Source organism: Stylophora pistillata, chromosome 4, assembly GCF_964205215.1.
Source record: "Stylophora pistillata chromosome 4, jaStyPist1.2, whole genome shotgun sequence".
In the NCBI taxonomy this organism is placed as follows: domain Eukaryota; kingdom Metazoa; phylum Cnidaria; class Anthozoa; order Scleractinia; family Pocilloporidae; genus Stylophora; species Stylophora pistillata.
The window spans coordinates 22238785-22379891 of NC_142522.1; the positions used below are offsets into that span (position 1 = coordinate 22238785).

A 141107-nucleotide genomic window follows, 5' to 3' on the forward strand; every position below is an offset into this window, starting at 1 on the left:
CCCCCATCAGACCTGACGCTTACAACTTTGAGACAGAAATTCTTACATCAACAGGATCGTATATCACTTTTTAACTGGCTGATATTTTTAATGAATCCAAGTAAACGGTAAGCGGCCAAAGAATTATAACGTGCAACCGCGACTGGTAGGAGGGGGTGTGGGGGGTGTAGGGGAGAAGTAATTTGCCTCAAAAGAGTTAAAGAATTATCCAGTTCATTTTAATAAGATTATTAAATTAAAGAATTATCCAAAACATTTTAATAAGATTAATCACTAACACAACACTGCCGGGGTGCAACAACTATTCAAAAGACTTCAACAGGTGACAGTTACGGTTTAATGGTAATCAGAGTTGTCATCTTAAATCGATTGGTAATGGCTACTCGCGACAGGTATGAGTTAATGAACCGAAACAACACTGATAGTTCATCAATACAGTCGAACCTCGATTATTCGGACTCGTCGGGACCTCGGTAAATAGTCCGGATAATCGAGAGTCCGGATAATCGAAAATATGAATATTATTGAGATAGAAATGTAAACAAAAGGTATACAGCAAAGAAAACATCATTTTCATTGTGATATCTACACAGCCTGTATGTATTTACAGATAACGCATCAGAATATTTGTCTCGTCGCACTTGCGAATTTTGAAAAGCGCACAGGATAATACACTGTTTCAACAGTCTTTTGAAAGGATTATTGGGCTTTTTAATTTGCGACTCTGAGTTTTCAAGATCACAACTAATTAATATTCATGAAAAAAATTGGGACCAGAGAAGAAAGTCCGGATAATCGAATAGTCCGGATAATCGAATAGTCCGGATAATCGAATAGTCCGGATAATCGAATAGTCCGGATAATCGAATAGTCCGGATAATCGAGGTTCGACTGTATTGGATTTTCACACTTTTAAACAGCGATAGCGGATGATAAAAATAAACCTCCATTATTCAATTTTCTCTCCTCGCACAGGTTAAAAAGAATACTTCAGCGCAACGAACTAGCTACGTTCTACTGATCTAAGTCAGGAAAAACGATAAAAAAAGACAATTGTTTATTTGGGGAAGTCGAGAATTCGAAATGTCCTGAGATTTGAATCAGCTTTTTCCTGTGTCGCACCGGGAGTCAGGAAGATAAAGTACATCGGTCTGCCAGACGGGTTCTTTGCGTATTGAGAGGAAGCATTCGTGCGTTTATCTGCAAAAAGTGTAATAAACACGGGATGGTCAATTGTAGGTCCGAATCATTCAGGGACATTTTTGATAACTTTTTAACAGACTCAGTAGTTAATGAAAGGTTAAAAAATGTTTTGCATATTTTCATAACATTTCTGTGAAAATGAGACTCCAACTGTGCCCGGGTTACAGTCATTATGATTAAGCCTGACTCAGCTTGATTCAGCTACAGCATTGGTTATTAAATTATTACTTACAGGTATCCCTTCCGTCAATCAAACTTGATATCATCACCAAGGAGTGCAAACGCAGCCCAATGTTTAAAGTGCTTATAGAGTGCTGACCCTCTCAATTTCTTTGCAGACAAGTTAAGTGCCTCGCTTGCACTTTTTTTGTCCCACATCAAACTTCTGTAGAACACATTCATGAAAGCCTTCGTAGCCGCGTCATTCACAGGCCACAGGGACATCAGAACGGATCTGGCACCAGATCCAAGGAAGGCTCGAGATATCCCGACAACTCCCTCTGCTGTCAGTACCTTGCCACGTCCACTATTGCAGCAACTCAGCACTACAAGTTTGGCCCTTATGCCTACTTTTGCTATATCCTCCATTGTTAGCATATAATCTTCCTTTCTGGCAATTCCATCTGTGTGCTTATTCGGCGTCAGGGCAATTTCTCCTCTTTCCGCATCTCCATGAGCGGCGATGTGCACCACACTTACATCCTGGATCCTAGTTAAAACTTCCTCCTTAGTAGCTTGCTCTCCAATAAGTTTGAATACCGGTGCCGTCACATAACGAGATACCATATCAGCTTCTGTTCTGGCGTGCGGCAGAGGTCGCAGATTTCCAACCTTTCCTTCAAACTCTACCCCGGTAACTACTGGATCACCCACAATCAATGCCCCAGTCTGGGAATGGTATTCTTCAGGTGAGTCTTGAATGACCAGAAGGGATGTCAGAGAAGGAATAAGCCGAATGCGCCACGTTTCTGACATGCACTTTCCATCGGGATCTTTCAAGGCCGCAAAGGGGATCAAAAACATGTCGCCCTCAGGGATGATGACAATATCTGGACCACTGATAAATTCAAGGATAGGCCTAATTAAGAGGTCGTAAAGTTTCTTTAAGTTGATTTCTCTTTCTTCGTCGTCGTTACCACGGAGACAATACGGGTCGCCTTCATCGCTTTGTGCCTCTTCTGTCGATAATTCCTCTTCATAAAACGCGGCAAAAGACCGATCTTCGTATTCTTCTTCGTTGTCTGCAGGTAAGAATGTTAATGTTTTTAACGCTAAGTCTTTTAAAGCAGTGGTATCAATCTCTGTTCCTTCCAAAGTCACTGGCGCCAAATCATTCAAAGAGGGGGTATCAATCTCTGGTCCTCTCAGACTGGCATTGGTGCTTATCTTCCCGACCTTGTCTATAACCCAGAGATATATGTGTTTGGTTATGACGCTCATGAAGAGGAAATCAACTTGCTGTCTCTCCACTAGCCTTGTAATCGAACTCAAAGTAAATTCACTTGTGTTTTCAACTTCTTGTATGCCGAAATTGACTGACATCAGATCTACAAGTGCACGAGCTCGTCCTTTCTCTGCTGCACATAGGGCATCTCCCTTTTTTCCAAGGTTGAGTAATAACAAGGGAAGTCCCTTATAAAAAGAAACTCGTTGCTCGTCTAATGAGAGCTTGTATTCATCTTTGAGAGATTCTCTGATGCTTTCGTGGCCTTTTATACTTTCAAAGAAGTAGTCCGATGCTTTCGTGAAGCTATCCTGGTGAAAATGACTGACACCTAGACTGTACAAGATCAAGTGTTCTTTTTCCTTCAGCCCAGTTTCTTTGATGATTTCAAGTCCCTTCTCTAGGTAACTGATAGATTTTTCATATTGTCTTAGTGCGAAGTAAACGTTTCCTAGGTTAACATAGGTGATTCCCTCTCCCTGTTTATCCTTAATCTCCTGCCTGATTTTAAGAGCTTTCTGGTGATAGTCTAAGGAGACATCATGTTGGCCACGAGCATTGGCTATGCTAGCGAGGTTATTATATGATGTGGCTTCCCCCTCTCTGTCGTGATTTTGGATACAGATGCTGAGGGACTTTTTTTGATATTCAGTGGCCTTGTCGTAGTGACCTAGCTCACGGTATATACCTGCTAGGTTCGTGTAGGATGCTTCTTCACTCTCGTCTTGAATTTCGAGCTGAATTTTTAACGCTTCCTCGTGATAGGTTTTTGCCTTCTCGTGCTGACCAAGGGTTTGGTACACAATTCCAAGGCCATTGTATGACTTTGCCTCGGCTCTTCTTCTCCCAGTTGTTTTGGCTAGCTTCAAGGCGTTATCAAAATACTCAACGGACTTAGCATACTCTCCGAGATTCAGGTAAGTGTTTGCGAGTGAGTGATAAGCAGTCTCCTCTCCTGATTTGTGGCCGGTTACTCTACTTATCTCCATCTCTCTCTCGTGGTGCCTGATTGACGCCTTGCCAGGATTATGTTCCTCGTATCTTTGGGCATTACGCATTTTGTGCCTCTCTTGATTTTCAATGGACTTCTCATAAAGGTCGAAAACGTAATATACACACTGGGAGGTAATTTGTTCAGATTCTCTTTCTTCTGGTCTTTCCCCAAGCTCTTCCTTGATTTGCTCTACTTTCTCTTGGCACTTATCAGCTTCCTCCTTCCTACCAAGTGTATTAAATAAAGTGTAAAGCTTCTGGTAGAGTGCCCATTGTTCCTTTTTGTCACCCATTTTACTGCTTAACTCCAGACCTTTCTTGTAATATTCAATAGCCCTTTCACTTTGGCCCTGAAAATTGCATGCTGTACCAAGGCGTTTGAAGCTCTGCAATTGTCCTCTTCTGGCGCTGATTTCTTTACAGAGCCCCAAAGCTCTTTCGTGATACAGTATGGACTTCTGATGTTGGCCAAGATCACAGTAAATGCTACCAAGATTGTTACACGATAAGGTTTCTCCGTGTTTATCGCCAATTTCCTCGAAGATGGCAAGCGAAATTTGTTGATACTCAGCTGCTTTTTCAAGTTCCTTCTGAGCATGATAGATGGTTCCTAAATTGCTGTAAGCTGTTCCCTCTTTCTTTCTATCTCCAGCTACTTTGCTCAACTCCAGTACTTTCTCCTGGCATGGAATTGATTGGGAGAACTGACCAAACAAGTAATAGGTAGTGCCGAGGGCTTCATTGGATAGTATTTCGCCTTCCCTATTGCCAGTTGCCACGCAGATCTCAAGAGCTTCTTGCTGATGTTCAATCGCCTTTTCATACTCGCCCAGGTTACTGAACAAAAGGCTAAGGCTGCTGTGACAACACCGTTGACCTTCTCTTTCGTTTAATTCTCTCTTGACGTCGAGCCCTTTTTTGAAACACTCTACTGACTCCTTGTTTTTTCCAAAAATGTAATATATTCTGCCAAGGTTGTTGTAGGAAATGCTTGCTCGTAGTTTATCACCAATCTCATTATTGATCGCCAATGCTTTCAGTTCGTACTCGACTGACTTCTCAAGTTCACCAATTGCGTGGTACGCAATGGCAAGGTTGCTATAGGACGTTCCCTCGCCTTGTTTATCCTCTATAGATTTGCTGATTGTAAGTGCTTTTTCCTGATATTCAATCATTCTTTCATGACGGTAGAGAAGATTGTACACATTACCAAGGTTGTTGCAAGCTGTTATTTCTCCAACTTTATCCCCGATTTCTTCACTTATTTGAAGACTTGATTGGAAAGATTCAATGGCTTCTTGAAGCTGATCGAGTGCGTAGTATGCAGTTCCTAAGTTGTTGTGTGAGGTTAGTTCCCCATGTCTGTCGCCTATAGCTTTTCGGATTTCGAGACTCTCTTTATGACTTTCAATAGCTTTCTCGAAGAATCCACGGTCGTAATAAACGTGTCCAAGTTGGCTGTGAGATCTTGCCTCAGCTTTTCTGGCACCGATAGTTTTACTAATCTCAATCGCCATTTTCCTGTACCCGATGGACTTTTCGTATTGACGGAGAGAATGATAGGCAGTTCCAAGTAGCTCGTACGCTTTCCCAATGCCTAGTTTGTCGCCGAGAGCTTTACTGATTTCCAGGGCTTTCTCCCCGTAGCTGATTGACATCTCATACTGACCAAGGGCCTTATAAAGACTGCTGAGTTTGCTACATGACGCCTCTTCCTCCCTCTTGCCAAAATCATGCTTTGTGATAATGTTGAGTTCCTTTTCGTGACACTGAATGGCGTCTGTAATCTGACCAAGAGCCTCGTGCACAGTGGCCAAGTTGTGATATGTTGTTTTCTCCCCTTCTTTGTCCTCGCGAAGTTCCATTATCCTAAGACTTTGTTCAAAATAGCTGAGGGCTTCGTTGTACTCGCGCAGGGCATAGCACTTGGTTCCCAGGATGTTGCAGGACATGCCTTCTGTTTCTTTGTCTCCAACCTCTTTACTGGTTTCAATTGCTTTCACGAGACATTCTTTGGAGCGTTCTTTCTGCCCAAGTGCTCCATATACACGACCAAGATTGCTGTACAATATTCCTTGCTGTTGTTTCTGATTTGTAGCTTCGCTGGCCTCTATGGCTTCCAAGTAATACTTGATACTTTTCTTATATTGACTAAGAGCGGCATAAAGATTTCCAAGATTGATGCACGAAACAGCCACTCCACGTTTATCATCAATGACCTTCCTTATTTCATATGCTTTTTCTTGATACTCTGCCGCCTCACCGTATTTTCGAAGAGCATAGTACGCAGAGCTCAGATTACTTAAGGATGCTGCTTCTCCTGGTTTATCTCCAATAGCGATGCTAATGTCAAGCGCTTTCTTTAGACACTCTAGTGACTCAGCATATTGGCCTTTTGCTGAATACAAGTTGCCTATGTTGATGTAAGAAACTCTCTCTGTTGGCCTATCTCCAATCTCCGAACTTATTTTTTGACTCCTTCTGAAATGAACGATTGCATTCTCATATTGGCCTAAATCGTTGTATACACTGCCCAGGTTGTTGCAAGATACACCTTCTCCTCGTTTGTCTCCAATCTCTTTTCTAATTAGCAATGCTTTCTCGTGGTTCTCAATTGCTTTATCCATCTGTCGAAGTTCGTAGTAGATACTGCCAAAATTGTTGTAGGATGCAGCTTCTCCTTGCCTGTCACCGATAGCTTTTCTTATCTCAAGACCTTTCTCGTAGTATTCCAGTGCCTTTTGGAACTGACCAAGATCACTATAGACGCTGCCAACTTTGTTATACGACTCTCCCAGTCCCTGCTTTTCTCCAATCGCCTCATAGATTTTAATGGCTTTCTCTTGACATTCTATCGATTTGGTGAGCTGACCAAGAGAACTGTATACACCACCCATGCTGCTGTAAGACGCCCCTTCGACTTGTTGGTCCCCGATATCTTGACTGATTTCAAGAGATCTGTGCAATGATTTAAGAGATTCATCAAAATTAGCAATAACTTCTTCAACTCTGCCGAGGTTAAGGTAAGCCCTTGCTTCTCCTTGTCTGTCTCCTATCTCTTTGCAGATCTTTATTCCTCTTTCGTAGCACGTGATGGATTTCTCATACTGGCTTAAAGCGCAATACAGAGTGCCAAGGTTTGTGTTAATCGTTCCTTGCCCGTGATAATCTCCGAGCGACTGATAGATCTCCAGGGCTTTCTCATAATACTCGAGACATTTATCGTATTGGCCTTGGACATGGTGCACACCAGCCATATTACTGAGGGATGTACATTCTACATATCTGTCTCCCACTTCTAAACTTATTTCAAGGCTTTTTGTCGAGCATTCTATCACTTTGTCGTATTCACCAAGAGCGTGATACACTTGGCCGAGACTGCTATAGGCCCTCCCTTCTCCTTCTTTGCTCTGAGCCTCCTTGCTCAATTGAAGACCTTTTCTTAAATACTCGACTGACTTTTGATACTGGCCTAGAGCATGATAGACATCTCCGAGGTTTATGTGAGTGTTCCCATTCCTTTTATTATCCCCGACCTCCTCACTGATCTCGAGAGTTTTCTCATAGTATTCGATGGATTTCTCAAACTGACTAAGGGCACGATGAACGTAACCCAGTAAATTGTAGAGGCGACCTTCTCCACCTCTGTCTTTTATTGCTTTTCGAATTTCCAGGCTTTTCTGGAAATGGGAAATGGACTCTTCATATTGTCTAATATCGAAATGCGCGTTACCCAGCTTTTTGTATAATTTGGCTTCCAATTTAGTGCTGCCAGTTTCTTTACTTATCCCAAGAGCAGCGTTAAGATGTTCAATTGATTTAGCATGCAAACCGAGGGCATGGTACACGTCACCAAGATTACTGTGAACCTCGCCTTCTTCTTTACTATGTCCAGCTTCTTTGCAGATTACAAGAGCTTTCTCTAAGTAATCACGAGATTTCTCATATTTTTCAAGAGCAGCGAAGGAAATTCCGATCTTACTGCAAACAAGTCTTTCCTCATCTTTGTGTCCCGTTTCGTTGCAGATCGAAAGAGCTTTTTCATAAAACTCCACAGCTTTCTCGTATCGTTTCAAATCAAGATGAATGTTACCGAGATCGATATAGGATTTCTCTTCCTCTTCTTTATTCCCTTTTTCTTGGGAAATTCTCAAGGATTCTAGTATCCGATCCACAGTTTCCATGGCAGAACCAAACCGTATTCCTCTGCGAACAAGAATGAAAATAATTAACTAATAAACACGCCTCGAGAGTGCTCTGTTGTGTTGTACTGAGCAAGCAGGAAGAGCTGAAGTAGGAAATAAGTGTGGGGGAAACTCGAGAAATAGTGGAGTGTTTTCCCTGCCTCTTCTTGGCCATGGAACTTGCGCGTCGGACGACACCGTGATCGCAGCCGCTCACACTGATTCGTTTAACTGTTTGACAGAGACGCCAGTTTTGATACATCTTTCATCATTCTTTTCCAATACTATACGAGTGTTAGCAGCGTTTGACTTTTATTACAGTACTTAGGCTAAAGCTTAATCTTACAGCGTGAAAGTTGGATTAAAAAAGTTGGACAGCCCATTATGTCTCCTCTTTGGTATTTTTTCTCTTTCTCGTTATAATTACATCAATTTCGGTGTTTGATCATCCTCGGAGACTCAGGGGCTGAGTCGATTTCAAGTTAGGGCATGAAGAGCCCCTGGGGACATTGTCTTACAAGACTAGTTCCAAACGGTCGCAGTCGTTCTGCCATCTGATTAACTAGAAAATCTTTGTATTTTTCTGCCCAATCAGAGTGAAGTGTGCTTTAGAGTCCTTTCGTGTGTTTTAACACGGACATATACTAGTAGCTCAGTTGCTCACTATGCTTTTTTGGACCGGGCGACGGAGACTTGCTTGAGGTGAAAAGTTTCAGTCTCAGCACACAATGTAGGAGAAATCGATCAGATTGTCCGCGACCGTAGCCTGCAGTGCCGGCGTATTTTGGGCGCACGAGTGCACATTTTCGTATTAGGCCGCCATCTTAGATTTGGTAACTGTGGAGGATTGGGGCGAGGAAATATTTGCCGAGGGAGTAGGTGTTAAGTGGAAAAATGGGCAACGGGGGAGAGGGAACTAGTCTTGTAAGACAATGTCCCCAGGGGCTCTTCATGCCCTAACTTGAAATCGACCCACAGCCCCTGGGTCTCCGAGGATGGTGCTTGATATGTTTCCAAACTTTTTTTTGGTTCTGTTGATACTTGCATCGGTAACTGCTTGTTCCAAAATTTCACCCTCTGTATCTCCGTGTAAATTGTGTTGTCACTTACAGGTTGTTCTGCATCATTTGAAGCTAAGATCTCGAATTAGTAGGCCATCGAACAAATTGGTCGATGGCGTAACGCCATTACTCCGTGCATCTGAACTAGCTTGAAATCTGATAAACCACGATGTTTAAGAATTAAAACGGAACACGCATTACATAGAACTTTACCATAATGTCTTGTTTGTAACTACGTGAAGCATCTCCGAGTTCCATCCTTCTGTGCAGTGAGTTAGAACAATTGCGTCACATCCAAACGACTTTTGTGTAAGAAATAAATGTGCTTCACAGTCTTAAATGCTAGGCAACAGGAACTTGTATCACCCGTTCAGCGAACAAAAAAAAGAACGAACTGACAACTGATAAACTTAGTGATAGATGTCCCCGCGAATGGCTTTATTAAACAATACAGCTACATTCAATCCATAAAGCTTCCCGCCATCGTTTAAGAAAAGAACGGACAAACTTTAACAAAAACATGAACTATGCCAATTTTTTGCATAATTGATCAGTTGACCATAGTCCAGCTCAGGGTCAAGCTAAAGTTTCGCCTCTCAAACACATATGATAGAAAATATATCTGGCAGCTTTGAGTATTTGAAATTTGAAGAGAAGCAAAAAAGAGCAAATGGAGAGTTCCTGAGCTAGACAGGATAAAAAAAAGCTCCGGCCTTTAATGTTAACAATCTGTATCCAGGTTGTCTCAAGTAGAAGGAAGAGATCATCTGTCGCGTACAATAATTAAATAATTGTCTATTTTGATTCTTCGTTTTGAGACACTAGAATACTAAATCACTCTTTTCGTTTAGATACATTCGTAGGATAAAGTACTTCCGTAAATGGATCTAGGGCTGAATAGAGCTGGCTTCATGAAAAATGATAATTCGACGATTTACTTGGAATGACCCCGTGGAGCTCTTCGTGCCACTCGTGATCAACGGACATTTGAATACTCAACGATCAATTTGCTGAAAATTATTGTAATCTAAAACAAAATTGCACTTTGAGGTGTTGATCGCTAACTGAAGTTGTTGTTTTTAGTGTAAAGATGTTCATTACATTGTAGGCTTTCGGTTTTTCAGTTGGAGGCCGGTGGGTTCTAAATTCCGTATGCTAATCGAAATGCTGTAGAGTCAATTTTAAGAATTCCTAGAAATCGGTAGTGTTTACAAAGACGGTTTTAATTCAAAACTTTCGTACTAGAGTATACCGATTGAAAGCCATTGAAACGGATACAAATCTACAGGAAATTTCTAGTTGCCAATCTGCCACAAACACAATCACGCAGTAGCTAAATCAATTCAAATTTCTGTCAATTTAAAAACAAGTTTCGCTCGATGCATTTTTGAGTACTAGTAACTCATCAAATTGAAGTTACTATTTAGGTCTATTTACATGGATTAATAGTCATATTTAACTCGTAAGGAAAGAGTTGTGCAACAATAATTCTTGAAAACAAAATGCAGATCCCTTACCTGAGAATCTAATCAGGCTCTTCAGAGTTTTAACAAGGCTCAGTAGATCGATTGTAACTGTAGAGAGAAACAACCTAACAATTAGTCCTCGACTGCAATTAATTCTAGACGAGTGACATTATATGCCTCGTTTGTGTTTCGATGCATTGGTTCGACAAAATCGGTTGGCTATGGACTTAACATCGGCTATATGAAAATTTCTCTCTATATATAGTCGTCAGATAAGAAACGATTTGGTCACAATTGTCCGTTCTGATGTTTATGTTTAAATGCAGATCAGGTAATGCTATCGGCGCCGTTTGAGTGCAATGATTCTCGACTTATCTTTAAAAGGAAGAGGGTATCATTGGCCATGAAAATGTGGACCACTTTCAGTAAGAGTTAGCGTAAAATGAATTAAAAGGGAAATGTTACGAAAGCTGATTTCGCTTCCACAAACTTCAAACTGCAATTTTATTCCATCGGACGAAAAAGGGAGCAAGCGATCTGCGGCCTTTACATTGCCTAATAGACCGAGAAACTATTATATAATGACAAATTTTTTCAAGCATAGAACCTTCTCACAAACCTGTTCGTCGTTCTGAGAAGTTTTATGCCAAGTTAAACTGTTCAACTCCACGGAGACCGCCGTTGGAATCAATTTAAAAGCGAAAGTATCGGTCACTATCGCTTGGGGCCGTGAAACAGGAAGTATTTCTATCCTCAGTCTCGGCCACAGGAATCCCCTATTTATTCGTTCTGGCAGGGCCTTGGGAACGAAAAAGTATAGCTTTTTCGCGCCCAGATTTCTCGCGCAATTCCAAAGGCGATATGATATAATGAACATATGCAGAAAAAGGAAAAAAAACAAAAACAAAACAAAATAAAACAAAACAAAACCGATCAAAACTTTCTCTTCATCACTTATTGTATGACTTGAAGTTTGCCCGGAAATTACTCAGTTATTTCTAACTTATTGATCAGTTTAGCCCGATTAAAAATTCTTGGTATAACTTAAGGAGGACGATCACAGTATTCAAGTTCGTATTTTGGATTCCAGATTACGGTAATGTAAAAACACTGAACAAACTGCTTCATTCATGACCTTTCAGTTTTGACATAAAAGAGCGAACAAAGGTAACGAAAACTCTTGTTCGCTGTAGAAGTCCCCCTTGATGTCAGATAGCCCTTATTTATACAGCCTAGTCCCTAACTTCAGAGGTACAAAAGCTTTCAACGTACCTCGTCCGTTAAAATGTTCATTCGTCGGTGCAAGTAGGGACTAATAAGTGAAAGAAAAAATTTAAGAGTGATTAGGAAGAAATTTAAAAAAAAAGGGAGAAACAACTGGGTGCTGGCTGGGATGAGCTGATTCCTGTAAAGTTCATTTTTAAACGGAAACTAAATTTCAATTTTCTCAGAACTCCAAATTGTTAATTCTCGATCACGAAAAACCATTCCTTTTCACCTTTGAGGTCGTTTCTTAGATAAAAACCAAACTCCACCATGATGGTACTTTCACTGTGAGAAATTCAGGTTTTGCGTAGGCTTTCACGCGGACGTCTCGGAAAACAAATCGTTCCAAAAGACTTTCTACATATTACTGATACGAGATAAAACACACCTTTCAGTAAGACATCCAGCTCGAAACGACCTAGTCCTGTTTGGCTATCTTGAAAACAAAGGAAACTTAAATGTTTTGCTTCGAGGCTAGCCTGAGGTTGTAATTGCATGATAACCATAACCTCTCGAGGTTGTAATTAACTCAGTCCAGGTTTCACCAGAGTGACAAATATTTGTTTGAAAGTCGTCGTTGCCCTTAAAAAATTTAGAATTACAAGCTGAAAGTAAGCAAGTTTCCAGACAAATAATTGATAAAGAGACAGTTTTTATTTTTCTGTTATATATCACGCCAGTAATGTTTGCATTGATAACATTATTGCAAAACATTTAGCTAAAAAAAAGCGCACCTGATTTACCCAAGGATGGTACGTTAAAGACTTTAAGACTGTTTTTATAAGATACCTTTGCATAAAGTTAACGAGATTTACAAGCTTCTATGTTATCCTTTTTCTTAAAATGCGTCAGCTCGTATATTTAAATATAGTTCTGCACATTCCTGCTTTTCTGAACACTGTTAACTATGCTTCTGTGCATGCGGGGTGAATGAGTTCCTTTATTCCTTTAAACCTTGTCAATCCAAGTTTCTTTTTCAATTGATCGAGTTTGGCATGCCACTGTGAAGGAACCGACAAGGAAATCAGGGAAATGCTGCTTGTTCTCCTTCCTCCATTTGATTCGGCGATTTTGGAACCAGATTTTAATCTGTTTTATTATGGAGACAAACATACACTTAGTTGTTTGCTAGGCAACAAAGCGATTCATTAAAACAAGCGTAGGGTTATCGTTAGACATTCTCAGGAAGAATACGCTAGACCAAAGGTATACCTTAAACGCGTTCGAAATCTTACGCTACAATACAGTTGAATACAGGCAAGTTGGAGAGGATCAGTGCGGGATAGTGTCTTCTGATAGTCTGAGCGTAGTCCCGGAAGGACCGTTGTCATTGACGATGTGAAACGCTTTGACAACCTAAACAGATTTCATTATTTTGGTAAGACTGTCGAAACCTCAATTACTTTCACCATCAACAGTACATACGGTAAGACTACATATGCATATCAAACAGCCTCTAGAACTAACAATAAAATAATACGCAGACAATTAACTAATTCACACATTCTAATGAGATTTGGTGTCTGAACTTTTTTTATGCGCGTGTTAATTGACCACGCCCAAACGTACATACGCTCTTAAGAGGCCCGTTTGACCGAACGCTTTTGCCTTCTTACATGCGTTCTGTGGATCACCTGACAACATGGAGGGTTCAATTCTTCCACTCTATGAGACAAGATCGCTCATATCCATAGATCGAATGAGGAGGGAGAAAGATCTGCCAGGATTATACAGTTTATTTTCATCAGGCCGTCCTTTCTCCTCCTCAGGGACCAGCTTTCTGAACAATGATCGAGAAAAATTTAAGACAAAATTTCTCATAGCTTTGATCAAGGATGACGGGATGTTACAATTTTTCTGAGCAAAAACATCGACGATAGAGCAGTCTCTGGGGAAAACCTAGAAATTTACGCTTGTACATTAGTTAATAACGTTCTGCTGTTGTTCAGATAGAGCTTTTGTTTATTGTTTGAGTATGGCGCCGTGGATACTGAGTACATGAGAAATAAAGAGCCATAGAGGTAAAAAGTTGTTTGGTGTGACCTGAACTGCGCACATTGTCTTGATTTTTCCTTGTAAAAACTAGAGAAACCCATGCGTACCTGTGTCTCTGAAAGATTCAGCGCCTCCGCTAACTGCTGTCGTTCTGCGCCCACAACGTATTGCTGGTCAGCAAACTCCGATTCCAGTCGACTCAATTGTTCACAAGTGAAAATGGTTCGCTTGCGGCGCTTTTTCTTGAAACGCTGCTGTCGGTTAAAACCCTCTCTACCTACACACAGACACATTGTCAATCAATAAAGTGGGTAGTTTCTAAAGATAACTGCGGTGCTGCGTCAGTGGGGGGTATTACAAGATAATTTGGTTTTACCCTGAGCTGAAAACGTAAATTGGCCACCTTAAAATGAGTTAGCCCTTCGTCTTTTGGCTCTGATGAACGGTTGCAAATGTACATTATCAACTCAGCTGATAAAGCCAAATTACAGTGCCGATCAGGACAGTTTTTTAGTCATTTTCAAATTTACGATAGATCACCGAGCGCTTAGTCTGCCTTACCATTCAATCTGTACGAGAGATCCGTTTCAGCTGGCTTACTCAATTTTCCCGCGCTTGCTTTTTGTCATCTACACTCGCAACTTCGAAATTAAAAGTTAGAAGAGCTTTAAAAGCTACTTCGTGCATTGTTCAGGGACAATGCAAATTTTCTGTCTTTTTGATTATATTGTACTTTACAAATACACGTGTAATGTTTTTAAATTTCGCAGCTTAATGCGTTGATTCGTAAAGTAATGTCTTCGAGAACGTTTTTCTCTCCCCTTCAGTTTTTGTTTTAATCTTTTATTTTCTTTTTTTTTTTATCTTATTTAAATCCATGATCTCCCAAGTTTCCTTGGTTTCTCGGTTTTGGTTTTTTGTTTTGTTTTTGTTCTTGTTGTTCTTCAATGTATACAAAACATGAAATCACCGCTTTCTTTTGAAGCTTTTAATTGTTAATCCGCTGGAAAACCTTATAACGGAGATTTTTTTTAGTATCTCTTTCAAAGTGACTTTTTTTCAAAAAAGGTCATACCCTTAATATTAAATTCATTCTTGACTGAGGATAAAAGTCGCCTCTAGAGCAAAGACGTAAGCTGAAAACTTGCTAATGAATAACACGAGTCGTAAAAATTAGACTTAAAGCCAGGAACTAATTTAAAAGTAACAGTTTTGAGCCTACCACTGTTGGAATTATTTGCCTCCCTTTCGGTATCCCTTGCAGTTTGTACTTGATCTTTATCGCGAATAGTATACGACTGGTAGTGACGAGACGACATACGCATCATATTGAGGGAGTCCGCCGCGAGGCTATACGAGGGTGAACGCACAGCCAGTACAGGATTTATCGGAAACTCCACATGGGAATCGGGGTACAGTTCCCCCGGATAAACACAACAGGGCTGAAGGGGTATGCGGCGATTCCCGGGCAGGGAGCACAGAGAGCAAACAACGCGAGTTGGATGAACCGACAAACCATATCTGCTGTTGTGAAACATCTTACTCGCCGTGTGTTACCCTTTTACACAAGCGATGAATTTTAAGACACACTGGTCGTTCCCTTAGAAACTGTGAATCGATCGTAAGAACTCGCGGTGTAATTATCTTGGTATCGCTTACATAATGAAGCAAAACCACATTTAAACAATGCCTTTTATGGGAAATGATGAGATTTCGCCTCTTGTAAGTGTTTTCATATATTTGTTAGCCATCACGCAGACAATTTATCACCGATCTTGATCTAGCAGAGCACAGTGTTTTGGTACTCTGTTTCGTCGTCATCCGTTTTTGAGATTCTGCCCTTGGAAGTTTGACTGCTCCTAAATCTATTAGTTCCTGGGTTATGATTAATTATCGATGAACCAGTTTTCAATGTGCACATGTCAAAAGACTATTTCATTGTTAACTGTAACTATGATAAATTATAATTACAGAATGTCCCTACTGACTGGCGCCATTTACCTTGACACAATAAAAATTAAATTTTCGCTCTGTTCCGTGGTTTTAAGACTTAGCCCTACATTCTGTTCCTGTACAAAGCTTGTAATCTGTGAATCTCTATATAAGTTATGCTTTAGTAATGACGGTATTGTATAAGATCTACGCGTGTTTACACAAGTTCTTTCAAGTTTAAAGTTATCTTCATGTCTTCTTCCACTTTGCATTGTTCTCGCATATCTTTATTTTTCAAGATTATGTTTCGTTCAATATATCGCGTTTAATCGCGTTTTCTGAATAAAAACTGGAATTGGTAATCTCAATTAAAATCATGCAGGCGAAATTGATCCGTAAAATTAAGATACTTCTTTGAAAGAGTCTACCCTAAAGATCTGATTTATTTCACTTGTTTGTGACTATAGATAACAAATAGTTCTTGATAAAATTTTTTTGAGCGCGTTCTATAGCAGATTGGCTTTAAAATTGTGGTAAATTCGAGGCAAAACATGGAAAAAAATTAAAGCTTCGATATGCTAAATATTCTAAAAGAAGACAGGTTTACTTAGATAAATGGAAGGCCGCACAAATCATGACCAAATCACCAGAAAATATGAGAGCTTGAGCTCCAGTTAATCTGGATTTTGAATAGCTCCACCAGATATACGCGTATTCGCTTTATCAAACGGCACAGCGTATATTAAGTATACGGCGTTTCCGATGCTGCGTCTATTCAACAGCGGCAGTAATTCGCGTGCGGAGTTTATTTTTAAGTCGTATTTCTCAAACAACTACCAACGATCCCGACAAATCATTTTCAAATATTGTGTGAAACAGAAACTTGTTTAACGTTGTAATGTCTCGCTTTTTGAATATAAATTTTAAGGGATGATGTTGATTAGCGAGTTGACGCACAGGTACATTCTCTTGAAATGGTGCGAGGATTAATCGAGGGCAGCCTTTACTGGTAATTTTGCTTCCATCCGTGGCGTATAATCTTGCATGTTCCTGATTCGATTGAATGAATGGTTGAGGAACATACCTAACAGCCACTGGAAACCCTTCAACCGTACTAAACACAAACGAAACAAAAAACAAAAAACAACAATAAAGGAAACACAATCTATTGAAAATTGCTCTAAAAACCAGTTAATGTTTTTGTGATTTAAACTTGCCTCAAACAACAGCCTGATTGGTTTGATCTTAGTCCTTCCTAATCAGAGCAGTCTTGAAAATCATGTTTTTTTTGTTTTTTTTGTTTGTTTTTTTTTTTCAACTACACCCCACAAATGTATTAAACTTGCAATGTTTTACCTACCGTTTATTTTCATTTGAAAATGCAAACAGGCCTACAAATACAAATATTACTTGAATCCTACAGGTGTGCATTCTCATTGCCATCATTTGTATTCTGCAGATAAAACCTTTTAAATTTGAAACCAACCACAAAAAAGAAATATTTCACATTTTGCAAAGAAGAGAGCTGATGGTTCATCATGAACCTTGGCAAGCATTTCCCTTCTTGGTAAAATGTCTGTTTCTTGAAGTATCTCTAGGAAGTATCTCCTACATTTTTCTGTGTTGTCTTACAAATGTTTTCCCTTTGTATCCCATGTCATTTAGAAAATGTTAAAAGCCTCCTCAGCCACTTTGTTCATTCACTGCCAGTGAATGTGTCCAATGCTCATGTTTAAGGTGCAGATCAATGGCTAAAAGATACCCCAGCCTGTGATAATAATTTATGTTGCCAAAAGAAATAAAAGCTTGTGGATCAAGGTCATGGTTTGAATGTTTCTTAGTGCGAAAATATCCTGTTCACACAACTGTTTCAACTGTCTCTCGTAAAATGTCTTCATAGAGAGAGCTGACCTCTCCACTTTGCTCTTCCAGATCTGCTTCCTTATACAACTTAGACAAATGTCGTGACTTCCATACTCGGATTGTGTGGTCATCACTTGCACTGACCACCATTTCTTGATTAACTGGGTTAAATGCAACACAGTTCACTACATTGTTATGTCCCTCCAGAGTGGCCAGCTTGGCTCCAAAGTGTCTGTCCCACACATGAGCACAATGATCCTCTGCTCCACTATAAAATTAAGAGTAATAAAACCTAGGTGATTCTTATATTAGAAGGGCTGGAGGTGTGGGGTTACTCCCTGGTAATAGGCTAATGTGAATGTGCCACTGGATGGGGTTGCATTTTCACAACTGTACTAAAAATCACAGGGTCACATTTTTTTTCAATAGAGTTACTGGAATGGGGTCACACATTTTCAGGATTTTGGGGATAAGAAACTACTGGTAAGTAGGGATTTAAAATTGGTGTTTGTAAATATTCATGGTTAGCAAATGTATGTATACCAAAACGTTTCAACTGTAGGTGAAAACTAGTGTTCTACATTCAGTTTAACAAATGTGTGAATTCTTTTTATGATGACCTACATAGAATGCTTTATCAGGTAGAAATATAGGCAAAAGATGGGGTCCATAATTGGTGATGGAGTAGACTTAAATGGGGTGGGAATTGGCACATACTTATTCATTTTTTCAGTCAGTGTTGTCAGTACAGCCTACTCTACCACATCTTTAGTTTACCACATAAGTAGCTAGCAACCCATGCAAATTATACATGTAGCTCTTCAATGGCTGGCTCTTATCCGAGCACATGTATACCCTGCACAACGTTGGGGATGCTTTGGGCATTACTTAATCTTAGAGGTATGTGCATATTTTATTGTGTTGCCAGTGAAACAATTTTATCATCAACATCTGTGTTTTACCTTAAATTGTTGCAACAAGAATGAAGTCTCTGTTTGCTTGGTGGTATAGCAACATAATCATGATTTCATATCTAATGGGCACTTAGGTTTGTTCTATTCTTGCAATCCTTAACTAATTAATCTATATTTTAAATTCTGTAGCTTACCTTGCAACCAGCTGGTCCGCAACATTCAGAAAAATGAAGAAACAGCCATTATTTGCAGTGTATGCTTTATGGCCACTGTGGACATCAACAAGTTTATATGTGGATAAGCTGTAAACCTGCAAGGTGATATCGTTAGAAATCTCTGGAGGAAATTGGGCTGATTCATCAACAGCAATGCCAGCTGGCTGCTCCCACATGCGACAATTCACATACAAATACTGCTGGTCTGGTGATAAGCTCATCCCGATTATATGTGCATTTGTTTCAATGCAGTGGTCTTTCCTGGTAAAAAGTTCATATCCCTCAGAAGAAACACCTGTATTTTGCTCAAAGTTACTTCTAATGCCCTCTGGTAATTTTAGCCACTTGAAAACTATCTGATGAGGAACATAGGTCACAGTACCATGCGTGAATATTAGGCAGATATCCTCTTCTTTCTTCATTGTTGCAGAAGTATACGAGTGTGGTAAAGCATTAGCATTTGGCCGAGCCACTAGAACAGTCCTAACAGAGCTTGAATTGTGATTGAGAATTTGAGCAAGGTTTGTTTGATTTTCAGTTGATGCATCCACATAATTTGCCCAAAGCTCAGAAACTGACGACCCATCATTTTCAGGTTCCATAAATTCAAATGTCCCTGAGATGTAACACCTTTCAGACAGCCATGTTCCAAACACATCATATGGTTCATTGTTTATACCATGCACTAAGGCGATCACTGAAAAGTTGTGTACTTCACAAATAAAAATCTCCCCTACAAGAATAAAATAGAAATGTAATTATTACCTAATATATCAGGAAGATCAGTTTGCACAGTGATTGCAGTGAACAATTTTACCGGTATTTGTCCTTGGTAACTATTTTTGAATGCTATTACATCGTGACCTAATCTTTAAAAAAATAATCCATCAACAACAGAAAAACAGAAGGCTTAATTCATGTATACTAATAAGGCAGATTTGTTAAGCTTGCACCTATGTGCACATAATTTATGCAAAATTTTAAATTTGCTCCCCAAATTTTTTTGATTCACACTTGCAAGCTATTTTTGGTGCATTTCTGAATGAAACTTTACCATTAAGCAGCCTCATGTGGGTTCACATTTAAATCAAGAATGTAATAGCACATCTGACAGAAAGAGAGAAGAAAATTGATTATTGGCTGGCATTTCATTAAGCATCAAATTCTCAAAGCCATAATGATGAGAAACGTGTGATATACAGTATGTACAGAGAATGGATTATTAGATCATGGGAGTGAATTCCAAAATGCTCAGGGCATCAAAATCCACTCTTGAATTCTGTGTACAGTATACAAGAATCTGATAGAAAATCTCCAATCTTTGATGCAAAATGACTATCTTGGTTGAAGTGCACCAAAACCCCAAAATTTTTTTTCGCTCAACGAAATAAGCTTATTTTTTGGAGTATTTCTGTGCAAAAATTTTTTAATTTGCTCAAATCTTTAATTTTCTGTGCCCAGTCAAAATACGGAAAATCAGCCGCCATCTTGCCCCATGGCCGAGTTTAAAGAGGAATGGCACTAGCAGGTAATGTGACGTCAAATCGAGAACACGAAAGTCTGCATTTCACACATTTTCACTTGTTTGGGAAGGTTGTCATCGATATTGTCCAAAATATGCCAACTAGGTGTGTTGTATGAGGAATGTATGAAGCGCAATACCCTCTTGCAAATTGCGCACGTTGCTACATCCGCCTACAACACACTTAGTCGGCATATTTTGGGACAATATCGACGATAACCTTCCCAAACAAGTGAAAATGTGTGAAATGCAGACTTTCCTGTTCTCGATTTGACGTCACATTACCTGCTAGTGCCATTCCTCTTTAAACTCAGTCGTGGGGCAAGATGGCGGCTGATTTTCCATATTTTGACTGGGCACAGAAAATTGAAGATTTGAGCAAATAAAAAAATTTGTGCTCAGAAATACTCCAAAAAATACGTTTATTTCGTTAAGCGAAAAAAAATTTTGGGGTATAAGTGCACTTTAACCCTTTCACCCTCAGTATCTGACTGTTAATTCTTCCAACTAGCTGCTACACATTTTCTTGAAAATCAGTTGAGAGAATTTGGCAGCAGATCAAGATAACAACTTCAACCTGAAAAGTTTAAGCAATATAGGGAGAAATTACATGTTAATCGCTTCTGGGAGTGAAAGGGTTAAAGTTACCAACCATTTCACTCCAAGTAAGGACAAGATTAAAAGGGAATCTTTCCTTACAACTCACTGTTAAGTACGATGTTAAACAGAAAAGTGATGGGAAGAAATAAAAATACCAACTTAGGAACATTTGTTTGATTAAAGAAATAATTCTAAGAGCTTAAGTACAAAGAAAGTCAGTCAGGCAGCGTGGAGAATTAAGAATGAGATCTTGGAAGTAAAAGAGTTTAATGACCATCAATTCTAATCCATTACTTTTCAAAAGATTTCGCAAGATCAAGTCATTGACTATGTGGGATGTAGGTTATAGACACTAAGCCTTCGAGTTACTTGATGATCAAGCTGCGATATTCTCCCAGAGAGCTAATTTGTGGGACATCCAAAGAACCAGTGAGAAGGTCATGATTTTGGTATCTGATGGTACAGGCAAAATAAATATCTTTTTTTCTTACATTGTAACTGAGTAAAGGTATGACTGAGACTGTCACCTCACTGACTAAAAAAAAACATCTTTCGATGTTTTTTTCAATTTTTGTGGTTGAATCTTAAAGGGTGGAGTTTATATGCATTTATCACATGATCTTACTTGTATGGCAGGGGAGAGGGGGCGTAGGAAAAATTATTCCCCATGCAACCAGCCATCATGATCGCGATCATTAGCTAGGAATAAAATTTACAAAGGAAAGCATAAATTTTTTGTTTGGGTATTAAATAAAAACAGCCCTTACCTGTATAGCTTAAACGCCGTAACTTGTTGACTCCTGATACAAGAAGTAATGTATCGCTTGCATTGAACTCGCAGAACTGAACATACTCCCAATTACGCTCCTGGAAGTTAATCTTCTGCGCCATACTGACACATGAACAACTAGAAACGCGCCACAGAATTACACTACAGTCTTTCGAACTTGAAGCTAACAACTGACCATTGTGAGAAAAAGTTACATGAAGGACTTCATCAGTGTGTTCTTCGAGTATCTGGCTTTCCACTAAAGGTGTTTTGTAGTGGATCCTTTGAAATTCCTTGAACCAAGAGGACGCCGATTTAGGAAGTTTCAGTTTGATCTTCTTGGTACGGTCCGGATATAAAGTTTCTTGGAGCAGTGATTTCCAAAGCATCTCGTCCTTGGACAGCCGATACCAGTTGCGGCACACTTGACCTGCATTTAAAGCTTCTTTAGGAGAAAGGAAAGAAAAGATGTCTAAAAGGAGATTGTCAGGAAGTTCCGTCCAATAAGGTTTGGCTGAGGATTCTTCCAGCAGTTGCGGGACAGCTCCAGCAGCGGAGGCTTTTTTGTGATCTTCGTCTACGATAAAAGACATTGCTATAAAACATTTCCCTCTAAAATGCAAGATCTTAACGGCTTCTACTAAAATATATATTCACAAAATAAACTAAAAGCGCACTGGCCACCATGTTACCGATTGTTTAGGCTTAGGTAACCACGCAATTGATGTCTTACGCCTCACCCACCCCACCCCTCGTAACGGAACTAAGTTATCGGCCATTTGAATTGTGACCGAGCAGGAACCATATTTGAAAGTGAAAGCTTCGCAATACAGTGGTTTAACGAAACTTTCCTTGGCTCATCTCCCTTTGAAAAGCACCGCTACTCTTCTAGAGTAGCCGGGATTTCTTATAATGATGCAGGTGTCCGTGAAGACGCTAGATTCGCAAACAAAAGTTTTCACGGTCTCTGAGGAGGTGAGAATTCGTATGTAGTTGTCACCGAATCGCAGCTTTCTGGTTGTTTTTTCGTCTCTTTCCCGAAGTTTTATGGCTCTTTCTACTTCTATTATCTGTAGAATTTCTTCCTTATTACACAACGATTCCTTTTATACTTTGCTCTCGTAGTTCTTTGTTTATAACCCACGTTAATCGTGTTGTGATGAAATTTAGTTCGAAGGTATTGTGGTCAAGGTCTGTCGAATTGCGCTAAAAATTTTCATCCCTTTTTTCTTCCCCATGATAGTCCACTGTGAAGGAATTTAAGGATCAAATTGCTTCCGATGTGGTGAGTATTAAATTGTAACTTGTGAGCGCACTGCTGGTAGAAAAAATGGTAAATGAATACTGAAAATGCATTGAAACTAAAGCCAATATGGCTGCCTAGCTCGTGCATAGGCGTAGCGTTGTAGGTCACGATGACGGAAAACTTGGATGTGAAGGAGTGCTACTTAAAAACCATCCTCTAATTTTTCATTTCCCTCCTGAAACAATTTCTCTGATGAGAGAAAAGTTCCTAAAATTATTTCTTGACCGTTGGTGTAGAAGGGCTAAACAAGGAAGTCACATTTCGAATTTCAGCGATATCAATTAAGTATCGCATACAGTAGTTTCCGGTCTCCTCATTCGATTGCGAAGCTCCAGATCAGATATTTTCATATTTCTCTGGCTGAAAAGTGCGTGTTGGTTAATATTTGTGCATACAAGGTTTGGTTACGCAGTTTTCTTTGAATGTGCAGTTTTGCAGTGTATCACATTTTATCGTTCGTTCCTCAGAATATACCCTCTGACAAGCAAAGGCTTATTTTCAAAGGCAAGGTATTGCAGGATGATAAGAAGCTTTCAGAATATGGTAATTATATTTTCTATTTATATGACTGTACAATTACACACAAGGTAAAGCAAATTGACATGATTATCTGAACACTTCTGTAAATGTGATATGTCATCTGATTTTCAGTCATTCCTGAAGCACAAGATTACCACAATGTATATTGAATTCAGGTGTTTTATTTACTGAATAAAAAAGCAGACATGTTACACATGTACACTAATGTTATTTCAATGGTTTTAAAAATGAACTGAGGTTAGTTTGGTATAAGCTGAAGAAGTTAGAGTTTTTGCAATGGCACCATCTCCTTTTATACCCCTGCTGTTATCTTAACATGTTTGTGGATTTAATTGAGGAATATGCTTAATGTGTAAATGGACTCCTACATGCAACTTATGTTTGTTTAATGTAAGATGTACCTTTAGGAACTGTTCACTATTATGTAATGATATTTGTGATAATCTGGCATCATGCAGGTGTTGATGGTTGTGTAATTCACCTTGTGGAAAGGAAACCTCCACCTCTTGGAGCAAGTTCTCAAGGTTTGGGCATTTACATGTTTTTGTGTATGTTGTAAATTGAAATTAAATTCAGGTTAAAATGATTATTTCAAACTTACATGTGTAACCACCTCCCAGTTATCTCAATGGATAGAGAGCTGGACTGTTGTGGAGGAGGTTGAGGGTTCGAGCCCTGGCTGGACCCACACTCAAGGTCTTAAAATAATTGAGAAGAATATGCTACCTTTCTATAACATCAAGAAATGGTTAGATATTCTAGTCTTCTGGGATAGGGACGAATAAATGGAGGTCCCATCTCCTGCAGGGTTAGGGGTAGGAGACGTTAATTTCCCATACACGAGATTACTGTGTGATGGATGTCCTTCCCTGGGGTGGGATGGGTGGGTTTCCACATTTGCATTTAAACAAGCTATAGCTCATATGTGATATGTGGTTAAATAAAATTACTTACTTACTTACTAATTATAGCTTGACTGGTGTTTTCCTTTGTGTAAGAATCACGGCAATCTTTTCAACAAAGTAAGGAAAATAAAACTTTCATAGAGTTGCTTTTAACTAACTTTATCTGGAAAACAGCATGTATATCAAAAGAGTTTTGATACTGCCATTAAAGAAAGGTTGCCAGTCAGACTATTTGAATTTTATTCTGTTATTTTGTATTTGTCAGATGGTCCCAATGGCTCCAGCAGCAGCTCTACCAGCTCATCAGGAAGCCTGCCTCTTGGAGTTGGCCCTAACATTGTCATGGGAGCATTTTCTATGCCAGTTGATGTAGTAGGAGCTACTCAGGTAACCAAGCAAGGGTTCTATAGATTATACAAATCAACCATTAGGATTTGTATCATAGCTACAGCTTGTTTTAAGCTGCTTGCCCCAAGGATAAGCGGATGCTGCAGATCTTCAGCAGATGCCGAGCTTGTCGAAGGCTCCTGGCCAAACCAAGAGCCTTTGTCGCTTTCAGCAAGGATTGGTTTTTTTTTTTTGACAAAATGCTGCCATTTCTCTCTTCTTTGGACCTGTTTTTTCTTTTTCTTTACCCAAGGACTCCTCTCTAATTTTGAGTTATGTTTTTTATCCATGAGAAAAGACTTTCCACGAGCAGATAACTTCCACGTGTGAATTTTTGTCATGTGCGCGATGTAAACAAAATATGCAAATGACATGAAATTGCCGCAAATATTCCCCTGGGGGGGGGTTGTCCATTTATGAGATTATGACACCTTCCTGATTTATTGACTTTTATTTAAAAATACTTTTTTCTAAATAAGTCGGACGCTTTTTAAGATTTAATTTTTTCTTTTTTGTAAATGTTAGTTAAAATGTCTAACTTCAATCTAGTCCAAAAAAAAAAAAAAAAAAGATTTTTTCGGCCTCTGAAAGTAGGAAGTAACCTTAAACTCCAGACCTTGGACAGGAAGGAATTAAGAATGTTACAGTTTGCTGTGTGACTGCTGTAGACAGTTTGCCAAGACAAATATTAAGCAATTATTTATTATCCAAGGGGTCAACTTTAACTAGACTAGAAACAGAAGTTTGTTGTTTGTTTATTCAGCAAATTGTTCAGAGCCTTGTCAATCAGCTCGGAGTGGATTCTGCGCAAGCAAATATCAGCACCACATCATCTGTAAGTGTCTCTGAACTACGGGGCAGTAGTTGTGAGAATGCTTGATTACAACTAAAGCTACTGTTGTTAGTCAGCTGTGGCTCTATTTGAGATAAGAAATGCATTCCTTAACTCTTGAACTCCTAGCGGGGATTAAGATGTAACTTCTTCCCATGCTATCCATACATTCGGGGTTTGTAGATGTCTCAGAAAATCTGGAAAGTCTTGGAATTTTATTTCAACGATTTCCAGGACTGGAAAGTCCTGGAAAAAGATTGCAGGTACTAGACTAGAAAGTCCTGGAAATTTGCTTAACTCGAGCAGTAGAGTTTTCAGAATTTATATCGTTATACAGTAAGAAGACTAGTGTATAGACAGTAAGGAGAATTGTTTTTGAAATCTGAGGAATCAAAGGGTTTAAGGTGAAATTTAGAGTCCATCCGAGTCTTGAGAAATTCCTTGAAATCTGCTTCTGAAAAAGGGAAAAAACCCTGTACATTATCCAGTACACAGGTAATGAGATTGCCTCAAACTTATCCTGGTAAAAGTTGTTAACTTAATGTAACACCAAATTCTCACTGCTAATTTACAAGGAAATGTGTAGAAGCTAAATGGGGAGAATTAACAAATAGATCTTGGGAGGGTTAGTCATTAATAATCATTACTATTGATTGAAATGAATGGGTGTGTGTGAGTATTTGACTTTTCCTTGCAGGATGATGGATCTTCAGTGAATGTTCACATCAACCTTCAGGCCACAACTCAGGTAAAAATTAATACAAGTACACAGTGCAACATGCAATCAATTCATTTCATGCCAAACTCCTTTTGGAAAATATACATGGACACTGTACATTGTACTTCCACATAAAAATCACTTCAGTTGGAGCCTTTGTTCAGGAACTGCCCACAGCCCTTAGAGACTGCATCAGACATTCATGAACATGTGTAGCATGAATGTAAGTGGCCATGATTGTGATACCCTTTAGTCTAAAGTTATCCCATCTGGCTGCAATATTCACATACCTGTACAAGTCATGTGCTTTAAATTTTTATGTTTCAAAGAGCAAAATATATTAGATATTTCTTACAATAACTGTTAGATGGGAAGAGATACAAGCACTAGTTCATGCACGCACATACAGTTTAGGCTCTTTTTATTTAACATGGTGATCAAGTTTTAAAACTCTGCTTTTCCTGTGCCCTTTTTTTCAAACTGATTGTTATGTTTTACAGCATACAGATAAAAAGACAAAAAGAGAATGTTGTTTTCAAGAACAAATTTGAAAAGCCACTGACAGTAACTGTGTGTAGAATCAGTTTCATTTACACATGCAGTGTATGGCCATGTATGCGTATTAGTGTTACATCTCTTCATAAATAACACTATTATATAACAGTGTTATTATCCAAGATTCTGGTTATACATAAGTCTGTATGGTCTCTGTAATATGGTGTTGAACATTATGAATGAACTATACAGGTGTATTACTGTGTAATTAAAGTGCAGTTATGTAGAAAAAGTATCTTCAAGGTCATAACATGCATGAATATATTTTACTTTCAGCCTGGAAATGATGTATCACAGAGGATTAATAGGGCAAGACATTTCATGAGAGCTGCATCTAATTCTCTTAACAGATCTGAGGTGCAGTAGTACTCATCATGTTTACACCTTTGATTATACTGTAGACTGGGATTCTCCAATCTAGAGAAATGATTAGTGGATTGAAATGTGTCATGAATTATTTTAGGGTGATGGAGTTCTTCCTATGGATACATCAGAAACACCAAGTACTGCAAATGCCAATCAAGCTGAGGGATCCTCAACAGAAACTGGCAGCCAAACTTCAAACCTTTCCAGGTATGGGCAGCATTTGCTACACTCCAAAGTTTTGATTAGTCATTGGGATTCCTTGTTAATTACACTGTACATCCCCTGAACCCGGGGCCTGACAAAGACCTCTTTTGTTATCAAGAGCATGATTTTTCTCACAATTTACAGGTACCTGTAGTTGATTTCCTTGCTGGAGATAATTTTGTGACAACATTTCTCCCTCTTTAAATTCCAAAAGAGCCATTTTTGAATTTCAGCACACTACTTAATTGTACATAGCTTCACAATCAACATCTACAGTGTATGTGGTGAATGTTGAATTCAATAATTTGCTTTGAATGACTGTCTAACTATTTATTTTTTTCAACAGTCCAGCAGCCTTGGCAGAAGTATTGAGGGATGCAAGGGACTCCATGACTACAATGCAAACAGTATTGGACAGATATGCTTCTCTTCTTGACTCTAACTCTCCAGAGGTACAGTTATTACTAACAATTTTTAAGTTCCATACCTATGTTAAAAGCTCTTTGCAAGTTAATTGTGTCTATTACTCGCTGATAAACAGTGAATTTCTGCCAGTGAAACAAGGCTGTGGTCTAGTGGTGCCCAGTGGCCCCTGGTACCTTACTTTGCTCTCACATGACTCAGGCATTTTAGTTTTTTCTTAAAAAGCATCTGCTGGGCACCCTGGATTTCACAGTTTAAGAGCACTGGGCTCCATTCAGTTTTCGTTAGAGCACAGCCCTTGAGTGAAAGCTTAAAATAAGCAAGTCTGAAAATGTTATTGCTTCTGGGGGTTAGGCAGTCATGAATTAAAACTTTGACCTTGGAAAACAGTATGTATCATGAATAAAGGGGGTTAGTTTCTCAGGAAACTGTAGTGCTATGTTGGTAGGGGTATTACAAGATAATTTGATATTATCAACTGAATTGATCATGTAAATTGCCCTTTTTTGGATATATCAACTAAGTTGAAATGGTAAATTGGCCACCGTAACGATTACAAAATTGCCCTTTGTAAAGACTTTATCAAGCTGATGTTGAAAATGTTAACCCCTTGTCAGAGCAAAAGACAAAGGGCTAATGCTTGAAATAATTTCAATATATCAACAAAGTTGAAATGGCAAATTAGCCACTGTTACGATTATAAAAGCTGACGTTTCGAGCGTTAGCCCTTTGTCGGAGTGAATAGAGGAATTGTGGGTTGTGTGTGCTTTTAAAGGCAGAAAATGGAGCTATGTGATTGGTGGGAACATGGCAACGAGAAAAACACGAATAAATTAGTGGAATGAAAAGCGTTTGTTGATACCTGTGGGATTTAGACAGCCGGTTTTAAAGATGAGCTTTTGTTCAAGTTTTATGGCTTTCCATGCTACCTAATGCTTGAAATGTCAACTTTAGAAACTCTTTATAGTGGCTGATTTACATTATTAACTCAGTTGGTAAAACCAAATTATCTTGCATGTATCATGGCATAGTACTTTATGTAAAGCTGTAGGACTTGAAATAAAAATCCAGTTAAATGTTTCTAAATGAGAATTCATTTTGCTTTTAAAGAACTTAGATGCTTCTGAAGACACCTTACCTGATAGAGTGGCGGAAGCATTCCACAACCTCAGTCATGCTTACCATGCTCTGTCAGACCTTACCTTCAATTTCCGTGGTCCTGAACCAAGACGGCCAAGTGTGCTCACATCACTATCTCCACACATTCCACAAGTGCCTATGTTGTCAAGCTTTGTTGGTGCACCTCAGATGATACCAAATCCAATGGCTCAGCCTCCTCAGGTATTGTAGAATTTTCATTTAATTTCACTGCATGGTGATTGTGTAGTTAACTTTAAATTGTAAGCTACACTTTCAGGGCTAAAGACTTCATAGTCAACTCAGGATAAAACTGCTGAAAGTGTAAGGAGCACTTTTCCATTTTCATTTAATGCAGTTGATGCAGAAATAATGCTTAATAAATTTAATGCAATTTGGTCTTTAATTTTTCTTTAGCTTCCCCCCCCCCCCCCCCCCAGGGCTCAACACTAACTTTTCAACTCACTAGCCTAGTGGCTGGTGACATCTTAGATGCTACGACCATGTCAGTTCGTTTATTAGTCAAACTGGCTAGTGAAAAGCGAAAACCACTAGCCAAAACTGACTTTCTACTGGACTGCGGCTAGTGGGCTACCGTTAGTGTCGAGCCTTGCCCCCTTCACTTTCAACTCCAGCTTTATTAGAATGATGGGAAATCTTTTACAGTGTAATACAGCCACTCTTCTGGAAATACTGTAAATCTAAACTGTATTATCAGATTTCCTTGAAGGAGCAATCACTTTAATCACTTGTTCAGTTGTTGGTTCTGTCTTGGAAACTATACAAAGTAGCCATGCCATATGTCATTGTGTAATGAGATGTTATCATAATTGTATTTTGTACTCTTTACTTAACGTACCCTGTAGGCTGCCATATTTATTTGCCAATAAGCCAGGTGTTTTTTTAAACAAAAAAAAAACTGAGAAATAGTCAAACTTAAACAAGACAGGGGGGTGCAGCCTATGGCTGAGTAATGTATTTCTGCCGAAAAAAAAAATTTTATGAGAGAATAATGTGAATCTAATGTTTACATGTATTTAGCTATTAGCTACACAATCATCAACAAACATAAGCACCAACTACTAGTCTTATGCAGAATCATTGACTTTTATTTAACTAGTGGCTCCTTAAGGAGCCATTAAGTTTAGTGATAACTTCAATTATGAAGTATTCATTTATCTTCTTCTTTGCTGTTGGTCCCAAACTTATTGTCTAAGGCCATCTCATCATCGGCTAGTTCAGGCATTTCATTGGTGTTGATGTCATCACGTTCTGTGCCATCAAGTGTGTTTGAAATCCTGTATGTTTTACCATCTTCCTGGAATTTCTACCCAAGCCTGCTTCACCCAACAAAGGACCAGGTTTCATGATGGGGCCTTCCTTTTTTTTGCTGGGGTAAACTTACAGGGACCTGTCATCATCCAGGAAAGATACTGTCTCTGGATGGTGTCCTTGAACAGTTTGTTGAGACACTTATCCAAAAGCTGCAGGAGTGGATTAAGGCCACCTGGGATAACTGCCATGTCAACCTTTTGCTGCTGCAGGTCTGCTTTCATGGACTCTGTCAGATGCACTGGATAAGAATCCTATACTAGCAGCAGGGGTTCATTGTCAGGGTTCTTCAGAAAATTGTTACGTATCCATTCCTTTTACACCTTTTTTGTCCATCCAATCCTTCTTGTGGAATGACACTCAAACAGAATCTGGAACAGTGAGATCTCATAGTGACTGACTGCAGATGGTAATTTTGTGCCATCAGCAGTGACTGCAAGAGTCGCAGTAAAAATTTCTTTTCTCAACACCACAGGACTACACTGTACAGCCTGGTGAGTAAATAGTCATGGTGCCACCGAGTGGCAATCATGAACTGAGGGAATTGCATGGTCTCCTCTTCCAGATCTTGTGGAAGTTGCTGCGCAAGTATTGCCTTGGTGTGAAGGCTGATGGAATGGGACTTTTTTCAATTCTGATACCAATTCAGCAAGGCTTTGAACTGTGGATTGCTGCACAACTCCTTCAAAATTAATTGGATAGTAGCAATTCCTGTGAAGATTAAAGAGAAGCAAGATTTTGATCAGTTGGTTTGGCTTGTTTTGACAGCATCCAAAACTGGCCAATCAGAAGCTGCTGTGCCCATGGCTAAGTCAACATTGCAACACAATCTGAAAGAAATCAGCTGAAGCAGACAGTTTGTAAATTTCGGTTCAAAATGCTGAACTTACCCTGACCGCTCTACTCCAAAAACCACTCCAGAATTGTTTGATCTAATTCAGGATACTTCAGTGAATAACAGCCCATTGTCTTTCATTTTGTTGACATTTTAAGCTTACCATTGAAGAGGTTTGCTTGATCTTTCTGCTGGTGGCAAAGCCTGGGTTCACTGATGCCATATTCTCTATTTCCTCTGCCTCAGTAAAAAATTTAAATACATACATTTCAATTAAATAAACAGCATATAAATGAGTTAATGATTGTTTATTGATAAACTCCTTTACAGTTGCATGTTATTGTTTCCCCACATGGAAGTTTCTAACTTTTGTTTGATTACCATTTACTATCATGTTTATTCATCTCACTTAACAACTAGCGAAGAGTGCTACACAACATTTCAATAATGGTTTGGTCGTGCTCATAGCTGAAAGTTTAGTCTCGGCTAATAGGAAAATAAATAGGGTAGTTCAGTTTTTTGTCCCAGCCCCAACCTACACTGAATGCCCCCATAATATAATTGACCCTGGGGCTGTTGTTGGTTGGATAAGGTTCATTTTTCCTTGTAATGAATATCACAGCTGCACAGCAGTTGATTAGCTCACAAACAAGCATGTTTTATTCTTTATTTTAACCCCATAGCAACCTGCTGCCAGCTCCACAACAGCACAGACCAGCCAACCAGCACCAGCTACCCCACAGATACCATTGGGCACCAATCAGAATTTGAGGATCCATGTGAATCCTCAGGGTGGAATCTCATTGACCACCATCATATCAAATGTGTCACATCCAGGCACCACTGCACCAGTCAACAGCTTGTCTACACCATCAATGACATCCACAAGTGGTACACGGATGAGTGCCAGTGCAGATAATGGTGCTGCAAGAGAGACTTTTTCAAGCTCCTTTGGGGAGCAGAGGTCATCAGTTGGTACTGATGCAAATAATGGTGCAACTGCAAGCACAACCAACAGTAGTACTAGTACGTCAACTCAGACTCAACCTAGTGTCCGGACTCGCATTATTGTAGATGACTTCATTGCATTAGTGTCAAATGTGCCAGCTTCCATGGCTGCTGCTATGGCTGCAGCTCAGGGTGGTCAGGTCCCTTCAGGGATGTCAGTGGCTCAGAATCAATCTCAGACACCGGGCCAAGGAGTAGCAACAGTAACAAGCACTCCGGTGCCAACACCTGGAACACAGAGTACAACAGCTGGGCAGGGTCAAGTCAGACCTCAGGGATTACCAGGTGCTATGTCCTTGAATCTTATGTCTGGTATGGGAGGAGGAGGAGGAGCAGCAGCAGCAGCAGCAGCTTCAAACTCAAATCATCCTGACCCATCTTTACCTTGCCAGTCATTTCATTTTGGCCCTCAGGGACAGCGCACTCAGCCACAGCAAACCAGTCAACCACAATCAACTCAATCTACTGCTACTACAGTGACTAGGTCTCCAGCTCAGACACCAATAGCCAGCACTGCCTCTGAGACAGCAGCAACAAGTACTCCAGCTTCAACTTCTGCAACTACCAGTGCTTCTCAGGCTCAACCCCAAACTCAGGGAGCAGCTGGTGATAAGAAGTCCACTAATAAACCTCCTGCACAAGAACAACCAGCAAGAACACCCCCAGAGCGGAGGAGAGGTACATGTACATGTACATGTGATTTAATTTAATGCTTCCTATTTCTGACTTTTAATCTACATGTACTTTGATGAATTGATTTTTCTAGTTAATATTACAAAATCTTTTGTTCAGGTATAAAGGTTTTTTTTTATTGGCACATACATGTACAGTGTACATGTAATGTACACTGACAACAGTGATTTTTTTGGTCCACATTAACACCTGTAGCTGTATTTGTATTTGTAGCATACTAGTCAGAAATTCCATTTTACTGCAGTAGTTTATCAGGCCTTTAGTTGATTACCAGTTATGTGGAGTCTTTTCCAAAGTCAATCATAGCAGGGTGATGAAGCTACAAAAGAGGGCTGTCTTCTAGATCTAATCGGTCTAACGTTTTGATTGGCTTCAGTTTCTTTTTTTACTGCATATGAAAGGTTCCATGAGTCTCCTCAGATTAGATAGTATTCAACTTGGAAGAAAATTTTAAGTATATGCAGGGGTTTTATCAATGTTTTCTGCAGGAGGGCAACTGGTTTTCACAGGCGGGCAAAACTCTTTGAACTGAACTTCTTTATAAGATAAACTTTCCTCCAGATGGTCAAATCAGGTGGGCAAAGCTGTCCTCCCAACCGGTCAATTTGCCTGGTGCCTGGTCCTTAATGAAACCCCTGTATATGTAAGGTGGAGGAAGTAAAACCTCTGCAGCATGTGGAATTTCTCGACAGCTTGCAATATAGTTTTTGCTGGCAACATTAATTTTAATGAACAGCTAATTTATGAATTATTATGTACTATTTGGTGGTTACCTTGTACTTTTCAATATATATGTATTTTAGAGAATCTTTTACATATTAGGCTTTTCTTCTAGATAGGTTTATTTTTTCAATTGTTAACTTAAAATAGATAGGTTTTTACAGTATCATATATGAAATGTTAAAGAAACAACTTTACTACTTCATAAGGTCTACCCTCACGAAATAAAGACTTTACTTCCTTGCTAACTATATTATGTTGTGCTAAGTCTTCTACTCAAGAACTTTACAACATAATTGGAAAACCTGCTGTTTTTCTCCTTGGGGTCAACAATGATTATTGTTATATTTTTAATTATTAATTTCCTTGCATCTTCAGCCCGTGACCGTACAATATCTCCAGCTGACTTGCAAGGGATTCTAGGGATGATTGCACATGATCAGAGGACTGGCTTTAGAGGATTCCCATCACTTTTCCCCAGTGGCTCACCTAGACAGGTACTGATCATGAACTGCCAGTGTTCATGCCCTCACTTTAGGGAGCTTAAGCAGTCATGACGGTAACCTCAGGGGAAACAATGTAAAAGTGAACTAACGTTTGTCTCCAGGGATTTTGGGAGCTCCCTGACCTGAATATTATGTCTTCCCCACCAGACCTTCTCACGAGGAAGAAGAAATATGATTAAGTTGCTTTTCCTGCTTTTGTTCTCGTAAAGGCAAAATTTATTGTCTCAACACTGTTGTGTTACTAAGAATTGTTGTACAGGTTTGACAAACACACATGCATCCAAATTAGATCTGTTTGCCTTGTTGTCCCCATCATAGGTTGCTTAAGCTCCCCAATATTGTTGTGTGAAGTTATTTTGTGTAAATTGAGAAAAGTTAAATACCCATGCAGAGGTGTTATAAAAATGGGGAAAGAGGCTTTGCTTGCAACTACCCAGTGTTGAACATTTGCCATTAAGCCTTCTTCACAGCATTTTGACACAATTGTTCCCTCAACCAGTGGAACTTTGCTTTGCATGGTGATAACATAGCTGAAAGCAACTCTGTAGCCCTATGGGTAGTTATATCCCTGTCAAGACAGCAACTTTACCTGCACACTTGCCCATGCCACAAAACATTCAACAAGCTGCATTTAAAACTAATACAAACAAGTCAAGCTACATGGTAGTTTTTCTTTCTAGCTCTGAACTATGTGCCCTGCCTTACTCAGTTGTGTTTTGGTATTTTATATCATACTATGGCATCTTAGAAATTAAACATGACCCTTTAACTGCAATCATCTAAAGGAGAATAGATCAGTTAATTTACTTTACTGTATTTATTACTTTATTTACAAAATAAGGTGGCAAAACTTGTTTTAGATAAACCATTGTACTCTTCTGCAGCCAATGCTCTCAATCAGCTCGGTTGGTTAAATTTAAAACAATGCAGGCACTTCTATCACCGCCTGTATGTTTATAAAGGCGTGAATGGAATTACATCTCACAAATTGGAATTATCTAGAAACAGCAATGTACATAGATACAACACTCGTTGCAGAGATCATCTTAGACTTCCATCAGTAAAACAGAACTGGGGGTAAACAAAGAACCTGCTATCATGCCTTTAAAGACTGGAATGCCTTGGACAGTGACTTGAAGAAATCTGGGACTATAATTATGTCAGCGTAGAAATAATTTTGAAAATTTTTTTAATCTATAGCTTACTTTTGTACTTCTGTAATTTGTGTACTTACTTTTAACAATTTAATGTTATTTTGGATCAGGACCTCTCTGTAGATCACCTACGGGTGAGAGAGCTTCCTGTTTAAATATCATTATTATTGTTTGAGAGATACCCACATTAAGATGATAAAATTAACATACACTCCATGTGACTTGTTTGCATAGAGTCTTGCATTTAGATGTGGCATGCAAAATACATGTTTACATCATTACCACTCCATACTTTGCTGTTGATAACTGATTAAATTTTCATCTTACCAAAAATCTTGATATGTGGGCTGTCTCATCTGTTATGTGAAGAAAATAATACTTTTTTGAACTGTATTAACCTTAAATAAATTTTCATCAGTCACCTGGTCAAAGGAGTGCTTCAGATTCAAGGCGATCAATGATGGATTTCATAGATTCAATGATGAATTTCAATGAAGGTTTGTTATTGTTATATATGGCAGAAATTACTCTTGGGGCCCCCCATAGTCAAATGTTAAATGTCAAGTTGGGTGATTACCCAGGGGGGATAGGGGCTACCCCCTCCCCCTACCATTGACTCACACTGATACACTGCCTGAAAAAGGTGGCTGGAGGTTTTATTATGTACGAGACGGAAGGAGTTATTGATAATGGTAATACAGTAAATTATATAGGACCAAGTAGAGTCCAAATCAGTCAGTAATCACACAAGTGATTAACAAAATCAGACAACCGCAAAGAGTGAGTCTGATTTGTCAATCCTTAGTATGATTACCGACCAAACTGGACGACACAAAATTTCTGTTAACAATTATAACCATTCCAATTTCTAGGGGAAAAAAAAAGACATACATTTTGGGAAAATATCTCTGGTGGGGACAATGTCTAAAGTAAAAATCTCCACCATTTTGGAAATTCCCCAGTTTTTTAGGATAAGTGGTTGTTGGTATGGTTATTGTGATCAATTCTGTGTTTGGTGAATTTAGCTGAGTAGACTTAGTATGACTGGGTGCTTCAACTGTCCAATGACAGGTGTACGATTACAGCCAACTGTCTGATTACACTGTCCACTTACAATTCTACAGAATTAGTGAAAAATAATGTAGCTATTGCACCAATCACATTTGAGGAAATTGTTATGTTATGATTAAACTCTCGCATGTTGATTTAAAGGTCTAACAGATGGTCACTTGAAGCATTTTTATAGAGATTACGTGGGAGTAGTTTACTTAAGTTACTCAGTTACTCGCTAAAGTGCTTCTTTTTTGAGTCTTTCCGATCTCATTACAATTTGTTATGTCATGGAAGAGAGATGGTGACTTCAAAGATGAGTGCATTATTACTTGCTGTTCTGTAGTAGGCATGTAATACTGCTTGTATATTTTATACTGGCACTAGAAATGTTGCAAACATGACCATTCCATCTCTTTGCATGGTTAAGTCTTCGTATTCCTTGTGCTCAAACTCTGGGAGAGATGGAAGTTTCTTCCCTTTTCAGAAATCAACTACACAATGGGCCAGCAATTTAAGTACAGCAATTCCAAGTGCAACAACTCAAGTGCAACAACTCAAGTGCAGCAGTTCAAAGGACTGCTGTCCTGCAAATTAGATAGTTTAAACAATTTTCGATCGATTGCCGAGAATTCTCGGGGATTAATTTGGTTTTGCTTTACTTTACACTGTGATTGGTCAAAAAAAAAAAAAAAAAAAAACTGGCGCCATCCTCTCACCCAATCAGATTCAAAACTTAGACCAGTCGTGACAAGGGGCCTTAATTTATGCCAATCTCTGGCCATTAATTCTCAATTAGCAGTCGCGTGTTGTTTTGTTAAATACATTTTTTTTTAACTCTTAAATTTCAGGTCAGACACAGACAATTAATTCCTTGATTGAAACAATGAGACAGAGTGGACTGGATATTCAAGACGAAGAAGGTAAGCAGGGGCCATATTTTCTTCTTCGCGATAGGACAGTGTGTTAAGCATCTAAAGACAAAGCAACCAAACCATTAGAGCAATCCGTTTCCCTGTCGAATTTTCAAGAATTCCAAGCAATTTGAGGCGGAACTCTGTCATGAGAGGTACCACAGGCGATGAATTTTACCGTTTACAGCCTCAACACTTTACACCCCAACATTGATATGCATATTCTCCTTACTGTTCTGCAAACATTTCCTGAGGTGCTGACCAGGAGAATTAGTTGAACAATCCAACGCGTCTTTAGTTGGTGATCATTTTTTTAATTCTCATGACCTTAATGTTTGATCAAAGGGGTGATATGGCGGAGAGAAGTTAGATTTTAGTCACTCTTAGAGGTGAAAGAGTCAAAAGGAGAACATTACATAATGTATACTTCTTTAGTTCAGTTCCGTTGTGATTTTTGAGTACATTTTCTAGTTTTATTACTGTTAGTTTAATGCTCTCTCTGTTTTTGTTTTTGTCAAGGACTGGTTCCTGCTTTATATCAGCGTTTGAGTGCCGTGATGACAATTGAGGATGTCATGGGCGTGGTCATGGGTAAGTGATGTAACATCTCAGTACTTGTTACTCTGCGGCTGGTTTGGCGTGAAATTAAGAAATGATGTAGGACTTTAAAATTATACATCAGCTGGCCGAGTTGTTCAAAGGTGGGTTAAGATAACCCAGGGTTGGTGTGAAATATGATTTCAGATCTGAAAGCTTTAGAAGAAAATTCAGTTTAATTCCATTTGTCTATAATTTGATGAATAAATGCTCTTAAAAGAATATTGGGAGAATTATCCCAAAACGGTTTTTGAACAGAGAAATATAGAAACCTGGATTAAATTTAACCCTGGGGTAGCGCTAATCGGCTTTCGAACAACTGGACCTAGATTTATTAGATGTTTTACCTCGCAGAAGTGAGTTAACTAGAGATGCTTGATAGTTACAACTCTTTTAGAATCTTGGTACACAAATATGACACATAGTTAGGAATTATGAGGTTGAAGACTTATCTTTGAACTTGCGAACCCTTGGCTCGATGCGCTCATCCATGGTGAAGTCTTCCCTTGGGTACAACAGTGGAGATTGATCTCACTGCTACAGCGCCGTTTACTATTTCACTCTGTTTTACTAACTGAGCACTTGGAACACGCCATGAAACGATGAGGTTGAATTTCATTACAGTAGGACTCCGCTAACTCAAACTCCCGAGGGAAACAAAAAATGGTACGAGTTGGCGGGGTTCGAGTTAGCTGGTAGTAAATGACTGAAAAATGGGGTCAAGGGACATTGGATCTTGTTCGAGTTACCGCGGGTTTGAGTCAGTGGGGTCCTACTGTCAGGGTTCGTACGCGTCTTGAAAACCCTTGAATTTAAGGAGGCCGATTTCAAGGCCTTAAAAGTACTTGAATTTCGTTTTGGGTCCTTGAAAGTCCTTGATTTTTATTGAACAACATCGAAAAATATCTGCTTTTGTTTTGCACCATCGGTAAACCCAAAACATAGATATTAACAGAAACATTTTTCTTGGTTTTGAGGTAAAATTGTCATTACAAAAAGTCCTTGAAATTTCTAAGTAGGGTCCTGGAAAGTCCTTGAAAAGCCCTTGAAAAGTCCTTCAATCTTTGGCCTGAAAAAGTGTGCGAACCCTGTACTGTATATATCAAGCACAATTGTTAGGAGCTCCGTCATTGGGGCATTTCGATCACATTTAAATTCCTCCTTCTTTTTAAAGGAGCAAATTTTACCTGTAATGCTATTGCTTACCTAACTGTTCATGTCTCTTTAGGTTCTGAGAGACCATTTGAACGAATCCAGCCAGCTTTGATGGTGTACGTGAAGGAGGACCTTTTGCATGGACAAGAAGCAACAAATGAAAACCTACGGGTAAGATTGTTAATTTAGCTCTCAGTGAATATGTCCTTAACATTGCTCTTTCTATAGCTTGCAAGAGTACTTGATTGTTGTTGTTTTTTTTCTATTCGCTTTTGGATTATTTGTTTATTTTAAGCATTTTTATCGAATTAAGTCATGCTTCTACTATGATTTCGAAAAAGGGCCTGGTCTCCTTGCTTTCAATGATTCATCCAAACGTAGACTATGAGATAACATGAATAGCAGTATTATGTATTACGTGGTATTCTACCTTGACACCCGAATTTTGGAACGTTCAACCGGGGAGGACGTCTCCCCTCTTAGCCAGTGTCGATTCCCATCCGTCTCCTTTCTAGAGGAACCTCTTCCCCCCCCCCCCCCCCCCCCGTGTCACCTCTCTTTTTGCTCTAGTTGGGAAAGGGTGGGAATTCTTCCCCTCCCCTTAAACCGAGCCATATTTGCTGTTGACTAGGTGTGGTTCCTTTGATCTTAATTGCTTACTTTGTTGCAAATCCTTCTCAGAAAGCCGTGGAGGAGTTGACTAAAGAGATCGTTGATGGCGTTGGAGACTCCCTTGTAAGTGAAGTTCAACATCTTAAGTACGCTGTTGAAATGTTGGTGTATAACTTTCAAGCTATTTTGGTCTCGTATGTTTGTTCGTTCAATTATAAAGTTAAAACGTGTTTATATTGCGTGTATTTCTTTGGGAATGCTACTGTTGGTGTTGCTATTTCAGGTTCTCCGAATTTACTTTCGTTTAAAGTTATTTCTGTGACTGCACAGACTACAAGCAGTCTCTCCTTTTCGGCGAAGTCCGTCGCACGAGTCCAAAACAAAAAAAAACAGTCAAGAAAAATTTGTTGTTACCGCGCCGGTTGTTAACACTAATCTCACTTTTTTTTTTTACGCAAATAGAAAGTTGCTCCAACAAATAATGATATTGATATCGTGGAGTCTGCGCAGAGTTTCCTGGAGCATTATGTCAGAAATGCAGTGGACTTGGTTTTAAATTCAGGTTAGTAAACAAACCGTTTGATGAAACATTCAATTAATGAATTTATATGGAAATTTTAGAGTTGAAATTTGTAAGGATCTGATCGCTGCGTCTCGGTGTATAAAGAGAACTTTTTCAGAGAAGTTGAAAGTATTGTGTACAACAGAGAAGGATGTTTTTCGTCTTGTTACGAGTGTGGGACGAAGGTTCATACGTGTGAAACGCGTTCTGCATACTACTCGAAGTCCAGACTCTTTCTCGCACAGTATTTTTTTTGTTCTTTTTCGAGATCCGTCTGAGGATGGATTCCACTGTTACGTTTAATTTCATACGGTACCGGGCGTGCACTTAAGTAGTGAACGCGCATGAAACACAAAAGGAAAAAATAAATTTGTGGGTGGTTAAGCTGTTGATGTACAGTAGATCTTGTGAGAAATGGGAAAGTTACAATAATTATGAACATTCCTCATTTCGCCAGAAGAGAACCCCAGGTTTGCTGAGTACTTTCAAGGTCACATGAAAGACATAGCCGCAGAATTCTTCACTATGCTGGTGTTTTGCTACAGAGATGGGCTGGATGGAGTGGAACAAGTGATCAGAAATAGACTTGTGAGTTTCAAAGCCTTTTTTTTTTTTTTTTTTTTTTTTTTTTTTTCTTTTTTTTTGCTCCGTTCAACGCCTTCGAGTTACTTAACGAATAACAGCATGCATGTCAATTCGAAGTTGCTTGCCACTCGAATCTCGAAGAACCAACCCGAACCTCCAAAGAGTGTGGTCGAGTCTCGTTTCGAGAGTTTGGTTGATGCAAAATTGCACGACACAAGGCTCAATTACCACTTTATTACATCCATTTTGAAATCGCCCAAATACAGGACTTGGTCAATTCAAATATTTTATTGATGCAGTACTGAGCCGGTTTTTAAATAAAAAGCGGAACCGGAAATGCTTTTACATCTTATTTTGTATGCAAAACAGAAAGACTTTGACGTCATGCGTCAAAAACTCAGTCAAGCGTAAAATTATGCGATTTAGAGCAAAAAATGGTGCGATTCGTGAATAAATCGCACCAGTTAGAGCCAATCAGATTACAGGGACCACCAGTGATTTCAAAATGGATGTAATAACTATGATTATCCGAAAATAATTTGGTTTTATCAACTGAGTTGTTTACGTAATTGGCCACCATGAAGAGTTTCTAGAGCTGATGTTTCGAGTCTCAGCCCTTCGTCAGAGGGAATTTACATTATCAAGTGAGCTGATAATACCAAATTATCTTGTAATACCCCCTCCCCCCCCCCCCACACACACACACACACACACACACACACACACACACACACACACACACACACACATGTGCAACACCACTATTTCTTTAGAATCTTACTCCCTTTATTCATCAATGTGAAACTATTTTGAGTGTAGAATGCCTGACATGCACCACCTATCTCACCTCAAGTTCTCTGTAGCTTACTAGTGGAGCATTCGAATGCCCATTCAGTATAAATGTTTCGTAAATTGTACTCCATCTTTTACCACTTGCAGCCCACATCGAGTTTAACACAAGACATGGATGAACGTGCTCGAGAAGTGTTTGTGCAGCTACTACTGAGGAATATCCGTCAGATGTACTACAGTAGGGCGTATTGTGAGGGGCGACTACAGCGCTTCATGATAAAACGCCGCACCCCTCCACCACCGCCTCCGGCACAACCTGAAGCTCCCTCTAAACCTCCCACAAGGAGCTCCTCTGAGGAAAAAAAGGAGGGCGATAAGAAAGCGGGGGAGGTAAGGAAATTGTTTTGAAAGTCTTCACCTCAAAAATGAAAGCAGTTGTTTTACGAATAACGCAGGCTTCCTAGTTTTCAATTTGGTGTTGAAAAAACCATATCTAAGTCATCCTAACGACCAATCAGAACAAAACTTTACATTATCCTTAGCCAATGACAACTTAAAGTTAAAACAAACTGAAAATAAACTGCATGAAGCGCGGGAAAACGCGCATGACCAAAGGCGATTGTTTTTAGTTTTGCATCTGATTGGTTGAGAGGATGGCGCAGTTTTTCTGAACCACAGAGCAAAGAGAACTAAAAGGAAAACAATTCCGGATTACTTTCGACATATAATTGAAAACTGCTCTAGCAGAAACCTTACTTTTACGATGAAATTTCTGAAGTTTGATCACAAAACGCATCCTTGAAGGAATTTAGAGTATTGTTCGATGTTTTTTCTTCTTCCCTTGCGATGGCAAAGAACTGGCCTCGTCAGTTGTACCTAACTGCCTTCAAATGTAATGTCAAAACGAGGCCAAACATTGCGGTGTTATAAAGCTTTATTGTCTGCATAGTGGAAATCAGGCTACTTTTTCTTTACCGTGAAAAGTTATTTCAGTGATATTTATTTTATACTGACAGGCCATAGACGAAGACATGGACAGTCATGGTTCTGATGATTCGGAGACGTTTGCAACTCCTCCTGCGTCCATTATAACAGGGAATGATACAGAAAGGCTTAATGCAGAGTTACCGGTGGGTGAAGAGGCTATGGAGGAAGAGCAAGGGGATGAACAGTGGAAATCTATTATGCCTGAGGTAGGTGTTTATGAAGCGATTTTGTCGCTTTTAGATTTATTGCATGTACTTGCTTGCCCTACGTTTTTATCTGTTTGTTATCGAGATTCAACGCACTACAATGGTTGGCTCCGGATCGACCGTAAAAACTAAACATCAGCAAATAGCACAGTTAAAGCATATACTCAAGTCACATTCCCTAAATTAATTGGCAATATACAGCATAGTCTTAGACCATCGATTTCTTATTCGGTTATGCATAATTCAACCTGTTGTCCTAAAACTCTTCCAAATGTCTGGTGAGCTTTGGCCGCTTGTAGTCGAGATTGCTGCAGTACCACAAAAGCATTATTTGTCGTCATTTACAGGAGTGGATCCCCGTAATCACTACAGACATTGTACGGCAAAGACGACTGCCACCACAAGCGCCTTTTAGCGATGCTTACGTCAATGGACTCCCACCCAAGAGGCGTAAGGTAAATGAAGTTAGTTATTAACAAATTTTCACGTCAGTCTTAGTTAATTTTAGGAGACCTTGAAGTCATTTTAGAACTACTCTGAGTATTATTTGTTACGTTTTTAGATGATAGACCAACGAGGCATTACCCCAAGTGAAGACAGTATTGGTGATGCACTGAAGAGTGCGGCTACAGCCACAGGAGCCACGCCTCTTACAAGTCTGGACGGTAATAATAACGTTGATAACAATACTACAAACATTGTATGCACGTGCGCTGTGGGCTCCGCTTATGATAATAATAATGCTATTACTACTACTAATACCAATACTACTACTAAAACAATGATTACTGTGCCGAGTGAAGGAATCGCTTTTCTTTTTCTGTGGTTAATGATTATTTTCACAGTTTTCGTAGAGTGGCATCCCATAATAAGAAAGTGATGTACATTCTTGTTCACAACTTTTTACGTTAAAAACGCGGAAGTCAGTCTCCCCTAGCTCAAACGATTGCATATTAGCATGTCTCTAGCATGCGATGTAGTTTATGGAGTACTGTATAGTTTTGGAAGGCGCGTATGAGAGTAAATTTGTCGGTCAATTGCTTCCTGGTAGTTCGAACAGTATAAAGGCTAAGGTGGTGTTTGCCTGTACGTTAAAGACACTTATAGCAAATCTTGTGTACCCAAAGATCTCACCTGTTGCGCCCATCACGAAATCTTATGGGTCCACCTTAGACCCAAACGCCTTCCACGAGGGTTCTCTTGCATTGTTTTGGCTATTGTTTATCATCCTCCTGCTTCAGCGACTACAAATAATGGTAACATCCGAGATCACTTTTTCAACTCTCTCTCCTTGGCCGAATCCAAGTACCCAAACTGTGCTCTTATTGTTTGTGGAGACTTTAATCGCCTTGATGTTCAGCCCATACTCGATCATTTTCGCCTGAAGCAAATTGTCAAAGTTACAACCAGGAAAAACGCAATCCTTGATCTCATGCTAACCAACCTTCATGTATTCTATGATAATCCCTCGTCCTATCCACCGTTTGGTTTGTCTGATCACAATACAGTGCTATGTTCTCCTAAGACAAAGAAGAAGACAGAGAAGACAATGAAATTCATCCTTAAACGCGATCTGCGTCCCAGCCGTAAAGCTGAGCTCGGTCGCTATCTTGCTAACATCGATTGGCGTGTACTTTTTGGCGGACTCAATAACTGTGAAGAATACCTCCAGGCATTCCAGTCTGTTGTTTGTACTGGTTTTGACCTTCTAATGGCCCTGAAAAGAGTTTGAATCAACATCACCGATGCCCCTTGGATGACGAGTGAACTTAAGTCACTAATCTCTAAAGACAACGAGCCTTTCACGATCATGGACCTCAGTCAATCCTTTTTAAGACCACCAGAAATGCCGTAAACCGAAAGCGGAAAAATTGCAAAGCGATCTTCTATGAATCCAAAGTCGATGGAATGAAAGAAAAGGACCCTAAAGCTTGGTGGAAGGTGGTAAAAAGGCTTAGCGGAGCACTAAAATCATCAAGTAACCTGATTCCTCTTCTGGACATTGAAGAGTTAGGTTTACCCATGTGCGAGATGGCCAACCGTGCAAACCAAGCGTTATTAGAGCTCCTGGAAGAGTATCGTTTACCAGGTAAGATTCCGAAGCTTCCTCTCGAAGACCAGAACCCACAGTTCCTAGTTACTACGGAGTATGGTGTCTTTAGGTGTCGTTTAAATCTTAATGCAGCGAAAGCAAGGGGACCTGATGGCATTCCGAACTGGATTATTAAGGAGTTTGCAGAGTCTCTCGCCTACCCTGTGTCAACCATCCTAAATGCCTCCTTTAAAGAACAAAAGCTACTGAGATGATGGAAATGCGGAGACGTCACCCCATTACCAAAAAATAAACCAATAAAAAACATTATTATCTGGGCATTGTATCTGATTTATCATCACGGGTTTATTACGAATCAACTTAACGGCCTGCTCCCAGTTGGCTTGTTAGCTCAATTGATAGAGCGCTGCACTAGTATCGCAGAGGTCAGTGGTTCGAATCCCGTACAGGCCTGATTTTTTTCAGGTCTGATTTTCGCTATTGCATAAATAGCGCTCTCTACTGCGAGGATCGTGCATCATACGTATCTAATACCGCAGTGCAAAATATATGAATTTCATATATTCACTGTAAAGGACATTAAGAAAAATCTGAGACCAATTTCCCCTGACAATGAGTATTTCTAAAGTCGCAGAGGACTTTATTGTCACCCAACATATGAAACCAGCTGTGTTGAGTCAATTGTAGATCCTGCCCAGTTTGGCGCAATACCAAAGTCTTCAACAACCTTTGCCTTATTAGAGATGCTCCATGAATGGTCTAAAGGGACTGACGGGACTGGCTCAACAGCAAGGGTACTTATGTTCGATTATAAGAAGGCATTTGACGTGATCGACTATGGTATACTCGTCAATAAGTTATGCCAACTCGACATAGTTCCGAACGTCATCAACTGGATAATTGATTTCCTGTCAGACCGTTATCAGAGAGTTAGATGTCTGCTGGGTGCGTATCGGAGTGGGGCTCTGTTCCATTTGGTGTCCCGCAAGGTACCAAATTAGGTCCCTGGCTTTTCTTGACTATGATAGACTATTTAACGATTGCCAACGCCTCCCTATGGAAATTTGTCGACGATACGACGGCCTCGGAAGTTGTGAAGAAAGGTCACCCCAGTGGAGCTCAAAATACCACGAACCAAGTAATAGGGTGGTCGAAGAAAAACAGACTTATACTGAACACAGACAAATGCATAGAGCTGCGAATTGGTTTCTCTTCAGTTCCAAGTAATTTCTATCCAGTTTCAATAGATAATATGAACATGAAATTGGTTAAACAAGCCAAACTCTTGGGTGTTATCATCTCCGAAGATTTGAAATGGAACGCTCACATAACTGAGATTACCAAGAAAGCAGCAAAGAGAACCTATTTCCTTGTTCAGCTAAAGAGAGCTCACGTTCCACCAAAAGACCTTTGCCTCTTTTATACGGCATGTGTACGATCCGTAATCGATTATGCAGCACAAGTTTTTCATTACTCTCTCCCTGAATACCTCCACCAAGAACTAGAACGTATTCAGGAAAGATCCATGAGAATCATTTGTACTGGTAAGCAATACGAACAGGCCTTAGCTATTATGAATCTTCCAACTGTGAAAGACCACCATGAAAATATGTGTACAGCAACATTTCGCAACATAATGAACGATCCTCAGCACAAATTAAGCAAACTTTTACCACCCCGCTATGTAAGCTCTCATAGGTTAAGGCACGAGCGTACCTTTGCTTTGCCACTTTGCAAGACAAATAGACTTAAAAACAGTTTTTTTATTGCTTCGGGCAGAATAGTCAACAGCCACAAATAATGTACAAGTTCTCCCTTACGACGAACTACGTATTTTTTAATAATAAGATGAATACATGTACATAGTAATTTTTATTTTATATCTGTGAATACGCAATTCAGTTAATGCTGCGAAGTATTTAGCAATAAAGTATCTATCTATTTTTTTTTTTTTTAATCCTGATGTTGTTGTTGTAAATTCACTATTCCAGATCTTTCAAGAGCTGCCAAGGGAAATCGTACCCTCCATGGTGCATATCGAAGGGAGATTCAAAAAGAAATAAAGACAAGACTGGAAAAAGACACAGATTATAGACCTGATAGATTCCCTCAGACAAGGGACTATTTTGACAAAGATTCACAGAAGAAGTAGCACTAGAAATGCGGCGAGCGGATGAAATAGCTCGACTGTATACAGAAATCCCTCAATCACCATAGAGTTGGTCATTATAGGTGTGACCAGTTGCCCTCCGTGCCCTTAGCTCGGGAGGCTCAATTTAATCAAGTTGAAAATCGTCAAATGACGGTGCTTTGTAAAGCTTATCGGATGGACCTTCAATCTTTGTGCGGATTAGAACTTTGGGTTGACCAAGTTCAAAGACGCCGCAAACTGAGATGTATGTGTCGACATTTTCAATTTTTTGTCTTCGTTTTGGGTTTAAATCTTTTGTGAACAAAATCAATCTGTCCTTCTCAGCCTCGTATCGTTAGGACTCGCTTCAATAGAATCATCGGAGATGTTAGAGCAAAAGGCGCCAGGTTTTCTTAGTTAAAATCAATTTCTTAACCCCCGCGTCCAGCACGGTGTAATCTGCAGATTTTATGATAAGTTAATTCTCAAGGAGATATTTAGGTAACATCTCTACTCAGTTTAATTGACATCCTTTGTTTTAAAATGACCAATCAAAAAACCCTGTGACCTTTTAATTTAAACAAACTGATGATTACTTTTTGTCGATTTGTTGTTTCTTTTTTTGTTTGTTCATGCTTGTTTGTTTTTTTTGTCTTGCTGTGTGTTTTCTTGGTGTTAATGTTTTGCTCTTTTTAGTCACTTTAACTTTAATAGCTCTTGGGATTTATCACTAGACCTATACTTCATCACGCCAAAAGTATTGGACCAGAGGATGCACCAATAAAACTGCACACAGTCACCGTGTGCAGTGAAAAGCTCTAGTCTGAAAACCAAAGCGGTTTTTTTGTTTGTTCATGCTTGTTTGTTTGTTTTTTTGTCTTGCTGTGTGTGTTTTCTTGGTGTTAATGTTTTGCTCTTTTTAGTCACTTTAACTTTAATAGCTCTTGGGATTTATTACTACACCTATACTTCATCACGCCAAAAGAATTGGACCAGAGGATACACCACTAAAACTGCACAGAGTCACAGTGTGCAGTGAAAAGCTCTAGTCTGAAAACCAAAGCGGTTTGTAAGGATGTTGAATTGTTATTGGCTTATTAAAAAAAAATACCATTGAATAAATCATATTTCAATTAATTTTTACGAGAGGTCTTGTTGCTTCACGTTATTTGGTAAAATGTTCTCTTCAATTGATAGATTAAATAACTAACGCTTTCCACAGATTTTAAGAGAAGCCACCGAAAACAAAGAATGCCTGCTTTGATGCCTAGTCAGAGAGAACGACAAGACGAGACTACGCCAATATTTCTTCATTCGTGCCTTTTACAATTTATCCTTTACTTAAAGCGTCGACCCACTATACTACTCGTTGAAGCCTTGTATCCAAGGATACCGTAATTTAGTTTTGCAACAGTTCTGACTCAGACAGCTGCGATTTGGAGAAATCTTCATTAATTATTAACGAGCGGGTTTTTAGAAGTATACCTTAGAAGTAACTGCATTAACTAACTCGGAGATTAGTGAAGCCATAAGAAATGTCATTTCGTAGACGAGAAGGTATCCATGATTGAATTTTAAACGATGCCTCAAGGTCTTAATGAAAAGAAGACTTGAAGAAATAAAAGAAAGAGAGCAGATGAACTTCGACCGCTTTCCATCATGCCGTGCAACACTGGTGCTACTTGTCAGAATAACATCAAATTTTGGGTAGGATTCTGGTTACTAAGCTTCCTTTATCTTGTTCTGACAGAAGGTAAGTTAGCGAAATTTGATGCAATTGTTTAGAATGACAGTAAGATATATATTGAACCAGATACAAGTAAATATATGAAGCTCGTATATTTTGAACTGCGGTATTAAATACATATGGTGAACGATCCTCGTAGTAGATAGCGCTATCTACTGCGAGGATCGTTCACCATGTGTATCTAATACCGCAGTTCAAAATATATGAGCTTCATATATTTACTTGTATCTGATTTATCACTTTCACGGGTTTATTATGAATCAACTTAACGGGCTGCTCCCAGTTGGCTTGTTAGCTCAATTAGTAGAGCGCTGCACTAGTATCGCAGAGGTCAGTGGTTCGAATCCCGTACAGGCCTGATTTTTTTCAGGTCTGATTTTCGCTATTGCTTAAATAGCGCTATCTACTGCGAGGATCGTTCACCATATGTATATAATTTGAAGTAGTTAAATTTGCAAATATTCGCCGGAGTTTCTGTTTCTGATAAATATTTTAGTGGTTAAACGTCCTCAATCACCTTTTTAGCGGCATTAACGTACTCTCAGTTTTCCATCTTGATTCACCATCTGAATTCTCAAATAAATCAATCATCCTCAAGGTAGTCTGCGGAGTTTCTGAAAAGAAGCCTGAGAAAAATGCACGCAAACCTGTACCTCCCAAATACTACTTTGGCGCTTCTACCAGATGAGCTAGAAGCCTCGCGTTGGGAGCGAGGCAAATTTTACCGAGAGGGTTCTTCTTCGAGAAAGAACTGATACTTTGATACGACCGGAATTCCCTTTTATATCAAAAGAAAACTCATTCAACGGGGGCTTTTACTTGCAATGGATTTAACGGAAGTGACTCATTGTTTGTTGCTTTCCTTGGCAGACTGCTGCAGGGTTCAGCATTTTAGAGAAATTTATCCTGACAGTGCTTTCAACAAAAGCATCATCAACAATGTCACAGTGGACGAAGAAGATCAGTGTCAACTGAGGTGCTATTTGCAGACTGACTGCAAATCCTACAACCTCGGTCCACTCTCTCAACAAGGCAAACGAGTGTGCGAACTAAGCAGTTCGCGTTATGAATCACACGTGAGCCATCTTGTTTCTCGCCCCGGTTTCATATACCGTCCTTCTGAGGTAAGTTCGTTGTTATGAGACCTTGGAAAACGTATGATAGCATCAAGGGAGGAAACAGATGTTGTTCTCAGACCCACGCCGAATACCTAAACCTTATTATATAGAATGCGCGTGGATATTTTGCGAGTTATGTGGTATTTTAAACATGAATTATTGATTTTCGTCTTCTCCTCATTCAGACCTAACAGCTGCGTCTGCTAAAAAGTCAAGCGCTGTCTGTAACCCGACAATGACAGTAGTCGAAATCGTATCTTCAGATGGAAGGTGGTCAATGACAATACCCTTTTTATGGTGTTCCTCTTTAAGGAAATACCCCTCCTCCCTGAATAATAGGGGCCTTAAGCAAACCACGACGGCGACTGCAACGAAGACGTGGAAAAACAAAAAATCTGTTTGGCAGAACAGTGGCTCAGCACGTGCGTTTTAAAACTGTACATTTCTCAGCCGTTCTTTGCAAAAGAACAACGTGAAATCACCAAAATTTGCGTCGTCCACGAACGGAAACCGCGACGGGAAATTGTTTTAATTTCCATTTGGAACCCTATGCTACTTCTATACGTTGTGCTAAAGTTCAGGTGCGGCGCCGTATGAGACATTAAAAACATGCAGTCATTTTCGAAATTCTAATCAAAAGAAGGATTTCATTTTTTAATCGACGTCTTCCTTGGCGTTGCCATTCTGACTGCTTAACGTCCTTAATTTAAGAAATGGGTTGAATGTGCATACTAAAGGCCCCGTCCACAACTATCCGGATATTTTTTACTTTGCCACTTTTTCGTTGCGCATTGGCCTTCCATCCACACGGAATGGATTTTTTTGAATACACCTTAAAAATGGCGTCGTTTGGACGGTTGAATTCGTACATTTTTGAGTACGCTGACGTAACGATACCATATCCAGTCTTTTCCGCGTAGATAATCCTTGCCAATGCATGAGGCATCTCTTGGCGAAGGATATTGCTCAAGAAAAAAGCTTCAAAATATCAGAGTATTTTTTTCGGCATAATGCGCAGTCATTATTTTCGATGATCTTGGCCTTCGTACTCTATTTTAAGCAATAACGCGATTTCATCCTCTGTCCAATTAAAGGACTCTGCCTTGCCTTTCGTTTCTTTCTGTTCTGTTTGTGACGTCTTTTCTCGTAGTTAGTCAGTCTTTAAGACTTCCATGCGACAGGCCTGGAAACTTTAAGTAAACAAACACAAATGCGCTATTTTTATGGCAGGCTCAAGTTTCCTGATAGAGCGCATGCTCCGTTGAAGAAAGCGTTGAGATATCCGGATACGTATCAGATATGTATGGACGGACTAAAAATGATTCGAATGCGATACTTGTGGACGCGAATTTTTTTTAAATCCGCATCGACAAAGTTGCAGATTAAAAAATATCCGAATATGTGTGGTCAGGGTCTCGTTTACCTCTATTCAATTGATGAGATAATCTGTCTTTGTTTTCCTGAACCTAGAATTTATGCAAATCTGCATGCCCAGAGAACAAAAACTGTTGCCCTCGTGGCGAAGGATTCTCGTGCGTATGTTTTGATTCTGGGTTTCAAGGAGAAGGGTGCGATGAAGGTATATGTTTTATTTAAGAAATGATACACCACAGTTAAAGATTTTACAAGAAAATGTGGATGTGAAAAGAAGCTGAATAGTAGGTCGAGTGGTAAAAGATTGTAGGTATTTAATACAGAAGGTTTTTTTTAATGAAAAGGAATATGTTCAGGGTGAAACGACCCACTCCAAACTTCTTCAATACGCACATTTATACTAAATTCGGGATAGATTCAGAGAGTCTGGCAATGCATATATCGTCCAGGCAGCATTTATACCATTTCAATCATAGAACTTTCCTTTTTTTTTTTTTTCACCTTTCGTGGCAGATGTAGATGAATGTTCAGAAGGAACTCATAACTGTGACGCTAGGAATGCCATGTGCCAAAACACAGTTGGCAGTTTCATATGCACGTGTAGTTCAAACCAAGTCCCGTATGGAGATAAGTGTGCAGGTGATTAATTCGTGATAGTGCGCATGCGTGATGATTCAAAGAAAATGAATGTTCATTGCTTGATGACATTTTTCTAACTGAGTGAATGGGAAAATATCCAAATAATGGACTAAATAAACCCGTTATATTCTTGTATTTTCTCAATCGAATCACCTGTTTGTAATTATTTAATGCAACTTGTGAGCTTTAAGTGTTTCTTCTTGCCATAATTCAACCCAGTTATATCACTAGCAAAGGTCTAGCGCGTTGTATAGTTCAGAATTAGCTAATGTTCGGGAACATTTGTAGTGTAATAAAACAGTTTTATTTTGTAGGTTTTCCTTTCCACTGGGCTCTAGATGGCATGGACAGCTTACTAACGTACGTTTCTTTTCGTTTTCTTGCTTGACGACTTTTGCATCCACCATTTCCAAATTACGTCTCTTTCGGCTCTTTAAATAATTCTAATGAAATAAAAAGAATTAGAAAATCCATCTTTCGAAATTCTCTTCTGATTTTGGGAAGTGCTTGCAAAGACTATCTCTGTTCTTTGATATATTCCGATGAAAGCAAACTTGTTAATCTTTTTCTATTAGTTTACGAGGAAGTGCTGGTTTCGTAAAGCAAAATAACAGAATGGTTCTCTACTTGGATGGCACAGGAGTAAACTTTGCTGAGACACCAGCCATTCCACTCCGCCAAACAGACTTGACTATTGCAGTGTGGATCAAACTTGTATCGCCCCTCACTCTAGACTCAGTTCAAACTATTTACAGTGATTGGTCGCGTCCTTGGCAGTTCAGGTTCTTTATAATGGACAGAGGTTGTCCTGTTTTTCAAGCCAGGAGAGACGTTAACGGAATCGAGGATATATTTGCTCTTGTAGTTACTTCGGACCACCGGTAAGAGTGATGAATCTGTCGGGGGAGGGGGGAACGACGACGAGGTAGGGAGGTGGGGTCAGTTGATGTTGTATGAAGCAAGAGAGGATAAACTAAAAGGTGCCATTTCCCACTCACTCCCACTACCTCAGTCGAAACATCTTTATTTTGGCTTTAGCTTGGGGTCTTCTGCTAAGACTGGTCTGTGAACTATTGCGTTCGTCAACATATTTAAAACAGTTTGATTGCCAAGGAAACATCCTCCTCGCCCCGTCCCAGTATCTTGGAAAATTGTCTTGTTCCCTTTAACAGCAATTTCTCGCCTGTTTTCCACTTAAAACGAAAAGCGTCCAAGACCTACCGTGAGTCTAGAATTCCTCGTTTACGATCCAATCATGAAAAATTTTTGACCTCATTTCTTTCTCCTACACTTAGCTTAGTGTACGGTCGCTCTCCTTTAGATTCTCTAGTATTTCTACTTCAAATAATTAAACGGACACGAACGTGACGTTGATGTGCATACACTTTGCGCTATTCTTGGTCACAAGAGTTAGTAAATTACATTTTATTTCTCTAGTGTTTCTCGAGATGTGTGGAGTCACGTCGCTGTAACTTGGAGTCGCATGCACGGCTTAGTGCAAATATTCATAAACGGACAGAGGAAGGCTTCTCGCAATGTTGATAGTCATTTACTTCTAGACTTCAAGAATTCGGGGCACAGTGTCTACGACATTGGTTTAAAAAGGGACAGTTCTACAACGACTCACGCTTACCTCAGCGATCTTATGGTCTTCAACCGTGACCTGTCCGAGATTGAAATCAGAAATAACTTGTTTCAATCGAATCCCCTTCACAGTTACATCTCTGTTGTCTCGCCCGCGAACAGCCTTTAATGAGGTGGTCGAGAGAACTAGGTGCTTTCCATTTGTTACAAAAATCTGATAACTCCAATGCGAAATAAAAGGATATGGCCGTTTCCAACGGAAACTTTTCTGAAAAAGGAATAGTATAGGAAGGTGTTCCTGTTTTTTTTGTTTTTGATACTGTATGGAAGATTTGAAGAACCTTTTACGGGAAATTTTGTGGAAATTGCCCTTTGCCAGGCCTGTACTGAGCCACGGCGTAGTTTTAAGTGCTAATTAAGACGACTTAGCTTTATCCTTTTCCTTTTTTTTTGTGGCCACATTACTGCAATAAGAGGTATACAATACTGCTAATGGTCTAGGGGCTGGTATTTATACGAGGTCTAACTCAAAAGGCGCTTTTCAATCGAGTGCTGTTAAACCAAAACCAATGTGACCACAATGGCCAATCAGAGCAAAGAAAATATGACAAGAAGCCAATAATAACTTAAATTATTATCCAACTACACTCCGTAGAGTACAAATAACGCCATAGACGAGTACAAATATCACGCGGTACTTGTACTCCAGAGAACCGGTTGGACAAGTTTTCTCGCATCGCGCAAGCGAAGAATTGGATTGAAGTTACGAAAATAAAAATGGCGTGCAATTTAAATCCTATTTCTGACGACGAAAAGGCGGAATGGCTGGCAAATGTAGATCCAAGTTTATTAGATAAATCGAACGACGGAAAACAGTTAGACAACCAGGAAATTTCTTCATCTATTGGAGAAAATAGAAACAGCAACACGACAACGCGCCAATTCCGTTCCACTTCGGATACTTCTGTCACGCACTCCGCGTAAATAAATATCCGCGAAATTCGCCCGCGCAGAATTAACAGTTTGGCATATTGGATGATAAATAACTTATTAGACGTTTTGTTGTGTAGTATCGCTGATTATTATCCAACTACACCTAGACGAGTACAAATAACGCCATAGACGAGTACAAATATCACGCGGTATTTGTACTTGTCTATTGTAGTACCGGTTAAACAGGTTTTCTCGCATCGCGCAAGCGAAGAATTGAAAAATTATACAAGACTTACCTGTAAGTTGAAGTTTGATTGGAATTCTATCGAGTCATCAAACTGCACCAAGGGATCACATGAGATAGCTAGACGCATGCGCATAAACAGTATTTACAGCCGAATGTGACAGTCTGATCATCATGAAGTAGATTGTATAAGAACTGTAATGTCAATAGCACTACAAATAAATGGGTGGGTAAAATCAGATGTAAGTATGATTTGTTGCCCAAGGGTGGGCATGTGATCCCTTGGTGCAGTTTGATGACTCGATAGAATTCCAATCAAACTTCAACTTACAGGTAAGTCTCGTTTAATTTTTCAATTCTATCGTCCTCACTGCCCCAGGGATCCCATGAGATTTCAAAGCTAAGACAGTCACATGAGGAACAAACACTGAATGATGATTCACTATAATCAGTTTATTAACTGAAACGTAGTAAGTCAAACAGATTTACATGACAAATATCAACTGAGGGTATAAGTATCTTCCCCACAATAAAAAGCATGAGGAACGGAGCAATGAGTGATGTAGGTATTACAATCTATGTATCAATTGGAACCTAAAACACCATATGCAGGTGTATGTATCATTAAAGTAATGTTAAGAAACATAAATGTTAAATAAAGTTTCTGTCTACAAGATGTTTTGTTAAGGCTAGTAGTACAAAAAACTATTTGCCAACAAGTCCAATTTCAGGACTAAACAGTCTTGAGAATAGCGGAAGCAAATGTGGAGGATTCCACAGGTTTGTCATAAAACTTATCGAAACATCTCGATGATGACCACCCAGCAGTTTTCAGGATTTCTTGAATTGGAACAGAGGCTGTTTTAGCCTTTGAAGTAGCTGCTGCTCGTGTACTGTGTGGCTTAAATATTGTTGTGTCTTCCCCAGCAGAGGTCATGACAGTGCGAAGCCACCTAGAAAGAGTCTCTTTGGACACCCGTTTATATGGCTTAGTAAAACTGACAAAAAGTTTAGTTTCCGTACCCCTGAGAGGCTTTGTTCTCTTGAGATATTCTTTTAAGCAAGTACAAACACAAAGGGATGGATTGGCTGGGTATGCTCTCAAAACAACTGTAGGTGCTTTGTAGCCTGGCCTTCTCTGTTTAATATGGGCAGTAAGCAGGAACTCGTAGCCATCAGGAAGGTCTTTCATACAGCCTGGTCCAATATCAAGGATGTGAAGACTCTGTCCTCTTTGTGCAGACACCAGAGCTATCAACATAATCAGCTTGTGGGTCAACATTATGAGGTCAAGGCCATCCACAGGGCTTTTGGAAGCCACATAATTTAACACTGGTTGAACGTCCCAAGTCGAGTGGTACCGTGGAACAGGTGGTGAGCCTTTGTATATGCCTTCCATAAATCTAGAAACAAGTGGGTGGCAACCAATAGTATTTTGGTCTTGAGAAAGGGTAATTGCTGATATGGCACTATGAGCAGTGTTAATGGTAGTGTAGCTCAAGCCCTTCTCATGGAGGCTGACCAAGAAATCCAATACTGATGCTAAAGGTGGGTTATAGGGATCAGCCTGTCGTTCACAACAAAAGTCAATCCACTGCTTGATGTACAGTTTATATTGTTTCTGCGTCCCATCTGACCATGACTGCAAGATGATTGTTGCAGCCTTCTCTGATATGTTGCGCAGCTGGAGGCTTTTCCCGAGACCTTGCAAGCTATCAACTTTAGCTGCTTGCAAAGGGAGTGTAGAGCATTGTTGCGAGGTTGTGTCAAGAGATAGTCCAGCTGAGGCAGCAACACTGGGTTGTCTATTAAAAGGTGAAGGAGTGTTGTAAACCAAGGTTGCGTCTGCCAGAAAGGGACTAAGAGTACACCAGTAGCTTGATCCTGTTCTATTTTTTGCAGACAAGTTGCTATCAGGCTGAAAGGTGGAAAAGCATAAAAATAATGTTCTTTCCATTGCATGAATAATGCATTTACATATTTTGCATTAGGGTCTGGTTTCCTAGACACGTACGTAGGTATTTTAATATTAAGTCGGGAAGCAAAAAGATCTATTTCAAAAGGGCCCCACATTTCATTAATGTGATCAAATACATCTGGATGTAGAGACCATTCAGTGGAGGTGTGGAATACTCTAGATTCCGAGTCAGCTACTACATTGATGGAGCCTGGTATGTGGCAGGCACTGAGCCAAAGTTCCCTTTCAATACACCACAGCCAAATTTGCAGGGCCATGTTGTTGCAATTTTCAGATTGGATACCCCCCATTGCATTGATATAAGCTACTGTAGTAGTGTTATCAGGTTGAATCCTAACGTGCTTCTGTCTCACGTGATGACACGGAGACTTGAGACCTAACCAGACTGCTTTAAGCTCCAGGTAGTTAATATGAAACCCTTGCTCCTCTAAACTCCAAGGGCCACCAGTTTTCTGTTCCCCATACACTGCCCCCCAGCCCTTAGTTGAGGCATCTGTTGTCAGGGTCATGTCAGAGTTAGGCTGAACAATCTTCTTAAAAGAAGAGTCCACATTATTTATCCACCAAGACAAATCTACTTTGGCATCCTTAGACAAATTTAATGGCCTATCATAATTACCCTTGCTAGCCTGCAGTGCAAGGACCTTATTCTTTTCTAGATACCTGTAATACAATTCTCAAAATTGCACTGCAGGTAGACTTGACACTATCAAGCCAATGACATGGGCAGTTTCTCTGACGGTCACCTCAGTTTTGAGTAGTATATTTGGACAGGCTATACGTACGCTTGCAGCTTTGGTAGGGGGAAGTCTAATTGTCATAAGATTACTGCTAAGTAAAAACCCAAGAAATTCTATTTCTTGTGTGGGAATAAAAACTGATTTCACAGGATGAATTACGAATCCAAGGTTTTGGAATGTGTCAATCGTGTCCTGGACATTCCTCTTACAAGCAGCGTAGTCATATCCTAATAAGAAAGAGTCATTTATGTGCCCCATGCAAAGATAGCCCATTGATCTGATATGAGAGTAAACAGGTTTTAAAATTTTTGTGAACAGCCTGGGGGCACAAGCAAGGCCATTGGGTAGGCATGTGTATTCATAATAACTTCCTTGCCACTCAAATTTTAAATATTTCCTGTCCTCTTTAGCAACAGGGACAGAATAGTATGCGTCCTTTAGGTCAACTGAAGCCATAGAGCACCCCGGACGCATGAGTTTAAGAGCTGTTTGAATAGTGTCTATTTTGAAATGGTGGTACGAGACAAATTCATTAAGAGGTTTGAGATTTAAAATCTCATTCGGTAGCTGTCATCTTTTTTAGGCCGCACAAATATAGTTGAGAGGAAGTCCCCCTCTACAAATTCAGTTTATTCCAAAACTCCTTTATGGAGAAGTGTAGATATTTCTTCTCTTATTATCTCCCTTTCACCAGGTGAGAAGTGGATTTGTTTTGGTGGGTGAGGTTGGACGTGGGTATTAGCTTCAAACTCAATATGGTAGTGCTTTATGGCATCAAGTATGACGTGGTCATTTGTCAAAGATTCCCAGGAACCAACATGGTCCTTCAGCTGTCCTGCTGAAAAAATACGGACCATTTGATGCAAATAATCCCCATCCATAAATGATTTAGGATGTGTCCTCACCTGGTTATCGTTTAATCTTTGTTGTTGGATTGGCTAGGTTTTTTCGGGGCACTCTTGTGTCCCCGGCTGTACCCTAAAAAAAGGGCGTGTCTGAGATGTTTTCCGGCCACTAGATGTCCAGTGGTATGGTTTGAAATTTGAGTGTCAAAATTTCTGCCTCCCAGCCTTTAGATAGTTATGGCTGGATGTGTGGGTGTCAGAGGTCCTCTGCATCTGCCGGCCCGCCTTCTTTGCATCTGCCATATCCTTTAGATGTTTTGACAATGCATCCCCAAATAGCTTTGTAGAGGGCTTGATGTCCTCTTTGCACAACCTTGTGAAAGGGGGGTTGAGGTCGGGCTTGATTAGCTCTCGTCGTTTCATATTATGTTTATAATTGGCATTAGCCACAAGGGCAATGCTGTCCATGACCTGGTCCAGGACCTGACGGACGTTAGTGGGTTTGCCAGTTTGAAGGTCTTTTACCAACTGGTTCCCCAAAATCGACAGGGATGATAAACCCTGAACAAGCAATTCTTGCACATTCTGAAAAGCAAGGTCAGCTGTTCTGCTCCTCCTGGGAAGCAGATCCCAAACCTCCTCGTTAATTGTTGTAGTACACAGGAACTTACAGTTTTCTGGTGGAGGGTATTTATCAACTCTTTCCTTCACCGTTTCTGGTGAAAGACCTCCAGAAGCCATATTATCGATTAGACCGGCAACCTTCTCTGTTATGGCAGGAGATTTATTGTTGGTCTGTACAAATGCCTGAGTCAGGCTTTCAAGGACATCATTCTGCTGTTCTGAGTCAGAGCCAGCAGATTCTTTCACCACGTAAGAGTCGCTCGGGTCGAGCACATTATTTAACGTGGCAGTAACATTTAGTTGTGTATTGCTCGTGTTTGAGTCTTCCTTTTCTGCCTCCTCGTCTGATTCAGGACGAAGGAGGATGTCGTCTTTAAGACTGGTGAGCGTTGCTGTCTGCTTTTCTGAGGCTTTGGTCAATTGTTCCAAAGTATCGTTAAGTCCTCTGAGGATCGCCGCCATGGTGGTCTGTGAAGATTGGTCTACAGCATCGTTCGAGCATTGAATATCGGGTTCTCAACCTGGTGTAGTCATTCTAGGTGTTTTCTACCCAGTGATCTTATTGCAGACCCGATATTAAGAAACTTGAAGGTAAAAATGGAAAATTTTCTTCGCATAAGTAGTCACCGTGCTAAACTGATTTGCGCGCGAAAAGCACTGGTTATGCGCATGCGTCTAGCTATCTCATGGGATCCCTGGGGCAGTGATGACGAGATAGAATTGGATTGTAGTTATGAGAAAAAAAAACAAATGGCGGACAATTTGAATCATATTTCCGACGACGAAGAGTCAGAATGGCTGGCAAATATAGATCCAAGTTCATAAGATGAATCGAACGAAGAAAAACAGCTTGACGACCAGAAAATTTCTTCATTTAATGAAGAAAATAGAAACAACAGCACAACAACGCGCCAATTCCGTTCCGCTTCGCATACTTCTGTCACGCACTCCCCGTAACATCCGCGAAATTCGCCCCCACTGCAAAAACAGTTTGGCGTGTTGGATAATAAATAACTTATTAGACGTTTTGTTGTGTAGTATCGCTGAGTATTTTTACTCGTTATTTGTATTTTGACGAGCCCGTAGGGCGAGTCAAAATACGGCACAACTCGTAGAAAATACTCATGGAAAACTGGGTTGCACTCATCATCCTCAACATCGAACCCTTCAAACCTCTTTTCCATTTCTGTGAACTTGTGTGGCGATATTGAAACCAAGCAGTCGGTGTGTCCAAAATCCTCTGGCAGGAAGTACATCATGCCAGGAACACCGGATACAATGGCATGCTTTGACTTCCTGATCCGGTGACTGTTCCAGTATTCCTTTACCTTATCCAGATCAGTCTGCAGCAAATCAGCAAAACAAACCAAATTTCCTCTTTGTGCGAGTCACTGGTCAGATCAAGAATGTCAGATTCGTGAAGGTCATTAAAGAAGTCGATCCACCAACTTAAACGTTGTTTCCTGTAATGTGACCATTGACATTCAATACGCTGATTCTTAGTGCTTGATACGTATTTGTGGGACTTTGATCCTGTGTATTCATCCAATCCCTCAGCTCTCAGATAGCACTGTATTCCGGCAACCAGACCATTTTCAGTGCCAGGTCAGTGTATACACGCACTGGGCATCCATGTGTTGCTTTGACGTGCTTTATAAAATAGCTTGCAACACACCTTGGATTTTTGTTCGATCGTTGCACCTCAATCCAAAGAATTCTACGACTAAAGCCGTCTACACAGCCGTGAATAGAAAAGCCATAAGGCTTCAGTTTATCGTAACCGTCCATGTGCCAGCAAAAGTTGGGTCCAGGTGACACTTACGTTCTGCGCTGAAGACAACGGCTCTTTCTGTGTTCCACTCCTCAAGGATTAACCTCTCTTAAGAGTGACTCTACTAATCACCGAGGAACATTAATCCGGTGTCTTAAGCGTAAGACATGCCACATAGTCCTGTAGCCATTGAGGCTGTCAGGACCAGTGCATATTTCTTGTAAAATGAGATCCCTGACGCGTTCCTTGAGCTCCTCAGCTACTGTTTCACATCTCTTAAGTCCATAATCTTTCAGCCTTCGCTTGAGAGTTCGCTGATTCATAAAAATATTATGTTGCTTTTCCAACATCAGAGTAATATGCCTATACGTAAGACCTCTGTAAAAGTAATATTCAATTACATCTCGCTCAGACCCACGAGGTAAGTCGTCGTTTAAAGTTGTGTCAGCCGTTTCGTATTCGCTCGAGATGCTCAAGTCTTCGATGGACGCCATTTTGTTTTGATTTGACAAAAGCGCGCTTGCGACTCGGTCTCAGGCCTTGACGCGCAAATGCGCACGCATAGATTAAGTCCCTTTCATTTGCGGCGTGCCTTAGCCTTTTGTTTGCGGTGAGTTTTTTTTTTCCCTTGATTTGGGGTGTGCGTTGTGCTTTCATTTGCAGTGTGCGGTTAACTTTTTTTAATTCGGTGTGTTGCGTTTCACTTTATTGTGTAGAAGTGCATTTGATTTTTCACTGACGTTAATGGTTTAATTTTATTCGTAGTATATTTGATTTAGTTTGCAGTAGTATATTTTTGTACTTTGGGTTTTTTTTTAAGTTTGTAGCGCTGTCCCTAATGGGCCACCGTAGTTTACATAGTCCGTTCGCTCAACTGAATCTGCTAACCTTTAGAGTGAGACTGTTTTTACGACCCCCCAAAGAAGTAAGTTTCCAATCACGTTTTCTGAATTTTGCTACGAGATTAAGACTTTATTTACATTACTCTGAGTTCGGATTATGAATGTATTTCTTTTAGATCGCAGAATTATTAAAGCTTGCATTGATATTATACGGTTTGTGGTGGCCGTCTGAGCTGACCAGTTCCGAGTAAGGAAGCAGACCAGACCAAGACTAAACCAATCCCGGGTTACTTTCGAAACCCAATTTAAAATTGATCTTACGAGATATTTCATTGGTTATTTCAGCCATAAATCAACTGTAAAAAAATCATTTTACGAAAAAAGAAGATAGAGACCAAACTTCGTAGAAAATATATATTGAACTTTTTCAAATTAACCAAAATATCTGACATAATTAAAAACTTCGAAACTTATTTAATTTTCCAAACAAAGGGGTAACAAATTTTGCGTGAAACAAAGCTCAAAAAACAACTTAAAACAGCTACGTAAAACAAACAACAAAAGTACGCGAAAATGTCCACAGTTTTCAGTGTAAAGGTACGAGGTGTTTGGCGTGATTGGCTGATTTTTTTAAATCACGCGCGCTGTGCGTGAATAATAAATAGAACCAAAGGGGAGAGGAGGAGGAAAATTGTAGTTTCACATATAAAACAAAAGAGATTTTCTACACCAGCGTTTTCGGCCCCTCATTTACCTAAAAAGAATATAACATCGATCGGCACAGTTTATGCAATCTTCATAACAGATCGCATCTATTCTAGGATGCTTGAGATAACTGGAGCTTTTGCAGTGTGTGTCTTGTAGATCTGTCTAGACTAAATTTGAGAGTACTATATTACAGAGTGAAAAGGCTTATTAACGAGTATTGTTTTTACAGTTCTCACATAATTGCGAAGGAAGGCTATTTTTTTACGACTGAGAGGATGCTTAATAATAGAAACACCGATAGACTATTTTCATGGATTTTAATGGAACGCACAGCTTTTTAGATGATTTTATATGAGCTGTAGGGATAAAATGATTGAAAACATACGATACCCGTAATAATGAATCTCATTAAGGAAGCAAATCCTTTAATTTCTTCTTAATGCTTCCTTATCATGTTATGTAAATTTTTATCCTTATATTGGAAAACAAGGGATGTCCGGTAGGCATTTGAATATTACGTTGGTGTGTTTGTAGCAAGCACATCAACATCTTCAAAATTTTATAATTTTTTCTTTTGAAGGGAACGGTTCCAGAAGAGCATTATCGAGTTTAGATTGATTTATCACAAAGCGGTGTTTACGTTGTATTCTTTGATCCATTTTTAAGGTTAGCAACCATTGTTTACTTTCTCGCAATTTACTCACACACTCTGCAGGTAACAGCGTTCTTCACAAAGCTGTTTTACCAACGTACAAAGCCGTCTGTAAGAGTCCAGCTATATTTTGCCGTTTCGCGTTTTCTCGACGAGTTCAACCGTAGAAGCCGTGAAAAAGTCCGTCAGAAGTTTTCCCTTGCTGCAGATAAGTATCTTTGACAAAGAAATCTATACTATAGCCTTTGAAAGGCGTAGTATAAGGAATCACCTGCATTAGAATTGTATTGGAACTGGATCAACTCAAGGTTATGGTGAATACTTAAGCCTTGTGGAGATGAAATTTCATGTATGGTTCATGACAGCATTCCTCCATTTGGTTTTTTCATTAGGTAAGATGAGATATCTATGCCAGTATCTTCCAAAAATACCAAGTCTGACACAGTGTTTGTTGTTTATACGGAATATTTGATGAGTACTTTTTTAACATTTATCCCCGAACATAAAATACATACGCAGCTATAATGACTTTTATCAGCATGCTTTTCTACCCAGCTTTCCACAGTTGTTTTTAGTTTAGACTACAACCCAGAAAATTATGAGGTTAGAAGTAAATCATAAGTTCACACCGCATAATTTCTCTGTACTGATTTCCAATTTCAATTAACAACACGTCATACAAAGTCAGCGTGAAAATATGGTGTAGCGAACAACAGCAATCATTTACGAGCCTAACAGCTTTTATTAAAAATAATTATGAAAAACAAGCAAAAAAAGCACTTATTGACTTGTTTTTATTTTTTTCCCTTTATGTTGGCCGCACTCAATTCCATCTACAAATCCACCATGAGGGTTCAGCGATGACTGTGAACCTGTCACTATAATTTGCATTCTGTTTCTTTCGCGTTGCCAATGTGATCATTCTTCGTCTTCTTCTACGTTGCGAACGAATGGTTCTTAATTTCGCTCATTCTGCCGAAAGTATGCTTTTATTTTGGGCTTAGCTCTGAAATTGTTTCATTTGGAGGTTGCTTTCATTTTTCTTTACCTCGCCAACCTTTAAAACACAGCTTCAATTCGGCATTCAGTCGAAGTCTTTTTTTTTTCCTGGCTACCCTGCTGTAACTCAGTGGGATAAATTTCTCTCTACCGCTTTAAAAGTGGATTTTATTCAGGATCGTATGCAAAAATAACGCCGGCCACTTCTATGATTGTAAGCATTCACTTTTCTTACTTCTCCTTTGTTCCGGCAAGTAACCTCCCTCTTCCATACGATGGTGGATATTTTTAACCAACAGAAGTTACATTTATTACTTTCAGATCGTTGCCGGATCCTTAAGTTCAGTAACATTTATTCTGACAGTGTCTTCAACAAAAACATCACCAATAACTTAACTGTAGACAGAGACGATCAGTGTCAAATTCATTGTTATTTACGGTCTGACTGCAAATCCTACAACCTCGGTCCACTGTTTGAACATGGCAAACGAGTGTGCCAGCTGAGCAGCTCTCTCCACATATTTCATGCGAATCATCTTGTGTTCCGCCCAGGTTTTACCTATCATCCTTCAACGGTAAGAAGGACAGCTTTTTACATATAAGACAATTCCAGGAGGATAACGGATCTTGAAAATTTATGCTGTGTTTTCTTGAGACTTCTCTTACAATGATTCTCTTGTCTTGCCGTGTCGTGTCGTGTCGTGATGTGTGGTATCATGTGATCTCGTGTGAGTTCGTGTCTTCGTGACGTGTCGTGTAGTGCTGCGTCGTGTGTCGTCTTGTTTCCTGCCATGACATGCTGTATCCTGCTGTGTCACTCATAATTAATCCTACACCGTTTCCATACTTTTGCCAAATAGGATTTTTGCGAACCTCAGTGCCCGGAAGAAAAGATTTGTTTCGTTGATGAAGCAGGTCACTCCTGTTTTTGTTCGAATCCTGGATTCCAAGGGGAAAGATGCGATGAAGGTAAACACGATATGAAACAAGCTTTAGAACACAAGTTCTAAAGGGCCTACAGAATATGTTTTAATAATAAATAACTTATCTTTCTGATAAATCTCAACTTTAAAGTGACTAATGTTGGCTGACCATAGAAATATCTAGGGATCGGCTTTCATGCAGTGCCCATCATTTGAACCAAAGTCCGTTTTTGTAACGATGCAGTGTCAATCATTATTGCGTGTCTAACATTCCATTTTAAAAACAATGTAGACGTAGATGAATGCTCACAGGGACAACACAACTGTCATGTGAGTGCCACATGTCAAAACACCATTGGTAGTTTCACCTGCATTTGTCCTCCAGACAAGGTGTCAGATGGGACAACGTGCCACGGTAGGGAAAAACATCAATTTTACAACACAAGCAATCGTGACCTCATGACGAATACGTGCATGCGCATCACGTGCATCCTCATGCACATCTCCTCCCTTGAAAAAACGCACGCCTTTGGCTGAGGTCGTCTGAGCTTCAACTACACTTGCATCAGGAAATGTAGGGAGCGGTTGCTTTTGATTTTTCGTTACATTTTGTCTACTTTCTCTTGACAACTCCCCTTTCAGTTATGCGACTTTCAAAATGTGTCCCTCCTCCCAATTTGGCCGACATCGTTATCGTTAAGATGCGCCGAATACTTTTCGTGGCCGGAATTCCGGTAGTTTTGTGTTTTTTTACCCCACCTCTTTTCCAAATATAGCTCTGAATGTTTCAGTATGTTTAAAGTTGTGTTTCTATGTTGTAGGCTTTCCTTTTCATTGGACATTCAATGGTCCGGACCAATTGCTCACGTATGTCTGTTTTTTCTATCTGAAAATAATTTCTATTCCTGATTTTACTTGTACCCCTGAGTGCAACATGTAACTTTTGACACAACCACCATGTCGTCTATATCTGTCCTGCGTTCAGAAACTTAAACTCGTCCACCGCCATCTCTGGGTACTTGGGCTGAACGCACAAAATTGGGCCGGATGGTAAAATGCTGAAAGTTGACTCTGTGCCAGAGATCCTCCTACACAACATATATATTGACCGATGTTGCGTCACATGCCACGCAAAGGTGATGCGTTGTTGTTGTGCAAAAATTTGTCGCTGCAAGTTCTTCCTTGAAACACTCCCGATTAAAACCAAATGATTACGGTAATTCGTTCTTGAACTAAGAGGAACGCACGCACAGTTTTTCTTTTCATTTTGTCATATTCTATTTAGTTTGAAAGGAGCAGCGAGATTTACAGAGCAAGATGGTCGAACTGTGCTGTTCCTTGACGGCACAGCGGGCACATTTGCTGAGACACCAGCGTTACCTTTCCGGCAGACTGACTTCACTATTGCCGCCTGGATCAAACGACCTCCGTCTCCATCCAGTCGCCAAATGATTTACGGTGATTGGTCAAGCCCTCATCAGTTCCGGTTTGACATAATGACGGATAACCGATTATGTGTTGATGTGAGGCGTGATTCTTCTGTTGAACCAGGTCTTGTCAACTTCTGCACCCCTTTTAGGTATGGCCTCGTATATATAACGGCTGAGAACTTACACCATCGAAAACCTACTTCCAGCGTCAAAATTAGTTGACAAATCATGTTTGAAGAGTCCTCTTTACGTGTAGAACAACCACACTCTAAATCGTTGTCAAGACCCACCTCCCCCTCCCCCCATTCAATGTTGCCTGTGGGTGGGAAAAGCTTGGAGAATGACGATACAACATTTGGGGGAAGGGGGCGAATTGGTAACTTAGTAAGGGTATAAGAGAAAATTTTGAAACATTAAGAGGTGGGAAAGGTCAATGTGGCAACAATTTTGTTGCTGACTGTAGCCACGTAAAAAATACAAGTGCCGTCGGACTTAACCAGATGAAGTATTGAACATGCTAAAACTTATCATCGTTTATGTTTGTTTTGCCTCTTTTTTCGCTGAATGGTCGTGGATTTTTTTTCTTCAGTAAAACTGTCCCTGCAGATGTATGGAGTCACATTGCATTCACGTGGAGTCGCGTTCAGCGCACTGGTAGCCTCTACATCAACGGAGTGTCTTTGAGGAACAAGACTGCCAATATCTCCGTTGAAACAAGTTTGGATCTTAAGAATTCCGGGCATACAGTTTACGACGTTGGCTTGAAGAGAGACAGTGGAAATACCATTGTCGCGTTCCTCAGCGACCTCATGGTGTTTAACCGCGTTCTCTCGATTAATGAAATTGTGAATGAACTGTTCAGTAGTCATCCACTCCACAGTTTTACCTACTCGATTTAAAAAATGAAGACATCTAAGAAAAATGGGACCCAGTGGCTTGATGGAAAATATTCGCACAGTCATGTAATCAGTGCTTTAATTTCCCAATTTTCATGAAAAAAAAAACCTTCGTTTATAATAATTACTTTCTTTTAGGAAAGCGTGGATGGTTTCAATAATTCAAACTCGTTCCCAGGGTCTCTCATCTTTCCACCCTCTCTCTCGCTCCAGGAGGCGGGAAGATGAGAGACCCTGGGAACTAGGTTGTCAATTATTTACCACGGGCAATTATCATCAGTACCTGTGTGCCCCTAAAGCCGTTCAGTGGGTGTCATTGTTCACTGCTGATACTTTTTAGGTGTCGACGTTTTTTGCGATCGAGTGTATACAAGTAATTTTACAATATAACATGCGTGGTTTGCTTTAATGCCAAGAGATAAACAGTTGATATTCTTTTGTTTAACGCGTATTAAGATAATTTAGATCGATCGATCAAAATCTCTTTACCTATGGCATGAAAGGGCATACCAAACCGGTGTTAAATCTGTAAGTGCAATTTCGAAACGAATTTTCTACCACTACATGAATTTCGGCAGATAATGTATGAAATTAAATCACTGTTTCTCAACCGCATGTGATTCTCCATGTCGGTGATGCAGTCAGTGATAACTGAGTATCGTTATCCTATTTGGGTCTTATAGCTCATAATATCACGGCTAAATTGACCAATCAGATTACAACGCTTCAACTGACTGTGATGATGACTTCCGCTCCTGTTGTCAATGACTTCTTCCGACAACATTCCTTCTCAAGACCATCCTCAACCGGAGGATCAGACTACACGATCCCGGATGTTCCACCAGGTTCAAACCATTTTATTGGTTGACTTGGTATCGTTACTAAAATAATTTTGGAAACTGCATAGCTGGTTTACACATAGATTGTAGATGAACGATTAGAGTTTTGTTGCTATCAGCTATGATTTATCAAATATCTTGACTACTTGTTTTCAGTATTAGAAGTAAATTTCAGTATTGACTAAACGAACAGCGACGCAAAGTTCCATTTCGCCATTGGTTGTGGGCGCTGTTCTTACTTCTTCCTTCGTCTCTTCCATTATCTTTAAAGTGAAGATAAGTTGCAGAAAGGAAACGTATGAAGAGAGAAGTTCGATAGCAAACTGACAATCTAGTCCTCAGTTGTTCGGTCACGGTAAAACAGAGCATTAGACGACGCGTACGTAGTCTGGGGGCCTGAGGTTTGACTCCTCTCAAGGGGGACAAATGTTTTTTTTTCCTTCAATTTCTTACGAAAATGTAAAAAATTTTTATTTACTTTGGCGACAGAGCTTACAACTTGCCAAATGTTTTAATCGGCTGATTAATAAAAGGGAAATTTTTCAGGGAAATCGTTCATCAATCTTCTTGGTCAAGTACAGCAGTGTGTATAGTGCTGAAATCTTTTGAGGAAGTGTAATCAAGCTCGTAGATATAATTTTTCTGCGTACGTCTTCCAAAGAATAAATTCCTCTTTTGAAAAGGTGCTCGTCAAGCCCCAAGTCTGTTGGCGAATTGCAAAGAATTAAAATGTGAAAATCAAATACTGAAAAAAGCAAAATGAAATGAAAACATTTTAACATAGGTTGTTTTTTTTTTTAGTACATTGCTTCCATGCGTATCAGTTCTACGAACAGCTTTATGGCTTATTATACTCCTATTTAAACAATAGAGTGTTTCTCTCGAGGAACTATCGGCTGATAGTTTGAATGCTCCGCGGAAATTTGATGTTCTTAAAACAAATATGCTAGTTTTAAGAACATCAAATTTCCAAGGGGCAACTATCAGACCGATAGTTCCGTGACATAAACACTCTATTGTATTATTGTTCACCACTAAATTTTCTTCCGCGTGCTGGTTGAAAAACATTCAAAACCCACTAAATGCAGATCAATCAAATATTTATTCATGGTTACAGCCTGTTACAAATGTCAATAATTCGCAACCGTACATTGCCTAAATAATACGCTATACCTGTCAGAATTGAAAAGTCACTGTTTTTCCGATCTGCCTAACTTCACGGCCGTCAAACCATTCAAAATTTTTCACGGATGAGTACTATCCATCCGGGTATTTTCCACGGACGGGCACTACCCATCCGGGTATTCTCCGCGGTGGGCATTATGGGCTGATAGTGTCTCTCCATGGATGAACACTATCGCGTCACGTGATCAATTTAAACCAATAAGAATCGGAGAAAATTTAGTGGTGAACTATAAGAATTGGTAGAGAGTTTGGTAGATGACTTGTTTATATGAGTCTCTGCCGTTTTAAAAAAAAATCAATAGTAGATGTTAAGCTAGAAAAGTACAGTCAAGCCCAATATTTTCTTGTCTCATACATCTATGTCCTTATAAGTCAATAAAATAAGTATTAGAATGGTAGGCTAAACATTTATAAATTTGTTTCGATAATGAGCAGTTACAGTTTCTAGTGGGGTGTGGGGGGGAAGGGGAGTCGGAGTCTCCCGCTTCCAGTGCCACGCTCCCCTGCCTCCCGTACTTGTGTGCCCCCTTGCCTCCCGACTCCCGCCCTCCATTGTGTTGCTCCCGTCTTCAGGTTAATCAAGAGGATCAGAAACCCGGGTTTAACTTTCAACCAGAGCTAAAAGTTAATATTCTTGTTCATTTCAGCTGGCTTTTGTTTTGGCTGGGGATCATCAGTTCCCGATGAAAGCTACTACTGGTCAGTTTTCTTACTAAACTGAGTTTCACTAACCGGGTTATCACAGTTTGATCGTCGCTTCTGACATCTCGTCACTGAGAGACGAAAGTCTCAGCTCACTATGTGATAGATAGATAGATAGATAGATAGTTTATTTGAAAAACATTGCAGCCAAAGGTTGAATTACGCATTCATTTACAATATTAAGAAATATATAAGAAATGGTAACATACTTTTAAAATATTAAAAATTAGGTAACATACAATAACGACAGCTTATACAAAGCGTGCGTGAATGATGAAAGATAAAACTATCACGGCACCTGTTCGTACGGACCACAGGTAAATTAAAAGCGCGCTTTTTCCTTAAGTCCACTCTAGATACATTCCTGGGCGGCAGGAGCTTATGCAGCCTGTGACCTGGTACAAGAACGTTAGAAAAGAGCTTGTTGGCAATATTCTCTTGCCGTTCATGCAACGAGATAAGCCCAGTGCACGCTAGCGCCTCGTTATATTCTTTATCAGGAAAATTATGATGTAATAGCTATTGCCAATTCAAAATTAAATGAAAAAATCAAGAGGTAGACGTAAGGTTTAGAGTTTGCTTCTTCTGTATTGTTTTCCCTTTTTGACGTTAGTAGGACTAAGTATTCGTAGTTAGTACATCAATTGTTGAACCGTTTGCATTTTGAGCGTTCAGTTTAATTGCTAGTGAAGCATGATTGAACAGTCTTGTTCGACCGATTATTAGATTTGTTCGATGGGTTGAAATAGTCTTTTAACCTTTGCGGTTAGAAAAAGTCTTTCATGCGCCGGGGAGGCCGCACTGACCTCTTCCTACTCCAAATTTTGGTTAGAGCCTCTTCTTCCTGCGAGTCAGGATAACATTCTTGATTTTCTTCAGTTTCATTTGTTTCAAAATCACATGCTCCTCGGCTGTCTGAAAGGATCTGGCAAAATCTTTCTTCAGTTAGCTCTAAGCGACCGTTGATTAATCGTATCGAGTCTTCACCAATTCCACAAATAACGTCACTTTTCTTGCATTTTGCTTCTTCGCTAGATGTTTGGAAGAGAAAACAGCTTTCATCTGTTATGACATATGTAGTACCAAAGAAATCATTTGCGTCTACCGCGCGCGAAAAGAAGATAGAGAAAAAGCTGGATTTGCATTTGATTGTGTAGACTCCAGTATGTGATGACTGATACGTCTAGATCCTGTGATCATACCCAGGCAAGGGTAAGGGATCTACATCGCTTCTATAGTTAGTACCTGATGGATGCACTGGTGTATCTGCTCCTTTTCAAAACTCACAGCCTTAAAGAGCTCCTGTATTGAAGTAAGAGCTTGTTCCTCGGTACTGTCGTCAGTGCATCCACTGAAGTGTACATATAGAAGGGGAGAGTGCCAGCTTTGTCTTTCGTGAAAGAATTTCGCACGGACTGTTGCCTGACCCCTCGTCCAAATTCATTTCTCCAATCGTTAAGGCGTTTGATGTCCTCTTTATTCAGGAACGTAGCTGGCTCTCATGGCACCGGAAGTAAGTCTTCGTACTTGATTGAAAACTGTGATGGTAGCTCATAGTGTTGTTTCTCCCGAGTGAAGCAAATATAACCAGGCCAAGCAATTCTCTTTAAGGTCTCATCTGCTGCCTCAACGAAATTCCTCGCACAATCCAGCAAAGTAGGTGTGTCTGTCACCTGTCGCATTTCACTATTGAAATACTCGTTAACAAGTGTAAGAAATGTTCTTACATCAACAACTTCGAGTAGATGAGGACATTCTCTACTTAATCGCGTTCGGAGGCGATGGAGGAAGTTCTTTATTAAAGTTACTGAGGCGATTGTCTTCTCAGCTGGGGTTCTCTGCGTCGAAAAGTGGACCACTCCGCACTCTCCGGCGCGCTCACTGAAGCGGCATTCCTTTGAAATAAGTTTGCACCACGCGACAAAATCTTCAAGAAGGTCTTCCATGAACGGATTTTTCGTGGCCACAATGGAAAATACTGAGACCGATTAATATGGTCTTTGACGACATTTGTCAAAATTGACCTGAATGACCCTGAATCACTTTCTTTGTTGGAGATTTTCGACAGCTACAACTTACCTGTACTGTACATGTCATGCTATCTCATGACCAATGACGTAATCAATTTTGAAGGGATTTATAAATTTACCGAAAGTAATGCTGTTTTTCTAGCCAAATTTACGTTTTCTTGCCCCCAAAAATCTTTTTAAACTTTGGTAGATGTTAACTGGAAATTTCAAAACCTTGCTAGATAAGTGTTTATGACTGAGTAATACCCGGTATTTATTTCTGCTCCCGGTTCCTGCCCTCATGTAGTTACCGCTTCCCGCCCCTTGTTCTCCCGCTTTCCTCCCTCTCCCACCCCTTTTTCTCCCGGGCTCCCGCCCCCGTCCCCCTCCACTTTTTAAACACTAATTTGAACTTGAACTCCGGAAATTGAAACGACATAGTTGTAACTCACGCAATATAGCAGCGCGCGAACATTAATTTAGTTGCACGCGCAGCCGCGTAACATCAGCGCGCGACCTTTAATTTAGTTGCACGCGCGTATTTAGTTGCACGCGCGTATCGCAAGCGCTCACGAAAGCGCCGCGACAGCCCGCAAGCTGTATAAAGGTTACGTTGTTTTCTTTTGTCATTAGTTGACGCAAGATCTTTCAACTGAAAGCGAAGTTTTAGCCGCCGTGCTCAAACCTTTTTTAATTGTTCTAGTGATAGCGGCACCAAGGTAAAAATTTTCAGGATGTTACTAAAACTGGTAACGGGTAACGGGTAACGGGGAACGGGGAACGGGGAACGGGTAACGGGGAACGAGGAACGGGTAACGGGGAACGGGGAACGAGGAACGGAGAACGAGGAACGGGGAACAGGGAACGGTGAAAGTTGCTTACGACATCGTTGTACCGTTAATTGTAAATTGTTATTTTTTTTCTTTTTTTCCTGTAACTTTTGAGTCGCATGAAATGTATTTTTATCTGATTATTTACACGATCTCATTTGTAATTTGTTTGTACTTTCATTTTAGTTCTCACGGTGTTCGTTGAACAAAGTAAGCAGTTGAATAAATTTTTACGGACATCAGTTTGTGAACGTTGTGATCACTGGAGCAATAATAGTGATATAGAGATCGTTAACCGCGTTGTCACTGGAAGTATAATAACTTCCTAGCGTGGCGCAAAATTTAAAATAGACTTATCATGGGTCACGGGGATAAGTTCTCTCGGTTGATAATCTCTTGCTTACGACTCTTTGCTTATTTGGTAGAAATCGAGACATTCGCAATTTCGCTAGAGGATTGCTAGAAGAAAAAGTGAAAGCATAATTATATAAGAGGTTTGGTATTTATTCAAGATAATGGTAAGAGAGAAAAAAAGTTTCAAGCCGTCAACATGCGGGGCTGGAATCCGTGTCTATTATAATCTCTTGCTGCTGGTTAATACCTACTGAGCTACAATTGCAAAGCTGCAGGTTGAGAGCGAAGAGTCAAATCTAAGAAGGAGTTTTATTGCTTTGCGAGCGTAGAAAATCCTCAGGACTAAAAGTGGCAGGCAAGATTTTCTATTTATTTACTTTTTTAATTCTTGTTTCCAGAGGAAGTTCTTTAACGAACGTATGTGCGTAAATGTAGACGTAAAGAGTTGAAATTGAAACAAAACCGGTCGGCGTCAAATTGTTCCAATTTAGATTCTGTTTAGGAAAGTATTAATACAAATTTGTAGAATCAGTTACTAAAGTCAGACGTCACTGAAATTGAGGGAAAAAAGGAATAGTAAAAAGAAAAGAGTGAATGATAAGCTGGCAGTGCTGCTAAAAGGTAGTTTTTTTCGATTATAATTGAACAAAGCCCAGTCCTTTTTGTCGTAGCTTAATTAGGAGCGAGAGTTCTTAGACAGGCTAAAGGAATTATCAAGATGCGTTAAAAGTATCCTTTCGAGTGGGTTGAACGCTTTCAAAATTATGCGAATGGGTTGATATTTTCCACCAAACGACCTTTGATCGCTATACACACATCACTTAAAATGCATCGCAAGCACACATTGAATTAATTATCAATCTGTGGGAGATTTTCTAAGAGACAAACTCCATAACCTTTTAAATTTTTTAAAAGGTTGACTTAGAACCAAAACGAGTGTTTTTCGATTGATGCAAGACGACTTCTTATTAAAATGTTTCCCATTTTTATAACCGAAGCAATTTCAATGCTTGAAAAATCTTCCCTGTTGATCGTTATAGTAGAGTTGTGTTTTAACTATTAAAATTAATCGGTTTTTTGTCTTGATTTATTTCCCAGAGAGAACACAATTTAATGAAGGATCGTGACTCAAACGTACTCTTTCTAACCTTCTATAAACTGGTAAATGAAAATTTTTATGTTCACAACAGCATCATTAAACTATTAAAATCACTCCGAACACAAACCCCAAAATAGATCGAACATAGTCAACAAACGTTAAAAGGCAGTGAAGTTGACCTTCGAAGGCAATTTATTGATATTAGTGGTTTTTACAACTGCACAAATCTGTCCAAGAAATTCTCTTAAGCTGCGAAATATTGGCGGCAATTTTTTAAGAATGGTAGGAAACGACGGATGGTTGCCAGTCTAAATTGGCCACTTAAAGTAAAACAAAATGCAGCCAGAACGGAACTGCTAAATTGCTAGTTTTATTATCAGCGCTAAATCATTCAATCCTGATTTACGATTTGAGTTTAGATTACGTTTATTTTCTTTCTGAAGTTTACCGCCAATTCAAAAGCTTAAAATTTCCAGACCTTTGCGTCTAAAAGATTTCCTCCAACGCTGCTAAATCCAGAAGAAAAAAATAACGACGTGCCTTGAATATTTCTTTACATTTGTCTACCAGGTGATGAAGTTTTAATGACGACATCGTAGGTCACTTAAAAGAAAGCCAATTTTGTGGCAAATTATTCTGTTTGATATAATCAAAGATGCCTTCAGCGTCACATTTCTAATCAGGCAAACGCGCCTAACTGAGCTTTTCAGGTCTTTTCATCCATTGTGATTCATTATCGTATTGTATTGTAGTAGGTACATCTTCATGTGTGGCGATCTACAAGAGTCTCGTCGAGTCATATTAAAAGTAAATTATTTATTCAAACTTCGATTTCTCTTCACTTGCCTGTCGCAGTGAGATATATCGAACATTATATGCTATTTGTGCCTAAAACAAAAACTGTCAATTCATCTTAACATCCGGAATCGTTCAGTTCAATTCTAGAGGATGTTTATGCTCACTTATATCTAATGAAGAAATTCAGCCTTCGAAATTTGGAGGATTTTAAATGAGTCAAGTTTAAACGTCTAACTAAACAGAGCCATTAATATGAGTTAAATAGTTGAATGGAAGATTCGGCTTAAAAGGTTTGATTTGCAATTGAAATGTTTTATTCAAATAATTTTCGCATAAGTCACGACATTGTTTTCATCATCCGTGAGGACCTTTTTCCAATGAATATTTAATGAAGTGAGTCTTATATTACCGTCTGTTTATACCAATGTTAAAAGACACTGAAAAGCCATCGGGGAAGTTTCTCTTGATCTCAGTAGCTTTGCGGTGGTGGTCGCCTCGAAGAAACCTCGGAACAGCTTAACCTGGAGAAAAGCTCATATCGAAAATGGCAAATAACACGACAGACGAGGTGGATGACGGAATTTACCTTCAGTTACCTCTTGGGTTCACAATCTTCGAATTGAGCCTTCAAATCTTAATCGGTTTATTTGGCTCCATTGGAAATGCTATCTCTTGCGCTGCCATAATCAGAAGACCAAAAGTGTTCTCTGCCATGAGCCATTATCTTTTAAGCCTAGCACTCGCAGATCTAGGTGTCTTGATGTTTATTTTACCTTTAACCATCCTTCGAGCTCAATTTCCTTTTAAATGGGTACTCGGGAGATTTGTTTGTTTGTACGTCACACCCTGCTTGGAAGCTTTCTATGGAGCATCCGTGTGGTCCATCACAATTATTGCGGTCGAACGCTACGCAAACATCGCCTGGAAAGAAATAAGAATTGGAGGAAGAAGGTCATTGAAGCGATCTCGGTTGATCATTATCGCTGTATGGCTGGTATCCTTCGCTACACGCAGCATACCACTTCTCGTCCATGTAGAGTACTATTCTAGTTTTCAGTTTTGCATCAATACACTGACGACGACCTCTCACCGTACAGTTGTCACGATGAACTTCATACTGCATTACCTCCTGCCACTAAGCATCATAGCTTTCTGCTACCGAAGGATCGGCAACATGGTGTCCAGAAGAACAAGGAAATTTCAAGACGAGACAACAAAGCTCTCGGGAGTGAGAGAATCGTCCTCGATGGTAAACTCGAAAGCCATCTTACATCAGACCAAGAAAACGCAACAAATCCTTAGGCCGTTGGTGGTACTGTTTGCTTTGACCATGCTACCCTTGAATGTGTTCGACCTCGTGGGAGCCTATTGGCCAGACTTCGTTTATGTGAGCTTCCACAAAATTCTTATCTCGATCGTGGCTATATCGACGTTCACAAACTCTGCGGCAGATCCTCTGATATACTGTGCTGTCAGTAGAGAGTTTCGAACAGAGGTGAAGTCGTTGCTACCCCACTGTTTCCAGGCACACCCAAAGAAGAAGAGACAAAGCAGTTCTTCTTCCCTCGCCAAGACAACAAGGTTAAGGGAAACTCATATGACGAGGGTTTCAACTCAATCTGATACACCATTTTGAGTGAAAAAAAAAAAAGACTGAGCAAGGCGTCAAAAAAAAAAAATTATATTTAAAGGCTCGGAGAAAAACGCTTTTAAACTTGAGATCATTTAATATGTACAACAGACTGGTAGACTGACATTATTCATTTTGCATTTGAGCCTCAGTGGAAGAGATGTTAAAAGTAGAAACACGCTGGAAAATTATCATCACTAAACAACATTGCAAATTAATTAAGATTGATCAGCAGAAATAGTTAACTCTCCGGTCGCTGAGCAATTTTGGCTCCCCACATCCATTACATCAATTTTAAAAAAAAGTATTGTGTAGAACGACACTATGATACTGTCTGAATACCGAAAGCTTTAGACTGATCATTATTCGTCGTATGCCGTATGCTCAGTTATAATGAAATGACTGCATTCTGTTTTTTCTGTTAAACAATCGTTTAATAAGCTCTTCTCCTGTAAAATTAATATAGTTTTCGGTTCCTGAGTAAAGTTCTTAATCAAAATGTTTCCCGTCGGACTTGATGAAGCTGTGACTAAGAAAACAGCGGGGAGTCTGTTATCTTCTATTAAGCAATTTTTTTACAATTTTTTTTTTTTTGCAGTCTTGCAGGAGGCTCATTAAATAAAGATCTTTTGTGTTGATATTATTTTACATTTGGCGAAAAAAATATTGCGATATAATACTGCAGTGAATCACGCTAAAAAAACTTATAAGTTAAACACAAAGCGCTAATAAACATTGACATTTTGAAATAAGAGTAGTACAAGAATCATGAATACAAAGTAACATATCGAGCATTTAAATCACTTAACTGAACACCATTTTTGAATTTAGGTATTTATTAAATACCGTTTTACCTAAGCACTCACATATTATAACGAGCTCTTATTTTTGAGTCGACTGGCACGTTAGTTGGACGAACGCCAATTTAGGTGCCAATGAAAGTCTAAAGGCCCCGTCTAAAAGATGCTCTTTGAAAATGCGCAATTCTCCATTCAACACTGAATGATGTTCTGTACGAGACTCTTTGTTTGAAAGAACATTCATGAAGCTTTTATTCGTACTTACTGAAAACTTTTTTTATTGAATACCGTTTTACCTAAGTACTTACACATCCTAACAAGCTCTCATTTTTTAGTTGATTTTTACGTTAGTTGGACGAACGCCACTATTGAATTTAAGTGCTAAGGAAATTCTAAATGCCCCGTTTAAGGGATGTTCTTCGAATGAGCACGATTCGCCTGCATCAAGACTAGCAGACTAAGGTTGATTAATAGTAGGGACCTTAACTAAACCACGGCGGCAACGACAACTAAGACGTGGCTAAACAAAAGATCTAATTGGCAGAAAAATTGCTCAGCACGTGTATTTTACAACTTTGTACATTTGTTAGCCCTCTTCTGCCAAACAACAACGTGATGCGGGAGTTGAGGTGTGGCGCCGCACTGAAGAGACAGCAAACACATCCAGACATGAACGAAATTCTGTTTAAAAAATTAAGTTTTTCTTTTAATCGACGTTTTCTTCGCCGTTGCCGTCCTGACTGCTTAAGGTCCCTAACGTTCTATGCGAGGCTCTTTGTTTTAAAAAACATCCATGACATTTTTATCCTTACACATTCTAATCGGCTCCTTTTTTTAATTTCACGTTAGTTAGACGACAAAACGTAGCCATTTTTGACGTTTGTTAACTTTCTAAAATGATCTCTAGCAATTTACCATTGAAGTGTATATATTTTATGGCAAAATTTTTGATGATGATAGCGATCACGTGATGTTTTGAAATCCAATTCTATAATCGTCAAGACCGTTTAAGGCAGGTGTATAGCCCCGAGCGGGAAAAAGGTCGTGAAAGCTTCTTAAAGATTAAAATGTGCGTAGGTTTTAATAATTGACTGTGTTCTTGGCTCAGTTAGTAGGAAATATGAAGCGCATTTTATGGATGGGACTTCGAACAGCACTACAGACAACAGACAGACAACAGACTTCGGACTGCGGACTACAATCCCAGAACGAATACTTTGTGCAAAATGAGGACTGGGGCTTAAAACACTGGTCACACCTACGAACAAGGAGAATAACCGGCGCCTCGGGATACAAACTGTGGATTAAGAATTAAATTTTTTATTCGACGTGTTTTTAAAAAACAAGATGGGTCCTTGCTCTTTAAGGGTTTCTTTGTGGTGGCCGCATGTCGGCTTTTTCAGAAAACCTACGTATTCATCGAATAAAGCGCTTACTCAACTCACCGGCCATTATCGGACTAAGTCATCTCCTTTGCTTTAGGCTTTTGGTGGCTTTGATTAAAGCTTTTAATGTAGTGAGGTACCACCAAACGTCTTTCATACATAGGCGGAGACAAACTAACACTACACATCTTCTGACGCGACTCAAAGGTGTAAGGTCTTACGCAAGAAGTCTGAATTTTAAACCCTCGGAAACACTGAATATGTGGCCAACAAATGTCTGCAGTCATTATACTATCTTCTTCATAAACTTCTGCTTTCAGGTTCTTGCATCTGTTTTGTTCTCAGACACTCTGAAACTGCACTTATGTGAAATCTGTGGCCGGGAATTGACAACTCCGCATCTTTCATGTCGACATGATATTCTTTAATACTGTTTAACTGACGTTGGTTGTAACTAAAGAAAATAACGAACAACAAGACGGAAAGAGGACTACAAAATACTTACATTGTTACGGCCACAGAAAAATTACTAAACTGCGCTTAGCGAAAACGAGAAAACAATTAGATTACATGATAAATTATGCAAGCAGCACAGAGCGACATAAGGCGGCAACGGAATGACAGAAAAGCGCTGATGAAACAATGAGTTTAATTACAGAGTGAAAAAACTTAACTAAATGGACTCCAAACACGCAAAGAGAAAAAAAAGACAGCGAGAAGAAATGTCGCAATTAGAACTTACAGACTCGTTCGGGGGAAAAAAGAGGCTGCACTGTGATTGGCTACCTGGGCAAGACGTATGGTACCATCCCGCACACCCGAGATCACTCGCGTTGATCCCAAAAAGGGAAGAAACTGCTTGAAGCCCACTTACATAATTCGTAAAATCAAGTAAGGGCGTAGCCAGGGGGGGTCTTGGGGTGCCCGTGACCCCACCTTGGTGGGCCTTCTCTTGAGCAAAGAACCTACTATATTCAGTTGGTTAAAACGCCATGACAGTATCTTGGCCTGCCCACTATACTCTCACTGCTCATCCCAAAACTGTTACATTAAGTAAAACATGCACGGCGTGGAGGTCGACATGACAATCTGGTGAGTAGCCTCTGTGAACCCCCCCCCCCCCTTTGAAAAATCCTAGCTACGCCCCTGCAAGGTATCTTTTTCTTGTTGATGTTACTGGTGAAAACGTTTGGCAGCAGTGTTGAGAACAGCACACTGAATTGACAAACACATGCTTTGACATAACAGTGAGCGCAAAGAAAAGCATGACAATTTTTGTGGATTCATCCATATCCAGCAATACAATAAAGCAATAATTTTTCAAACTTGTTTGTTCAAAGCGGCTGATTATTGGTCTTGTTATTTTTCTTACGTTATGTCCATCGAAACACAACTAAAGAACTTGCCAATGTCAAATCATCCTCAGGTCACGCGTGGTCTATATTGTAGTATATTTACTCTTTTCATCTCTGCGAGTGACCAACATCTTATTCCTCCTTACCGTACCACTGCTGAATCCAACCTCGTTCCCAAGGGAAAAGGCCCTGGGAACGAGGTTGTGCTGAATCAAACAGTGAGGTCCTAAGAATAAAGGAAATGATCGCAAATCAAATAGTCTCTTGATTGTTAAAAAGTAAATGTACAGAAACCAGTGTAGAGAATATGCATCCTGATATATGTTTTTTTTTTTCTTTCTTTTTTTTTTTTATCAGAAAACAATTTAACTACAGCACGGTTGCAGACGTCGCAACGGCCGACCTTATAGAGTTCATTATGACTGCTAAATAGAAACAGAATTCTTTTATTCTTTAGAATTCTAGAGAATTCTTTTATTCTTTTTTTCTCTTCCATTGTATATTGTTTACACTTTTTCACATATTTTAGCGTTCGCCACATTTTATCGTCTTCAACTTGCTCCAACATATTTATGCTGATTTGGAAAACTTACTCACTTGAAAATGACCTCAGAGAGGTCGAAACGTCACCGTGACTTCTAAACGCTAGCTTTTATTTCAGAGTAAATAGAAACAGGGGAGGTATTGGCTTAGCTTGTAAACAGTCCTTAAAAAATCTGTTGGCACAGCTCGTAAGCAGTACTTAAAAAATCTACCTTTGAAGTGGCATTCATTTTTTCAGCGCGACAGGAAGTGAAAGAATACACCTGCGTGGAAGAACAATTGACCCACCGTATAACTTTTAAAAAGTGAGTTTAAATTTAGCACTTTTAATTTGGATAATACCAACTAATCCGAAAAGGTTTAGTCTTCCCGATCCAAGCAGCCATTCAAAGTCAACCTCGTTCCAGGTCGATCGGACTTTCTCCCAGGTGTTCATAAGCCTAAGTGAGCCATCCTACTTATGAAATCAATAAAATGTACTTAAAAAGGTTGAGCGTATGCGATCCTTGAGCCATCCCGCACAGGAAATCAATAAAATGTACTTAAAAAGCTGAAGCGTACGTGCTACTTTACCTGAGGGGTAGGGCCAAAGGAAAAGGAAAGGTAATCAAGGATACAAAATAAACCGCTTATATTGGATCACTCGCGTCCGGGCTGACTTTCGGTTAAATAAAAACAGACGTCATCGTAACCTTTCCCTGCGCCTGGCGAGGGCCTTGAGGTTTAATCGAACCTTCTCACAAAACATCAGCTCGCGTCTTTACCCAGTTGCCGTCCCATGAGTTAACCGTAAGACTGTGTTTGAAAGGTAAGAACAATCGTAAAGTTATGTAGTTTAAGTTGGCGAGATCGCACAAAAGTGGACTAACGCTGTCAAAATTAATAACACTTAGGTTGTGTATTGAACTGAGTGGAAAACAAAATTAGATTGACAAATATTGAAGCATGTCACCGATCACTGATATGTGTGAAGACCTTATCGAAGATGTCAGCTGAATTCTCGTAAAGAAAAAGTGGATCGCAAGAAAATTATCCTTTATGAGCCGATTTGGAATTAAGAGATAAAACAACCATATTTCCAACGTCTAGAATTACAATACAATTTAAATCTCTGCTCACGCAAACACCCGACACATTCTACGACAAAGGCAATTCATGTCGTCGCATCGTTCAGACCTCATTTATATCATACTTAACTCGTACTCAAGAGTAATTGCGGCAGGGTTATACAGTTAGCCTGACAGGTTTCCAAACTAACAGAGTAAAAACTATGAAAAAAGTATGAAGATAAATGTACCGTTATATATACAATACACTGGTAAGAGGAGCGAAATTCAATAGGTCATTCAACATCGTTTCGAACTTGCTGGCTATTTCGGTTAGACTGCAATATTCGTCGTAAAAGTGGGGTTAAAGAGAGAGAGAACTTGTCAAGAGGGAAGAGACGTTTTTTCCTCAAGATGACCAAAAAACAACAAGTTGTTGGCAAAACATGTGATGCGTTTGACAAACATGTGACGCGTGATCTCATTGCGCTTCAGTGATTGTTACACAAAGCAAGAACTGGAGTGTGACCCGGCGCTAAGCCAAGGATTATTCAAAGAATAGTGGCGCAGCAGAAACACTTAGCTTGATTAAGGTTGTTATTGAAAAGCTTTCTTCAGTGCGGTTAACTTCAAACATTTATAGCACTGCTGCCGACAAATTGTTTTGTTTCTCGTTCCTTGGGGGTTTAAATCGGCCTTGAAAAACAAGCCTCCCGCTACCAATGGAAGGAGCTGAAATAGTTTCCAATTTTTACATTATTTTGGGTCAATTTCAACTCCAAGTTGATCGGTTGCATTTGTTCCGTTTATGCTTACTCGTATCACGCTGCTCTGGCGCTCGATTCTGACATAACCTCTTCTTAAAAATGAGACGCTTTCGAAACTCAACAAAATAATTATCTACTCAGAAAAAAACATAAATTCAGATAAGGTAGGAATCAATTTGACGTCTAGTATGTACCCAAACGACCATGACAGTCCACGAACCCATGTGGGGACCGTCAGTGGTGTTGAGGTCACGCAGGAATTGTTTCCATAAACCACAGGGAGCTCAGAGAAGCGACGAGTCTGGTTGTTTATTCGAAATATAAAGGAATCTATGGGAGAATATTGAGGAGTCTTATTATCGTAAACTTATCTCATGAAATGTCTGAGTTAAAGCTCCAAGTAAATGTAAACCTACCTCACTTGCTGTGTATTGTCGTTTCTGTGGCTCTAAATGGAGAATTTGATTAACAGTCGACGCAAAACCCACCAAATCGCTCAAATTCGCCATTTAGAGCCACAGAAACGACAATACACAGCAAGTGAGGTAGGTTTACATTTATTTTGAGCTTTAACTCAGACATTTCATGATATAAGTTTACGATAATAAGACTCTTCAATATTCTCCCATACATTCCTTTATATTTCGAATAAACAACCAGACTCGTCGCTTGTCTGGGCTCCCTGTGCATAAATAACATGCAAGCTGCATTATGGCAAGTTAGGACTAGCCGGTTATTGCCGAGTTTAGGAAGCGGGACCAGGATGCTCTGTTTGCTTCGAGGCTTTCAACCTTCATTCTAAAGGAAAGATAGGTTAGTTAGCTTTAATGGAACAGTCGTTACTCCTCAGCATGGTCTCTGCTAGCAGGGTGCAGTAGCCTTCTCTTCGATCTGTTCTGTTCTGACGGAAAGCCTATTTGTCATGCAAATGTTATACAAATGCGCCATGTTTACTCTAAATTATGTCAACTGACAAACTCTTAAATGTGTTTGAGAGTGTTTCCGGATTGAGCGCGTCTGATGAAAAGTTCGAGTGTGCACCCAGCCACTCAGCCAAGCAGCGTATTATAAACATGCCACGTGATTTTGTGTTGAACGACTCATAATACAAGGCTCTTAATTTACCTACATTGTAAGGAAACCTTTCAGTTATTGCGACGTTGTTCTCTCTAAGTGTGATAGTTTTTGATCCTGTTCTGTTGTGGTATAGCAAAATCCTTAGGGGCACATCGGGTTTGTAAATGATTAACTACGGCTGGATTATTCACGTATTACGGAATTTAATTTCACATTGCTGGCATATTTTTTGTAGAAACTTCAGAGGACGCGAATGTAGCGGCTTCCTCTACTCAAGAAGGAAAATCACGTACACAGGCACTTCTCGCTGCCTTTCAAGCTTCAACTTCTTGCTGGATAAGCCCACAAACTCACTGAAATGAGCTCTAAGAGCCCTAAATTGAATAGGAACCAGGTAAGTGGCCGTAGTGGTGTCTAGAAAAGACCGGAGATAAGTCCATTTACTCAATTATATTTAAGAATGTCGACCTTTGACGGGACTTGAACCGATCATTGAGTAGTGAAGCGATCGCAAACAATACATTAGAATAGGAATTGCTTTAGTAATGAAAAAGAAGTGCGGCAACCTAAGGTTTGCTTACTTGATCACTGTGTAACAGATTTTTGTGGCTTGGAGGATTTACGTCACCGAACGACCCTGATATCATGGCGAAATATGTATTACAGACTGATGGTTTTTTTAAGACACACGTCGTCGAGGGACCGCTAAATTCGATTTACCGTCTAAACAAATGTCTATTGAAATATTTTTATCAAAGGTGAGCGTTTCAATTAAGTTTGCGAAGGAGGTTTTCTTTCCAAAAAAGCAATTCTGGTCCTTTTGATTCGTTGTAGCCTATTTTGTATTTGTAACTCGACCTCGACAGGCAGCTGTTTCGGGAACAGCTTGCATGTTTATCAAATACACTCTAAAGAAAAACAACACTTCAAGACCACACACTAACACCACACAAGGTTATCTAACCACACAAAAGTGAACAGGTCTCAAAGAGAAAGTGTGCTTTAGTATTTGTTTGCCGTCTCTGTTACAATTGATCAACTCTATCGTTTTATTGTTTCCGTTCTTTCACCGCTATGGTACGAGGATTTACTTCTTTGTTTCACTATGCAGAGTTTTATGCATTAATTATGTCGATCCGCGTTCTGCCACAAACGTTTCCAGTTTTGAAATTAAAGATGTCGTCGCTTCTCGCTTTTCTTCTGTTCTTTCATTATAAATTTTAAAATAGAAATTGCTCTTGAAAATACAGACATTAGATATGTGGCCACGCAATAATCACATGATACATGGTAAGTGTTTTTTATAGACGACTGGAAGACCTAACCTTCTTGTCGCCGTGTTGACTGTTACAACATTGTTTCCATTTCCGGTTTGTTCATTGCGATATTCTGTTGGGTATAAAGCTTCTTAGTCGTCGGAGGGCTCCTACCCTGCGGTTTCAATGTCGGACCTCAGATCGCTGAATAAACAATCTCAGACGAGACTCTCGCTTGCAAGAAGAATGCTGGTCAAAGGCCTTATCACTCTGTCGTCCCTTGTCTCGTCGCCTCGAAATTGAGTGATTTTGCTTAAAGGTTTAGCTTTACGTTTACTATTGAGTTGACCCTTTCACTACCAAGATCTAATCAGTAATTCTCCTTACTGTCTGCCATACAGCCCTTATGATGCTAGTCCTGAGAATTTGGTATTGGATCAACTGATGATCTCTCAATGGATTTATTTCTTTATTCTCGTTACTACTGTGTTTGGTTTTGTATTGATATTGTAAGGAGAAATTCCGTCTTGGTCACTCATGGGAGTAGGGGGTTGAGGTTGCTCCAAACCTTTCCGGATCACCTTTAGCCGAATTCGTTTTATTTCGATCAAATTTAAGTTACGAAAGGGTTGTTTAATAGATTGTTTGGGGCCATAAGAGTAGTTAACTAACGGGAGGAACGTTAACAAAGTTTGTTATCATTGCGACCCCACTTAAATGCGACCCTACAGTGCATTGTTTACAACACGTTTTGGTTACTTAGGATGGACCAAGTCTTATCGTAAACATTCTAAAGCACCTTCCTCTTCCCTCAGCAAGTACTGAGCCTCCCGAAATCTTACTCGCAATACTCATCTTACTTCCCTTCTCTTGATTTTAGCTTGAGACCAATGTAAATATTCTAAAGGAAGAAATCAAGCGACTTCACAAGGAAATATTTCAAGTCAGGACAGAATTGAAGATACAAAGGGCAAGAACGCTGGACTTGACTTATGCTTTACAAGAGAAAGAACAGGAGCTTGAACAGCGGAAGAAAGATAATGATCGAGAGATGAATGACATTATATCCAAACTTCTCCTACTGGAGGGCGATTTTCGAAAGGAGCAAGCGGAGATCAAGGCACTTCTTGAGGCTAGAGAAGCCACAATCGAGTCGTTGTACAACGAAGTCACCACAAAAGACAGGCAAATCGAATCGCTGCGAAAGAAAATAGATTCGTTAAAATCGCAGCCCGGAAAGGACGATAGACTAAAATTGGAGAAGAAACTGCACTCACAGAAGTTAGAAATTGACAATCTTCGGAACGCAAATGCTCGTTTGTTAGAGTCTTTGTCTCATGTCAGACTTAATCCACACAACAATCGTCAAGCCAGACTACGGAGAAGTTCCACGCCAACAAGCCGCGGGCATGGAAGAAATCAGCTGAATAATTCAGAGATGCCGGAATGGAAAGAGGAACTTTCAGCTTTTTTCTAACCTGTACAGTACCTGCTTTTGTAGGTCGGCATTATTTAAAATATATGACTGGGTTTGGACTCTCGCCATTTTTCTCGTTTTGAATATTATTTTCAAAGCCAATGTGACAGGCGGACCGAGATAGCTTCCCACGACTCAAGGCGAATACGCGCGAGTGAGGAACATTTGCCATTTTTCCACTCGTGTCTATTAATGAAATTGTCCAAAAATATTTCGTGTTCTGACTTCTATATGCGCTCGCTTCGCGGGCCAAATCTTGAGAGGGATATCTATAAAATAATGTATAAAATAGAGTTAGATATATAGAATGGATGGAAAAATATGTTCAAAGAATGGTAAATATACCAAAATATACGACAAACTTAACGTTCTCAGGGTCTCATCTTCCCGCCCCTAGGAGCGCCTCCAGTGGGCGGTAAGATGAGAGGCCCTGGGAACGAGGTTGATGAACTTTAGAGTTGAAAAACCGATAAAAGTCTCTAGAAGCCCAAGGTATTAAATTGTTACTTACGAGCGATGATAATGGTTTTTTTCTTCTGAGTAAAAGAACACTTGCGAGATGAGTTAGTCATCTTTAACATATCGGTATGGGTTGCTGTGTGTTTAAATGTAAACTGTCGTCTAATATATAAAAACTGTACAAGTCCGATTTGAAAACAATTCTACCTCTTTTATCTATGGAAATTTTATTGGGAAAATATCGAGTTTACTATAATTACTTCTGTTATTCACTACGGAAGAATAAAGACAACATTTACTTCCTTTGAAAAGTTTTGTTCTAACGGAAAATTTGTCACAATACGGAGTAGCTTATGCGCAAAGTATTCAATTCTCCCTCCCTCTCCTCCCCTCCTCTCCCCTCCTCTCTCCCGCGGTTGCTCCTCTCGCCTCAACGCTTTTCTATTGATTCTTACCAGAAGCTTATGACCGAGAGTTCTAGGCCGCAAAAGCTTCTGTTCCGTACAGGATATTGTTTTGTGCTAGATAAACGTAAAAGCGACGAAGTTGGTTTACTTTGTTGGTTATATTTTCTGAAAATCTGTTTACTGGTTTAAATCTACGCGAAAAATCAATTAGAAAATGTCCTAACTTTTGTGCGACATTAAGATTTTGATCGGAGTGTTTTTTTATGTATCCAAGACTTCCGAGAGAGTCTGGGCTTCAGAGCCGCGCCCGTGACTGATTGGTTTTTGGTCAGTGGGCAAATGTTTCGAACATGGCGGATGTTAGTGCGACTGTTTGAGTTTGTGTTCTAGACCTCAAATTAACGGTAGTTTTTATACAAGAGGATGTTGCGTTACTATCAGAAGGCGTTAAAAGGGTTACAAACAAGCAGAGGCGGACACGAGGCTGCAGGAAAGGTCGAACAACTGAACCTGCTCCACAGCGAACAAGTCCAGAATGGTGAACATTCGGTTAGCGATGGAGGATCGCGGAAGCATCCTAAACATAAGCGGAAAGGAGAAAAGGAGCGGCGGGAAATGAGGAAAACAGAGGAATTGGAAACTGTGCACCATTTGACGACTTTCATTGAGGCTGCAACCCTTGAATATAGTGAACAGCTAAAATATAATCAAAGTGAAATCAACGGGAAAGCGAAGAAAGCAAAGAAAAGGCATATAAGCGTTGGTGACGAAGTAGCCAACACAAATGGTGATAATAGCTGCGAAACTCAGGCACAGAAACGAAGAAGTGGAAAGAGAAGAAGGAAAAAGAAAAAGAAATTAAGAAGAGAGCACACCTCAGGATTTTCAGAGGGTACAGTCAAAAAACGTAAGAAGCATAGCGACTCAGAGATTGTTTCAGATACAGAGAAGAGGAAAAAGAAGAAGAAATTAAGAATAGACCACCAGTCAGAATTTTCAGAGGGTACAAATACAAACAAACGCAAAGCAGAAAGCTCAAAACAGGATGTAAGTTCTGAAGGAGAGTCTTCCCAATCAAATGCTCTTTCCACAGACAGCCCTGGAGAGGTATCTCAACAACCTAATCACAAAAAGAGGAAGAGAGACAAAAGGAAAGAGGATATGTCTGAGAACAGAACTGTGCATGAGAGTGTTGTAAATGGTCATGATCACAAAACTAGAGTTATAGAGAGGATGGCTGTTGAGCTTAACATTGATAAGGCAAAGGTAGTGGAAGCTATAAAGGATTCTGATGAAATTCAAAAAACATTGAATATTTCTAAAAAACGAAGAACTAAATTAAGGGAAGAAGGTAAGTATCCTTTTCCTTTTATTGCATTTACATTACTGCAGTTGTGGTACATGTATAATACAACTGTTTATCTCCAAGAGTACTCTTACAAGTTACTAAGCAACATAGGTATGTAGATATATTTTTATACATATATAAATGTAAAAGCTTTATCCTCGAGTCAGAGAGTGCTCTACAATCATGGAGCTTTATAATCAATTGTGTAGGAAAATAAAATTAAAACTTCGCACTTCAGAACTGTTTTGAAAGGGTCTGGTGGTCCTCTCTCGTCAGGTACATAAAACACTGGTTGACTAACGTACCTTTTATAAGTTGATGGTTCAAGCATATAGATGCAGGGCTGTCATTAGTAGCTGGCAGCCGGTGATTATTACCAGCTACTCTGACAAAAATAGCTGGCTACTTCAATCACGAAATAACATCGAAAGTTTAGATACTTAGCAAGTCTGACCAGCATATTCATTTCCTTGGTAGAATTATGAAAAGTAAAGTACCGTATTTATTCATCTATAAGCCGAACTTGGCTTTAAGCCAAGATCCTAAGCTTCGGTCTGTTTCAATATATAGGGAAGGTTCTTAAAACATGTAAATTGAAAATACTTGGCTATAAGCCAAGACCATGTCCAGAGAATTCCATTGTCGAACAAACGGAAATGAACAAAAAAGTTTCAAAACAGAAAAGTGTTTCAATGCAGTATTGCCATCAAAAACAATTCCGAGATAACCGGAAAGTACGTCATCGGGTTAGTCTATGGTCCGCTGCTGGAGGAAAGATCAAGAGAACCTCTTTAATGGAGAGCTCGAGTTATCAGTGAAATGCACAACAATGGGCCGCTACACTCCGAAATATCCGCGGCTGAATGAGGGATTACTTGATTGGTTTACAGAGCAGGGAAGGCAAAGTAAGTTCTTTTTACGTGATCACAAATTTCAACATCATAATATGCAACAAGTTTGTTTACCAATCGTGGAAATGGGCAATTCTGATTGGTCAGTTTTGAAATTATCAAAACACTTTCGCAAGATCTACACACTCGTTCAAAACCTGCAGAATGTCTAACACTCTAGACGGCACGGAAGATGAAACAGCAGAACTAGCGGATGAGGAGGAGATGGACGACGAATTCGACGCCGACACTGAGGATGAACTGTTAACCGTATTTACTATGTGCCAAAAACAAACTGCTCCTTTGGAAGCCACCATATAAATAAACTCAATGACCAACTTCAACTTGTTTTGTTATTCATTTCTGCATGCATTGCAATATCTCGACTTATAGATGATTATATCTATGTTTCCTTTGAATTTGCTGTTTCGGATAAATTATGTTTGGAAAAACACTCGGCTATAAGCCGAGAACCCTTCTCTAGCTCAAAGTTTCGAGATTTGGGTAGTTTTGTGAAAAAATCACTCCGCCTATAGGTGAATAAATTCGGTATATTGCAATTTCTCAATCATTTTATTAGGTAGTTTTCACTGGAATTCCCCCATTTGTCCTCAAATGTCAGAGAACTAAATAAAATTCTCTCTCCTTTATATTTCATTCTACAAATTCGATAAAATTTGATCAAACCGTTACACTAGGCAACAAACTCGAGTTTATTCATAGCATTTGTAGACAGAAAGGGAGTATTTGTTCTTACAAGAAGGAGATGTAGTGAAATGCTTAAAAATATGTGAGTTTTTGTCACTTTCCGTGTGCTCCTTTATCCTAGTAGAGAAGTGCCGACTAGTTTTGCCAATATAACGGGAATTACATTCCGCACAAGAAAATTCTTGTGTAAAAATTTTCTTGTGCTAACAACTCTATTGATTTAAAACTCAAAGAAGCTTTTTATATAAATAAAATCAAACCTGAACTTAACAAACAATTACAGCATTATAACACTTTTCTAGCATTTTAGGTTTTAGTTCACACCTTTGATGTTTGGTGTCATGTAATTAGTACCCACTTTTGTATTACATCATACTGTAAATATTTTATTCATCTACTTGTCTGTTATTTAATTACTCGCATTCTGTTACTCATTGATTGAAGATGGCATAAGCATGCCGAAACATGTCTCTCAAAAAAGTTGTCTATTTCTTACAGTATGATAATGAGTTTGAAACAAAGGAAAGTAAAATTTGAACCAAGTATAAAATTGAACTACAACATATCCATTGTGGAAAAGGGTCAACTGTAATTGCAACAACCAATCAGAAGAAATTGATTGGTTTTACTTTTGCTTCTGATTGGCTGAGAGAGTTTTCTGAACCAATCACAGAACAAAGTAAGCAAAACTAATACAATCCAGGATTATTTTTCATACTCAAATGAAAATTTGGCTATGTATCTTGTAATCATACCCCAAATTGATCTCTTATTGAGTTCAGTAAGGTTTTGGGAGAAAATTCTCAATTTAACTATTTTTTTTTAATCTGAATCTTGATAGGAATAACCTTTAGAAAAGGAAAATGGTCCAGTCAGGAGTTGAAGTTGTTAAGACATAATATGGCTCAATTTCTGGAGGTACGATAGCAAAATATATTGATTGAATACTTGACTCTGATTGTTCTAAGGGTGGATAATGCTATGCACTGGATAGTGCAGAATGTCCTGTTAACACTTGTGCACTGATTATATCTTTTCTGATAGATTATATCAACATTAGAAGGTAAATTGTGTTATTTCATCCGTTGCTATGATAATCATAGTATAATTGTTATTTGTATCATGACTGACATTAGAAGATTACTTTCTTATCCAAACATGTCTTTATAACATAACCAAAGTAAGGCGTGCACTCTGATTGGTAAATTCAGTGTCCACCACTACACAATGGAGTTATGGATGCACATGGGAGTTGCTAGCACAAAAGAAGCATAAGAGCCATGTGAGGCAATAGCTGGGAGAGACTCTGGCTTCTTGAGTGCTTAGCAAACCTCCCAAGTGCATCTATAACTCAATAGTGTACACTGCAGTGTTTACCATTTGTTTTATAACGTAACATTGATACATTGTAGCCAAACAAATCTTGCTTGACCAGAGAAAACAAGCATGCAAAAACTGGTCTTTTACATTTTCTCACATTAGCAGTGCACACCCGTGGGCAAATGGTGGACACTGAATTGACCAATCAGAGCACGTTCTTTGGTTATGTTATAGAATGATGTAGATGATGTGAATAGACAAACTTATCAAATGGAAAATGTTATGGTGATGTAATGTTGGTACAGGTACAGTGTATATGTAGTGTACATGTAGAAGGAATTGTGTGGCAGAAAGAGGAGAGAATTACAAGATAAATCAGACATGGGCAGATAGAGGGTTAAATAATTGAACATTGAACATTGTGTTTATGAAAACAGAATGTTCAATGTTTCTTCTTGATGGGAGGATTTCATAGCTGTTAGAAAGGAGGATGAAGAGCAAACTTAAGATAGTGCTTTCAACTAGTATTACATTGTTATTCTAGAAGTTGGGTACCCTGACTTTAAGATAAATGTTTACCTTAAACTATGATATAGAAATGAAAATTCTGCATTTGTTTTCCAGTGTCATGATATCTCAGATCCTACCAAGCTCCTCTTTGCTTCACGTCACTTGGATTCAGATGAAATGTCTTATTGGACTCGCTTTGTCCGCGAAACTCAATTTTACAAAGAGCTTGGTAAGCAAAGTGCATCTTTGTTGTTCCCTTAAAAACACGAACATTTGTGATTCACAGTAATAATATTGGTTCAACACTTGTACAGGTTTCATGTCAGTTCATTCCTGCTGAGTGAGAATCTTCACTCTAGATGGATAATTGCAGACAGAGCTATACATATACATACATACATAAGCTTTATTTATACACGATATCAATTTCATTTAAAATATGCTCTTCCATCGAGCCGTGTGTAACTTAAATTTACAGTCAAATAATCATTCATAAGCAATCTAGAATGAGCACTATTTCTACTAATTTATACAACTTATGCTAATACTAATATTCCAATACTATATACCAACAGCAATGCTAAAACTAAAAACTACAGCTTGTCATACAATAAGAGCTATTAAATACTAAAAATTAAGGAGTGTAATAAGCGGTCAAGATGGCAACACTAAGGAAGTCGATTAAAAAATGAGTCAATAAAAAATTATTGAAGATACAGCCATACACATGTGTACACTATCAACAATAAATGTCATTAAATAGATGTTGATGTAATAGTGGAATTTCTCTGGTTTCAAAATGAGTATTTTTTAAATTTAAAGTTATTAACCTCTCTCTCATGGTATCTCCCTGTAATGTTTATGTCAATATTGAACAATCTTGTAGGTAAAGGTATCCAAAGGCCAGTAATTGCTATCTACCAATGTGCAAGGAGGATTTATGATGAAAAGAATTATGTTGGAAAGTAAGTGTGTATAATTTTGTGTGAGCACAGACTTCATATTTCAGCTGCACTGAAATTCAGTGCTTTTCATGCTCCCACTCTACTTTGAAGGCATAGTTTCGCTTTAAGGAGCATTAAACATCCTAAAAATTGCAATGTAGTGAAGTAAACGAATGATTGTAGCCACAAATTCCCCACTGCGTGGGGCCAGTTCACTGCTCCAAACCATGAGGAACATTGGTAATACTTGGTCATCAAACCTGCCTGCCTGCAGGTTGAGATTTTCTGTAAAATTTTTGTCTTTGAAAAAGCACCTTCTATTCAATCACCTGAACGACTCCCAGAATGCAGGAAATATTTGATGCCATACTCCATACTCGTGGAAGCGTGGTGGCCTCATGGTTAGTGCGCTCGACTCCGGATCGAGTGGTCCGGGTCCTAGCCCCGGTCAGGACATTGTGTCGTGTTCTTAGGCAAGACACTTTACTCTAACAGTGCCTCTCTTCACCCAGGTGTATAAATGGGTACCAGCAATTTAATGCTGGGGGTAACCCTGCGATGGACTAGCATCCCATCCAGGGGGGAGTAGAAATACTCCTAGTCGCTTCATGCTACAGAAGCCGGAGTTAAGCACTGGCCAAATGGGCCACTAGGCTCGTAAAACAGACTTTACTTTTTATACTCCATACTCAAATCTTAAGATTTAGATATTTAACCTTTTAACTCCCAAGATGTAATTTTTAATTCTCCCCTCTCCCTTATAAATTAGTTACAGGAATTTGGCATTAGATCAAGATAACTTCCCCATGATAAGTTTGAATATTCTCGTCACCTGTTCACCTGTAAGGAGAAGTTACAAGCTAATCACTTCAGGGAGTTAAAGAGTTAGTAAGAGTAGCCAGGATGATTTTATTGTCATGAAGCAGCCAAGATACATATGCAGTATTTTCTGTTGATAGATTATCCAATATGCTTTGAAAACATTATTATTTCATGTGTGTTTTAAACTCTTATCAGTTGTGTGGAGCTATTTATTGTTTTCATTAATTTTTGTATTTCCACAGGTACACTGAAAGTGAGCTTCAAGAATTGAAAAGGTACAGTGGATCAAGTAACCAATAATAGATGGACTGTGTTAAATTTCCTCAAGTTTTAAAAATTATTAGATTCAAGCCAGACGATGAACTGCTAAATCTCCAGCATACAAAATAATGTCTTTTTTGTTGCTGTTATGGAGTTTCGTTCCTGTATTCATTTTAACTCAGGTTGGTTAAAGTACATGGCTCAGATTGGGTTGGTATTAGCGCAGTGATGGACAGGAGTACCATGTCTTTGAACCGCAAGTATGCAAAACTGGTAAAAGGAGGTAAGCTAGCATGTTTCCCATATAGATACAGAGTGTATGGATGGGGGAAAGGAGAGTGGGAAGACCAGGGGAATGTAAGGGGGGGTGGGTTAGGGGTGATAGGAGTGAAAAGGGGGTACATATGTGTTTTCAACTTCTTGTCCTCCTGTCTCTGAGCAGTGCCACTGAAACTGAGGCAGGTTACAATTTGTCACATAAACAAAGGTCTACAAGAGCTGAGTGAGCTCTATAGTAGATGAATGAAGAAGTCTCAAACATGCCTAATGATCTCATCGGGGGCAAGGGGAGTGGGAAGACCAGGGGAATGTAAGGGGGGGGTGGGTTAGGGGTGATGGGAGTGAAAAGGGGGTACATATGTGTTTTCAACTTCTTGTCCTCCTGTCTCTGAGCAGTGCCACTGAAACTGAGGCAGGTTACAATTTGTTATATAAACAAAGGTCTACAAGAGCTGAGTGAGCTCTATAGTAGATGAATGAAGAAGTCTCAAACATGCCTAATGATCTCATCTGTGCAGGCATTTTCTCCCTTATCCCATTTTGATTTTGATCAAGTAGACATTGAAGATAAAACTGGGGCGTAACTTGGGGTTGATTAGTCCAGGAACGAGAGTGACTTACAACACTCTGTTTTAGTGTGTTCAAACAACATTATTTAAATTTAAAGGCTGATATTTTCGAAAGAAACTGTTTGGGGCTGCGTCGGGGGGAGTAACGAAATAATTTGGATATATCAACAAAGTTGAAGTGGTAAATTGGCCACCGTAACGATTACAAAAGCTGACGTTTCGAGCGTTAGCCCTTCGTCGGAGTGAATGAATGAAATGAGCGGAGGCTGCGAAAAGATAGTGCTTTTCTCTGGATCGTTTTGAAGTAATTTAAAGTTTTTAAGAATGATGGATTTAACTGAGTGGTTGTGAGGGTGAAACGTGAGAGTGAATGGAATGCGGTCGGAATCTTCCCTAGGTGACGTTTGTAGTGCTGAATGTCGATCAATAAGTTGGGCGCGGTGGTAACCCGCTTGAACGACAGAAACAAGGTAACCACGTTTATCGAAAACCTGGCACATTGACTCTGATTTGTGGTGGAAATCAAAGTCATCACTGCATAAACGACGAAGTCTTAGAAACTGAGAAAAAGGAATGGAATTCTTAACGTGAGATGGATGCGAAGACGAATATAACAAGTAATTATGCGAGTCTGTAGGTTTGTAATACACACTAGTGCATAAACCGTTACCTTCAATTGAAACTTTGATGTCTTCGCTCCGACGAAGGGCTAACGCTCGAAACGTCAGCTTTTGTAATCGTTACGGTGGCCAATTTACCACTTCAACTTTGTTGATATATCCAAATTATTTAAATTTAGTTTAGAGTTGCATGATCAGATTTCCCACAACAGTAATAGAATTAGTACTCTACAGTCTTTTCCTTACATAATTTTTTTTTTCATCAATTAAGTTAATTAATATGTAGATTGGCCACCCTAAAGAGTTCCTAGCTTTAGAAACTCTTTATGGAGGCCACTTTGCATCATTGATATTTCATGGTCAAGATATTGAAAATGTAAGCAAGTTCATGATTCCTTAACAGAAGAAAATAGAGGAACTTGGACAGAGGAGGAGGTTCAACGTTTGAATGAAGCTGTCCATTATATTACGAATACTTCCGAAGGAGAGGCAGTTTATCATGACATTTATTGGCCGGCTGTGTCGCAGATGGTCAAAACAAGGGGTCCTGATAAGTGTAGACAAAAATGGTAAACACCCTCAACACGGAAAATATTAATTTCAAATATCAATCCTTCATGTCGTGCTTTTAATTCCAATTATTTTTTTTCCACGAGAGGAGGCGAGGTGAGGGGTGGGGTGGGGTGGGTGGGTACAGCACAGCTGAGTGCGAACAGCACTAACGGGACGTATAGTTTTGTGATCCTGCATTGGTTCAAGTTTTCCATCCAGCTACTGCCTGCATTTGTCCTCAGTTGTTGCAAATTTACGGATTCCATGCCATTCAATCCTTGCTAACCCCATCCATGCTAAAGTATTTTCGCCGCGAATATTACCCATTGTAACGTCGGCAAACTACCATTTTTTTTTTCTTTTAGTATCCAGGCACATTTTTGTGTCCTAAATACGAGACAGTTCATTTTGAACTGAAATTTTGAAAAGAAAAGGAATTTCCGAAAGATTTCAAAAACCAAGGTCGAGCACCACTCGCCTTGTCGCTCGCGTTCTCCTGAGTTTCATCCAGTTAGCTCCCCCACCCCCCCCCCCTCCCTTCCCCTTCCCGCACAAACTCCTCTTTTTGGCAATCACCTTCGTTGTTATTTGTACACGATCCTCGCAGTAAAGAGCACTATTAGCAATAGTGAAAAATCAGACCTGAAAAAGATTCAGACCTGTACGAGATTCGAACCACTTACCTCTACGATACTAGTGCAGCGCTCTACCAATTGAGCTAACAAGTCAACTAGGAGCAGGTCATCAAATTAGTCCGACATAACCCGTAAGATGATAAATCAAAGACAACGAATATATGAAGTTCATATATCTGAACTGCAGTTATAGAAACGTATATGTGCACGATCCTCGCCGTAAAGAGCACTATTTAAGCAATAGTGAAAATCAGACCTGGAAAAAAGCAATAGTGAAAATCAGACCTGAAAAAAAGCAATAGTGAAAATCAGACCTGAAAAAAAGCAATAGTGAAAATCAGACCTGAAAAAAAGCAATAGTGAAAATCAGACCTGAAAAAAAGCAATAGTGAAAATCAGACCTGAAAAAAACCTTCGTTCTGTTGGTCGTTGTTTCGATACTCTTGGTTCCGGTTTCACGATTGTCGGTAAAAAAAAAGCTATCTGTTTTAATAGAGTAATGTTTTTGATAAGAGATCCGATGTGAGAAATTTGCTTTCTCCTCTTAAGGTTGGACAAGCTCTGCTGGAGTATGAATGACAAGAAGGTCCAGAGATGGATGAGAAGTGATGTCATCAAACTTGTAACAAGGTTAGGAGAATGATCACTGACTCATTCGAAAAATACAGAGAGTCAGATATTTCATGATCTAAACTTTGTCACAAAATGAAGAAGAAAGTTTCTCCTTGCTCTAGTATCTCATACTGCGCTCGGGCTTCGTTTCGAATTCGCTGATCCGATCAATTTGTCTGAAATTCTAGTATTTCTAAGCCTGTATGACTCTGAAGTCGTGGAAGAGTTTGGTGAAGGCTGGACAGACATTAAGTCTGCGTTCGAACCGCAGACTCGATCAAAAGCTCGTACAAAATTTTATTTTGCAAACAGACACGTATTTTCTAACCTGTTTGAGCCTGAAGTCGGGAAAGAGTGCGATGTGAGTTGGATGGACATAAACTTATCGTTTGAAAGGCTGACTCAGTTGAGTAGCTTGCACACCAGTACTTTGTTGAGTTCATAAAGTTTTATTTGCTGACAGATATACTCTTTCTTAGCCTGTATGAGTCTGGATGCGTGGAAGAGTTTGATGTGGATTGGATGGACATTCAGTCCGCGTTTGAAACGTAAGTTCAACATTAATAAATACAGAGTGGCTGCAAAGACAGCTGGTCCGAAGAAGGTCGTTGGGTTACTGGGTACCAATAATTAATTAATTTTAATAAGTCAACTGATTAAATATATTCATCAAACCCGCCATGCCTCGTCCTTAATGTGACGTTTTCTCATATTTCCCAGAAATCCTGAGGCCAATTAACGGTGATCTGGAAATTACCCACAATACTTACGGGCTTGTCGCGTGGACTTAAAAGCTTTTTCAGACAATTTTTCTCGAAACAGTTGTATACATTTAGAGAGACATACTTACTAGCTGAGGTTGAAATTTAACCATTCACTGGTCTTCTCATTGCGTTGAAAACTAACACGATAGTAATTTCGGATTCAGTTCTCTTATTTCTTTAGTCTTACTCAAAAATGAGATTTGCTATACAAAAACAGAATGTAATTTCGGATTCAGTTCTCTCATTTCTTTAGTCTTACTCAAAAATGAGATTTGCTATACAACAACAGAATGTAATTTCGGATTCAGTTCTCTTATTTCTTTAGTCTTACTCAAAAATGAGATTTGCTATACAAAAACAGAATGTAATTTCGGATTCAGTTCTCTTATTTCTTTAGTCTAACTCAAAAATGAGAATTGCTATACAACAACAGAATCGTACATTTGTTTTATGTTTAACCGTCTACCTTTTGGTACTCTCTCTCCTCTGGTAAACTTACAAAATTAGTTTGTCTTTTTGTTTATGAAGCGTATTCGCGCATGTAGGGTTTGTTATTTGTTTTGTTTTGTTTTAACGACTTTTACCGGGTATGACTAGACCTGGAAAGTTTAGTGCGAACGGAACACAAGGTCCATGCGAGGCACCACCCCTCCCCCAACTCACCCTGGATAGACACTGCACAAAGATAGACCACAACACCGGGCACTACGTGCCCTACTCTTTTCGATGAGTGTGTGGGTTCTTTAACGTCTCACAAATTTAAATCACATATAAGGGCTTGTGAGACGGGACCTCCATTTATCGTCCCTATCCGAGAAGACTAGAAAGTCTAACCGTTTGCAGATATTATTACAAAGGCAGCACTTTCTACTCGGTTATTTAAAGACCCTGAGTGTTGGCCCGGCCGGATTTGAACTCTCGACCTCCCGCACAACAGTCCGGCGCTATACCAATTGAGCTAACCGGGAGGCGGTTAAAATCACTCCTCAGTCTCCCAAGGTGTCCTAAGTTTGTTTGTTTGTTTGTTTTTTACAATTGCAGTAAATACTCACCACATTTTCTTTACGAGAAATATTCAAAACTCAAGAAGAGGGTACCCAACTACCAAATGGTAAACTTTGAAGGTTGGTGATGTGATGAGATGTTCGTTTAATTTTATACATCTATGTTTTATGTGCTTTACTCTTGCCAGTCGTAATTTCAAAAGTAGTTATCAATCAGCAACAATGAGTTTCCCTCTCCTTCCCTTCCCTCCTCCTCATACTTTCATCCCAGCAACTTGCATTGGGAAACTCTCTCCATAGACCACTTTCATAAATGGCTGCCGTATAGATATTCTTTTGTTTAAATTGAAATTAGCCCATCTGGCCTCGCTTGAGATAATGTATTCTTTTGAATTTTGTACTGGAGAACGAGGCCAGTAGGGTTAATTTAAATGTAAACGAAAGAATATTAATCCGGCAGCCATTTATGAAAGTGGTCTATTCAGTGCATTTCTTCGTTTATAGATATGTCCTGGTTCTTCCTTGCTGTATACAAATCCTCCGTGCGCTTGCCCTCAACGATCGTTCTTTTTTCAGTGCTGTTTGTTTTTGGCTTGTCCTTGTGTGATTTCTTGGTTTCCCTCTAGACATTGTGGATTATCTCTACCGGCTCTTTGTAAGTGCCGAAGAAGAAGCCGAAGGACAGCGGGATAACGGATTGTCTAGCGACGAGACGGAGTAGAACACACCTGTGTTTGCCATTGAGGCTACATAACCCAGAGAAGACAAATTACGGCTGAGGTGATATCTTCAGAGAGGAGACATTTCGATGTTATTTTTCGAAGAAAAAAAATGGAATTTTCGAACAGATTATAAGAGCATTTCCGGTATTTGCTACTAAGGTACACTATGTGCAGCGCGTTATTTTTACGAAGCTTTATTAGTGACTGCCATCAACCCATAGACAGAACACACATATTCTGCATTTTTGTCCTTGGAGAAAAGCGTGGCAAATAATTAATTTGGTCCTTCTCATTCCATGTTGTTTCTTGTATTTTTTTTAATTACTGAGCGATTTTACAAGAGCTTAACAATTCACGCAGACTGCTTCGAATCCCCTGATTTCTCCAAACGTAAATTCCTGGGTTAAGACAGCTGTTCAAGAGAACTGCAGTCTCGCCAATAGGATAAATCACGTGATATAAAAGGTCACTCGGCGCCAAGCTAGCCTGGTCGACAATGGTAGCACAGAGGGTCGGTGTGAAGCACAGGAACAGAGTTCCAGCCACAAACGCCACTGTCTTGGAAGCCTTGGCTTCTCGAGGATTTGAGTTCTCTTGTAAAGGAGGTTCATGAGAGGATGTGGAATTGTTGTGCGACAACTCGACCTGAACTTGGGCGTTACAGCGCTTGACCAACCGAAATATCCTAAAGTATACAAACGACGTGATGATGAAATTTGTGATAATTACTAAAGATATCACTCCTACTTCCTCATTGCTATTTATCCCGAATAAAAATCTCACAGTCAGCAATGTTCCAATCGAGATTCCCCATACCGTGACAATGACGGAAATCAGACGTTTGGAGTTGACCTTCTCAACATAACGATACGGATAAAATACTGCCATGTATCTCTCAAGCGAGATCAAAATCAATGTCAAAAATGACATGCAGATACATATCACTCCAGAGAATGAGTATATCAGTAGCTTATCACATGGAAAGTCGGTAGGAGCGGTGGTCAGTTTGCTTGTTTGATAAATAACATAGGAAGGTTGAACGAACACGCCAACTGTCAAATCGGTAAACGCAAGGCACAAAATGGAGGTATTTGCTACATTTCGTAGTTGCGGTTTTCGGAGCACAGCTGTAAAGACCAGAACGTTCCCAACGATTGTCAATGGGCATGTAACGCTGTTTAGAACACACAACATAAGAGTCACGGTGTGAAACAAAGCAGTTTGAGGAAAGGGAACCATTTTAAGACCTGATAATCCGATGTCTCGGCATACAAATCTCTCGGTTGGGTTACTAACATTTAGAGCTTCGAAATATCCTTTGTCCATTGTGGCCTGAATCTTGTCTGGGCTGTTGTTGAATGAAGTCCAATTTGATGCAAACATGTTTTTAAATTGAATTTACTAAGAACTGAAACACGTACGAAACAAGACAAGTTGAAGCCTTTTGTGTCTTGCAACGACACACGTGTTGTGTCTGTCAATCAATTCCGCAGTTACTTACACGTTTGCTATGGTAGTTTGGAAAATAGGAATGCTAGAATTCGGAACCGGAATTCCCGGAATGACCGAAAAATAATAAATTTAAAAAAATAAAAGTAAATTAATATATAAATAAGAATATTGATGATTAAAAATTGATGGTAAATTCACAACTTAATTAAGTGATTTAACACGAAATTTTTCTAAGAGGGTCCCAAAAAAAAAAAACACTGTTCATGGAGATGCACGTAATAGAATTAAAAAAAAGTCTGCGTCAGGCCAGTAGCCCATACAGCCTAAGCGACGAAATATTTGTACTCTCCTTTCCCATTGGATGGGATGCTAATCCACATGGTTTCTCCCCGTTTTAAATTCGCCTCCACCCATTTACACACCTGTAGGATGTCTAGGACACCATGACCACTAGGCCGCCACGCTTCTCCAGCCGGAACCATTGCAGAAGATTAAGCAAATGCAACATTTCCAATTAGTTTAATAGTTCAGTCGTAAAAAGCTCCGAACTATTACAAATTAATACTCTACCTCGAATAATTATTAACCACACATTGGGATCCATCAAAGCAGCTACCATTGAGACCAGCCGTCTACAGTTAATATTGAGAGATTGTCAGTTACTCGACACCTTTTCACGTTTATTATAAATACCTTGAATATATGCCTTTGAATATAAACCTTGTTTAGAAGAATCCATCAGTACAGAGTTTAATAGTTCAATTGTAAAATTCTCCGAACTATTACAAACTAATACTCTACCTTAAATGATTATTAACCACACATTGGGAGCTATCAAAGCAGCTACCATTAAGACCAGCCGTCTACATTTAAAATTGAGAGATCGTCAGTAACTCGACACCTTTTCGCGTTTATTATATATACCTTGAATATATACCTTTGAATAGAAACCTTGTACTGATGGATTCTTCTAAACAAGGACTAGCATCCCATCCAGAGAGAAGGGAGAGTAGAAATATTTCGTCGCTTAGGCTGTATGGGCTACTGGCCTGACGCAGACTTTTTCAAATTCTATTACGTGCATCTCCATGAACAATGCCGGTAAATGTTTTTTTTTTTTTTGGGACCCTCAGAGAAAAATTTCGTATTAAATTATTTAATTAAGTTGTGAGTTTACCATTAATTTTTAATCATCAATATTCTTATTTATTTATTAATTTGCATTAATTTTTTTTAATTTACTATTTTCGGTCATTCCGGGAATTCCAAGTATTCCGGTTCCAAATTCCAGCATTCTATATTTTCCAAACTACCGTTTGCTATGTGTTAAAATTTACATAAGGTCTAGGTGTTAAAATCTTTTCCTCTCCTCTGTTTACACAGGGATGAAAGATCCCGGCCGGCTGTCTAATTTATCTGGATAAACTTTCGTTTGACACGCTCTCACTTCGGACTGTTTTCATATCAGCAAGTTAGTTAGTGTCAACAATGTAACTCGCCCATCACAAACTGGTAATTACGAAAACGAAAACCCCGAAAGGGAAGACCAAAGATCCGTACGAAAACGAAGACCCAAAAATAACACGACTTTTTTTTGTTCTCTTAATTTGGTAGTTTGTTATTTTGTATCGACTAGCAGAGAAGAGTGTGCCCGGAAATTGCGGCTTGGTAGATGCGTTTCGTAACGGTTTAAGCGCATGTATTGGGTGTTTGTTTTCGTTATGGTCCTTCGTTTTCGTAACTACAATCACAAACTCCCTCAAAAGCTTGCCGTAATTTGAAACTAAATTGACAAGCGCAAATCCCTCCAATTATCGTTCTTAGCACCTATCTGGTTTGCGCAATTCATGCAGATACTTTCCTTAGTCTAATTATGGACTGCTTGATTTGCAGACGTGTTAGTCCTACAGAAAAGGTTTAGGGTTTTTTGGACGCCCCAGAGGCTCGGCTAATTTCTTGAAGAGGACGATTCGCATGGCTTTCTACCAAAATCACTTCGACCATTTCTTCATTCACATTTTGAAACTATGGGTGGCAAAAGCTCTGATATTTACGGGAAATGGAATAAGAAAATTGTTCGATCACTTGCGCTTTATCTTTTGAACTTTTAATAGATACTTGTCATCTTATGACGAGATGAAGCAGAACTTTGTACCTCCTATAGTTCGTCATTCAAAGGAAGAATTAATTAAAATATAGTAAACATAAATGAGGTTTTTATATTTTATTCTCATGGAACACTCATGAACCTAGAACATATCTTCACTGCTTATTCGTAAACAACACTTCTTGAACATCGAAAATTAGCTTTCTCCATTAGTTCATAGTTTTACTTAGAAACTGAAACTAATATCTGTGCTGTCAGTCAAACGGATGTCGGTTTTTGTAACCCAGGGCTGATTAGTCTTTCTTTTTTTATTACACTTTGAATGTTTCGAAAACCACCCTAGCTTTGTCCTAACTACTCATCTTTGTAGATAGTATTTTTGTTTTCAGGGTATCGAGGCGAAATCATTCAGACGCTTCAACTACAACGCGTTAAGACTGCTTACAAACTCCGAAAAATCGGACTGTACGGAGCCTTCCCGCTGCTAAATAACGGCCCAGGTACAATAACCAAATTTTTGTTTATTTTGCGAAGAAATCTGTCGTCAGGTCAGTGAGACAAGTGCGCCCGGTTATTTTTAATCCTATCAAAGTTGGCAAGCCTTACCAATCTTCTCAGGCGCCGTCGTCCTGCCTCGGCGCAGGACGAGTTTTTCGCCAGCGTAAAATCTGACAGATATTACAATTTATAAGCCACGAATTGAAGGAATACGTCTATCAAGAAAATTTTATCTCGCTTTTTATATACGAGTCTTTCAGGCGGAAGGCCACCAAAATATTGAATTTTTACGCGGCAATCAAACGGTGAAGATGGACGATTCGTACCTTGGGATGCTGCATGACGATCGGTACTAAAAATACCCAGACTACAGCCAAGTTTATGTTTAGCTGAGTCCCCAGGTCCTATTGCTGTTCAAATTGTAGGTCTATGTGACAGAACTTTGTGGTTAAAGAACATTTCGCCAGTTTTTCAGTGCGCCCTCGATTGAAAAGTTGGAAATTTGACGGAGACAAATTCTGTCGAAATTTTTGCAGGAGAAAACAAACTTTGTCAGCCCAATGCGCTCGGGCTCAAACACAAACATAAGAACATTTTAAATTGGAAAAAAATCGTAAGTCTTTTCTTTTGGTGTTAACTTAAATTTCCTCAGCACAATCTTTGCATCTTGCATAAAATTTGCGAGCGACAGACCTTAGCTTGTAATCATGGGATCCTACTACATAAACTCATCACAGCAGTCAACATACGTGGGGGGATCAATTTTGGCCGCCTGTGTGCAAACTTCCTGCGCAAAATTTCAAGGAAACATAAGTAGACAATCGCTGTCTCACAAAATAAGCGAAAGATAATTGAAACGGTTCATAGAAATATGCAAAGGAAGCTAAAGTAGGAGAATGTAAACTCCAGACTTTCGATCACGAAGCTTATTCAAGTACGGGTATCGTGTTGATTTTAGCATTCTATTTTGAGCTTTACTAAAAGAGTTATACGCTACTAAAACACGGTGACTTGTTTGGTTGTTTGTAACTCGTCTAAAACAGCTTGGTCCTGACAGCAAGAAAGCGTTACCGCGTTACAACGTTCGCACAAGCGCAGAAGTTTTTCACTCTAACGTGGCATGTACTTCGTCGCAGGGAACTCGCGAATCTGGTGAATCAAGGCAAATTCATAGCCAAAGGTAAAATTTGTATAATGTATGATGTACTTCGGTACCTTCGTGTGGACGGCGACCCCGCGCGTGGACTCGGCCAAGCACGCGAGCGATGATGCCGCCGTCTAAATAGTAGGAAATAGGGACCTTAAGAAACCACGACGGCGACGGCAACGAGGACGTGGAAAAGCAAGAGATCTAATTGGCAGAACAATAGCTCAGCACGTGCGTTTTGAAACTTTGTACATTTCTTAGCCGTCCTATGCAAAACAACAACGTGAAATCGCCAAAATTTGCGTCGTCTGCGAACCGAAACTGCGACGACAAATTATTTTAATTTCCATTTGGAACTCAGCGGCTACTTTATACGTCATGCTGAAGTTGAGCTGTGACGCTGTATGAGACAGTAAGCTCCTACAGCCATTTTTGAAATTCTAACTAAGAGTAGAAATTTATTTTTTAATCGAAGTCTTCCTTGGCGTCGCCGTGTGGTTTCTTAAAGTCCCTAATTTAGGAAACGACGACGGCGACACCGTAGACAACGTCGGATAAAAAATAAACTTATATTTTACCTACGAATTTCGCGATAATCAAAAAGTTTTTTCTCACCGTCAAACTGTCACAAAACTGAATATGGAACACAGCGGTAAATTACAAATAGAAATTCAAAACATTAGCCGTCGTCGTTTACGTTCTCCAGACAACGCAAAGTTTGGTCATTTCACGTTGTTGTTTTGCAGAAGACGCAAAGAAATTTACAAAGATTTATAACGCACGTGCACAACCATTGTTATGCTCATTGACTCTTTTGTTTAGTGACGTTCCCGTTGCCGTTGCCCTCGTGGTTTTCTTAAACTCTCTCAGTAAACAAACCTTACGCAACACAGCATGACATGAACAGAACTTGAGAGCAAAATGGCGGCATTCAGGGAAGCAAGGGAGGCCCTTGTGCTCGCTCATGACTTTGATTTGTTCAACAGAGACCGAGAACGTCTGATACTTTATGAATTTAACTCCTCAAAGAACCTTGTTATCCCCTACTGGAAATACAACAAATTTGAATTGGACTCTCTTTCCGACGACGAATGCAAAAGCGAATTTCAGCTAATTTCGCTTTCTGAAACACGAGATCTATGCTCTCCGCAACGTGTTGAATCTTCTCGTTGACATTACTTGGTCAAATCGTTTTTTCGCATACAGCGCAAAAGCCCTATGTCTGCTTTTGCGTCATTATACACACCCGTTAGATACGTATGGTGGTGTTGCAAATGATAGACCCTATACATTTCCGCTTTAGACATTTGCTTTCGCGCCTAAACCAGCCATTCAGTGTTTCCGAGAAATTCATACATCTTACATCAGACCCTAAACCGTTTAGTCGCGTCATAAGCTGTGCAGTGTTTGTTTGCCTCGGCGTATATATCAAAGATTTATTGGTGGTACTTCAAAAACCGAAAAAAAAGACTTTAATCAAAAACTTTAATCAAAGCCACCAAAGCCAAATACTAAGAAGTTGACTTAAGTCCGAACGCAAGAAAAGAACGCAACACTAGTTTGATGCGATTACTGTCAACTCTAAGGAACTTGAACGAGTAAACAGTGTTTAAGTGTTAGGTGTAACAATAGCCAGCACCCTACAATGAAATTGTCATATTTCTGACGTACTAAATAAGGTTAATAAGCGGATGTTCTTTCCCATATTGCTTAAGCGCGCCAAAGTTTCGGCTCGTGACATCATCAGTTCCTATCTTACTTGTATTAGTATAGGTAATCGCATGGGGCCGAGTAAAATTAAGGATTAATATCACATGTGTTTTCGGAAGTTGCTGAAATTGCCCGAGTCGCGCAATTATAATATAAGGGGAAAAATGTTTTCTTACTGATCTCACGCAAAACGGGACGCCATTGTTACAAAACAAACAGAAATTTCTTTACCTTGGCAGCCGTTGCTAAGCGATTTTCAGCCAATCATTTTCAAGTAATTTTGCCCGGGGCATTTACAAAAATTAAGAAAAAAATGCTTTCTGTCTTGACCAATCACAATTCAGTAATTTTGCCCCTTATATGATAAGACCTGTACTCGAATATTGAGCTTCTCTTTACCATCATGCACTGCCTGATCATTTAAGCAACGACATAGTACCTGCTCAAAAACGCGCCCCATCTGTAATTTCACCTGGCCTATCATATCTCGACAACCTTTCATTCAGTTTAACCTGAACTCACTGAAGGATAGACGTATCGAGCAATGCAACAAGGTTTTCGAACCAATGGTGTCCAATGCCGAGCACAAGCTTCACCATTTTTTTGCCACCGAAGAACCATATTACTTATAATCTTAGAAATCAACGTCAGTTTGTTAAACCAAAGATGCGCACCAGGTGTTTCTCCCCGGCATACTTACCAGCCATGTGTAGACAATAAGTCTATGTACTATTCTTGTATCATTAATTCTTGTAAATAATATGCTCTGTAAATATAATTTTTAATTAAGTCAGTATTGTATTGTAAATAATCATACAATTGAGCCTTATTAGGCTGCCGTGGGATTTTTGATAAAGCTATCTATCTATCTATCTAACTGGAAAAATTGAGTAAAAGCTTTATATTTGATGAATATCTTAGTTGTCTGAAAAAGCCAACATGCGGCCATTACGTGAAAATCCTCAGAGAACAAGGACCCATCTCGTTCTTAAAAAAAACACATTAAATTAATTATACTAAGTTAATTATATAATACAGGGATCAATCAAAACTGTTCAGTTCTTAAGTGTTTTTTTTTTTTTTTTTTTTTTTTTATTTTATTTTATTTTTTATTTTGTTCAATGTCTTGAATGTCAAGTGTAGAGATTCTGGTTATTGGTCGCTTTAGAACCTTGCATGTCCTTGACTCGTACATCGAGCACGTGCATGAGCCCATCGGAGCCTGGGGCCCGTTTTCTCCAAAGTCCCAGTAACTTAACAGGCCCGTAAAGCTGTTCTGTTTTCATTCAAGATGGGGATTTCAAAAGTTTTGAAAATGATACAATAAAACTTTCAGCTAAAGAAACAAAAAGGATTGGTTAGGTGCCAGAACCTGCTTTCCTATCCTTTAAATTGTAATTTTAAAACATGGCTTCGGGCCCATTAAGTTACCGGGACGTTCGAGAAACAGGCCCCTGGATACTTCCGCGAGATACCTTCGACTTTCCAATCTCGCCTCACAGCGTTAGGGTGGATGACCACAACAACATCTCCCACGTGAATGTTTCCTGAAGGGAACATCCACTTGTGCGGTAAATACTCTCATCCATCGTTGCCAAACGTGTCTCGTAAGCTCCTGAACCCTCCGCCAACGCTTCCCTGGGTCTAGGACAAAGTCACCTCCCATCTTTCCAATTAAGAAATGGTTTGGAGTCAACACAGGTTCGTTATTAGAATCGTCACGAACAGTTGAAAGAGACCTCGAATTAACTTGTCAAAACTTGGCTTTCTTCTCCGAGTATCCAACTCCTCGATATAGACCACTTTCATAAATGGCTGCCGGATTAATATTCTTTTGTTTAAATTTGAATTAGCCCTTCTGGCCTCGCTGGAGATAATGTATTCTTTTGAATTTTGTACTGAAGAACGAGGCCAGAAGGGCTAATTTAAATGTAAACAAAAGAATATTAATCTGGCAGCCATTTATGCAAGTGGTCTATTGACTTCTGCGTTTCCGAGGACCGCGGATATTACACATTCAGCTAACTTTATCATCGATTCAAAGACTCTGCCAAAATGCGGCACCACCTCCATGTCATTCCCTTTTTGGAGGTCACGCGTTGTATCTTGTCTTGGTCAACCGCTTAAAACAAATCCTTCAGCCCTTTTAACGAACTTACAAAGTTTGTTCCATTATCATTTGAACATTTGGTGCATGAGATCATCCTCTCCGCGTAGTCATCTGTATGAATGCATCACGAAATACGTCAGTGTACAAGGAGGACGCCATCTCTAAATGGCTGAACATGTGCTTGTACACAGGAATAAACACAGGTTGCGCTTCGCTCGAACTTTGCCCCGTCCTTAGTCAAGTTTGACCCTCCAATATAAACCGTACAGTTAATAAAGGGTCTAAATGATTGCTGCGGTCTCATTCTAGGTAATGATGCCATAAGCTGGTTTCGATCGAAATCATTTCGCCCTATAAACACACCTCTCATGATCCGTTTAACTTGTTCATGTGTATGGACCAGCAAATATTTCCCGTTAAGGTGATTGATTGTATCGTTAAGGCCCATCTGATGACCTGATTTGTGGTAGTACTTCACCCTCAATCGTGTTGCTTCATTCCTCTTGGGTAATAGGGCCAGAAACGCGATGTCAAAGGAAAGATTATCTGCCAGTTGTAATCTTATGTTCGAACTCAAAATGCTATTAACCACTTACAAGACTGAAAGTTGATAGTAAACGTCTTCTTGGAATCTGCTACTTTCTTTTTAGGGCATTCATCTCAGCTGCGTGCGTCTCAGTCAGCGCTTTCCCAATGGTAGCTTTCTCAGCATCTTGAAGCTCCAACAGCGTAAGTTCGCCCCTTCAAACTTTGATCGGCTGGTCTTTTATATATGTCAATAAATGGGCGCACCTGGGCTCTCACTCTCACTATATACAAATTAAACAAAGCTCCAATTCTCCTTTGGCTTTCACCATATCACTCTGAATATCTTGTTGGATTCAACCACCAACCCTCTTCATCTCTGGCATAGCCGGCCATCGTTGGCATTCGCTTCGCCTACCCTGGTGGTCTCGTAGCTACAAGTCTCCTTTGCTGAAAGTTCGTTTCCTTTCTTCAACTCAAGGCCCTTTCCAGACGTTGGCCCATCAAACTCACACTCCGACCATTCTTGTTTTTGTCTTCTTCAGGAACTTAGGTCCGTTACAACAAAGGCTTGTGTTTGCCAGTTCTTCTACGGTTGGGCCTCTCCTTACATGGTCTGCTGGGTTTGCATTGGTGGGACATACCACTACCGATTGGAGACTGAGTACTCGTGTATTTCACCAAACAGAGGAGCTATAAACGGCTTACACAGTCCACCCATTATGTCACTTCGTGTTTAAGTATTTTGAGAGCCTGGCAAACTTGCACTGTTAATCGATGAAAAGCGCGCCAAGAAGCTCAAGTCAAGGGGTGCTTACAGCTTTCAAGGGTGCAAGCATGGATCTTGCTGTAATCAACCGAAAAGCAATATCACCATTCTGATACACATGGCATGAACAGACTGCAGCTGTATAAGCGTTCTCAGACGCGTCGGTGAATGTATTGATGCTCAACTTCACTGCTTTGGCCACAGGCTCTTTCGAACACCTTGGGAGTTTCACTAGTTCAAGGTCATTTAACTCTTGAAACCTCTTAATCCATTTTTGCCGCTAGTGTTTTGGCAACAAATAGTTCCAGGTTCTTGAATCTAGCCATACTTTTGCATCAATAACTTCTTTATCTTCCTCCTTTATGCCAGCAATCGGGTAGGGTTCGTTTGATACCCACTAAAGAATGTGAAATCCTGCCTTGTCGCCTGATTCAATCAGTTGCCTCCTCGTTTCTTTAGCCTAATCTACCGTGGGTGCCGAAGCCATCAGGTCATCCATTTAGCAGTGATCCAAACCTGCTTTACCTGCCAATAGGTATGTCTCCAGACTGTGTTTTTGCATAGCAAATTGGACGCAAAATGGACAATAACACCCTACGAGAATAAACCTTAAAATTCATACAGACCGGGCTTGTCATCTCCGTCCAAGTTCCTCTGCAGAAATTTGTACAGTGGCCTGTCAATTGGTATGATAATTAGTTGATGGTACATTTGAGTAATATCACTGATAAAGGTACATGATTCGTTTCTAAAGTTCACTAAGATGTCGACAATATCACTTTGGTTGCGATTCGCTCTTCAACTCTTTCCGTTTTGTTGTGCGGGCCGACGAATCCGATCCGAACTTTAGTCGTAGATTTCTCAGGAATAAAACTGGGGAGTGTAGAAGAAACCATTCCTATAAGGGTTTTAGGCCCCTCCTCAGGGTCTTCTCGAATACATCCTTTCCTTCTGTAGTCATCAATTGCCTCCCAGTTAGCTCAACCGCCTCCCGGTTAGCTCATTTGGTTAGAGCGCTGGATTGTGTTGTGCGGGGGGTCGAGGGTTCGAGCCCCGGCCGGACAGATTCTCGTGGTCTTAAAATAAGTGAGGAGAATTTGCTTCCTTTCTATAATAAAAAATGGATAGATATTCTAGTCTTCTCGGATAAGGACGAATAAACCGTAGGCCCCGTCTCCTGCAGGGTTAGGTGTAGGAGACGTTAATTTCCCACGCACGAGATTACTGTGTAGTGGATGTCCTCCCCTGGGGTGGAACGGGTGGGAATTGGCCCTGAAAAGCCTCCATGGGGAGTGGTCAACTAACGTATGTATGTATGTACTGATGCGCGTGAGAGAGCTTCTCATCCTGCTTTAACCTCTTTACAACTGAGCGAATGTGCTTTTCAAACATAGCCAGGTTTTGATGGCAAATGTGGTTTGTCGCGTTTCCACGGCACGGTAACTTCGTATCTTTCTCCGGTGAATCTTATAGATTCTTTGACTTTCTTGAAGGCTAGCTTCTCGTCTGGGGTCAGCTGTCCATCCACTTTGGGCGTGATGCCAAAAGCCTCCAGGCTCCAGAATTTTTTCATTAGATCTTAAGTCCCCCTTCATGGCTATCTGACGTCTGCATACGAAATGTGTGAAGGAACCTGTATTACATGCTCGTCAATGGCGCTAATAACTGTCCATCCCAGCAGGCAAATTCTGGCACTAAGCTCTCCGTCACCTCCACGAACTTCCCTCTTTCGAAATAGCAGGTTGTAGTAGTTGATCAAAATCAATGAGCAGTTTCTTCTCTTTCTCCCACTTCTTCCTGTTTTCCATTCCTTTCAGCACTCGTGCTCTCCATTTTCCTGCTCTTCCTCTCAACATTAGAAAACTCCTTCAGTGTTCTTGTCCATTCCCTTCATTTAAAACAACGGGGCTTCACTTGTTTCGCTGTTGACACGATCCACTATTCCACCGGCTTCCTCCTTGACTGCAGCCACATTTGTCGCGTCGTCGTTTTCTTTCTAAAAGTTTTAGAGATGCTCTAATAACTCCAGCAATTCATCCCGTCGCTTTTCGATGTCTTGCAATCTTTCCACAATTTTTTCTTTGTTCGGCGTTTCCAGGGATAATTCGACAGCTAAGTCGTTCAATAAAAGTGTTGTGAATGTTCTTTCAAACAAAGAGTCTCGCAGAGAACATTAATCAACCTTAGTTTGCTTGTGTTGAAAGGTAAATTTGCTCTTTCAAACTCTCTCAAACGAGGGCATTTAAGACTTTCCTTGGCACCTAAATTAAAAAGTGGCGTTCTGTTAGGTGACTTAAATGCTCATATGTTACTTTGTATTCATACATTTTTGCATCACTCTTACTGTTTGACTCGATAATGACCTCAATCGAACGTCAAAACGTCAATGTTTATTAGCGTTTTGTGTTTTACATATCAGTTTTTTCAGTGTGACTCAGTACAGTAGTCATATCGCAATATTTTGTCGACAAATGTTACATAATATCGACACAAAAGGTCTTCATTTAAGCCGCGAAAACACATGAAGATGATAATGCGACGAGCCACCTGTAAGACCGAAAAAATTGAAAAAAATTGTTCAATTTAAGGTCACAGCTTCCCCGCTGTTTTATTAGCCACAATTTCATCTTTTTCAAGGCCGACAGGAAACATTTTGATCATTTATGAACTTTACCCAGGAACCGACAACTGCATTAATTTTACTGGAGACGTACTTATTAAACGATTATTAAACGATTATTTAACACAAAAAAAAAACAGAATGCAGTCATTTCATAAGAACTGTGCATACGACGAATTATGATCAGTCTAAAGCTTTTGGTATTAAGACATTATGAATGTGGGGAACCAAAATTACTCGGCGACCGGAGAGTTAACTATTTCTGCAAATTAATTTTGATTTGCAATGTTGTTTAGTGATGATAATTATCCAGCGTGTTTCTATTTTTAATATCTCTTCCACTGAGACTCAAATGCAAAATAAACAATGTCAGTTTTACATATTAAAGGATCTTAAGTTTAATGGCGTTTTTTTCCAAGCTTTCAAAATTTCTTTTTGTTCTCACGTCACACTCAGTCTTTTTTTACCCCTTCACTCAAAATGGTGTATCGTGTTGAATTGAAACCCTCGTCATATGAGTTTCCCTTAATCTTGTTGTCTTGGCGAGGGAAGAAGAATTGCTTTGTCTCCTCTTCTTAGGGTGTGTCTGGAAACAGAAGGGTAGCAACGACTTCACCTCTGTTCTAAACTCTCTACTGACAGCACAGTATACCAGAGGATCTGCCGCAGAGTTTGCGAACGTCGATATAGCCACGATCGGAATGAGAATTTTGTGGAAGCTCACATAAACGAGGTCTGGCCAGTAAACTCCCACAAGGTCGAACACATTTAAGGGTAGCATGGTCAAAGCAAACAATATCACCAACGGCCTCAGGATTTGTTGCGTTTTCTTGGTCTGATGTAAGATGGCTTTCGAGTTTACCATCGAGGACGATTCTCTCACTCCCGAGAGCTTTGTTGTCTCGTCTTGAAATTTCCTTGTTCTTCTGGACACCATGTTGCCGATCCTTCGGTAGCAGAAAGCTATGATGCTTAGTGGCAGGAGGTAATGCAGTATGAAGTTCATCGTGACAACTGTACGGTGAGAGGTCGTCGTCAGTGTATTGATGCAAAACTGAAAACTAGAATAGTACTCTACATGGACGAGAAGTGGTATGCTGCGTGTAGCGAAGGATACCAGCCATACAGCGATAATGATCAACCGAGATCGCTTCAATGACCTTCTTCCTCCAATTCTTATTTCTTTCCAGGCGATGTTTGCGTAGCGTTCGACCGCAATAATCGTGATGGACCACACAGATGCTCCATAGAAAGCTTCTAAACAGGGTTTAACGTACAAACAAACAAACCTCCCGAGGACCCATTTAAAAGGAAATTGAGCTCGAAGGATGGTTAAAGGTAAAATAAACATCAAGACACCTAGATCTGCGAGTGCTAGGCTTAAAAGATAATGGCTCATGGCAGAGAACACTTTTGGTCTTCTGATTATGGCAGCGCAAGAGATAGCATTTCCAATGGAGCCAAACAAACCGATTAAGATTTGAAGGCTCAATTCGAAGATTGTGAACCCAAGAGGTAACTGAAGGTAAATTCCGTCATCCAGCTTGTCTGTCGTGTTATTTGCCATTTTCGATCGGAGCTTTTCTCCGATTTTGGCTGTTCCGAGGTTCCTTCAAGGTGACTACCGCCCCAAAGCTACTGAGATCAAGAGAAACGTCCCCGATGGCTTATCAGGGTCTTTCACCTTTGCTACAAACAGATGGTAAATAAGACACTTCATTAAATATTCATTGAAAAAAAGTCCTCACGGATGATCAAAACAATGTCGTGACTTATGCGACAACGAATGTGATTAAAACATCTCAATTGCAAATCAAACCCTTTAAGCTGAATCCTGCATTCAACTATTAAACACGCATTGATCACTTTGTTTAGTTGGACGTTCATTCTCAAAATTCTCGGAGGGCTGAACTTTTTTTTTATTAGATATAAGTGAGCACAAACATCCTCTAGAACTGAACTGAACTGATCGATTCCGGATGTGAAGATGAATTGGCAGTTTTTGTTTTAGGCACAAATAGCGTAAGAAAAATCAAAGTTTAAATATTTAAGTTACTGAATATGACTTGACGAGACTTTTGTAGATCGCCACATATGAAGATGCACCTATCACAATACGATAATGATTCACAATGGATGAAGAGAAAGACTTGAAAAGCTCTGTTAGACGTATTTGATTGATTGGAAATGGGGCGCATCTTTTGATCATATCAAACAAAACAATTTGCCACGGCTTTCACTTTCCAATTCAAAACTATCCAAATTAATCCCGAATTTGACAGTTTTAAAAATCAAAGAAAAATAGGTTGACTGAGTAATGCCGAATTACAACTGACTAGCTATATGATTAATGAGTAAGAGCGACTACCTGCTGGTCCAGTTTTGGAAAATTTTGGAAAAAAAGAATTCAAAAAATTCCCGTGACACCCAAATTGGACTCGTTCAATTTTGGCCGTCCTTACAATTTTCTTCATCCAATTATTTCCAAATTGAACAGCATGTAGTCCTTTTACGCGTAATGTAAGTTTTTATTATCAAAATGACTGCATTGAGGCCATTTTAATCCTGATCACTGATTTGCAAAAACAAAAATACTGGCAAACAGTTTTTGCACATGTTTTATGGATTTTTTCTTTTGTCCAGTGTTATTGAAAATAGGGGTCACCGCGCGTTTTCTTAGGTTATTTAATTTTTTTTTTTCGATTTTTCATCACTTTGTTAAAGCTTTCTCAGCACCTCCTCAGTAAGTAAACACATTGACACCCACGCAGCGCGAACTGTCTCGCGTGAGAGACGCTTTCCCCCTACCTCCCCTACAAAGTAGTACCAATGTATTTACATCTTATGTTGAAACTGAAGCCAACGCGGCTGACTTGCAAAATTTCCAAGAGGTGAATGACGATATCATCGATAGTGGACATGGAATAGTTCTCACGATAAATTAGTCTTTTCAGATCCTTAAGGTCAAGGCATACTCGAATGTCCCTATTCTTTTTGGGGATAGCCAACATAGAGGAGTTTCAGGGTTTAGGTTTTGTGACTGGTGCTATGATCCCAGAACTGTGTACCTCGTCACAAAGAGCGACCTGACCTCGTCGGGGTTGCATGTTGCACCGGTTTTACTGATTCATTACGCCTAATGTGATACTCGCCTTCAAGAACACCAATGCCGTCGTCAAAATCATCAGGATACATCGCTACAATAACCTGGTCGTTCGTAAGAATTTTAGAGTCAGAAATTGCGGCCTGAAGAAAGAAAATTTCACCACCCCTTGTATCAGGCTGTGTAATCGCGTCTGAGTCCTTGATTTCGACCACACCCACTCCTTTGCATGCCGTTTGCCTATAATAAGACGGCAACGTTTGCTCTCCATCAGACGAAACAATAACAGACACGTGAACGATCTGCGCTGCACTTGTATCTTTACCGTTCCCACAACTGGAATGCTCCCACCATCATACGACACGATTGACCACTAACCTGGGCAAATGCCCTTAAGGCTGTAATCACCTTATAGATTTGAGCCGTTAGTAAGTAAGTAAGTAAGGACTTTATTTATAGAGGGGGACACGTAACAGCTGAAAAGCTGACAAACCTGTGGCCCTCTAACTAGATTATACAGCATTACAAAAAACTGATAAATAAATAAATATATAAATAATTACAAAATTCTATGATAGAAATAGCAGGATATATTAAAAATATTCAGAAAGATAAAATTAATTTATAAAAAATTAAAATTAGATAATGTGCTATTGCTTAATATTGTTTCAAAGTTGTCCAGGTTTTTATATGAGCTTATAAAATGCTTTTTCACAGCTGTTTTGAATAGTTTTATACTAGGCTTATTTTTGATATCATGGGGAAGGCTGTTCCATAACTTAACTGCGTCAACACTGAATGCCTTGCCACCATCGTTATTTCTTAGGTATTTGGGACACACTAAATTTAAATTGCCATGTCTAGTAGACCTATTGTGTACAGAACTGTTCGTCTTGAGCAAGTCTCTGATGTAAATCGGAACATCGCCTTTAAGGCTCTTAAAAATCATTGTACACTTATTTAGTTTGATTTCATCAAAAAAAGGCAACCAGCCTAGTTTACTAAAGTTTACAACACTTCTAGAATAAGAGTCCACTCCAAGAATTACTCGGGCAGCCCTTTTCTGTAACCTTAGGAGACAGTGGAGTTCTTTAACGTCGCAGGTATTCCAAACCATGCTCCCGTACATAAGGACGGGTTTAATCAAGGCGTTATAGTATAAGAGTCTTTCTTTTATTGGAAGGTATCTCTTTATCTTTTTCAATAAACCAATACGCTGAGAAAGCTTGGCCTTTAGGCTAGAAATGTGGTCACTAAATGTAAGATCTTGATCGAGTGTTACACCAAGCAATTTATAAGAGGTTACTTGTTCTATTTCGGCCCCATCAAGAGTCACTGACAGGTGATTGCCATCAACTAATGATGAATGTAGCCTCTTTCCGGTGATAAGTAATGCTTTGGTTTTAACGGCGTTTAGGACCATCCCATTTTCGCTAGACCATTTACTTAATTTATCCATGTATTCTTGAAGACGTCGTTCCAATTCCAAAGGTGCATTATCGATATTAGCGCTGGCTTTAAATGTGGTGTCATCCGCGTAGGCATGAATTGAGTCCGATCCAACAGCTTCGGGAAGATCATTGACGAACATTAAAAATAGTAGAGGTCATAATATGCTACCTTGAGGAACTCCATTGGTTAGCATAAGTTAAAACATGGCATCAGGCCCAATTATCTATTTCAAACCACAGAAAGTTCCCATTTGCCATCTTAAGCGTCACAAGGCTCGAGTCAGCAGTCTGGCTCGTTGACACTCTAAACACCTGTAAGACTGGGTAGTCTTCTTCCTCCTCTAACACGGCACGGCAAATATTAAGTGTCTTGTTGAGATTGAGATCGGGTTTCCGCAAAAGCCTCTCCCTGACTTTGTTGTCAGCAATGCAAAAGATAATTCTGCCTATAAGAATACCGTCTGGCGTAATAGCATCAAAACCACACTTATCAGTCATATGACAAAGAGCAGTTACGTACCGATCAAAGGATTTGCCAGGCCCTTGTTGTCGTAAATTGAAACGATACCGCTCATAATTAGGAACATTCTCACAGTAAATGTCGAATTGCTCGATGGCATTTTTAATGTCTTTCTTTTCATCAGCGGTTAGATTCTAAGTTTTAAAGACTTTCCTCGCTTCAGGACCAATTTCCATGAGGTTCATGTTGACTTTAGCCACGGCGCTGTGATGTAGCCACATTTCCTTCCATTCGTTTTATTTCTCTCAACTTATCTTTCACCGCTACCGGTCTCTCGCGTAATCTTTGCGGGAGACGAGTTTTTCCACCCACGCGCGAGCTCACAATTATGGTGCGATGCGAAGCCCGCGTGCGCAGTGGCAATAGTGGGCACCTTCCTTCAAATTGTTGTTGATGATAAGGGTGGTTTAGCTCTAAATGATGACGAAGCCTTGTTGGGATATTTTCAGCATTCTCCACCAGGCTATCTTTTATGTGTAAACTCTCCCACAATCTGACAGGGTTTTCCGTATCATTCCATGTAAAAGCAAGCAGCAAAAGAAGAACCCGTTGGGAGCCACCCTTTTAAGTTTGTAGTCCCCAAGGCAAAAAAGGATGTGTTAAATTTTATTCCTAATTCCAAGAACAAATTATAAATGGAGATGTTGTAAATGCAACGTCCATAGATAGTTTTAGATCTAAGTTAGTCAATAACTTTTTAATATTTTACCGGTGCTTTTATTCAGAATTTATATAACTGCACGATTTTAAGCTTTAAGGTTTTTGATATTGATTTTATCATTGCTACAATTATTGTTCATTATTATTTTTTATTCACTTGGTGTGATATCTTGCGGTTTTGCTGACTCGATGAATATTAGTTGTAGATGAAGATGTAATATTATACTATTTGTTGTTTTTAAGAAAAACCGATAGGACTTCCCATATTGACTTTTAATGGTAAGGGTCAATTTTGTTCAATATAAAAATGTCCCGCATTTTTATGTAATTTTATATCTAGAAAAAGGCCTTCCAGAAAAGGGAATGCATATTTCCTTCTGCTCTAATAGTGAACTCTGTTGAGTTTTTGCTGAGGTTTCTCCTGGTTCCAGTGGTCATGAAACTTTCACTACCGAAAGTGATTCACTTGTAACTTCTCCGCAGAGTATCCATACCAGCAAAGAGGCAATGAGAATTCTCAAACTTATCAGTAGGAGTTGTTACCTTGATCTAACACCAAATTCTCGTAACCAATTTACAAGGAAATGTGTAGCAGCTAAAGGGGAGGACTAACAATCAGATAATAGGAGTTTTTAAAAGGATCAACATGAAAAATTTCCTCACTTTACTGATCGCTGTTATCCAGGGAAATAGTTATGAGAATCCTCAACTTAATCAACTAGCGCAGGTGATCTTCATTTGACATTCTTGATAAATTTTCAACGAAATAGGAAGGGAGAATTATACCAAATGATATCCAGGCAGCAGGGGAACATTTGGTTGATGTCACTTATGTCTTGGCTGGTTGAGATAGGGGTATTTTGTCCGATTCAAAACCTCTGATCAATGCAAGACAGAGTCATTGTTTATACAATTTTGTATCACATTGGTCTGTCCTGCGTTAAACGAAGTACACTGAAAGTTATACCCTCTTTCGAGGCAGGCAAAAAATCTGTCTGAGCCAAGCAAGGACAGACACAAACGGCATTTCAAGTCGGTCAATTTGTGGAGTGTAAATCTTTATCCTTGACCGTTCTACTTTTACTTCTTCTTTATTTCCCTCATTTTAATGTTTTTCTTTTTCGCTGAGATAAAATATTAATGTTTTCCGTCACGTTGATTCGATAATTACGCACATGAAAGAAAATTGAACGGCGAAGAAAACATCGTGACTTCGCGTCAATGGGACCTCGCGGCTTATTTGGTACGACAATCCTTTCAAAGAAAGAAAAGAGTTGAAAAATGCTTTCCTTAAAAAGGGGGAACATTAAATGCACTGGAAATTGGCAGGAAATTTGCGTGACGTTAAAGGTAGCGAACAATCTATCTGCAGGCTAGTTGGTATGCAGATCTTTTTTATGCTCAGAAGTGTGTGACGAATGGGGTTTCTTGAATATTCTCAACCGCCCGACACTCCAATGAGCATTGCTTTATTTTGTTTGAACCTAAAAATGGCGAACGCACGGAAGCTGCTATTCTTTCAAGAGTATGTGTGGAGTCTAAGGAACAGGTCGAATTACCTTAAATCTAAAACGCTGCGATCGTTTATAGCAAAGCAAACAAAAATACACCGTTTTCTTTGGATCTTACAATCGCATGATTGTACGATTTACTGCTGAAATATAGCAAATTTAATATTGGAATCGGTGCTCGAAAACTGACTTCGTCAGCTTCCTTCCTGGTGGCTTTCCACTTGTCTTGATTTACGTAACCATCATTACTGCAAACTAAACATGCCGAAATGACTATAATACCGCGGTTCCTTCTAGAGGCCATCACGTCCTTTAACTTTGGAAGTTAGGAAAACAAAACACTTGAAGTTATGATGATCTGTGACCCCATAACTTTACACTTGTTAAGTGAAAAGTGAGTGAAGCTTTCAAAGCACACCACTGCGTCATTAATATCATATCACTAAACCATTTCTGTGAAAAGGAAAACCAAGTTTATCTCAGAATCCCTGTGACTCGTGCTCTGTACGAATGGTCATGAGTGTTTTCTATTATTCGTTATCGACATCGCTGATCCTGTACTAGTGGAGCGTAAGATATGAACCTAATAACGCTCTTGAGGCTCATCGCTGAGCTATCTGTAGATCAGCGGCATTTGCACTATATCGGAACACGATATCTTCTGTTTCGGCTAGAAGGACTCAAACTAATATATTAATCCCTTGTCGCTTGCTTGTGACAATAGTGAACATCTTTATTCATTCGACGAACGAGCTAAAAACTTTCCGTCGGTCTTATTCAACTTCTTCGACTAGCTTTTCAGTATTATTATTGATGACAAGTAAATAGCGTCTTAGCCTAAAGCGTGTTATTATCAAACCGCGCGAAAAATTTTACTGACTATTTGCACTATCGAAAGAAACGCAGGGACTAGATTACTGTTTGTTAGTGACTTTGTGGTCGTCTTTATGCGTGGCTTTCAGCATGTGCATGTAAAAATATTAATTGGAAATTGTTAGGACTTCATACACTTTATTCTATTTCAGCTATACTATGTACAGAGCGCGAAACAAATGCAATATCATGACGACATTCGTACTTCCGGGGCGGTAAACTCATTTAATTTTTTTATTTTGTATATTATACTCTTTAAGTTTGGGCGTAATGTATAAAGTTTTAATTGTGAAAAATAAGCTTATGGATGCGACATTTCTTATTTAAACGTTTAAGTAGTTGGGTATGTTCGTGATGGCACGCCTTGTGTCTGTAAACCTGCAAAGTAGAAAAGTATTGGCCCTCACTGTACTTGGCAAGATTCTAACGCGATTTCACCATCACAGCAAGTAGTTTCTCAATGTTTGTATTAGCCTTTCGAACGGCCTTCCTGATGGGAAATCGTTCTACTATATTGCTTCAGTTTTGCGAGCCTGTACAAACACCACCGTGAGTCTTACATAACATGGTTGAGGTCGCATCTTAACGGTAAAGTGAGTCTTCATCAAGTTGAAAATTGCAACCAGAGTATCTTTTATATCTGAGAAGCTGGTTTATACCTATCGAGAAATTCGGTTGAGTACAACTTCAGGAGCGTATCGATAGAGACGAATGATATTCAAGTTTCATTTGCTAGTTTTTCGCGTTAATTCGCGTGACTAGATTGATCAGTGAAGAAAACTGCATAAATATGCTCGTTTATTCTGCGTTTATGAAAGCCAGGAGTAATTGAATCATGCAATTTTCCAAACATTCATTAAAGTGGTTTATTTGTGGTCTTATTAACAATACAGTACTTGTGATTGCAAATAACAGAACACTTATAAATATTGATGGCACTTATGTTTATTGATCAACGCCACACGCAAAGCAGTTTGCTCTGACCACAAATTTTACCATTAATATGAATTATACTCTATAAAGTATGATTAAATCAAAATTGCTTCACCTTTGCGTGCTTTTATGAACACTAGAATGAGATAACGAGGCTAAGGTTAGATCTTAACGTTCATCTTAGGTGAGTGTCGACTGAATCAACCGTTTGAATTTACTTGAATGTTGAAATAAAGCGTTTGACTGACGTCGAAACCGAACGCTTGATCATTGAAATAAAGCGGTTGAATGTTGAAATCAACCAGTTGAACGTTGAAATAGCTTGTTTGAACGTTAAAATCTAACGTTTAAATATTAAAATCAGATATTCGAACGTTGAAATCAAACGCTGAAACGTTGAAATCAAACTTTTAAACATTGAAAGCAGACGTTTAAACATTGCAATCAACGTCAGAATGTTGGAATCACAGACGAATCTAAAGAATGGCAGTTCTGAACCCCTAATAACTTCATTTAGTTTCACGTTTCGACAAGTTGAAATCCAGCCATTTAAAGAAATGTTGCCCTTTTACCAGTAACGAAGTGACGTGCGTGAGGCTATGAACCTCAGTACAATCTCATGTCGTTTGAGCATCTCTCATGTTTCTCAGGTGAGAGTATGTCCGGCTTAAGCCATACAGAGTGGTGGATATCCGGGTTCAGCTTACGTTATCTGCGGCAAAGAAATCCGTTTTCTTTGCTGAAAGGAAATCTTGTCGACTCTGGAAAAGGTACGAGTATATCGCCACAGCAGTTTTTGTTATTACTTCCGATAGTATATTTTGTTGGTTATGCTAGTGTAATCACAAAAATCGTTTTCTTTTCGAGGAATTTCTGTGTGCTTTGTTTACGAAGCGCTACTCAAGTCTTATATATGCAGGATTGCCACTTAACAGCCTTACATGGACTTAGAAAAGAAACCCACGCTAATCTGCTACTTGCGGCCGAATGACGCCTTTAAAACCCTTTAATAGTTCGTTTTATCATGTTTTGAAAAAGGTTTTGATTGACTGCGGTGGTGGTGAGAATTCTAGTATAGGGCTATTTTGGGTTGCGATTCGACGTAGTTTCATTGAGAGGTCTGCCCAATATTTCCGGAAATTTCTTATCTTTTGAAATATCAAAGCCGGAGCTTCATCGTCCATTTCTTTTCTATTTTTGTTTCTAGATCTTTTGTTCGGTTAAAGGTTTAAGGCCGGAGTACCCGGACCATCACATGATATAAAAGAAATTACCTTTATTGAGAAAAGAAAAACACTTTCCAATTAACCTGCTTGGTATCTGAAGCTATTACTTTATCTCTGAGTAAATAAAATTGTCAAGATATTGAGTTTTAGAGGAATTCTTACTAATTGACAAGTTACCAATGATGGATTTAATTTATGGCTACTAAATTCTCAGCCAGAGCTACAACATAATATTTCACTTTGTTGTTTAATTTCATTTCATTATTTAGCTTTCTTTGATACAAATGTACCATCGCTCAGGTGTAATGCAAAGGCGATGAAGATACTTCTGTTCCGTAATGATGATGAGTAAAACGACAATGGAGTATTTTTCTGCGCGATAATTAAGTACTAAGTACTTTTCTTTTGTACTTTGGCCGGAAAAAAGAGAAGTACTGTAAGCTCTATTTCTCTCTCACCTCTTATGCTCTGTAATGATGATGAGTAAAACGACAATGAAGTGTTTTTTCTGCGCGATAATTAAGTACTTTTCTTTTGTACTTCGGTCGGAAAAAAGAAACTACTGTAAGTTCTCTTGCCCTCCCGCCACGTTTTGTTTTACTATCCAAAAATACCTTTTTTGTACCTGTAAGGACCTTGTTTTTGACGTTTTCAGTCGTTGCGGAATCGTACATTTGAATAGTACTAAAAGCCATCAAGGTGTACCGGAAAATTCCATCAAGTGATGACTTATCTGCTCTTGCTAAGCGTCAGTATTTTATTATCATTGCTGTTTTTGGATTACCTTCACCTAACCTGTACATAAATTCTACGTAATCAAAAGCACACACGAAGAAGATTTTCTGATGACCTAAGAAGCAACTGTGATCAACCAATAAGCTACGATTTCGCTGTTTGGAGCGGTTCGCACGCAGTGCAGCTATTTTAGTCCATGATCTTGCGAACGAAATGCCTTGTCATAGTAAATCTACCACGTGCGTAAATGGTTGGTTAGAGTAATTTTGACACGTTGGTAAAAAGTTGGTCAAATACTGTCACAGCTGTAGTATTGCGCTATTTTATTACTGCGTTTGCGATAAAGCCTTAAAGCTTGTCGCGGATCCCGGTTTTGCGATTCGATAAATAACTACCACACGTTCAGAGACCATAAAATGTTCGCGTGACTTTCTTCAGTGCTAGCGTGACTTTCTTCAGGGTTAGCGTGACCGTTATCAGATTTCTCGTAACTAATCTGTGAATCTGTTGAATCGAATCTTCAAGATTGTTGAGCAATCGTTCTACTTCAGCGGCGTTTGAATGAAGTCGCTAAGTCCTCCTTGTTTTGATCAAACAGAGCCACGGAGTCGTGTTCCTGAGAGTGTTTTTCACAAGAGGCTTTAAATGGGTTTGAACAACAATGACCTCTATCAAAGAAAAACAATGAACCTATCTGCGTGGAAATTTGCGTGCTTCATTTTAGAATGTTGGACCGTGGCATTTTTTCGTACTTCAAGCACGTGCTCAAAGGGCAAAGGACATCACAATTGTTTTAAGTTTTCTTGGGCAAGTTTTTCTTTTCTTTGGAAACTAAAACTGTTGTAACGGTGTCGGTTTAAGAAAGGAAATGTTTCATTCAAGAGCTCGAGATGTCTTGCAGGTATTTTTATAGACCACGACAAACTCTCAAGTTGTTTGAATATGACTCGTTTTCCTTGGAAGCATACCCGGAATACTTGGAATGTTTGTACTAAATGCGGTTGTTTTACAAAAAGGAAAATTTTATCGATCCCATCTAAAGTCGATAACATCGCCTAATATGTTTTCAACACAATTAAAATCAAGAAAATCATTTTCTCTTAGTGGTGTTACCCTTCCTGAGTTGTCTATTTATGAAGCGCTTCCAGGTTAAATCTCCCTAGTAACGCCATTAAGTAAGCGTGCCTCGGTGACTAACATGCTGCTTGCGGTAGCGAACGACGTCATCGGCATATCGAGATATTTCAATTTAATCATGTTTCGAAAAGGTTTTCATTAATTGCGGTCGTCATAGGCATTTCTAGCACTTACCACACTTTGTAATGGTGTTAGAACACGTGAAATAATAAACTCTATCTTCAGTTAGACAAGAAGCATTGATGGTGGCTAAACATTTATTCCTCAATTCAATAAACTCCGCTGAAAACCTTTCAACTGTTTAAGAAACTTTTATCATCTTCCTTTTCATTCAAATAGACTGCTCTTAAAACTGTAGAGGAATTCATGGCGTGTGTGTGTATAGTTTCGTTTATACTTTTATAAGTTCGCACATTGCTTACAAGTAATCGGTATCACGAGCTTAAGAATTATTATTTGATTACTTACGTTTTGGCCGGGTTAGCTTAAGAGCGATTTCGGAACCGCAAATGAAAAACGTGCTCTTCTTTGAAGGGTTTGTTGGTGATCGTAATGAATATCTAAACATTCTACTCAAAGGCGACAGTGCTTCTCTCCGATTGGAATCAAGTGACCGTTCCGATGATAAATAGTACAGCTATCTTAAGAAGTTTGTCAAAATCTTGAATATATGGTCGTATCATTGTTTTCTGACGTTGTGGATTTTGTCTTTTGGGCGAAAGCAAATCTCTTTCGAAACACCGGGAAGTAATTGACTAAACAATTTTAGAGGATCAAGAGTTTTGTGAAGTTAACTTTTGCAAAACGGACTGTGTATAAACTTACTTCCAGTCTAGAGAGAGTCGAGCAGTGTGATTTCTCAGAAAGATGTTTTACGTGACCGAACAAAGTCGATCGGAACAAAACCAAATCATGCAAATAAAAAAAGGAGAACGCCCCCTTTTTTAATCCAACTTCCATTCACGCTGACGTACTTGTAAGCTTTTGAAACAAGACGATACAATTAGCTTTTCCTCCATCCGAGTGAGATCACGAGCGAGCTTTCAAGATCTGTTTTCTGCGATTGTGTATGGAGTTAACTTTTTTAACATAACAACCAAATATTGTACTATTGAGACACGCGTGCGCGCATTCCAATGCGTTGTGCTCCGTTTGACGCCAGTCGAAAAGCAGAGGCCACCCTTGCGCAACTGAATGTGCAACTGAGGTAAGCGCAATATCTTCAAGTGCCCCAAACAAACAGGAAGCTAAACCTTTCGTGACTTTACCCATGACACGCGAATTTTGTGTGAGTGAATCATAAGCTGATGACGTATCTTACACGTACCGCATGGGTATATAACTAGGTCAAACAAGTATCGTGCTTTTAGGAGTTTTCGATGTCTCACATCGCACAAAGTGCAAGAGCTCTCCAGAGCCTTGCAGCAGCCATGCTTTCTTCAGTAGCGTACGCCATTCTTTGGCCGCTAACTGTAATTCGTATCGCTTTAGAAATTGGCCTGATGCGAATAGCGTCTTCGATCCCTGTCCTGAAAGATAAAATCAAGAGATACAACGAGAAGTTCCTATTAGTGCCCTATGAAGATTTCTGGCAGTCGTGGTGTAGTTGGAAAATGTTGAACGCAGTAGTGCAGTTAACTCTTGCCGACTTAAACAAAACAGCGCGACTTGGATCTTCAGCGCCAAACTGTGAGCTGGTTTCAACTGACCAAAAAGAGCGCAGATTGTTAGATCTAGCCAGAGGGGACCGTCCATTGGTTCTTAACTTCGGCAGCTGTAGCTGACCTCCGTTTTTCATCCGTCTCAAGAACGACTTCACTAAAGTCGTTCGGGATTTTGGTGATGTTGCAGACTTTATGGTTGTTTACATCAACGAGGCACACCCAAGTGACGGATGGAGATGGAATGTAAGTTTTGTTGTTCTGTTGTTTTTTCTTGTTTTTTTTCTTTTGTTTTGTTTTGCTTTGTTTCTTTTTTCTTTTAATATATATGTAAGCAAATCTCGCAATTCGTACCAAGCGGCCGGTATCTTTTGTTGTATATCAAATTTAATTATTACGAAGTATTATCATTTGTAACTAAATTTTGAAGCCGTATCCGTGCTTGCAATTAGAGAGTAGAAATACAACATCCTTCCCTTTATCTCCAAAAGTAAAAGTTTAGCCATTGCCCATTGAAGATTAAATATCTGCGGAACATTTTTGTTTAAGATAAACAAACGGAGCATAGAGATTATCGTTTCTAAAGTTCGATTGAAGCTTGCGTGAGGTCAGGTGGAATTTGTTTTCCACTCTCTTGCACTTTAAACCTAGCTGTGGGGTCTCTTGAAAATGCAATGTTCTGAGGAAAATGTGATTTGACGTAACGAAAAACAGACTTTGGAAACTGAGCAGAGCTATTCATGGACACATAAAGGTTGCCGGCGACAGATCATAGCCACATTTCATATAAGTTGCGGTTAATTGAAGTGGAGCTACTAGACGAAAAACGATTACTAGTATTGGTGTGGAATTTGATAGCCTACATTCCAAATTTGCGCAGAAATTTTATATAATTAGCGGTTTTGTAGCAGAAAGTCAAAAGAAGCGCATAGTGAGGTAGATTATAGCAAGTATGGTTGAAACTTCAAAATTTATTTTTGGCGTCAGAACGGCTCCCCACAAACAAACAGGATACTTCGGTGAGTGTCAGCTATTAAACTGACGTAATTCGTAATAAAAGAAAAACGATTAAAAGAGTTTATTTATTTATTTATTTTTTTTTTTTTAATAATTGCTCGCGTGGTAACTTTGGTATGCTGAGTATTGAAGGAAAAAAGGAATTCTTACAACAAACGCAAAATACTGTATTTTATCTTGAACTGTTTTTAGTTTACAGAATGCCATTTGAATATTTGTCCTTTCCTGATAATGATGAGAGATGAGAAAGTAACACTGAATTTTCATCTGAAAGTCTATTTATAGTTATGTTGTCTGGGTTATCGTGCTCATCAGATGTCAATCAGCTTTTGGCTTCCCTACTTCAACAAAACAAAGGCAGTTGAAAGTATTTGGTAATGGAACTTGTAGGTTCTTTGAGTCGTCTTCGCTACGTAGCAACTCAGGATGCGAAATTCCGTGCGGAAATGATCACACAAAACGATTTTAATGTTTGCATTAAAAGCCTTATACCTTCACAATCAGCACCATTCTTTAAACTAATTAGTTCAACGGAACTGACCCGCAATTTCTGATTTTCTTGTTTCTCTCTTGGAGTATTTTGTGCCGATCGATTCTTGGAAAACTCCAGAACTGATAAACTTATTAGCGGTGCTAGTGTTTTTATTTCGGATCGTCAGAAGGCTAGCTTCATTTATTGAAAACCTCACGGAACATGGATTCTAAGTTATTTAAATTCCTAGTTTTAGTAGACAACGATTTTTAAGGGTATTGTTTTTCTGGCGATTCCTTTCAGTTTAAATAATGCAATAACTTTTTACCACAACAATAGAGCAATCGGTACCGACAGAAACAATTTTCCACTTCAATCACTACCAACGACTTCTTTTACTTTCGTTGTCAATTTACGGCCCCGAAGCTATATCACACTTTGCATCTTAAAAATTCAGCCCAATGCCTTGTTTAATTAGCAAAGTTCTCTTAGGAAGTTCGTCTTTCCTTTCGCTGTTGACTCGTCAAGGGAAAACTTGGCATCAATGCTTGCGAAGACATACCGAAGTGAAATTTCTCATAATCCCTCTACAACTTCCTTCACATCGACCTCCCTTTAGTCAAGTCATTTGCGCAAGCAATTTTCAATCTTGGCAAGTTTCCCTGACCCCTTCCCTCTGAAGTGCCAGGGGAAACGTGCCCATCCAAAAATACTAGTGTTGACCTCTTGGCTTTTTCAAGTTTGTTTTTTGCGATTTTCATCTTCAGTCATCGTTCAGGTTATGTTTTGGTCATGTATTTTCGTTTTAGCCAGGACCATTGAGCATAAGTGTAATAATGCAGGGCAAAATCTACCTTCGAAAACTATAATTTGAACGATTTCTTTTTACTGAAGATGACTTTCAACAAGTGTTTCAACACCTTAAAATGATTCAGTGTGTCTCGGTAGAGATAAATTAATCGATCTTTTAATCTGAATGGGGATTTTGCAAGAAGCATACGAAAAACAATGCATTGACGAAAACAATGCCTTTATAAAATAGAAAGAGCACGCAGAATTGTAAGTGATTGAAGAAATTATAACCCCTCGGTCACACTTGCGCTAGGATCATGCTTGCTTGGTCAATTTTTGTTTATCTAGCAACTCCTAGCATGTTATAAATGCCGTGACCGACCAAACTTGGCAATGCTTGCTTGCTTAAGAGAGAAGGCAGAGCTGCTTAAACTTCAGAAGAACCGCAGCTTAACCCAAGAGCACTCCGTAGTGCTCTTGGGTTAAGAGCACTACGGTTAGCTGAGCTAGATAAACAATTGACCAATCAAGTGAAGCATTGTTTGACATCTTGATCTTTCCCATTGTGACCAGATCCCGCTTGCTCCAATCTCTAGCACATGCTTGGGTTTGCTTGTCTGACGTCACAAGCAAGCATGCTTCAGAGTGATTTCAAGCGCGATTGTGACCGAGGGGTAATTAGTCAGCCATTAATGCGTTAGAAAAACAAACATATTTCATGTTCACTAATAGTTATCAGGCAATACGAAAATAGACCGACTTTGAAAATTTATTATAAATAATCACGGTTGAGACTAGGCATTTATACATTATGCTGGTAAAAGTGGCATATTATGCTAGTAGCATTGCTTTTTTTTTGCCAAATTATGCTAACATTATGCTCTTTTTTCCATATTATGCCACCGTTTTTTTAAATTATGCTCTTTGAAAAATTGCAAATAAGTCCAAAACATATATTTTTTAACTAGAAGCCGTTCTTTTACAGGAAAGAAACGCAACAAATCCACAATGAATTTCAAATAAACATGTGGTTCAGGTTAGACCCGGGCTCAGCGCTTCACAATGAACTACAAATGCTACTAGTTTAACTAAAACTTTAAATATCGACTAAGGTCACCAAGTGCTCGGGACTAGAGACAAAAAATTATCAAATAATGGCATCAAAAATGATCTGATAATTACCAAAATGCGCAAATTATGCTAGCATTGCTACTTGGCAGAAATTATGCCAGTTTGCTCGAATTATGCCAAAAATTATGCTAGCATAATCTATAAATGCCTAGTTAAGACTCGGAGGAAAAAGTTTTCTGGCATCGCACTCCAATTTTTTTCTTTTTTTTAGCGGTGAGCAGAATTCGGGGTTATAAGCACTTACACAAATATTTAGGCTGTTACAGAGATTCATTGATCAAGACTCTTTTAGAAACAAGAAGTTGATGAATCTTTCTATCAATTAGACTGAGTGAGATGTTGACATTGAATCACTGAAGACATCGCATTGGTGATTTAAAACGAACAGACAAACAAAATGTTTGTTTTCAAGTGCCTCCACTTATAGGCCAAACAAACACTTTCATCAAATTTCACCAACGCCCTCTCAAACGAATATCGCTAATCGCATTTTTTTAATGCTGGTTTGCCCACATGAACCACATCATGATTTATTTCCATCCTCACGTTTGTCTTTGCCAAAATCAACCGCTGGATTACCCACTGTAAGCCATAGTGCATCTTACCGCCTCAGACTGAAATATTTTGTGGTTCTATATCGTAATTAACCATTGTGAAGACCTCCTTAGAACAGCAAACGACAAAAAAAGTTTATAGGAATGGTAGCTCTTCGACAGGAAGGCCATAGCCACTTATTTTTGGTAATGCTTAATTCAAAGAAGCTGCGATACTTGTGGTGTATTGAAGAATCTTTACTTAGTTGCATGAGCGCTCAAAGCAAAAACAAGCAAATTGCCCGAAGCGATAGAAAATTGCGAGTTGCCAAGTCACGATTGATTTTACTTTTGCACCTGATTGGTTGATAGACTCGTACGATTTTTTAAGCTAATTACAGACCGTGTTGAAGCAAACCAAAGCGATATAGTATTAATTCCTACACTGCCTATACAAAACCTTTTGTGCGCAAAATTTAAAGTTTGTTTTTAAATATACTTCTTTCGCATCTTAGAACAATGTTGAAATTGCTCAGCATAAAAGCTTGAAGGATCGCTGTGCAGCTGCAGAAATCTTAAAGTCCAGCGGTTGTCCTGCTCCTGTTCTGGTGGATACCATGAAAAATGAAGCTTCCGTGGCGTATGGCGCGTGGCCTGAGAGACTGTTTATTATACAGCGAGGCAAAATAGTTTACGAAGGGGGGACAGGTCCGTACAATTATGACTTGACGGAGGTGCAACGCTGGCTGGAGGAGTACAAAGCTAAGCAGTTATAGTATATATGATGTAAAAATGAAGTTTGTCAGACGTTAAACGGGCCACGTTACGGTCTGTTCCAGGCTAACTATCCTTTTTCTGTCTTATTTTATTAATACAATTTTTCTCCGGTTTATTTATGAGTCTCGTCGAGATTTGGTGGACAAGTTTAAACTCAAGTTGGCTTGACTGGTAATGAAAACGATCAAAAATAGAAATTGTAACGTGGCTCCTTTAACTTTTGTTAAATTAGTATGGCCCAAATGCATATATTGATATTATTTACCACATTATTTATTACTATTCGTTCAAAATCTGAGCTTTGAAAAAGCTCTGTACTTATTTATATTTAAGAGAGGCTTCTATATAAGTAAAGAAGCCCTCACTAAGTTAATTGAGTTAGTTATCGAAATTTGACCATATTTACCAGATATCCACAGGGTACGGTTATCATGCACCGATGTCGTTATTACTTTTTTGTCTGTAGTTATCGCGTAACGAATGATAGCTGACGATATAAACCTCTCTTGGGGCGATCATCAGCTGGAAGTATTTACACGTTTAACAGAATGGCAGGAATACGATAGTTGGAGTGATGAAATAAAACACTGAAAAGTAGTCTCCCTTTGTCTTTGCGTTTGTTTTTGTTGTTTTGCTATTGTTGTTGGTAATGATAGTGTCATTAATGTTGAGTCTATCGAGCCAAATGAAGAGTGAAAATTTTTTACCCAGGTAAATGTTGCATTCTTTTTAAATTTAGCCCAAAGGGGTACATAACGCATCACCTTGAATATCGTTGCAGTGTTTTACTGTATCACTGACTGTATTAGTAGTTTTGAAAGCTTTTACCCAACCAAAAGCGGAACCGATCAGCAACCACGATAAAGCGGTATTAAAATAAAAACAGGGCTGGCTCATCATTTTCCTGAAGCTGCTACATATCGTTCCAATTCAGTTTTTCCTGGTTTGTGCTTGATTGGCAAACATTCATATCAAGCTGACAAAATATTAGTCAAGTCTATCTAGTTTAGAGCCAGCATGAATTTAAGGGGGCTTTGCAGTTAAAGCAGTCAAGATGTGGCACGGAGGATGCTGAACTTGAGATCGTCCTTCATCTTAACTTAGAGGCCATTCGCACAAAATACACTTTCTCTGTCCTGTTTATGGTAAAATGGATGTTTAAATTCTCCCAACATCAATATCGGGATAGTCTTCTCGCAGTGCAGCCTCTGTTTTAATTTGTCCCAGCAAGACAAAAAACGATTGCGATCGAGACTAACGTGGTGCAGGAACCTCCAAGGTATTAAGACAGAATATCAAAATTATAGTTTTAAAAAACTGTTAGCGATTAGTACGACACATGTAGACCGTGCACCTCCAACGTTGAGCCCGTATTAAAGGCTTCCGACGCATGATGGTGAAACCATACACCCTGGAAAACCCACTTCCCCCAGCCCACCACCTCACGAGATCGATCTTCCCTTGGCCACTGGGATGAGGTACAAACAAGCGTTTCTTGGCTGTTAAGTCACCGTGGTTACTTACCGCTTCAACAATAGATAAAATCTTAAATTGCAGAATGATGAATGAGACTTTCTATCTTGCCATTTTTGAAGCAACTGCCAAAAACTCGTTGCTGTAACGTTTCATAGTAGCACATTTGCTTAGAAATATGAAATCCGTCGTGAGCCTCTTCACAAAACGTGGTATTGTTTCATTCAGAATTATCAGCGGTTTTTTTGTGATCTTCGTAAACCTATTAACGCTAATCATTAATCGGAGTAAGTTATTTTGATTGATTGATTGATATGGATGCTTACAAAAGCTCATTGCGTGCTTCAATTAGCCACAAAGAATCCGCCCGTCCAGTGAAATCTTTAAGGTCACCGTATCGATTTTGATGACTTATCAGCCGATGAAATGAACCAACACGACTCCATTATGGCTTTCATTCCATAAGTGCCATGAACTCATGTGATATACTATTAGTCGATAAGTATAAAACTCCAATGACGGCTCAAATCATCCAAACGGAGCATGTTGCTCAGTTAATATATATGAGCAAAGTCAGGCGTGCGTTCCGCACAGGCCAGAAATACAATAATTTCCTGTTCAGCGATTGTCATTATATCGTGCCGGTCGATATATCATTTTGAAAGCTTGACTTTTTCACTGAAATTCTGCTCTTAACATTAAGATTGCATCAAACACTGAGCAGAACTTTCTTTCAAGATCAGATGATAAAGAATCTTTCAGATTTTAAGAAGCTTAATGGCGGATTATTCTCTTTACTAGCAGTTTTTTGAGCCACTGTAGATAAGAAAAACGTTGCTAGAAGGCTATGGTGTCACGCTCTGAAATTGGTGAACCATGAAGAGTTCTCTCTGTTGGCGTTCTTCCATATCAGTTATGGACTGTGACGTTACAAGATTAGTTCTTTGCCTCCACTGCGCATGCTCATATGCTGTTGTTTTTCGTCTCCCGAGACTAAAAACTTGTCAGTGAGTGAACCCATAACCCATGGTCGCTAGGCAAGAGGTTACGATAAGCCAAGTGTTGTCTCCATGATGGGATAGACTCTTTCAGCGTAAATTGTTTGAGAAACGCGATATTTACCGAAGACATCAGAATCAGAAATTAGAGATTTTATGACCTTCCTATCTCAAGTTAATCCCTGATACGGATCAAAGGAATGAAAAACATAAAGCATACACAAAAATTATTAAGCCTGAATGGTTCCGCTGACAATTTAGGATTATGAGGTTTTAACAGATAAACAAATCCCTAAATTGAATTTCGTTAATTGCATTCTTAAAATCGTATGATACGATAAAAACGTATAAGTTTTTTGATTTATGGCACACTAGCCATCTTGAGGCTAGTCTTTCGTCAGTTTTCGACAAATATTTTTTACTGTTTTGGAGAGTGAGGGTGGGCCGGTAAGAATCTTCAAGCTTTACGCATAAGACGTGCTATGATGGGGGTCCAAGTGACGATAAACTTGAAGTCTTACGCAGGGGGCTTATTAATTCGAGAAGGGGCTAGTTAGAAACTTGAAGCTCTACAGGGGTTAGGGGGATTATAAGAGAGGAGGTTGGTCATGGAAAAAAAAAAAAAAAAGGAAAGGAAAAAAACAATTGCAAACAAACAACAAAACAAACTATGTTTCTATTGGACTCAGAAAACTAAGCAAGACTTGCCTGACTGCATGGCTCAGCATCGTAACTGAATCAATATCGTAAATTCGATTTCAGAGTTTAATTAAGGATAAACGACTCAACTTCCGAGTAAGTTAAGGAGCTTCCACTGATATGCTGTAAATTTGTCAGTCAATTTACCGCTCGTCATTAATGGGAATATTTTTTTGTTGTAATTTGGTCGTCGTTCTCTTTTTTCCATCAAGAGATGAAATTCTAATAGAAATGCAATTTCTATTGATGGAATTAAAAGCTTCTTTCTTGAGAACATTATTGGCAGCCAATGTTTACCACAACAGCTTAGTGGTCTGAAACCTGGGTCTTCAAATTTGTGGTTTTCCGCTCTTTGAGTTGGGAATCTATGAGATCAGGATCAAAGACGTGATTTTTTAACGTCATAACTGATAGAAAACGTGAGGCCGTGGAATTTACACATCTTAGAACCAAGGTACACCCGCCCCCTATTGTCAACGACTACGACTGCCTCTTCACAGGAAATGAAGTCGAATTTAAATCAAGTTGATTCTCGGGCTAAGGAAAGGAACTGCCGTAAAGCTCTTCAATGTCGGACCAATTTTCCTTTAAAATTTTGAATTTTTTCGACAGTAAGTTAAGGAGGCGAGTTTTCAAATTTCCGACGTTAGCGAAGCCGTCTGAAGCGGAAATGACACAGAGTCACACGCGCTCGAACTACGGCACCAAAATAAGAACATGGTCTGTCCAGGGGCGTGGCTTAAATATTTTATTCCTAAAGCTAAAAAGAACCACATTTTTAATAGATATCATGTGAATTACAACTGTTTGGAATTGTTTATGAAAGGTGACACAGGTCATGTATAACTATATTCGCCTTTTTTGAAATACACCTAGCACGTTCTATAACTGACTAGCTGAACAACCAATGTGTGAGTGAGTGCTACCGCAAAAAACACTGTTTGACGGATGATAGAACAGCTGGATTCTACCCCCTCTATGCATGCCACTTTTTTTGGTTGTAGTATATCAGAGACGTCGACATGATTTACGCTTACCGTGATAATTGAGAAATTTTTAACGTGTCATTCGTTCAGATCTTGTTAAGTAATGATCTTTATTGATTATAGTGACCTCTCTTAACGAGAGGTTATCTACAGCAATTTCCGTATATCAGTTTTTATGGTCACTTCAACAGTCAACACTGATAGGAAAAAGAGTCCCCATGGTTTATTTCCCTCTTCCGTTCAAACATATATCAACCCAATTTTAACCGACAGAAGGAAATAGCTTCAAAAATGTGCCATTACATGAATATGTAGCGACGCCAGTGAAAAACGTGCGCATTTGTTCCTTATCGACTCAAGTATAATAAAGATAGAACAGGTTACCCGGTCGTTTCCCTTACCTCATAAATTGATCAATGATTCATTAGCTTTCACCTATTCTGTGAGTATGTCTATGTCCCCTTGAAGACGAACATGAGTGGAAGTTTTCGACGTAACATGGGCGAAATTTAGACTACTTAGAATCCTTTATTCCGTTGTATCTAACTGCCCTTCATGAGACAGATGCACACACATAACCATGCAGCATCCTCAGTTTCCTATCTATTTTTGCATCAAAAAGAAGTTTTTGTTTGGGTCATCTTCTGCACCATCTCGTCGCCTCATCTATTTAGTTGCCATCAATTTTATCTTTAAAGTCTATGATTACAGTGCCACCTTAACCCAACAACGTTCCATATATAGACCTTTCGGAAATTTCAGGGTTTCCTCTCCGAGATCATGAATTGTTTGGGTCCTGTTCAAAATGTTGTCACTTTTAATGTGTAAATCAAGGTGATGAGAAAATCATAGAAAAGTCGCTTTTGCTCTTTTCTTCAGAGCGGTTTTTGAGACTGTTATTGCATTACAGTCCAAATTTGACCTTTGTATTTCAATCGTTACGTCCTCGCTCCCTACAAGGTTTTGTGGAGACGCACTGGGGTTGAGCTATTTTGAGAATGCGTCCGTATTGATTTCATTTTTTCCTGTAGAAAACAGGTAAAATATCTGTTCACCTTTCTAAACGTCTAGATTTTTATAGTTGAGAGTTGATATGTCTGCAAAGTTGTGTTCTTCTCAATAGAAGAGATCTCAATGTTTAAGGTCACTCAAACGGTGTGACCTGCACATTTGAGTTAGGAAATGTAAGGCATATGTCGAAAGGCCTCACTATCGCACTGAATTCCGAGAAATACTCTAGATTACATTTAAGATAAACTTACCTGGAGTGTTTTTTAGTATCGTTTCTGTTGCTGAAAACTGCGATTTTTCAATTATGGACTGAGATGAGTGTTTGTTGGCGAACCCTACAAATTGCTCAAAGTCATACGCAGTGTTTGAGCCAAATAGACTAAACTGTTCCGGTTGTTTGTCGCGCTAATGTATGATTCCTTTGTTCTGTGGTTATTGTTTACGATCCATTGTTATGCCCTTTTGACTCACGAATTTTCTCATTTAGTTACAAGATGACCCAAATCAAAGAAAATGCGTCAAACAGTGCTCTCCACGTGAGCTTAGCTGAATTGCTGTACGATATTGGTTGTCTTGCTACGTTGCAAGAAGGGTTTATTACTCAGCAGCTACCTCTTAAACATTCAATACGTTTGTTTAAACAACTTAATTACAATGAATTCGGCGGTTAAAATGAGTAGTCATGTATAAAATCAGTTTTTTCCTTATCCTTTTGTTATTGATGATAACAAGTGAGGGGCCGAGACGTCTGGAATGGGTCCTCGACCTCTTCACTGAAAACTTTAAGGGGTTGCAATTTATCACAAATGACGTTTATAACCGTTGTGACATTCACTTTAAGAGGTGAATCTAATCAAGCTCAAAGTTGTAATACTTATCTCTAATTTTCAAAATGTCATTTAACGGGAATCTTTTAAGGGAGCGGTAAAATCTGTGTATTGGATTATATTCGATGTAACGGTTTTAACCGGCTAAGTCTCTTAGCCTAAACACACCACTTGAAAACAACGCCCTTCAGTGGTAGTTCGAAATACAACAGATGTGACCCTCAAGCTGTACGTCGCGGCAAGAAATTAACTCTGTTCCCGCTGAGATGTAACTGTCCTGTGGAGACTTTTCAAATCCAATTCTTGCTTTGTTGATAGTTGTCAGAAGTGTTTTATCTTGAGGGGAGGAAACACGAACAGGACGAACATTCCGTGACTCCCACAGGGACAGTACAAACATTCAACCCGAAAATTGATGACAAACATCTCAAAAATGCTGAATGTTAAATCATTTTCTAGGGTTCACTGCGGTCATCGCCGATCACTCTTATCCCTGCTATATTGAGTCTGCAACCTCAGAGCGAAGTCGACGTGCCAACGTGAACATGTTGGCAGAGTTAGGCCACAGCATCTTACTGAGCGTAACAGCTCTACAAGCCACGATTCTGGTCATATTGTTAAGAATCGGTTCCTCCATTCCTTATGTCAAAGAACGCATCAAGAAATTCGAAGAGCGCAAACTTCTGGTACCTTACCAAAATTTTTGGGATGAATACGCCGGTAGGAAAATGCTCGCAGGCGTCCTGAAGATTATGTTAGGAGATGTGAACAAGACAGCACGTTTGGGGGATCTTGCACCAAATTGCCGGCTGGTTTCCACTGATGGTAAAGAGTGCAGGCTACTGGATTTCGCCAAAGGCACACGACCACTGGTTCTGAATTTCGGTAGTTGTACCTGACCCCCATTTTTCATCAATTTTCTGAACGACTTCGCCAAAGTTGTTCAGGATTATGATGACGAGGTGGATTTCCTTACTGTTTACATCCTCGAGGCTCATCCAACCGATGGCTGGAGCTGGAATGTAAGTTTCTATTTATTTTTTGATCGCGTGTTTATGCAGTAGTTTGCTTAAGGAGAAAAGTTGATGTGTTCCGGCCTCTTTTCGGCGCACCTGCTCTAGAGGTTAACATGAATCATCCTGACTATCCAGCTATTTGTAGTATTCAACCTCACTGATTATCGAGAAGCTGCTGCGTCAGTAGAAAGAAATTGCTCCCCAGAAAGTTTGCTAATTCAGATAAATTTTTGTTTTTCCTTGTGTACAAAGAGTCCCTAATGGTTTGCCAACCTTACGTCAAAAAGATATGGTCGGTTAGACTTATAATTCTAAAATTATTTTCCGTCAGGAAAATAATTTTAGAATGACAAGTCTAACATAGCTTTCATCTAATCATCATTCATCACGAACAAATCAAAAGCACAGCTCGTTTGCCCGGAGGAGTTAAACTTAAACACGCGATTTTGTCATATCGTAGAATAGTAATGAGATACGTTGAGTTTTTGTAGCGTGCATAATTTTTCGATGAAGCGACCAACCGAAAAAGCCGTGAGGGACGCGGTCGTGGTCAAACGAATTACGCAACAATACTGAAATCAGCTCACTTAAAGCCTTAACGAGGAAGGAGCAGTTTCTGTTTTGCGGAGATGGACGCTGTCGCTCCCTCGGGCACCCTTAATGATTGTAGTTTGATGATTTGTCATTCTAACTTTTGAAACTGCATACTTAATCCTGTTATGATGCCACTCAAATAGTATAAGCTTGATTTCCGCCGTTTTGCCAAGTCCGGTCTTCGGGAATGAACTTGGTGATTGGGTGTGGGGGTGGGGAAGGGGAGAATGCAGGCTCATATCCCGAACAGCGACTGGAAATCAAGTATAAATGAAACCTTTTGTAAAGCGTACCAAATTCTCGAGATTTCACACAGTGACACTTGAATTTTTGTGAATCGTATCTGTGGCCTCTGTTAGGTGTTGACAAGAGTTCATGAGCTATTCCCTAGGCGTTGAAGGACTTTGCAATTCAGGCCGGAAATTTTTTTTTTATTCTCCACAGAATAATATCGAAATCTCTCAACACAAGAGTTTAGAAGATCGTCTTACTGCGGCGGAGATGTTGAAAAAATCAAGTCGATGCTCTGTTCCAATCATGGTCGATGCGTTTGAGAACGAAGCTTCGAAAGCTTATGGCGCGTTTCCCGAAAGACTGTTCATTATACAAAATGGCAAAATAGCGTACGAAGGGGGGACGGGTCCGTACAACTACGACATAAAAGAGGTGAAAAACTGGCTGGAGAAGTACAAGGCGAGACTGTAGAGTGCTGCGAGTTCGGTTATTAATTGTTAAAAAACAAAACAAAACAAAGAAAGACTTTAACACATTGTCGCACTTTTAAACGTTCATGTTATCCCGAGACCGGGCTTTTTCGTTCAGTCACTTGGCATATGTAATCTGTGTCTTAAGTTTCTCATCTGAGCCGGCGTTGCCAACGTTTCGATGAATGACGGCCTCAGGGGTAAGCCCGCCTAAAATGTGGGTCCTTATGGCTCGAAGACGAAAATGTTGGCCACACGGATGAAAAATCGAGGGCAAACAGGACCTGGCAAGTCCGTAATTGTGGTGTTAGATATGTCATATGATCTAAACTATTTAACCATACTGTAAGGCATGTAACCATTATGCAGTTCTAAAATAAGAAGTACTTTGTGAAGCTGTGTAATTTGCTACTATTGAAAACGTTTGTTTTAGTTTGCAGCAGTGTTACGATTACCAAACAACATTAATCTTCAAATCACACCACTAGCGTGACAAACAATACTTCCGTTTGAATTCCGTTGTGCCAGTTAGTTCTTAGAGCAAAGCATTAGCAAACAAAACAACGAATTTAGGCGGAACTATTATTTGTTTCCCCGTAATCCAATTTGTCACTTTTTATAAGCTACCCCAGTAACAGAAGTCGCACGATAAACCATGAAGACTCACCTTAAATAAATTTGGTAAATTTCCCAAACAAAAATTGAAAATAAAAAAAAAAGGAAATATAAAATAAATTCGATATGACAAACAAAATTAAAAAGACCTGTTTTAATCTTTCGTCTTTGTTTTACATTTCTAACGTTTTTTCTCATGTAGTCCCCTCACAATAATGATCAATACAATATCAAGCAGTCAAGTCATGATGGGAATGGAGGAAAACATCAATTAAGGGATTATTAGTTGATCCAATACCACCGTGAAACGTGAAAGGGCAAGCTGACGTTTGCTGTTTCACGTAAACGTGTTACTAACTCTCTTAAACATCGTTTTTCTGACCACGCTACGCCGCGCTATTCCTGCCGTTCGACCAAATCGAAACCGGCCGGAAATAAGCTTAGATCATGTCGAGCGTCCTGAAAGCTGTCGCGTCGTCAGCTTTCATTGTAATAGCGAAAAAGAAAAACCTATCGAGCAATTTAAGAAACGGGTTTCTCTCGGGGTAAACCATAAGCACAGTGGGAGTTTTCGCCGACACTGATATGCTTTATTTCCTCGGTATTAACGACTTGGTGATTAAATTGAGCTCGGGAGGTTTTATTTGAACTCCAGCTGTACCGACTGGTAACACTACTAAGGCTGTAATAACGTGAAACCTCAAGGTTTTTTTTTTTTTTAACGCGTTATCAGTGTGATGGTCGTAACCCGCACCTTGAGTTTCCTGTTTGTCATCTGCTTTGTTTAGTTGTCTGATAATTTTCAGTTTTAAATCGGTCGTGTTTTCCACTTTACAGAAAGTTTATATAAAACTTTTTAGATTCAACTTATGTAGTCCTTATGCGAGTGCCATGCCAAGAGCCTGCAAGACCGAAGAAGTAGTTTTTACCTTTGAGAAGCGGTTATTGAAGCTTATCTCTCTAACGGAAGGTACGGTTTTTATTGGGGGGGGGGAGGGTGGGCCGGAGCTTAGGAGGGGAGGGTCATTAGTAAACATTTTACAAATTGGGGAGGAACAAACCTGTTTGATACGCAGTCGGGGGAGGGTCACAGTTTTTTTTTTTTTTTTTGGGAAGGAGAAAACTACTCCCTGTGTCGGTTAGTTGACTTTTAATTATTTGTTACCAAACACGCGAAGTGTATAGAAACCTAAAACTTATATATACAAGCAAAGCTACCAGTCTAAATCATTCTACATCATTTTAAACAGATGTCGAAATATTATGTCAAAAAGCTATCTTGTCCCAACTAACGTAAACTGTCTCTCTCGACCCGTGCCCGCTTTCCTCCATATTTTGACGTCGGTAATGTTTCCGCACGGGGCTCTGGTATAAAATTAGTGTCCGGTGACGATTCG

The 141107-nt window shown here is 39.4% G+C and overlaps 12 protein-coding genes and 3 pseudogenes across 20 annotated transcripts; 8 read left to right on the plus strand and 7 right to left on the minus strand.

Moving 5' to 3' along the window:
* Positions 1-235: 235 nt before the first annotated feature.
* Positions 236-11118, minus strand: LOC111323643 (uncharacterized). Its single transcript, XM_022927040.2, has 4 exons — positions 10971-11118; positions 10403-10459; positions 1436-7846; positions 236-1200 (listed from the first exon to the last, which is right to left on the minus strand). The coding sequence occupies exon 3, from the start codon at positions 7822-7824 to the stop codon at positions 1450-1452; it is 6375 nt and encodes a 2124-aa protein (XP_022782775.2). The 5' UTR covers positions 7825-7846; positions 10403-10459; positions 10971-11118; the 3' UTR covers positions 236-1200; positions 1436-1449.
* A 1133-nt stretch (positions 11119-12251) lies between these two features.
* On the minus strand, positions 12252-15223 carry LOC111323692 (uncharacterized). Its single transcript, XM_022927103.2, has 3 exons — positions 14835-15223; positions 13720-13889; positions 12252-12706 (listed from the first exon to the last, which is right to left on the minus strand). Exons 1-3 carry the CDS (start codon positions 15148-15150, stop codon positions 12566-12568), a joined length of 627 nt encoding a protein of 208 aa, XP_022782838.2. The 5' UTR covers positions 15151-15223; the 3' UTR covers positions 12252-12565.
* A 1667-nt stretch (positions 15224-16890) lies between these two features.
* LOC111323704 (F-box/WD repeat-containing protein 5) lies at positions 16891-22141 on the minus strand. Its single transcript, XM_022927119.2, has 3 exons — positions 21426-22141; positions 18516-19269; positions 16891-17675 (listed from the first exon to the last, which is right to left on the minus strand). Exons 1-3 carry the CDS (start codon positions 22018-22020, stop codon positions 17402-17404), a joined length of 1623 nt encoding a protein of 540 aa, XP_022782854.2. The 5' UTR covers positions 22021-22141; the 3' UTR covers positions 16891-17401.
* A 53-nt stretch (positions 22142-22194) lies between these two features.
* On the plus strand, positions 22195-47829 carry LOC111323620 (large proline-rich protein BAG6). Its single transcript, XM_022927011.2, has 25 exons — positions 22195-22402; positions 22671-22712; positions 23201-23276; positions 23732-23797; positions 24444-24565; positions 25329-25400; positions 26095-26145; positions 26947-27027; positions 27134-27243; positions 27587-27692; positions 28774-29004; positions 31651-32653; positions 33767-33885; positions 35467-35545; positions 36950-37021; positions 37532-37603; positions 38838-38935; positions 39446-39499; positions 39839-39938; positions 40396-40526; positions 41463-41705; positions 42332-42508; positions 42856-42963; positions 43071-43173; positions 46553-47829. Exons 1-25 carry the CDS (start codon positions 22340-22342, stop codon positions 46711-46713), a joined length of 3540 nt encoding a protein of 1179 aa, XP_022782746.2. The 5' UTR covers positions 22195-22339; the 3' UTR covers positions 46714-47829.
* Positions 47830-47973: 144 nt separating this feature from the next.
* On the plus strand, positions 47974-55007 carry LOC111323621 (uncharacterized). The gene is made up of 7 exons (XM_022927012.2): positions 47974-48445; positions 49310-49563; positions 51028-51136; positions 51445-51570; positions 51885-51930; positions 52146-52451; positions 53008-55007. The coding sequence occupies exons 1-7, from the start codon at positions 48352-48354 to the stop codon at positions 53321-53323; spliced, it is 1251 nt and encodes a 416-aa protein (XP_022782747.2). The 5' UTR covers positions 47974-48351; the 3' UTR covers positions 53324-55007.
* On the minus strand, positions 54770-56359 carry LOC148732891 (uncharacterized). Its single transcript, XM_088756856.1, has one exon. The coding sequence runs from the start codon at positions 56286-56288 to the stop codon at positions 55065-55067; it is 1224 nt and encodes a 407-aa protein (XP_088612982.1). The 5' UTR covers positions 56289-56359; the 3' UTR covers positions 54770-55064.
* Positions 56360-58098: 1739 nt separating this feature from the next.
* LOC148732892 (uncharacterized) lies at positions 58099-60870 on the minus strand (annotated as a pseudogene).
* A 1481-nt stretch (positions 60871-62351) lies between these two features.
* On the plus strand, positions 62352-68129 carry LOC111323615 (uncharacterized). The gene is made up of 7 exons (XM_022927004.2): positions 62352-62883; positions 63812-64065; positions 64351-64459; positions 64706-64828; positions 65235-65280; positions 65699-65992; positions 66433-68129. The coding sequence occupies exons 1-7, from the start codon at positions 62829-62831 to the stop codon at positions 66740-66742; spliced, it is 1191 nt and encodes a 396-aa protein (XP_022782739.1). The 5' UTR covers positions 62352-62828; the 3' UTR covers positions 66743-68129.
* A 6607-nt stretch (positions 68130-74736) lies between these two features.
* On the plus strand, positions 74737-77043 carry LOC111323666 (neuropeptide SIFamide receptor). Its single transcript, XM_022927073.2, has one exon. It carries the CDS (start codon positions 75100-75102, stop codon positions 76189-76191), a length of 1092 nt encoding a protein of 363 aa, XP_022782808.2. The 5' UTR covers positions 74737-75099; the 3' UTR covers positions 76192-77043.
* A 3880-nt stretch (positions 77044-80923) lies between these two features.
* LOC111323702 (uncharacterized) lies at positions 80924-86661 on the plus strand. 5 transcript variants are annotated; one of them, XM_022927115.2, is made up of 3 exons: positions 80924-81076; positions 83394-83552; positions 85295-86661. In XM_022927115.2, the coding sequence occupies exons 2-3, from the start codon at positions 83517-83519 to the stop codon at positions 85889-85891; spliced, it is 633 nt and encodes a 210-aa protein (XP_022782850.2). In that variant the 5' UTR covers positions 80924-81076; positions 83394-83516; the 3' UTR covers positions 85892-86661. The 5 variants fall into 5 exon arrangements, with proteins under 5 accessions (XP_022782850.2, XP_022782851.2, XP_022782852.2 ...); XM_022927116.2 differs by lacking the exon at positions 80924-81076 and adding an exon at positions 82542-82894; XM_022927117.2 differs by lacking the exon at positions 80924-81076 and adding an exon at positions 83057-83213.
* Positions 86662-87081: 420 nt separating this feature from the next.
* Positions 87082-100117, plus strand: LOC111323687 (uncharacterized). 3 transcript variants are annotated; one of them, XM_088758109.1, is made up of 11 exons: positions 87082-88108; positions 90545-90621; positions 91648-91762; positions 92420-92498; positions 93542-93574; positions 93743-93843; positions 95432-95597; positions 96765-96845; positions 97307-97375; positions 98633-98715; positions 99222-100117. In XM_088758109.1, exons 1-11 carry the CDS (start codon positions 87181-87183, stop codon positions 99314-99316), a joined length of 1827 nt encoding a protein of 608 aa, XP_088614235.1. In that variant the 5' UTR covers positions 87082-87180; the 3' UTR covers positions 99317-100117. The 3 variants fall into 3 exon arrangements, with proteins under 3 accessions (XP_088614235.1, XP_088614233.1, XP_088614234.1); XM_088758107.1 differs by having other exon boundaries at positions 99100-99303; XM_088758108.1 differs by having other exon boundaries at positions 95435-95597; positions 99100-99303.
* LOC111323688 (histamine H2 receptor-like) lies at positions 98724-100779 on the minus strand. The gene has a single exon (XM_022927099.2). The coding sequence runs from the start codon at positions 100698-100700 to the stop codon at positions 99639-99641; it is 1062 nt and encodes a 353-aa protein (XP_022782834.1). The 5' UTR covers positions 100701-100779; the 3' UTR covers positions 98724-99638.
* Positions 100780-112016: 11237 nt separating this feature from the next.
* On the minus strand, positions 112017-114161 carry LOC111323682 (neuropeptide SIFamide receptor-like). Its single transcript, XM_022927091.2, has one exon. The coding sequence runs from the start codon at positions 113820-113822 to the stop codon at positions 112731-112733; it is 1092 nt and encodes a 363-aa protein (XP_022782826.2). The 5' UTR covers positions 113823-114161; the 3' UTR covers positions 112017-112730.
* Positions 114162-125712: 11551 nt separating this feature from the next.
* On the plus strand, positions 125713-131385 carry LOC111323618 (type I iodothyronine deiodinase-like; annotated as a pseudogene). Its single transcript, XR_016000178.1, has 2 exons — positions 125713-126311; positions 130526-131385. The product of XR_016000178.1 is annotated as a type I iodothyronine deiodinase-like (transcript).
* Positions 131386-136713: 5328 nt separating this feature from the next.
* On the plus strand, positions 136714-139873 carry LOC111323706 (type I iodothyronine deiodinase-like; annotated as a pseudogene). Its single transcript, XR_016000177.1, has 2 exons — positions 136714-137803; positions 138836-139873. The product of XR_016000177.1 is annotated as a type I iodothyronine deiodinase-like (transcript).
* The last annotated feature ends 1234 nt before the right edge of the window (positions 139874-141107 follow it).

What these genes read in the sequence shown, in the direction of transcription:
- LOC111323643 (XM_022927040.2), bottom strand. Translation starts at nt 7,824, where the DNA reads ATGGAAACTGTGGATCGGATACTAGAATCCTTGAGAATTTCCCAAGAA.
- LOC111323692 (XM_022927103.2), bottom strand. Translation starts at nt 15,150, where the DNA reads ATGTTTCACAACAGCAGATATGGTTTGTCGGTTCATCCAACTCGCGTT. An exon ending in GGCAAATAATTCCAACAGTG is followed by an intron (nt 13,890 to 14,834) that starts GTAGGCTCAAAA and finishes GTCTGTGTGTAG; the next exon opens with GTAGAGAGGGTTTTAACCGA. An exon ending in TGAATCTTTCAGAGACACAG is followed by an intron (nt 12,707 to 13,719) that starts GTACGCATGGGT and finishes ATAATAAAACAG; the next exon opens with ATTAAAATCTGGTTCCAAAA.
- LOC111323704 (XM_022927119.2), bottom strand. Translation starts at nt 22,020, where the DNA reads ATGTCTTTTATCGTAGACGAAGATCACAAAAAAGCCTCCGCTGCTGGA. An exon ending in ACGGCGTTTAAGCTATACAG is followed by an intron (nt 19,270 to 21,425) that starts GTAAGGGCTGTT and finishes TTATTCTTGTAG; the next exon opens with GGGAGATTTTTATTTGTGAA. An exon ending in GCGGACCAGCTGGTTGCAAG is followed by an intron (nt 17,676 to 18,515) that starts GTAAGCTACAGA and finishes TTAATTTTATAG; the next exon opens with TGGAGCAGAGGATCATTGTG.
- LOC111323620 (XM_022927011.2), top strand. Translation starts at nt 22,340, where the DNA reads ATGATGCAGGTGTCCGTGAAGACGCTAGATTCGCAAACAAAAGTTTTC. An exon ending in CAATGGCTCAGCCTCCTCAG is followed by an intron (nt 29,005 to 31,650) that starts GTATTGTAGAAT and finishes TTAACCCCATAG; the next exon opens with CAACCTGCTGCCAGCTCCAC. An exon ending in GCGATAAGAAAGCGGGGGAG is followed by an intron (nt 41,706 to 42,331) that starts GTAAGGAAATTG and finishes TTATACTGACAG; the next exon opens with GCCATAGACGAAGACATGGA.
- LOC111323621 (XM_022927012.2), top strand. Translation starts at nt 48,352, where the DNA reads ATGCCGTGCAACACTGGTGCTACTTGTCAGAATAACATCAAATTTTGG. An exon ending in AGGAGAAGGGTGCGATGAAG is followed by an intron (nt 51,137 to 51,444) that starts GTATATGTTTTA and finishes CTTTCGTGGCAG; the next exon opens with ATGTAGATGAATGTTCAGAA. An exon ending in GTATGGAGATAAGTGTGCAG is followed by an intron (nt 51,571 to 51,884) that starts GTGATTAATTCG and finishes TTTATTTTGTAG; the next exon opens with GTTTTCCTTTCCACTGGGCT.
- LOC148732891 (XM_088756856.1), bottom strand. Translation starts at nt 56,288, where the DNA reads ATGGAAAGAACATTATTTTTATGCTTTTCCACCTTTCAGCCTGATAGC.
- LOC111323615 (XM_022927004.2), top strand. Translation starts at nt 62,829, where the DNA reads ATGAAATTTCATGTATGGTTCATGACAGCATTCCTCCATTTGGTTTTT. An exon ending in AGATGGGACAACGTGCCACG is followed by an intron (nt 64,829 to 65,234) that starts GTAGGGAAAAAC and finishes TCTATGTTGTAG; the next exon opens with GCTTTCCTTTTCATTGGACA. An exon ending in AACTTCTGCACCCCTTTTAG is followed by an intron (nt 65,993 to 66,432) that starts GTATGGCCTCGT and finishes TTTTTTCTTCAG; the next exon opens with TAAAACTGTCCCTGCAGATG.
- LOC111323666 (XM_022927073.2), top strand. Translation starts at nt 75,100, where the DNA reads ATGGCAAATAACACGACAGACGAGGTGGATGACGGAATTTACCTTCAG.
- LOC111323702 (XM_022927115.2), top strand. Translation starts at nt 83,517, where the DNA reads ATGAGCTCTAAGAGCCCTAAATTGAATAGGAACCAG. An exon ending in CTAAATTGAATAGGAACCAG is followed by an intron (nt 83,553 to 85,294) that starts GTAAGTGGCCGT and finishes TCTTGATTTTAG; the next exon opens with CTTGAGACCAATGTAAATAT.
- LOC111323687 (XM_088758107.1), top strand. Translation starts at nt 87,181, where the DNA reads ATGTTGCGTTACTATCAGAAGGCGTTAAAAGGGTTACAAACAAGCAGA. An exon ending in ATATGGCTCAATTTCTGGAG is followed by an intron (nt 90,622 to 91,647) that starts GTACGATAGCAA and finishes TTTGTTTTCCAG; the next exon opens with TGTCATGATATCTCAGATCC. An exon ending in ATTCAGTCCGCGTTTGAAAC is followed by an intron (nt 97,376 to 98,632) that starts GTAAGTTCAACA and finishes TTACAATTGCAG; the next exon opens with TAAATACTCACCACATTTTC.
- LOC111323688 (XM_022927099.2), bottom strand. Translation starts at nt 100,700, where the DNA reads ATGTTTGCATCAAATTGGACTTCATTCAACAACAGCCCAGACAAGATT.
- LOC111323682 (XM_022927091.2), bottom strand. Translation starts at nt 113,822, where the DNA reads ATGGCAAATAACACGACAGACAAGCTGGATGACGGAATTTACCTTCAG.